The sequence below is a fragment of the Drosophila eugracilis genome, unplaced genomic scaffold (assembly GCF_018153835.1).
Source record: "Drosophila eugracilis isolate 14026-0451.02 unplaced genomic scaffold, ASM1815383v1 contig_2159, whole genome shotgun sequence".
In the NCBI taxonomy this organism is placed as follows: Eukaryota; Metazoa; Arthropoda; class Insecta; order Diptera; family Drosophilidae; genus Drosophila; species Drosophila eugracilis.
The window spans coordinates 106,461-250,639 of NW_024573043.1; the positions used below are offsets into that span (position 1 = coordinate 106,461).

General features: G+C 41.5%; 4 protein-coding genes across 12 annotated transcripts; 1 reads left to right on the forward strand and 3 right to left on the reverse strand.

Annotated features, from left to right (window-relative positions):
- Positions 1–31,035: 31,035 nt before the first annotated feature.
- On the forward strand, positions 31,036–118,513 carry LOC108116057 (nucleolysin TIA-1). Of its 9 annotated transcripts, XM_017227766.2 has the most exons (9): positions 31,036–31,181; positions 31,696–32,484; positions 81,932–82,019; positions 106,729–106,804; positions 115,660–115,762; positions 115,835–116,027; positions 117,651–117,992; positions 118,144–118,312; positions 118,370–118,513. In XM_017227766.2, exons 2-9 carry the CDS (start codon positions 32,199–32,201, stop codon positions 118,409–118,411), a joined length of 1,299 nt encoding a protein of 432 aa, XP_017083255.1. In that variant the 5' UTR covers positions 31,036–31,181; positions 31,696–32,198; the 3' UTR covers positions 118,412–118,513. The 9 variants fall into 9 exon arrangements, with proteins under 9 accessions (XP_017083255.1, XP_017083249.1, XP_017083250.1 ...); XM_017227760.2 differs by having other exon boundaries at positions 31,036–31,271; positions 115,660–116,027; XM_017227761.2 differs by having other exon boundaries at positions 31,036–31,185; positions 31,642–32,484; positions 115,660–116,027.
- A 17,959-nt stretch (positions 118,514–136,472) lies between these two features.
- On the reverse strand, positions 136,473–140,922 carry LOC108115958 (serine protease 53-like). Its single transcript, XM_017227594.2, has 6 exons — positions 140,737–140,922; positions 140,640–140,685; positions 140,119–140,584; positions 137,270–137,453; positions 137,166–137,211; positions 136,473–137,107 (listed from the first exon to the last, which is right to left on the reverse strand). Exons 1-6 carry the CDS (start codon positions 140,915–140,917, stop codon positions 136,567–136,569), a joined length of 1,464 nt encoding a protein of 487 aa, XP_017083083.2. The 5' UTR covers positions 140,918–140,922; the 3' UTR covers positions 136,473–136,566.
- LOC108115939 lies at positions 138,283–139,384 on the reverse strand. Its single transcript, XM_017227576.2, has one exon. It carries the CDS (start codon positions 139,273–139,275, stop codon positions 138,889–138,891), a length of 387 nt encoding a protein of 128 aa, XP_017083065.1. The 5' UTR covers positions 139,276–139,384; the 3' UTR covers positions 138,283–138,888.
- Positions 140,923–140,941: 19 nt separating the features above from the next.
- On the reverse strand, positions 140,942–141,944 carry LOC108115937 (phenoloxidase-activating enzyme 1-like). Its single transcript, XM_017227573.1, has 3 exons — positions 141,752–141,944; positions 141,646–141,691; positions 140,942–141,585 (listed from the first exon to the last, which is right to left on the reverse strand). The coding sequence occupies exons 1-3, from the start codon at positions 141,930–141,932 to the stop codon at positions 141,081–141,083; spliced, it is 732 nt and encodes a 243-aa protein (XP_017083062.1). The 5' UTR covers positions 141,933–141,944; the 3' UTR covers positions 140,942–141,080.
- Positions 141,945–144,179: the final 2,235 nt, after the last annotated feature.

Consider the following 144,179-nt stretch of genomic DNA (forward strand, 5'->3'; position numbering starts at 1 on the left):
CTATGCTGGCTATTGGGGAAAAAATTCGAAATAATTGACACCAACAGCGCTGTCTGATCTGAGGACATCAGAGGGTTGAGAGAGGGCTTTAAGGGGTTAGATCAGAGCGGGTTAATTCTGTTTTTTTTTTCGGTGCACCGGCGCTGCGTCAGCGGACGATACGATGCGATGTATTTTCTAATTGCCTTATCGCTTTCAGCGTTGACGGGCGCTCGAGCGCGAGGACTCAAAGTCCTTTGACGATGAGTGGACACTTTTGGAGTTGGGCCATTCCAAAAAAAAAAAAAAAAACACACGGAAAAAAGTGCGGGAAAGAAGCAGTGTTAATTGCAATTTGCCTTGGTATTCGTGTTTGGTGGACACTTTGAACAGTGTTTGCATTCCGAAATGGATTTCGGTCCTGCGTCTGCACAAGAAATATTTCATAAGCGCTGGCCAAAAGGATCAATTAATGTCAACCGCCACGCAAAGGCGACAAACTGTTTGACATCGAATTTGGTGGATATGCCGGGATTGCAGCTTCCCATTTGCCTAATTGCGGGCCTTTTAAAACCAGAGGTTAATTGAAAGCCATGCCAGGAGGAACCATAATAAGTGTGGACCACTTTTTCAAATAAGAAAGGACGAAAAGACAAGGACTCACCTCGCATGCAAACTTTCGAGCACTTTGCCGGCTTGAAAGATGAGGCCAAACTTGCGGATATATTCACCAGGATGTGCCGGAGGGCAGGGGTCCACTTGACAGAGGCAGGACAGCAAATTTATGGCATTGACCACAGAATGTGTTAGTGAGTCGAGTCGAGTCCCCACATGTGAGTGCTGCTGCTGCTGCAGCTGAAACTTCACTTTGTAAGTAACTTTTGGGCAAAGTCTAGCAAGTGCGCTACTAAATAAAAATTTATGGGCAAAGAGAGAGAGAGAAAGGAATGGGTCGTGAGGTGGGCAGAACTATTGCCCAGACACTTGACCACTTCCACACTTATGCAATTATGAAATTGCCATAGAAAGTGACACTTTTATTCGTCATCCTGCCGCCATTGTCCTTTGGGTGGGGTTTGGCAGGCTGAATAAGGAAAATTGCGCAACGAAAACTCTTAACAAAGTCATTTGGTCCAGATGCTGCCAGTTAAGTTACTGAGACTCCACTCCAGACTCTGTCCCTCTTGCCCTTTTGATTTTCCCCCTAGTTTTCCCTCTTCTTTACCCAACCGACAAACAACAGCCGCTTTTCCGGGGACAAGGAGCTGCCCAAGCTGACTGGGCGAAGCACATGTGGTTTAGGATGGCCAAGTGGACTCCGAAGGGTTAAGCAAGGGGCTGGAATTTCGGCAAAGTGGGCTACTTAAGGACGAGTGGGTGGTGTTACTAGACCCACCCACTCGGCCACCCACCCACACGCACTTTGGCCACTTACTGTAATTGTCTCTGCCCCAGCGGGAAACTAAGGCGGCGCAAATTAAGTGCAGAAAGCGATTACACTACTAAAAATGCACTGAGAATAAAAGTATAAATTGGAAAACATAAAACGTAGTCCATAGTTTACTAATTATTCTTTTCGTATTTATTTTAATTCCTGTTGATGATCTCTTCTATAAATAAATCTTATCTTAACTTAGAAATAAAAAAGCCAGTTCTGTTTCTCTCGGTGTAAACTGGAGTGAGCAATGCTCGGGCAGTTCCCAAGTGTCGCAGTTGTAACGTCAGGGTCAAGGCGTAGCGTTTGATGAACTTGTGGGAAGAGTCCTTGGCAGGATGGGTGGTTTAGTGCGAGGATGGTCGCTAGCTCTATCACCATAACTTTGGCACAATATGCTTCGTAAGTTTTGCAGCTGAACTTTGCCGAAAAATGTCTGTTAGACATTTACTTATCCAGTTGGACACGTGGCCAGCAATTGTCTTTGGCCAATGGGAACAAACGGGACAACTCTAAGAAGCAAGTTGAATTTTTTCCAAAAACGCGCTATAAATTTTCCGCAGTTCGCTTTCAATTTGTTGATTCTGTTGCTGCCTTGTCAACGCTGGAATTTTCATTGCATTTTGCTTGGTTTTTGGCTGTACAAAGTCGTCTCCATCTCTCTCTAGTACATAACTATTCATTTGTTTGATTTTAGAAACATTTCCAGAGTTGTGCTTATCAAGTGCAGTTGCCTCTTTGGATTGTCCCCTCATGAGCAACTTTAACCAATGCCACTTGGCTTCTTCAGGCATGTTAGCGATGCTTTCCTCATTGTTAGACTCGCAGGCAGAAGGAGTCCAGCTAGGAGGCGGAAACTCACAAAATAAATGCAACATTTGGCAACGCATTTCATGGCAAACGGAAAAGTGGCTCCGTTGCACGTGTATTGCTGTCATATTCATAGGCACGGAAAAAAAATTATTATAAAAATATTAAGAAAATCTTACTAAAATCTTACGTTATTAAGTCAAAAGTTTTTCTTCTATCATTTAACATAAAAATTTTCCATTCTATTGTAGAAGAAAGTAATAGCTATATATTTTCCTAAGATACTATTATTTTCTTTTAGTGAGTATGAAATTTCTGTGGCAAGGAGACAAGCAGGATCTGCTGCTTTGAGGCACCCTGCTGCTGCTTTTTTAGTTGCTGTCGCAACCCAGCAGCTTGGCTCATCTTCAGCTCCACAGCCATTTGCGTCCTCACTCGGCAATTTCCACTTGCTGCTTGCTGCTCTGGCAACTTTCGGGCATCGTCTCCTTGGCTGCGTCCTTTATTGTTTCAAATTTTATTGCTGCATCAGTTTGTGGCAGACGCACCAGCTCAAAGGGATCTGCGCACATCCTCTGGCATTTTTCTTGATGCCTGTCCAAGTGCTCCACTTTCCTTGCTGCTGGTTTGGTTGCCGGTTCGCATTTTATGGCCAGCAAGTTGGTCACTTCACAGTCAGCAGCCAAAGCAGTTTCTAATCTTTTGATTATGTACGACAGACGCAACTACGAGTTGAGTTTTGTGCATATGGCATTTCGAACTTGCATCTCTGGTCCTTTATTTATGGCTCTATCAATAAAAAATATAAATTATGGTTATTGTTGTTCCTCAACTGCAAGTGCAACTGATGTTCTTGTTGCTTTTGCTGCTGCTGTTATTGCTGTTGCTGTTGCTGATGTGTATTGAAAATCGCACATCGTGCAAAGGTCACTCAGCAATTGTTGTTGCAGCTTTATTTGCCCATCTTGTTCTTCCCCGTGATGTCCTGCCATTGGCAATGGTATTCGTGTTGGTATTGGGATCCTTCCATGACCACACGTGCAACCGCCACTGTTTGTTCATCCTGCTGCTGCTTCTGCTGTTGCTGTTGCTGCTGTTGGACTTCCTGCTGCAGCTGCAACGGCAGCATCGGCCGCTTGTTGACTCGGTTTTCTGTATGTTTGCAGCGCTTATGCAGCCAGCCTTTCCAATAACAAGACCAACAACAGCAACATCAGCAGGACCAGGAGCAGGAAGAGCAACATCCATACAAAGCAATTTATGTTTGCCTTTAATTTGCGTTCGGCGCCTTGGCGTATGCAGCGATTTTTCTGTTTGCCGCGAACAATGCCGTGGGGCACAAAGAAAGCGTTTCCATAACATCAGCTTGCAATGGTTTGAGAAATTGATTGATTAAAGCCTTCTACTGGTTATGTAAAAAAGCTTAAAAATAAATCTGTTCTTTAATGGGGTATTAGGTGGGCCAAATATTTGGGGATGTATAAAATAATAAATAAATGAAATTTTCTTAGGCTCTGAAATATTTAATAAAACCAAATACAAAAGAGCAGTCCCGCCCTGAAAGTAATTAGAATAAAATTCATTACATCTTAAATGGAATTCTTCTTTGCTGTGAATGCTTCGCCTTCGCATTTCTTCTGCTTACTGATTTTTTTCATATTGAGAAAGCTAAACTTATGTCAGGAGGGATTGATTGAAAATCAAACCAAAACCCTCAACCTTTTTAGAATGTTTGAGTTATGCTGAATGCATTGTACCATAAATATAAACACAAACAGAAATACACTCCACACCCACACACACACACTGCTGCCAGCACAAACACACAGAACAACACATACAAACGCATCAAAGAAAAGCCAGTGGGGCGGGCGATCCTTTGGAATTTCCAACTATAAAACAGAACAGGAGCAAAATGTTTGCAAAAGAAATGTAAAAGCAGGAAAAAAACACAAAAAATTGCATATTAATTATGTTTTTCTGGCACAGTTCCACAAGTTGATGGGATGTCGAGCGGGGGGAAAGTGTTTGGTGGGGTAGGGGGAGGGCAGTGCAGGACGAAGGCAAAGGGTAGGATATTTTTTACTTTGAACGTTCGGGGCGTGGCAGATGTTGAACAACAAAAAACTAGTTCGGGTTGTATATTGGGAGCGCGCAAAGTGTTTTGCTATGGAGCCATGGTGTGAGGAAGAGTACACTGTTAAAAATATTTCATAAATTGTTCTTGTTTTGGGATTTTTAATATAATTATTCTCTACTTCAAAAAGAGTTCTATATCTTTTCAAGGTTTCACCATTAAGACATCATTAATTGTAGGCACTTTTCTTTACTCAAGTTACTTTATTTTCTTAGTGCACCCATACCTGTGCCTGACTTTTATAAATACACTCACTCACACACTCGCCAGTGCACCCCTTGCTCTAAGTCTGTGTCTGCGTGAGTGAGTGAGTGTGTGTGTGCGTCTCTCAAAGGTGTTTGTGTTTAGCCGCATTCTGTTTGTTTACAGTTTTTGCATGGCTTTCAACACACTCACACACATACGCAGCTCATTCTCCTGATGTTTGCCATTATCTTACATGGCGCTGGGTCCTCAGCACTTCTTTTTTGCCCACCGTTCCGTTGCCACCCCTCCTTCGGCAACGGCTGGCAACTAAAAATGGAAAATTGAACAACAACTTCTGCTCGTTTTGCTGCCCGAGCGAGCGGAAGTCCACAGTGGCTGTGCCTCTGCCTGCGCCTCAGCCCAGTTTTCCACGCAGTGTTTTCCTTTTGCAGCACACACACTCAAGCTCCACACATAGGTGGCGCATAAAGAGGGACTGTTGGGGCTGCAGGCGGCTATCAAACTGCAAGGTTAAGCCATAATGAAAGTAAAATGATGTACAAAATTGTTGCCCCTGCTGGTCCAATGAGAAAAAAAATCACTTTGGCTGAAAAAAAGGGGGAAATGCGAGCAACATCGTCACACATTGCCAAAGCCATCAAAAGGGTGGTGGTTGCGAAGCCAGGGGAGAGTGGGTGGCGAGGTCGCTGTTTCACATGGTGTCTCTTGCCTTATTTAACTTTGTTTTTGAACAACTCACAGTCATCATGCATTATTAAAAGCGAAACATATATCTAATTTTAAGTTTATAAATGTTTAAGCAGAATTTAAAACTGAGTTGGGTGTTAAGCTCCATCGAATTAAGTGGTAGGACTTAGGAGATCTAGTAATGATGTTTAAAGGATTATAATCGATAAATTTTTCAAGCTTTATATATTTAGTTATGGACTGTGTAAAGTTAAAACTAAAGTAAAGTCTTTTAAAAATTAAAAGCGAAGACGGACTCCTAAATTACAAAAAAAAGGAGCTTTAAATTCTTCCTTTGGCTTTTAGGTTGCTACAGGTAACTGGCCAACCAGCAGGACTAATGGGGAAATCATTGCGAAACGAACTACGGTCACTCCCAATTAAATCTGGTAACTGCTCCACGCCCCTCTCCACGTCCTCGAGCAAATTAATTACATAAAAATATGCCGCAACACTTTGGGCCAGCATTTTTCGTTTTTGGCTTTTATTTCACCATATTTTTTGGAGGTGTGTGTGGCGAATGGCAAACGGAGGTGCAGTGGTAAGAGTGGGGTATGGGTGTGCCGCATGTGGCAGGCTTCCAAGGATGTTGGCGTTGCAGTGTCAAGAGTGCGGTGCATGTGAGTGTGTGGAGCATAAAAGCCCCATGTACGTATCCTGGGCTAAATGTGTGTGCGAGAGTTATGTGTTCCGATCCGTCCATTGCCTTTATTTGCCTTCATGCGTTTATCGTGGCTCCGTCAGCAGCGGCAACAACAACATGACCAGGGAAGGGGGTAGATGATGGGGAAGGCGCAGCGGGTTGCTGATGCTGCGTGCAGTTGTTAGTCTTTAATTATGTTTGGACGCGATGCCATTTTTGCGCTGTCCAGGACCTACTTATGTGCGTCCCGAGCCTGCCAAGCAGCCAAGCAGAGTCGAGCGTTGTCCTGTCCTCGTTCGGATACATTCTCTTCGCTCCTGTTCCCACACTCAAAAAAATATATGTCAATGTTCTTTAAGTTTAAGTTTAGTCTTTAAAAAGCAGCTTAATATATATAATACATATGCCAAAGAATATGTTATAAAAGAAATCTAATAACAGGGGCTAAATCCAATGAATACATATTATATACTTCCGGGAGAAACTCAAGAAACCTGTTTGAAGAAATATCCTTCACATAGCGATGAAAATCGAATACATTTTGTGAGTGCAACAGTTCCTCAGTTTTCCTCTGCACTCGCTCGCAGTTATTATGCAGTGGCGCCAATGGCGAAAATAAAATTAAACGATAACATTTCCTTTTCATTTGCGCACGCATAAAATACCAGTGAACCCATCATCATCGCAACGCACACTCGAAGACTGATGCCTTTTGGGCCAGACGGGCTAATACGAGATTGCCGGAGTGCTGAAGCCAAGGAGTGCTACATTTTCCATGTCAAACGCATGGAATTAATTAAAAGAAGCGACCGGAAATATTGATTGGTCGGACATGGTCCAATATATGGTAACCCGGTGCGCCATGGTTGGTAATTTTAATTGGCAGCCCAAGCAGCAAGTTCCGCACTTCATTGCAAGCAAATTTACTCCAGGCGGACGAGTCCGAGTGCCACGGCGAGAACCAGGATGAGGCCAGAACGGGCCAGAATGAGCCGGGACAAGCCGCACCGGACAGCTTCATTTCGCGACACTGCATGTCAAAGTGAAATATTGGCTGGAGACATGTAATAAATTTTAAAATTTTTTATTATGCGCTGCAGCAAAAATGCGGGCAAGTTGGCAGGGGACAAGCCAACGCATTGCCGCCAAAGTGGTTTGCACGGCTGCCTGCGCGTCTGTCATGCGTGTCCTCACCACACACACAGACACACACACATACGCACCCTTGTAGTATATGTTTGGTGTACTCATCCAACGGCTCCTCAGTGTGGCGTGAATCGTAAATCAACGATTTAGGCGCACATGCAGCGACTGAGGCAAATTTTTTAACCATTTTTTTGTGTCCGCCATTTCTCTTCTCGCCATTTGACATTTTTGGCCTCTCTACAATTGAGGCTATTGCAGTTGGCAATGCCCTGCAATAAGTTCCGATGGGCAAATAATAAATCTATTTAGTTGTGTTTTAAATTGAGTTCTCTGTTGGACCTTGAAAGATCGCCGAAAAATCAAACTCACATAAAAATTACTATAATTTTGGTAATTTTGGCAATTTAGTTAGAAAAATCTTTATTTTTTATATTATTAAATAAATTGAATAAAGAACACGAATATATTCCTTGTTATATTAGCTGCGATTTTGGCTTTTATAAAAATGAATTTAATACATTTTTATTATTATACTTATAAGAAGTTTAATATTTTTTTAAGCCATATTAAATATTAAAAATTTTAAGTTAATAAGCAATTAATTTACTTTAAAGAAGCTCATTACAGCGTCATTGCAGACCTAAGCGATTGCTCATTTGTAGGAAACACAACGTTGCGTATACGCAATAACGCGTTATTCACTCACACGGGCAGGCACACACACACACACAGACACATTCATATAGGAGGCAACACCGTCAACACATCAGCATGATACTGTTTCCGTTGCCGCAGCATCAGCGGCATGAGGGCAGCCCTTCTCATGACATATTGATTTGATGCCCCGGCTATGTCGAGAATTTCCATTAAATTCGCCTCCCAAAAGGTCGCGAACCAAGACCAATATACCGTCATAGGCTATATGGCCTATGGGTCCGCCGGCACAACAAAAAAAAAAACAACAGGGGGCTGTGGAAATGGGGAAGTTTTACAGGCATTTGCCATTAGCCCCTCTCGCTCTGTAAAACCCCCTCAATTGTGTTTTTGCAATTGCAAATCGCGCGAAAAATTGCGACGCACATCAATCAGGGGACAGCGGAACGACGACGACGACGACGAACAGTGGCCGGGTAAAATATTAAATTGGCCATTGTTGCCTAATTGAAAACATAATTAGCCTTAATTTATTAGCTGGCCACGCAGCGCGTTGTCCAAAGGGAAGCGTCGATTGCCGTCTATCGGTGGAAAAGAGCGTCAAGAAAATCTGAACGACATATCGATGGCAGGGTAAAGAGTTCAGCGAGGGGAAAAGCCGTGCGACAGGGCCCTAATTTAATTAATCCCAGCTAGCAAAGCAAGGCTAAAACTTGAGCGGTTCGTTTACTACACTGGACTGCTAGTAGTATTCGGTAATAAAAGATTAATCAAACGAAATTTGTGGAAAAATATAAGAAGTATGTGTGGCATTTCGATCTTAATCATATTTAAGCAAGTTAATCTATTAAGAAGAAGTCCAATTTGCTGCGACATATTTAAGAGAAAATCCTTACTCCGAGCTAAAGAATTTTGCACCTTAGACTGGTTAACTAGTGTGGCTGCCATTGATGTAGCTCCTGCTAATACCTTAACTAAATATATAATGTTGCTGGCGCCTCTGGCCGCGATCCTGGGTAAACTTAAGAGCTGAGCTTGCCAGCCTGCCAGTTGTCCTGGCATCCTAGCGTCCCGACGTCCTGCCTTCGTGTCCTTGGCATCCTCGCTGTCGTTGTCGTGGTGTCGCTTGCAGGCGCAGTTAGTTAATGCTGCACATTATTTCGACAAGAACAACAATCTCGGATACTTTTTCTGTTGCCAGTTTTCGCTTGGCAGTTTTCTTCGGTTGCCGCTGGTTCAGCTTCTTCTTCTCCTTCTTGGGGGCTCCTGTCGCTGCCAGAAGGACTAACTAGGTTTTTTGACAAGCTCATGCATGTGACTTTGTCGTTTATAACTGCCATCCGCCGTGCACATGTATTGGCATCCTCTGTTCGCGTTTAAATGTGTGTGTAAGATGGCGCTTGTAAATGTCTGCTGGTGCAAAAGTCTTGTATCCCTTCTTTCAGCTCCGTGCATTCATTTTAATTTTGAAACTTGTACTTCCCGGCTTTCCAACAGACTCACAGGCTGAGTCTTTCTGTGTGTGTGTGTGTGTGCCATCCATATTACTTCCGGTGCACGTTACGTATACGCCAAATGTTCCGCTGCCTGTTTCCTTCTCTTTGCCACACAACTAATTATTTTTCGCTTGACAATGAAAATGTTTAAGTTTAATTAAATGCATCTTGCGCTGCTTTCTTTCTGTCTGCTAAATGTCCTTGTTGTTGCTTCTGCTTCTGCTTTTTGCTGCTGCTGCTACTGCTCTACTGCTGCACCTGATGCCACTGCCTGCGTGTGTCCCCAGAGCAACAATAGCGAAAGCAACTTTTGCTGCAGTGGCTGGCAGTAAATTTATGCTGCCTGTTTCCATTTGGAGCGTGTTAAACGAACTCGGGATTCCCGGGTGCCATGTTCGGAGATGGCCGTTCCTCTCCGTCCTGCGATAAAGTTGCCACTGGGAGGCGCAACGTGAAATGGGCGCCTAATTGCAGTGCCTTCGATCGAATACTAAATAAAAAGTGCTGATACACATTATTCGAGGTACAAGTGGCCAAGTACAAACGTCTATTTGTCTTTCTGAATAAATATTTTAACTGACTTTGTAAATACATAGCAAGTTTAATATTTAAATCTTTTAAGATCCTTGTACAAAAATGCAAATATTTTTCGAATAAGCTACCTTTTTGTCCTGTCATTTTGACTCATATATTGAAAACTTTTTATAAAAATATCTTCTTTGAAGAATTAATAGAATTTTTCAAGATAAAAAAGCATTTCACTTTTGATCTTTTTCTCTCATCCTTACCCATCTATCGAAACCTTTTTAACCCACTTATCGGCACATTAGTGTTTTCTGATCTTTCCATGTCATTGACTGAAATAGCTTGACATGGCTGAAATTTATGCTTTTTAAGCCCCTTGACAAGCCCACCTGCTGCCGCAAATATGCTTTGACAAACAAAACTATTTGTCTTGGCATGACTTTCGGCAAAAGTTGCCACCGAACCATCAGGAATCGATAGACGTAAAAATCCCTGAAAAACGATGAGCCAGAGGCAGAGGCATTTTTTGGGGGGGAAATTTAAGGGATGCCTTGTGGCCAAACTCGTCATGCCGTTGATAAATTTTTAAGCACGCTCTAAACACTTTCTAAGCACAACTCATGCAGTTTATGCCGGCACAGAGTTCGTGGCCAAGATACTTGCTGCTCTCACACACACACACACACACACAATTGCAAACTCACTTTGAAGGCGGCAAAAAATTATTCTAAAATTCTTGCAAACAATTTCGTAGAACTGGGCCAGATCCTTGCCGGCACTCGGCACATCCTTTTCGTTGAGTGTGTGTACGTTTGGCAACTTGCTGACTTGGTGGGTGACGCTTTTTAGGCATTGCATACATTTGGGAATACACAGAGAGATATTAAGTCTACCCTAACTTTGTTTGTGCTTGAAATATTATAGCTCTGTTTCTGTAATGTTTCCTCTCATTTTTAGTTTAAAATCTTCTCTAACTGAATCTAGTTCAGATTAGATTAAAAATATCTTTATAGTTTTTAACGGTGCAGCCTCCATCTATGTTTGCCAACGTGTTTTTCGGTTTCGCGTCCATGTCGGCGTGCTAATGTTTATAAATGCTGCGTGGCGGAGAGTCCTTTGAATATTTTAATATGATTTAATATTAAACATCATGTGGTAGGGGAGGCAGCGAGATCAAGATAACAGAGGATTACAAAACGCTTTCATTGCCTCGCAAGGCGCCGCTCGCCCAAGTTGCGAATATTAAGTAAATGTTTTGAATAGTTCTCCGCCAAGTTATTTGGGTTAAGATTTTTTCACCACGCCCCGCAAAAAGCTGGCCAAAATACTCAAACATACATACGTATAGAGGAAGGCCTGGGCCCAATTGCCGTTTGTTGGTGGTGTGTGAAGAGCTCAAATAAACGCATTTTAATTCAAAGTTTTTGGCTTGTCTTTTGTGCGGGAGGGACATACGAGTATACCCGTCGGAACCCCCGGAACCCGATGGAACCCTTAACCCCCTGGTAGCCCGCCTTAACCCATGCTCGTGTGTTTGCGTTCGCCATTTTGTGTGCGGTTGAGCGTGTTTGTTAAAAGCTTTGAAAAGATTTGCCATGTAATCGCATGCGGCAGAGGGACACGGGCAGGACATGGCGCGCCAACATGCTAAATCGCTTTGATGACATTGTTAATTTGACATACTTGGGTTTCTTTCTCGCTCTCTGCTCGCCGCTGTATCACTTGACTCCGGCCTGTTTGTATAGGCTTTGATTGCCACATAAAAGGCCCATATAAAATATGAATAAAAACTTTTGTAGTGCGCAGCACAATGAGAGCGATAAGTTAGACGCATGACAGCACCAAAAGCATTTCGCACACGACCAAATGGGATATCAGAATGCATAATCACTGTGGTCGCTGGTCTCTGGTCTCTGGTCCTGCTGCCCCCAGCCTCAGCGAGTACCCAATAAAATGGAAATAGTTTCTTGTCGCCGATTGCCATTCCCAGCAAGAAGTGCCCGAGATCGTTGAGATAAATCACTGACAGTAAATATTTTACATGTTAAATCACAAACTGCTATTTTAAGTATGTTTAGTCATTAAATAAAAAGCTGAAAACTTAAACTTTCCCTCCGTCTAGTTAAAAATCTCTCCAATAATGATATGTTCATCTTTCATTAGACCTAAAAAGGTAAATTTAATCTAATTTTATTGATAAATGGCTATTATTTTTTATGAAGTAAGTAATCATTTCATTCACACTTCCTTCAGACTATTTTCTACCTTCCGGTAATATGCTAAGTAAGTGGAAAAAGTGTGTGAAATGTATAAATGAGACGCACCGTTATCCCTGCATATGTGTAAGTATAGGAGGACATGTCAGCTACACATGTCTGTGAGTACATCCCCGGCAACTGCAAATGCAACTGCAGACAAGAAGACGAAATGTAGACAAGTTGTCGTCATGTTGGCATCCTTTGCAGAATGGCGACGCCGGCGGCAGGTGACAACCGACGCCTTGCCATAGGCAGTAGCTCAGAATCTCATCTGAAGGATGAGAATCTGCGCCGCCAAGAATCCCAGAATCGCAGAGCCCAACATTCAGCAGCCCAGTACCCAGCAGCCAGAATCCTGGCTGCAAGTGCAACTGCTGTCTGTCTGAGGAGTGGAGAAAAGGGGGTGCAATCACACATGCTTTCACTTGTCGCCCTACAGGCATTGCGTTCGTTGTCTTGTCTTGTCTTTGGCAGTGTCTGCTCATTATGTCTGGTGTAGTGTGTGTGTGTATGTAGGTGCAGAGAGAAAAATTAACCAGGATAATACTTAATACAGGGTACGACATAAATCCTTAGTGGTAGTATTAGTAGTTGTGTGAAACCTAGACTCTGGAAGTATGATGAACAAAGTTAAAAATAAGTCGTTAAATACTTTTACACACTCATGTAGAACCTCTTTCAGTTTATAGCTTTTTATTCTTTTTAGATATATGTAAATCTTAATTTTTGTTTTTTCACATATAAGACTGTCATTTTTTTTCTGTATTGCTGCAGACGTATGTATATGTAATGGCAGCTGCTTATTCGGCAACAAGTTCCACTCTCCTTTTTTTTTGGTCGCCTCAGCTAGCCAGAAGCAGCGGCGCTCGTGCGCTGAATTCTTCTTAATGAGCGACATCAAGTGTTGTATTAAATGTCAGTTCTGTGCTTATGTGCAGTATCTCTATCTTCCAGTGGGCGTAAGTGTGAGTATGTAAGTGTGTGTGTGTGTGTTTTAGCCCCCCGGAATACCAGAATAGCAGAATCGCAGGCCCGCAGCCTTGCCGTTGGGTGAGTGCCGGGCAAGTATCTGTAATAAAATTTGTAATGAGTTGCAGGCACGGAAAAAGGATTTTTGAGTGCAATTTATTTTATTTCAGCGCTTTTATTTTTATTTCCTCTTTCACTTTGGCTCGCTTTCCTTTGGCATATTTTTATGGCACTCGCACAGCACAGTGCAGTACAGTACAGCATCTACATCCTCATCCACATCTACAGATACAGATACAGATACAGATTCGGATTCAGATGCACAGATACAGAGAGATGGAGAGCTGCAGCTGCTTTTATGCTCTCGGCTATGGCATGTTTATTTCTGTTTGTATTCCATTTCTTATGATTTTTAATTACGCCCCCCGATTCAAGCCCCCGATTCGCAGGCCCTTCCTTTTTCTCCCATAAAACGTTGCATACTTTACGACGCTGCAGGGTCTGGGGATTTTGGTGCCGAATCTGGGAACTGGAACTGCAACTGAAACCGAAACTGAAACTGAAACCGAGCTGAGCTGAGCTCCACTGCAGCTGGGCAACTTCATAGAGTTGCAAATTTATCGAATGGCCAAAAAGACAATTCATTACATGCTTAGCCATGGCCATCTCCCCTCGGATTCGAGCCAAGCAAAGCATTTGCATTTCAGATAATTGCCGCAGCGTTTTGTATGCATAGCCGTTGGCAGTTACCATCTACCAGCTACCAGCTCCTGCTTCAGTTTCAGTTTCAGCCAATCCCCCTTACGCCTTTACCCTTTCCCAGTCTTTTGGCCGGACAAGTGCGTCACGAGTTGGGCCATAAATTCAGGCCCGCATGTGCAGGGGTCACTCTCTGCCCCTACATCCTTCCAGCCTTCTATCCTCCTCTCTTTGGGCCAGTCTGTTTACAGTCATTGCTACAAATTGACAAATTCGCTGTCGCCTGTCACCCGCTTTTGATACCCTATAATCGGAGAGGCCACGGGTATATAGCATTCGAAGCCAACGACCACAGCTATCGAAAAAATAACATTTTTGTCTAAATTTTGAAATTTTGATTTAATGTTTTTATTATTTTGTAAAAAATAACCAAAAAATAATAGAACAGAACCATTACTGGTTTGTTATGGGAAAAGTACTGTCATAAAATGAGAAAATAGGGACTGGCCAAACACTTACATTCTCCTTTTGCAATGATCTAATAAGAAATAAAAAAGAAACTAAACGGGGTACGGCATTCCATATTTGGACAATTATTGGCTGAGTTATGGGAAAAAAACTGATTTTTTTGGGGCCCAAAGTCAAGTATACGTCTTTTGACACCAGAGAGCCCGGTTTTGTCGCCGTTTCTCAGCTCTAACTTTGTCAAAACAAGCCGCTTCGCTAAAACAATGACTGTTTTACGCAGCTAACTACCGAAACTTAACACCCCTACACTTGCTTTTATCATTATTGTTCTGATTTTTTGGTGCGAGCTCTGTTTTAAGGGCTAAAAAATCAGAAAACCGATTTTTAACAGAAATGTGCCATATTATTTTAGGGTTTTTAGCTCTAGATCGGTCAAAACAAGTCGTACAGCCAAAAGAACGACTGTTTTGTGCTGCTAACGACCAATACTAACCACCCCTATCACTCGTTTTTCGATTTTGGGAAAATCAATTTTGGCCCAAATTTCGCATTTTTGATAAGGGGTACCATCATCAAAATTTTCAAAAATGGGCCGAAAATGAAGTTTCCCAGATTTGAGTGCAGATCAATTGGGGATCATAGCAATCAAATTACGAACACTACGAGGTATTACATTCCTCATTTGGACCGTTTTTGGCTGTGCTATGGCTCAAAAACTGATTTTTTTGTGTCCAAAATCACGTATACGTCGGTTGACAGCAGAGGGCCCGGCTTTTTTGCAGTTTCCTAGCTCTAACTTTGTCAAAACAAGCCGCTTCGCTAAAACAATGACTGTTTTACGCAGCTAACTACCGAAACTTAACACCCCTATACTTGCTTTTATCATTATTGTTCTGATTTTTTGGTGCGAGTTCTGTTTTAAGGGCTAAACAATCAGAAAACCGATTTTTAACAGAAATGTGCAACATTATTTTAGGGTTTTTAGCTCTAGATCGGTCAAAACAAGTCGTACAGCCAAAAGAACGACTGTTTTGTGCTGCTAACGACCAATACTAACCACCCCTATCACTCGTTTTTCGATTTTGGGAAAATCAATTTTGGCCCAAATTTCGCATTTTTGATAAGGGGTACCATCATCAAAATTTTTAAAAATGGGCCAAAAATTAAGTTTCCCAGATTTGAATGCAGATCAATTGGGGATCATAGCAATCAAGTTACGAGCACTACGAGGTATTACATTCCTCATTTGGACCGTTTTTGGCTGTGCTATGGCTAAACAACTGATTTTTTTGTGTCCAAAATCACGTATACGTCGGTTGACAGCAGAGGGCCCGGCTTTTTTGCAGTTTCTAGCTCTAACTTTGTCAAAACAAGCCGCATCGCTAAAACAATGACTGTTTTACGCAGCTAACTAACGAAACTTAACGCCCCTATACTTGCTTTTATCATTATTGTTCTGATTTTTTGGTGCGAGTTCTGTTTTAAGGGCTAAACAATCAGAAAACCGATTTTTAACAGAAATGTGCAACATTATTTTAGGGTTTTTAGCTCTAGATCGGTCAAAACAAGTCGTACAGCCAAAAGAACGACTGTTTTGTGCTGCTAACGACCAATACTAACCACCCCTATCACTCGTTTTTCGATTTTGGGAAAATCAATTTTGGCCCAAATTTCGCATTTTTGATAAGGGGTACCATCATCAAAATTTTCAAAAATGGGCCAAAAATGAAGTTTCCCAGATTTGAATGCAGATCAATTGGGGATCATAGCAATCAAGTTACGAGCACTACGAGGTATTACATTCCTCATTTGGACCGTTTTTGGCTGTGCTGTGGCTAAAAAACTGATTTTTTTGTGTCCAAAATCACGTACGAGTATACGTCGGTTGACAGCAGAGGGCCCGGCTTTTTTGCAGTTTCCTGGCTCTACCTTTGTCAAAACAAGCCGCATCGCTAAAACAATGACTGTTTTACGCAGCTAACTACCGAAACTTAACACCCCTATACTTGCTTTTATCATTATTGTTCTGATTTTTTGGTGCGAGCTCTGTTTTAAGGGCTACAAAATCAGGAAACCGATTTTTAACAGAAATTTGCAATACTGTGTTCGGCTTTTTAGCTCTAGATCGGTCAAAACAAGTCGTACAGCCAAAAGAACGACTGTTTTGTGCTGCTAACGACCAATACTAACCACCCCTATCACTCGTTTTTCGATTTTGGGAAAATCAATTTTGGCCCAAATTTCGCATTTTTGATAAGGGGTACCATCATCAAAATTTTCAAAAATGGGCCAAAAATGAAGTTTCCCAGATTTGAGTGCAGATCAATTGGAGATCATAGCAATCAAATTACGAACACTACGAGGTATTACATTCCTCATTTGGACCGTTTTTGGCTGTGCTATGGCTAAACAACTGATTTTTTTGTGTCCAAAATCACGTATACGTCGGTTGACAGCAGAGGGCCCGGCTTTTTTGCAGTTTCTTAGCTCTAACTTTGTCAAAACAAGCCGCATCGCTAAAACAATGACTGTTTTACGCAGCTAACTAACGAAACTTAACGCCCCTATACTTGCTTTTATCATTATTGTTCTGATTTTTTGGTGCGAGTTCTGTTTTAAGGGCTAAACAATCAGAAAACCGATTTTTAACAGAAATGTGCAACATTATTTTAGGGTTTTTAGCTCTAGATCGGTCAAAACAAGTCGTACAGCCAAAAGAACGACTGTTTTGTGCTGCTAACGACCAATACTAACCACCCCTATCACTCGTTTTTCGATTTTGGGAAAATCAATTTTGCCCCAAATTTCGCATTTTTGATAAGGGGTACCATCATCAAAATTTTCAAAAATGGGCCAAAAATGAAGTTTCCCAGATTTGAATGCAGATCAATTGGGGATCATAGCAATCAAGTTACGAGCACTACGAGGTATTACATTCCTCATTTGGACCGTTTTTGGCTGTGCTATGGCTAAAAAACTGATTTTTTTGTGTCCAAAATCACGTATACGTCGGTTGACAGCAGAGGGCCCGGCTTTTTTGCAGTTTCCTGGCTCTACCTTTGTCAAAACAAGCCGCATCGCTAAAACAATGACTGTTTTACGCAGCTAACTACCGAAACTTAACACCCCTATACTTGCTTTTATCATTATTGTTCTGATTTTTTGGTGAGAGTTCTGTTTTAAGGGCTAAAAAATCAGAAAACCGATTTTTAACAGAAATGTGCAACATTATTTTAGGGTTTTTAGTTCTAGATCGGTCAAAACAAGTCGTACAGCCAAAAGAACGACTGTTTTGTGCTGCTAACGACCAATACTAACCACCCCTATCACTCGTTTTTCGATTTTGGGAAAATCAATTTTGGCCCAAATTTCGCATTTTTGATAAGGGGTACCATCATCAAAATTTTCAAAAATGGGCCAAAAATGAAGTTTCCCAGATTTGAGTGCAGATCAATTGGAGATCATAGCAATCAAATTACGAACACTACGAGGTATTACATTCCTCATTTGGACCGTTTTTGGCTGTGCTATGGCTAAAAAACTGATTTTTTCGTGTCCAAAATCACGTATACGTCGGTTGACAGCAGAGGGCCCGGCTTTTTTGCAGTTTCCTGGCTCTACCTTTGTCAAAACAAGCCGCATCGCTAAAACAATGACTGTTTTACGCAGCTAACTACCGAAACTTAACACCCCTATACTTGCTTTTATCATTATTGTTCTGATTTTTTGGTGCGAGTTCTGTTTTAAGGGCTAAAAAATCAGAAAACCGATTTTTAACAGAAATGTGCAACATTATTTTAGGGTTTTTAGTTCTAGATCGGTCAAAACAAGTCGTACAGCCAAAAGAACGACTGTTTTGTGCTGCTAACGACCAATACTAACCACCCTATCACTCGTTTTTCGATTTTGGGAAAATCAATTTTGGCCCAAATTTCGCATTTTTGATAAGGGGTACCATCATCAAAATTTTCAAAAATGGGCCAAAAATGAAGTTTCCCAGATTTGAGTGCAGATCAATTGGGGATCATAGCAATCAAATTACGAACACTACGAGGTATTACATTCCTCATTTGGACCGTTTTTGGCTGTGCTATGGCTAAAAAACTGATTTTTTCGTGTCCAAAATCACGTATACGTCGGTTGACAGCAGAGGGCCCGGCTTTTTTGCAGTTTCCTGGCTCTACCTTTGTCAAAACAAGCCGCATCGCTAAAACAATGACTGTTTTACGCAGCTAACTACCGAAACTTAACACCCCTATACTTGCTTTTATCATTATTGTTCTGATTTTTTGGTGAGAGTTCTGTTTTAAGGGCTAAAAAATCAGAAAACCGATTTTTAACAGAAATGTGCAACATTATTTTAGGGTTTTTAGTTCTAGATCGGTCAAAACAAGTCGTACAGCCAAAAGAACGACTGTTTTGTGCTGCTAACGACCAATACTAACCACCCCTATCACTCGTTTTTCGATTTTGGGAAAATCAATTTTGGCCCAAATTTCGCATTTTCATCAAAACTTGTAAAATATGGTAAAATTTTGAACTTTTAAACTGTGAACACAGTTCGACTAGGAATTAGAAAACAAACTCAATGAGATATGGCATTCCATATTTGGACTATTATTGGATGAGTTATCGGAACAGTACTGTCAGTTTGAGGGAAAACAAAATTTCGCATTTTTGATAAGAGGTACTCGAAGTGAAGTGGTGTTGGAAGTAATATGTCTTATTATTATTTCAATACGAAATGCCTTCACAAAATAAGTAATTTATTAATGGGTAAATCGTAGTCGCTTCGCTCAGCTACACAAATCATCCTTGTTTCCTCTGGTAGGAGAAATCCTGGCCAAGCTGGAAATTCTGGGGGACATAAATGATAACAGTCGCAAAGCGCTGATTCATTTACTAAATATTTGCATAGGCGGCCTTGTCAATGCTGCTGGTGCGTTCTTTGGCTCTCGAGCGTTTGAGCGGACAAAGGGACGCCGTAGTCCATTTTTTCGTTTTTTTTTTCCTTTTCGGCCATGCGTGCTGGGGGTCCTGGCTTCAGCCTTAACCCCCTCTGGACATTGGGCAAACATTGCTCAGATATGTTGGCCAAGATTTACGATTGGCGCATGTCAAAGGCTTAATGCCTGGCCTCCCAGCACTTCAATCCTGTTTTCCGACCATCTATTTGCTCAGCTTTATTAAAAGGCCGGCCCACTTGGCCCCCTTGTGCCACCCATGATCGCGGTTGTCCGGCGGTTTCTTCATTAATTAAATGCGATGTCCATCGAGGCTGTTTCGTATGCCGGACGCTGACAAAAAGCATAAATATTGTAAAGCATAAAAATAAATAATAATGCTGTACGCGTAAGAGTGCGCTTATTTGCACACTCAGGAAAAGTGTGTAGACTTTTAAGGTAAAAAAACTTTTGTAAATATAATACTAGCTTTGTGAGAAGTTAACAGCAAGCTAACCATTCTAAGTTCTGTTTTCATGCCTTTAACTTGATTACTTATCAATATATTAGAATTTTATTTGCCCTTCAAAGAAAATGCAAAATTTGTTGCTAATTAATTTTCCATTTTTCTCAGTGCATCTGTGTTTGTTTGCCGCATACAAATTGCGCGCACATGTCACCCATTGAGAAATGTTCGGGGAAATGGGAAAAATGGATTTTCTTGTTCGCTTCTTAAATTTGATTGTATGCAAATTTGTGCCGCGGCTGCCATTTAATTAACATGTTTGCCTTTGGACAATGGACCATGTTTCGTGATTGAGCCATTTAATTGCCATCATTGCGATGCTAGATGCCTTGAAAAATCCGTCATTGAATTGCAACGTAATCGCATCCTTTGAGCACTCCTCATTAGAGAGAGAGAGCGCTTGGCGAAAGTCACAGTTTTGTGTAACAGATTTCTGGCGTTTTACCAGCCATCCATCCATGCCAAGGACACACGTTCCGAATTTCAGCTCATTAAATACTTCAACCTTAGCTGCACACAAAACCACCCACACACGTACCCGTCAAAGGCCACAAAAAGTGGAGGAGCAGAGAATAAAAGTGGCAAACATTTTGAGGCAATTTCATTTCCCCCGAAGCGGCAGAAGCAAAAGCAAAAGCAGCACAGCAGCCGTACCACCGCTGCCACCACCACCAACGCCAGAATCCCCACAGTCACTGATCACAGCAACAAAGTAACGAAATGTGGAAAAAAAGCAAAAGTTAACCACGTTGTCATGTTGCCATGCTTAAATTATAATGAAAAGGACTCGGGCCAGGAGCTGGCTGCTCACGCACACACCCACACACACACACACACACATTGCCTGTGTAACCTTATTTCGTTCGCCTTTCTCCTTCTGCCTTTTCTCCTTTCGCCAGTCGACATTCTCCATTCGCCTTTCTCCTTCGTGCAACGGCGAATGCACAAGTCGATTTTGTCTCATTGAAGGTTGTTTTCTGTCGCTGTGTGAGTCCTCCGTTTCGTTCCGCACATTTTCCCTCAGCTCGGACTCCTCAGATTCCTCTTCATCCCAATCCCCCGCATTTTCCGAGGCGGAGCTGACTGGCATCACTTACCTCTCGGAAATGGGATCATCAGCCTGCCATTTCCTCGGTGCTCTGCTCCACTAGACAACAGCCCCAGACATTTGGGGCCAAATGATTGTTTATGTGTACACGGTACACTTTCAAAAATATCATTTTAAACTTAATTCCAATTTATTTTGAGAATAACTTCGTTTTAAGAAGTATTTATACATTTTTTTAGCCAAAAAGTGAAACCACTTGAAAGAAAGGTTAAAAAAACAAAAAACGTTTTCAAAAGTTACTACGAATTGGATTCTTAATTATCGTAAGATTTAATGTTGGGAAAATATTATAGAATATTTCAAAAATAAATTTTAATTTTAAGTCTTTACTTTTCTTAAATATTTTTCTTGCAAATTCCTTATCCTTTTTAATGTAAGTTATTTTTAGCCAAGTGGAAGCCCTTCATTCTCCATGTTTATGTGTAAGTTTGCGGCCATACATATTTAATATTTCATATGTCTGCAATGATTTTGTACGCCTTTCTAGCTTCACCATCCACAGAAGCATCAACATCCATCCACATCCACATCTTCATCCACATCCACATCCACATCCATAGTCCCTTGACGCGTCGCTGCGTATTATATTAAGTCCAAAATGAGGCTCCTGATGACGACGAATTGTCCTCGTCTGCCGCTGCTTTATTTCACTCCCCGAGCCAATGTCGTTTGTTCGTTTGTTTGTTTGCCTCCTGTCACTGTTTATTTGTCACTGCCTGGCCTAATGCCTCCACCACCCCCCTGTAGTTGTATATAGCAGATACCATATAGCATCTACCAGCTCATGAGAATTTCGAAGTGGCCCATGTGTATTTCATTGCTGGCGTTTGCCAGTTCCGGTTGACTTACGCGCCATGTTGACTGCAATTTGTATGGAGCACGGGCCGCGTTTCGCTTGGTTAGATGCCTCTCGAACATTCGGGAGCAGATCACAGGCGAAGGCCACGCGCTCGTCCCTCTTTTAAAGGGCCAAAAACACACACATATCCACTGCTTTAATGCAATTTTAATTAGGCCAAGACCCCGAGGCAGCACAAATTCTCAAATCTCAAACAAATTGACCATTGACTCTGCCCATAAACTCTCTGCAAGTCTCAAAACTTTTGCCCTCTCTTTTCGCCAGGGCGTTTAGTTACCAGCACTTGTGCAAACACACCGCTTCTGAAGCTTAACGCTTCTAATGTATGCGCATACACGGTGCTCACCACCTGGGCCACCTGATCCAGCTACACCACCCTAGCCCGAGAACCACCTGCACCACCGCCACCCACGCCAAATCATAAGAACGGCCCGAGTGGCTAAGAAAAATATGCTGCCTGACTGCTCGCCACTTCCCAGGCAGCTGGCTAAAATCACCGGCAAGGTAAAAGCCAACTAAGTAAAGTCAAAGTGTATAACCTGGCCACGCCCAACGCCCACTAACAGTGCATACACAGGGAAAAAGGATTATTTTGTGCACTTTAATTTTGAATGGTAGGATAAAAAGTTCTTTAGTTTTATTTCTAAATATTTATACTGTGACTGATATAAACATCTTAGACTTAGATTTAAAGCAATAAATCAAACGGAGTTCCCATATTACTAAAATAATTTACATTTCCTCTCAGTGTATAGGCTGCACTTTGCGCGTTGTCCCAAGTATTTCCAGGAAATTTCATTGGTTTCGGCTCTACGCTTTGCAGTTCTAACATAAATAGTTGAGCACTCTGACTCGGACTCGAAGCCAAGTGAATGAGGGGGCGTGCCAACGAGGGCAGTTCTTGTGGAGAAGGGGTTACTGGGGAGGTGGCAAACATAAAGTTTTCACTGCATAAATAGTTGTCGAAAAATTGCGCATAAGTAGGCGACGATGCTTGGCATGCAAGTGTAAAAGATTCGGACCGAAACTTTTCCACCCAAATGTGGCTAATGAAAACTTTGCCCAGCGGACCAGTCAAGTCCAGAAGTGCAGATTGCCATCCACTTTAGAAATGCATAAAGGACAAAAATCCAAAAGATTTTTAATTAGTTTTTCGGTTTGGCGACTTGACACATACACGACTTTATGAGAGCAAAAAGATTTCCGGCAACGTTTTTATCAATCGAAGATTTAGTTTTCTGAACAGCCTAAAGAACATGTTTTGCTTAAAGGTTTTGTAATTAAAAAAGTGTTCTTATAATAAGCTTTAATTTTACTTTTTCAGCAGGATTTATGATTCTATGTTGCCTGGAATTCTCAACAGTATTACTTGTAAACCTTATCAATTACAAATAAATTTCTTTTGCGATATTTTCATAAGATTTTCCTTTTGAAAAGTTAGCCAAAAAATGTAAATGTAAAAGCAAGCATAAGCTTCTTCTGTGGCAGCTCATTAATGCCCAGATTTTTGATTTTCAGCTCTCATTTTACATTGATTTTCAGGCATTTGCATTGTTGATGGGTAGTCACACACAGCCACACACACAGCACACCATGGCACATCAAATAACTTAAAAACAAATAAAAAAAGGAAGGGGGTAATAAGCCCTCTGGAAAACACCCCCTTACGAGCACACACACACACTCACAATTATAAGCAGCTTTATCAACTGCAATAGCACTTGTTCTTGCCTGGCAAATAAAATGATTCGGAGATTCATTCGGTTTGATGGAGATGGATTAAATGCTCGTCCGAGTGCGCATAGAAAAATGACCGGGCAGTATTAGGGTATTAGTATCTCCATGTTTCCTCGTTTTCCACACCACTCTATGGAATTGCAGCTGCACCTTGACCGACCGGCAGATGGTATAATCTAAAAGTAAGTATGCAAAGTTTTTGCGTTTGGGTTTGATGATAATGACGATGCCGGTGCTGTTGCCGGGGATGACTGGATAAATTTTCATTGGCTTTGGAGCTGTGCAGAGCATTAAATTTCGAGAAATGCACAAATTCAGTGCTCACGCACTCCCGCAAAAGTGACTTCCGTTGCCAAATCCTGCATCCTTTAGCCTACCATTACTCCGCCTGGCATTTTGAATACTCGTCGACGTCGTCGTCGTAGTCGTCGTCGGCTGTTGCTTGTTGGCTGCCCGACTGTGCTGGGCCACTAAAAAATTCCATTTGTAAACGGCAACCGCATTAAACCAAACTCATCTCCGGTTGTTAATGACTGCTGGCTGCCACTGGAAGACAGGCAGCGTAATATGCTCAAGCATCCAAGGCGGCACAAAGATTTTCCACAGCCCAGCACTGCAAGAAAATTTCATAGCTAAAAGTGCCTATCTTAAGACTTTACATTTTGATACAATATTTTCTGCAAGGCTTATCAAAATGATTGTAAGATAGATAATGGTATTCACATTTCATTTTCAGTTTTAAATTCTGATCGAAACCCAATTTTTTCTCTCTGCAAGACGAACTGCATCCCGCTTTGTATCCCGTTGACATCCTGAAGCTTTAACCAGTTGCAAACAATTGACGCAAATGAAAACTGACGCCCGCTAACTGCGACTCTGGAGCTGCCATTGAGTGATGGGCCAGCACGCATACGCCATGTGAGCCGCGACTCAATTCACGGCGCGTAAATGATACAAACAAGCTGCGCAGGTGGGTGGGTAAATGGGTGGTTTAATGGTCGATATGGGTGAAGAGGGAGAAGGAGTGTGGAAAGCATGCTGCTGAGTGGACAGCTTGTCGCTGCTTGTTGCGACTGTCAGGAGAGGCGGCCGCAAATTAGTGCAAAGTGCCACCCGGGTTGCGAGGATACGGCGAGGATTTCGCCTGGATCCCAGCCTTTCGTTTGTTGTGGTAAGATTTGAAAGTTGATTAATGAATACAAAATGTGGAAATACGGAAACCGGAATTCACAATCCAGAATCCATAGTCCACAGTCCGCAGTCCGCAGAATGGACGGAGTGGAAAGAGATCGTTGGCCTCGGCCAGAAGGAAAGCATTTGATGTCGGACGGAAATGAATAAAGTGCGAATTTTTGTGTTCTTCCTCGCCTTGCGCCGTCTCCTTCTCCTTTGTTTGAAGAATGCAATTTTGTGATGAAGAAAAATTGATTGTCGTCGTCCTTTGGTCCTCGCAAAGCGAAAAGCGAGCAACGACCAGCGGGAAAACTCTGCCGCCACAGTCACAGACGGAGTTTCGAAGGAAAAGGAAATTCTCAGACTTGGCGGACGACAGGTTCATGAATAACAGCCAGAGCGGGCAAAAATTAATATTTGCTCAAATTGCGGCAAAGAAAAATCATTCGTTCTCGGGTTCAATAGTGCGTGAAATAAATTGTTTCCGGTCTTAATTCGAAAACGCTAGCAGAAAGATTTTAATCTGCATTCTAAAAATATGATATAAACTATGGATGGCAATGGTTGCTCCAATGTCTGGATCACTTACATCTCCTTATCTATAATCTTCTGATAAAATATTATATTAATTATAGAATAAAAATCATTTTTTATAGATTTTTTCTAAGTGCACTGGCTTTAAGTGTAACTGAAAATTTAAAGGGCTCTGGGCGTGTGCATAAAGCATGCGAATTGATAATCAATTTGTCACTTTGGCCCAGTGTTTTGCATACCAAAACTCAATTAAAACGCACACGCATAGATACAGATATAATTAAAGTTTACAGCTGCAGCTGCGACTGCGACTGCGAATGGCTGAAATCGCCCCGACGCTCCATATATTGTATGAACAATATTTGCGCATGAATTATGAATTGTGTAAATTGTGGACACTGTGTGTGTGTGCACACATTGGGCCAAAAAACTTGTCGCCAGTGCTGCCAAGTGCCCCAACCAAAAGGACGAACCGAAGCTTTGCCAGCTGGGTCTGCAGGACGAAATGCAGGAGGTGCGGCGGAGGATGTGCTTTTCGGCGTGTACCCGCAGATACACATAACTTTACAGCCGGAGCCTACAGACGACAAAATTTAAATCACTGCGTGGCCTCGAGTGCTTTTTGTTACAATTTACGCTTTATGGGTGACATTTTACAATTTACTTTGTCGCAGAAGCACTTTGCGACCGTGAGTGTGTGCGACTCAAAGCGAAATGGCCAATATAAATTACACAGTTATGTGCAGCTCCAGCCAGCGCAACTCTCTCCTGCATCGCGCCGAAGTAACAAAATATTACTTAAACACTAAATTGTGCCAGCTCGGAGCAGGCTACGGCGAGTGAAAGACACCGACAGAGACAAATCGATGGGACGCGCTTCCGGTTGGAAATGCCGTTTGGTGCCATCAAATGGCCAAGGATGGTAGTAATAGTCCAGCGACAATTACTGCAAAAGCCGTTTAAAACTGAACATTTTCACAAGAAGTTGCAGTTGAGGCTGCCAGAATGAAGAAAAAATCTAGGTATCTAATGCGGAAAATCAGGTTTAACTATTTATTTACTTCTTTATCGTGTGCTGTAAGGTAAAAGGTATAAGAAAACAAATTTAAAATTACATTCAGCAATTTAATTATTTAAATGTCACAATAAATGGCTTACAAATCATTTATGGAATACAACTTCTTACTTTAGAAGTCCAAGTACATTGCTTAAGACATTTTGACTTTCATATGTGACAGAGTAATACCTATTTTTGCTTCATAAAATACAAAATCACAAAATTCCCGGTATGCTTACTTAGTACTTATCATGTTCTTGTGACAGTTTAATACCTAATATATCTCTTTCGACTACCCTCTGTGTCCGTAACTTATAGATACCATTTCGCTTTAATGGCTCCACTAACTCAGCCCCCAAAATATGTATATATGGTATATTATCGAGTGAAGGGTGCGTAACTCTTTCGCCGGCAGAACTGACTGTAAATGTTCGCGCCTTCTCTCTTGATTATTGGCAGTCATAATTTGGTCATGCATAATGGGACAGGCTGAATATATGAACACCACGATTTGCTACAGTTTCACATTTGAATTATTCGAGTTATTTCGCGGTACATTAAGTCGGGCGCACTCGCACAAAGCCAGAGAATACGGCTCGTTCTTGGCCAGAGGACTCGCAGGCTTTATATTTGAATGCGATAATTCATGCGGGCATTTTCCAGCCCCGATTCAGATTCAGATTCAGATTCAGACCCAGCCCAGACCCAGACCCCGAACCAGAACCACTGGAGATTTATCTGGCAGACCGCAGACTGACGAGCTGGCAGTCGCTCCATTTTAAATTCCAAATTTTTTGTGCCTCAACAAAAAGTTGTGTGTTGATTTAGTGCTTGCTTATTCTTTATTTCTCTTTATGGCTAGCTGTGTGTGAGATTTTATTTGTGTTTGACTTGCTTTTTGTGAACACTTTTAGCACCCGTTCGTGTTTGCCTAACAGGCGTGTTTGTGTTTTCGTGGCTAGTGCACATTTTAATTAAAAAATATTAATAATTAACATGGCAGACGGTCGGTCGAAACGAAAAGCTCAAAATGAAGGGTGGGCTCGGGATTCGGTGTTCGGTCGCTTTGGTCACATAATTTCATATCTGCGTAAAGTACATTAAAGGCGCATAAAAATTCATTACGCAGCGGCGGTGCCGCCAGTTGCCAAACAAATTATCGTTAGCCAAGTTAAAAGGCAAATGGCGGCGGCCTACAGGCCGTGTGTCCACATCACAAGGCCAGGAAAAATGAAGCTGAAGAGCGGTTGTGGAGGAAACAAAACAGAAAACTGTGACACACCACAGAAGCCCGGAAAAGTGTTCGTACTTTTCCCCGGTCGAAAGTCGTCCCCTGTCGGGTACTTATTTTCATTATCTGACACACCTATTTAAAAATTTAAATCTCCAAGTGTGACCCCCATTAGGTGGCACCTAAGACCAAAGAGGGCCTGCATAAATAATTTACTTATTTTTGGGGTCGTAGTCGTCTTGAGCATGCGAACGTGAATTTATTTAGTGGCACTTTTCGGGCGCCCGAAATTTGCAAATTCCTTGCTGAGCCATCAATGTGGCAAGTCTTTCAGAAAAGGTGCTTAGTTGTTTTGGCCCCAAAGCATCACCAGCGGATTCCAAATCAACTTTTGCCCTCTCTCTCTCTAAATTTGCAGCTCATGTTAGCTTCTGGCCCTTTCCTTTTTGTCTACCCCATTGTCCTTTAAAGGATCTTCGAGCCTTCGACCTATTTGGCTCTAGCCCAGGCAATTGGTTATGTCAAGAAGTGGCATGTTTGTTGTGGCTTAGTTTTCCAGGATTTGATTTGGCTCGAACCCGATTAATTTGCACTTAAAACTTTGGTTTTAAAGACTTAAGAGCTTTTGCTAGTAAATGCTCAGGAAATGCTCTTTAATATGTTATAAACTTGGTTAAATTGGTTAAAAGGCTGTAGTTGTTTTTCTTTCTACTCTTTGTGATGATAAGTACTATTTAATTTAATGCTCAATAGGTTTTATTGTCAATATAGGGCATCTATCAGCTAGATGACTAGATTTTACTGAGGTAGCATGTAGGGATCTAAATAGTTTGTCCATCTCACTAAGAACCTCAAAATGCATCTGTCCCTTTCATAATTTTGCAAGAAATGCCACTAAAGCTTTCCCCCTAGGTTTCGCGCCATTATCCTTGGCAGCTGTCATCCGCCATGAAATATCACGCATACGCCGTGTTGTGTCCACACTGCTTCTGCAACGGGACTCTCGACTAAATACCCTAATTGGCTTTAACAATGCCTTAATTTTCTGCTTATAAGAGGGGCGTAAAGGCCCCTTCTCGAGTAAAACAACAACAATGGTACCGAATGCGCTATTGTTATGTCGCCACACTCACACTCACACCACATACACAATACAGTGACAAACAGACAAACAATTGTATGGGTGTACTTGTGCATGGTCACAGGTCATACTCACACAGCCGTGCACTTCATTATAAGCAAATATTTTTAGCCTCATTTCAGCTAAAGACGCTTAAGCACGTTATAACTTTCCGCACGATGATATTGTTGTTGTTTTCTTGTTGTTCTTGTTCTTGCTGCAAACCTTTGCAAAGGCTCACTCACTCACACACTCACATATACACTCACCAGCACATACAAAGCTGGCGCTGATTTACCTAACAAGCGCAACTCGAAGAACAAAAGGCCAAAAGGCAGGGGCAGGGATTCCTGTTGTTGTTTTCATTTAAAGGGATTTAAAAAATTCAAAGGGCAATTGTCATCACACATACATGGACACCAACACACACACATACACTGAAGTGCATAGAGAAAGAGGCAAAAGGCCGTAGAAAAAAAGAAAAAGAGAAAGGGAGCCAGAAAGAAAGAAACTCGTCTTTTGCATCGCTCTAACGGCCTCTTCTTATTGTTTACTTCACTTTTGTTATTACGTGAAGTTGCTGCTGTTTTTGTTGCATTTAAGCACATGCAATAATACACTCAAAGAAAAAAAAGAAACCCTGTAATAACAAAATATAACTCACAGAAGAAGTCTTGGAAGATTGCAGCTCAAAAATATTAACAAAACTAAAATAATTTCTAAATTAATATTTGTGAAACTGTGAGCTTAACGCAATTTCTAATATAGAAGAAGTTCTTATAATACTTTTCTCTCCATTTTCATGCGAGGGAACAAGGACAAAGGACATTCAGGACCCGTTGTCGGCCACACGAGATATTCCATGGACCCTCGACGTCTGTGCCGTGCGACGTTGATTCTATGCTAAATACGAGCAGAACAATGATAATGTCGCATGCTAAATTACATGCAATTATGTATTTTTCCCTTTACCCATTTTCCATTTCGCTGCTGGCTTTCCCTCTGTCCTCGCTCCTTACACTTTTTCGAGCAGTGCTCTTTGCAACATTACCTCAAAACACCGTCAACGTCTCGGTCGCTGTCCCTGTCACCGCTGTCGACACGAGAAAGTATGTTAATAACGAAAAAAAGGAAAAGAGAAGAAATAATGACGAGAAGGAAAGAGTGCGGTAATAGGGAGCTGCACCTGAAATTGCATCCTTTTCGTTGTCCTGTTTGGATTACATTCCAGGGCTACAATTAAGGCAAGGAAATCGGCAACAGAAGAAGATAACTCCTCATGCAACTCATTATCTAGACAATATTTTTAAGATTTTAAAAGAGTCTTTGAAAAAGTAAGCCTAAGGTTAAGAATTTTTTATGCTTTACAACAGTTGATTTTTCTTACCCTTTTCACAATGTTTGACATTTGACTGGGCTCTGTCTGACACTCACCACAATCATTAAGTTTTCTTGTCTATCCCATATCTGATCTTAATTAAACGCTATTTAAAACTTAAAGCTAAATTATTGATAGGTATCCTATCCCTTAATTAAACTGCCATATTCTTGTGTCTGACAAACAATAAATATTATTCAAATTATTAATTTTTGAAAACAGAAGTAGTACTAGATCTAGCTATATGCAATAGTACTAAGATATCATATCATAAAAATAGTTAAAAACTTTCGAAATTCTAAATTTTTTATTCAAAAAAGTATATTTTTGAGAACAGAAGTAGTTCTTGGTCTAACGATATGCAACAGTACCAAGTTATCGAATCATAAAAATAGTTAAAAACTTTAATAAATTATGAAAACATTAAATAATATCCTAAAATCAAAAAGTGCTACCCAAAGTATTAAATGAAAATACAAAATAATTGCTGTTATTTACATTTGCCTTGGCAGTCATGCGTATAACAGTTTCCAAAGCCATGCCATAAAAATACTGGGAATTTCCCGAAGGCAAGGAGGAAAAGGAAATGTTTCGAAATACTTTGAAAGACCAGAAGCAGCAGGAAAGGGCGCTTAATATAAATGTAAAAAATTAATAACTACAGCAAATAAAGACATTTTTTAAATGAGAACCTTTAGTTTAACTTAAAAATAACTTTGTATTAATTTTGATTATGTGAAAACTAAAAAGTCCAAACTAAGCCCTGGGCCTTTTCCACAAATTTCAAATGTGGCTGGCGCTTTCGAAAATGCCAGGCCTCTCGGCCGTTTAGATTCTGCGCTCTGTGGCGAAAGGAGCCGAAAGGACCAAAAAGGACGAGGCACACGAACTTGTGAATGGCGCCCGGAGCAAGGAAACGAGCCAGTTGGGATGGCAAGAGGGACAGAGAGTGGACCGGAGAGCAGGGAATCAGCAAGGAGCAGGCGGCGCGAGTGAGAGCGAGCCATTCGTGAATATTTTATGAACGATGGCAGCGATGGCAGCCAGCTTCGTAGCGCCGATTGCCGAGCTCCAAGAACGCCGAAGAGAAATGTAGGGAAACGCATCCCGTCGTCGTGAGCAGCAGAGCCAGCAGCAGCGACTCTGGCGGCAGCAGAAGCAGCGGGAAAATCGGCAGCAGGAAAATCGGCAGCCTTTCTGCCGTCGTTGCAGTGGCAGCAGCGCCTCCGAATTTTGGCCAATGCGTGTGCTCCTGGCGTTCAGTAAGAAAAGCGTCGCCCAGCGGTCTAGTACGAACGTATACCGAACGCTTTGTATATCCTGTAAATTATATCCTGTGTGTGCGATTGATCTCGTCTGCCTGGTTCGTGCGTAGTTCGAAACATAGACTTCATACATTGCCTTGCCTTGCAATGGCAAATTATTCTGGTCTTGGGCTAACACCTTTTTTTTTGTCTTGAAACGATCCTCTGTAGCAACCTTAATTTATTTGTATTTCTGCGACTTTTATTAAGTTGGTCTTATCACGCCTTTGGAGTCACTGACTTCTAAAGTTTCCAGCAAATTCGCGCGCGACAAAAACCCAGAAGCTGCCGGCAAAATAATTGCCTTTGCAGCCAGCTGCTTGAAACTTTACCAGCGACTTTGAGCCGGCTGAGCAGGGCTTCAGTTTTCTGTTTGGCATTTTCCCCCCTGATATTTTCTCACATATTTTCATTATTTTTCCATTCTGTTTTCTTTCGTTTTTTTGTTTTTTGTTTTTGGCCTGACATTTTACATACCCAGACGTTGATATTAAAAGAAAAGACGTCTGGGAGGCACAGAACTCGTAGTACTACTCGCATGACAGGAATATTTATAATTTCCGCTGCCAGCAGACACAACAGAAAAGAAAGAATAATTTGCGATTACTGGCAGGCAGAAGGCGAAGGAAATCCCTGAAACGATATTACAAGCCAAGTGCGCTTGAGTTCGTGTATTTCCGGTTGAACAAACACATAAGCGAAACATAAAAGAAAGGCGAAAAAATAAAGAAATTCCACATGCCCCATACTTATGCCAATATATATATACCCATATATATATATATATATGTATGTAGTATATAAGGAAGAGTAACCAGCCAGCACGAAAAGTGAAAATACATAGAGCCAAGGCGAGCGAGAGCATATTTCATAAGTTTGCACTCCGCACATATAGAAAACAGAAGCGAGAGCCAGAGAAAGCTGGCGACAAAGGCTAACGCACGACCTTTGGCACAGAGTTCAGATCCTGCGGAGGGGTCAGCGAATCAATAGAGACAAAGGCACAGCCACCGCATCCCATCTCCTAGCAACCGAGTTTCGAGTCCAGTCCAGCAACCAAAATTCACTCGCGAATAATGCTGACCATGTCGACCCTGATGATGCCAGCACCGACCATAGCCATGGGTGCCCCGCAGATCACAATGGGTCCGCACAAGCCGCCGGAAACGAAGCTGCTGGCTATCCATCCCGCAGCAGCGGCCGCAGCAGCCGCCCAGCAACAGCAGCAACAGCAGTCGGTGACAGCTGCCCATTTGCAGCACAATGGCCAGCAGCAGCACTCGCAGCAGCAGCAGCAACAGCAGCAGCAGATGTCGCAACAGCAACAGCAGCAGCAGCTCGTGGGCAGCAACTCCAAGCCAGGTAAGTGGAAAAGCAAGTTTTCCGAGGTGAATGTCCTTACCAGTTTCACCTGTTTCGGTTTCGGTTTCCGTTTCGGATTCGCCGATATTTCCACCGGCAAAAGGTGTTGCATAAATTGAGAAATGTCGCTGCCATTTTGCCCCTGAGACGTGTTTCGAATGCTGCAGACAACAACCTGCATTTTACCATGGGGACATTTTTCACATCAACAATTTTATTATTGTCTCAGACTTTGTGAAACTCAATATAAATATCAATCAATATATGCATTTGCTGATCAGCTATAAGTAGAACTATATATCTTCCTTCAAAACGAACCTTTAACAAGGATTAAATGTGAATTATTACTATAATAGTAAAAACTTTAAAGCGCAACTCTGGTAAAAAGAGAACATTTAATACTATGTAAAACCGTATAAATCAAGCATTAGATTAATTTAAAAAAACGTCAACAGAGTCATTTGCAATTCTAAACGTATTCAGATTGGCTTTCAGCTAGGATTTAATTGAATGAATTTTATTTTGCGATATAATTGCATTTCATTTTCAGCCAAGGATTTGTGAAGGCTTAAAAAGTTAGCAAATCATTCAAACACACCAATGCCAGACACATAATTTATCGTATTAGTTGTATCTTAATAAAATGCTGTTTGTGCTGAAAAGTGTTTTTATATAGTTTTTTCTATCTACAACTATTTAAATTTAAAAAACAAAATTAAAAACTTAGGTTTGCAAAATAAACGCCAATTAAATCACAGAAAAACATTGACTAAAAGAGTCTCAAAAATAGTCAAGCTTAAGATGAACACTTCTCTTGTAAAAACATCAGCTTTTGCATTCAAAGCAATGTCTGAACAATTACAATTCATACCGAAAAAACACCCCAGGCGATCGATATCAGGCAACGATAAAGTATTTCATATTTATAGAAATTTCGTATGCGTCACATGGCCGAAATTATCCTGGCAACACATTCAATTAAAAGTCTACCAGACAGTCGGAAGTCAAGGAGGTAGATTTCAAAAATACCAATAAAGCACAAGTATCACTTTCGGCCAGTTTTGAATGAGTAAAATTGCAAAGGGGCCAAAATCGCACACGTAATCCGGCAAATAACAAAGCTCGAACACGCATTTCGGAGATGAATTATTGTGGACACCACCCCGCCGGGCTGAAATGTCAAGCGTAGGCATTACAAGCATAAATATCAGTTACAATTTTCATATTTTTAACCACAAATGAGAAATTTGATACAGCCCCGGGTAAAGGGAAGAGCGAGTGTTGAGGAAATTGCATGCCCGTAGAGATTTACAACTTAAAAACAACTTAAGCCGAAACTTGGAAACAAAGGCAGGGCTAGAGACGGGACTAGAAACAGGGACTATTCTCCAATTTGTTGGCCTCCCCTGCAACCCCTGAAACCTCTGCAATCCCTCAGACCAACAACGGTTGCTAATGGCAAAAACTATACACAAATAGACACTGGCAGGCATAAAACCGGAAACAACGGCACAGGAAGCTGCATGAAAATGAAACGAGGAAAAGCGGCCAGGCGGCCTGACTTTGGACTGTAATGAAAAATGGAAAATGTCTACTACTACAACGACTAAAAATAGTGAAAAGTTGAGTGTGCGTCGGTGTGGCATCTCGTTGAGTCGAAAGCCAGCCTGGCTGGCTGGCAGCAAGAGCAACTTGAAAATGAATTTAATTATGGCAAAAAAGTGAAAATTTCCACACTTGAGTCTGCGAAGTTTGCCTTTCCCTTTGGCCGCCGGAGCGTTGATGAGCGGCTGCAAAGTGTGAGAAAATTACTAGACAAGACAACACCAACTGCCAGGGCATACATATAAATAGGAGCCGGGGCGAAAGTGAAGAGTCTGCCGGTTCCGGGCATTGTGTAAGTTGGCTTAATGCGGGGCGGCTTACTAGAAGTCCGGGAAATCGTTGGGGGAAAACCCTGGGAAATGAATGCGAAAGTGGAGCAAATTCGCTAGTGGTTAACCAGCACCAAAAAAGTGACAAAAAAAAATAGGTGGAGAGTCATTTCCAGGACAATTGACTTTGCGATGATCCACACTTGGTAACTAATTAGCACGGATATAAAAAGTCGATAACCGCACAGCCACTAAGCTAACTAATAGTTAATTGGAAATTGGCATTCTAGCCAATTATCCTAGCAAATTTAATTTTCTGCTTAAATGTTAAAGTTTGCAGTTTCCTTAAGACAGGTTTCAGGTTTTATTATGCTCCTTAAATAGTGACTGAGTCATAATCATTTCGATAGATATTTCTCTATTAAGCAATTTTTTCTCTGGAAATTTCAAGATTACAGAAAATTGAAAATGTTATACAAAAATTTCCATTTCCTCTTGTAACTGTGCAAAAGTTCTCTTCTGGGAAACCAGAAAAACGACTCAAATGGGAAACGAGAAGAAGGACAATTGACTTTGTGATGAGCCACACTTAGTTACTAATTAGCAGAGAACTAGAAAAAGTCGACAACCGCACACCGACAAAGCAAACATTGATTACCAGGCCAAATGATTGCAAATTGAAAATTAAGCACGCCGCTGAATTTCCAATTCAAATGCGAGAGAGTCGGCCAAACTGCCGGCAAACGAAAGGAGCAGAGCGTAACAGGCACATGCATATAAATTTATATATGCAGTAAGGACATACTCACACATACAGCACACCCACACAGCTGCAGTGGCACACGGTGCATGAACTTTCGAGCAGCACTTACACCCATACATACACCCTTCCACACACACACACAGAGAGCTAAAAGAGTGGGTGGGTTACACCTACATGCCGCTGTTGCAAAAACAAACAGCGACTGCGAGTTTCTCAAGTGTCGCAACTGCAACAGCAGCAGCCAAGCCAACAAGTGCCACAGTAGTTGGCTGTGTGGAGAGAGATGCCCATCCCAGGCATCACAACAGCATCAACCTCTACAATGGCACACTACAGTGGCAGTTAGCCCTAAAACTTAGTTTAGGTTTTATAAAAAATCTACCTTAAGTCTTGACTTGTAGGTTTATTTCAACGGTTTGTAGAGTTTTCAATCATAGCAACAGAAAGCAGGGAAAGCGATCTTAATTTAAATCATACGTTATTTTGGATCTAAATCTGTAAAGGAAGACTAAGCAAGAATAAATGTACAAACTCATTAGAAGTAATTTGAAGTATATTATTTTAAGAAATATGTTGGCTTTTATTTATAATTTCTTTAATCATCAACTTAGAGAGCCTTCAATGATGTTATGTATAGACACATTTCTCTGATCAAATAGTAATTTAAATTTCGCCCACACTAATTTCCACTGTATTTTGGTGTATTATCTCCATCTGCCTGTGATCCGCCTGCACTTGGCTGTTTTTCCTTGCCCCCAAATGATGCAACAACAACAAGAACGGCGAGCGCGCTTTACTTTCGCTCAGGCAGCGGCGACAGCAAAACTTTTAAATTGGTTGGCAACACTTGCAGCTAACATATATACACACACCCCCGCTTACGGACAAACACACATACTAAATGTTTGTTTTGGAAATGAATTTGGCAATTTTTGTACAGCAGAAAGGTTTTGGGGGCAAGTCGGAAGGAAAAGTGGCAAAGTGAGGCGAGAGACAGCAGGCAACACCTCAAAGTAATTTGCCACCAAATCATTGGAAAGAGTCAGCTGCGAAGGCAGAATAACTGAAAAGGATAGCAGAAGCCGAAAAGTATGCAATGCCAAATGAAACACACATTCACACGAGAGTATGTAAGGAAAAGCATGTAATCTGTGTGAGTGAGTGTGTATGTGTGAGGGTTTGTGTGGGTAAAAAACCACCAAAGTGAAATGCATTTATCGACCGCAAAGCGTTCGAAATGAAATCTGTTTAAAGGATTTTAATACCCCAGCAGAAACGTGGAGTCTGCATCAGTATCTTTGATTGTATGTGTGTGTGTGTGTGGATGGAAGTGCAAGGAGCTGCGGGCGTAAGGGTGCTTCGGTGTATTGGTGTACGGGTGGTGAACACAAAAAGTCAATGAATTCGTTTGGCGAATTGAAAAATTAATTCAGTTGCCGTCGCTGGCATTGATAAGGAAAAGTACAGGGAACTGGAAAAACTTTTACACGCCGCTTTCCTTTTATGTGTGTCTTTATCTTCAGTTCGTCTGTGTTTGTACTTACACATACATACACATTGACAAGCTTTTTACTTACTAATGATTTCTCATTTCGCTTACGGTATTTCTCTGTTACTGTTACTTGTGCTTTTTGTCTTACTTTGCGTTTTACAGCTCACAGACACACTAACACAAACACAGAGCCGCACACCCACCCAAATTACTCACTGACGTTGTTGTGGATTTTCCCCATTTTCCCTCTCGCAAAAGCGAAGGAAATTAAGCAAAAAGCGCAAAGATTTATTTCGCTTTGATCAAAATTAAATGAATTGATTTTAATACGCCCCGTGGGCAAGATATTTCCTACGCTTTCGCAAATGAAAACGCATAAAAAAGGTGTTGGTTGGCCTTGTGGGCGTGGCCGTTTCTGGGCGTTCATTGTGAGCTTTATTTTATGCCAACGGCCATTACAATTGAGTAGCTTTGGCCATGGCTATGTACCAGTGTCTGTGTGAGCCATTTGAATTCCCATCTTGAGTGGTAGTGGCAAGGAGTGCTCCTGCTTAAAGACTCTCAATAAATTCTACTTGAATTGGGTACAAAGTGGAGGATGCGATAAAATGTTTAAGGAAAGCGTGTCAAGATATTAATGCTGTATTGCTTTTGTAAATAAAGGAGGTTAAGTATGAAGGGAAACTCGAATTTTGTTCCTAAAAAAATATATCTATAGGTTTGTAGTCCTTAAAGACACTTTTTTAAGGCAATTAAGTTGGTTTTATCATCAAATTTTACAAATAAAATGATAAGTAATGACCTTATATTAACCTTTCGTTACTTAATACCTTATAATGCATAATTTGCATCTAAAAATAGGACACATTTTAGGTACAGTACCTCTTCACCGAGTGAAACATAAAAATCGTTTCTCGATTTGATGTCTCCCCGCTGTCCTGTTCATTCCGTTTGATTACATTTCATTTGATTGGTAACATTTTTGACTGTCCATTTTTTACACTGCATTTTCTTTTGTGTTCCGTTTTGTTTCCTGTTGGCGGCGGCAAATGAAAAGTTTACATTTCATTGCTCAATTCGACATTTGACATTTGGCAGCGGCACTGGCATAGAAAATGAGGTTCAGTTTTTTGCACAGTCTCCGATTTTCAGAGCTCTTTTTGAGCTTCCTTTTTGGTTTTCAAAATTCAGACAATTGACAGCGGCGTCATTGTTGTTGTTCGTATTGTTTGTCATCGCATTTGTCGCTTTCGGTCTGTCGATTTTTCCGCTTTTCCTCTTGCCGCTTGTTTCGCTGGCGCCGTGTAATAAAAGTGTCTGCGGATCGTTCGCTTGTTGCACGGTGTAACAAATTGCTCATGCCCGCATCGCATCCGAGCAAAGCGGATTTTCGGGTCTGTGAATGGGTAGGTGTGGGTCCAGCCACTGGTCAACACTTTGGCGCAATTTAAATTTCATGCATTTTTCATTAACGCCAAAAAGGAGGCGACCACTCGACTGGGGTCCTCCATTACCCAGCGCCAAGGACGTGAACTGTTTTACAGAAGCTGTCCAAGAAAGAAAGTGCCACAGCAGCGGGAAAAATAGTAATAGTGGTTAGGTATAGCTTTAAGTATAGTTTATACTTTATACTATCTCTCTACTAAAATTATATACAGTTAAGCTTTTCAGTTCTTCCTTCACTTAATGTTAAACATTTTCCAAATGACTTTCCTATGAATTGACCAACTGATCTGATGACCGCAACTGTAGATTAAGAGACTGAGTAAGGAAATACGCCAAATGGAAGGTTGGCTCATCTTAAATGCCCATCCATTTTACTGCTGCAGCCCCATATACCAAAAACACACAGAAACACTTGGGCTCGAGGGCCGAGGCCCATTTACATTTTCGTACTTTTGCAATGGCCAGCGTCCAATGCCACTACCCCATCTTTGCCCACTCTCGAAGTTAAGACCATCCTGTAGTTCGTTTCGTATCGATTTTGAGTGTCGCCTGCCATTCAAATGCTTTTTATTTCGCATTTATGTGCCTGCCCCAGACTTTGTCCTCACACTTCTTAGTTTTTCCTCAGCCACCGACTGACTTTGGCACGTTTTAATGCATTGGCCACAGTTCCTCCTTCAGCCGGCAAGATGGGACTGAAGTTACACAGGGAAAAAATATCAAATATTTTTATTATTTAATATAGTAAAGTTATGAAATCTTAGATTAAGGATAAAATAATACCAATTTTAATCACTATAAGCTATGGAAAAAATATAATATAAAATTTGATAAGATTTAATTTTCCCCGTGTATCGCAAACGTGTGAGTCCTTTTCCTTAACCCTTTACCGCCGTGTCCGCATTGTTTTGCTCGTTTGGCATTCCGGCTCTTCGGTTCTCTGTGCCTTCGTTTTTATGCCTGGGCCAAACTTTTGCATAAAGTCATTTGGGGCGTTGATGGAATTTTTGAACGGACCGCCCAGTACCGATCGCCGGGTAAAAGCGTTTAGTCTTGAGCTAAGTTTTATGAGCTGTGCGTGCGAACTTCTGTTTGACTTTGGTCTCATTTGCGCTGGCAAATACGGCAATTTATGCAAATAATAATTTATAAAATTTCGCATAGTTTTCCGGGGCAAAAGCAAGTACAGATCCAGAGCTTAGCCGAAAATAAAAACAGTTCGGGCTAAATAAAACAAAGTGTAGGTAAATAAAACATGGACTGCGGGCTGGCCAGGGTTTCCGGCTTGGCCTGGCCATAAAAAGTGCTAAGTAAACACATGTGCCCGAGACCGTTCCCCCTACCCGCTCTTTGCACATCCGCACCCGCAAAGCAAATGCCTGCACATAGTATAAACACATAAATTTATGCATTTTCAATGGAGAGCTGTTAGCATAAATTTACGGCCCGAAAAAAAATGGGGAAAAATCAACGAATGGTGGGCGGGGGTTTGGGCAAATGGTGTTGGAGGGTCAGCCAGCAACAACCAACGGTACAAAAGTGCTTAACAAAACAAAACAAAACAGAGCGAAAATAGCGTTAAAGCAACGCAAAGCAAACAGTCGACAGTTGAGTTGCTGCAGAGCTCGAAACAAACAAAAAAATGCAAACAGAAAACAAACACAGCAAAAAGGCAACTCGCCGGAAAGCGGAAAAGGGTGGCACAGGGGTCTATCTAGGGGACGAGAACGGGTTGGTCGGTTAAGGGTTAACGGTTGCCATTGCCAAGGGGGAGTGCCCAGCTGGGGTGTCCTGCAAAAAACTTGAAGCAAATAGAGAGACTGCTTTAAAAACCTTAACACATTTCCAATGATTGAATCAATAAACGGCGACAAGTGCGTTTGTATTGTTCGGGGTGAGTGTGTTTGTATAGACTTCTGCACTGAAGGAAAATTTGTATATTTAAAATGAAATATTTAAGATTTTGAATTACAAAATTAAAATATTCTGCAAGGTCATATAAAGATGAAACCAACGCATTTTCAGGATTTCATACCCATATACATGTTGTTTAATCTTCTTCAATTACACCTTCAAGACAACGACACAATCTTGGAACACCTAAAGCATATTATAATTAAAACATATAATTTTCTTTCTTTTAAGTCTCCTTTTTTGCTGAGTGCATTTGTGTGACTGCCGCTAACTACTGCCAATTGGCGATTCGGAAAAGAGCAACTGCTGCCCTTTTTCGGCAGGATGCGTGTCCCCCTGTTATTTTTGCATACTTGCGTTTGTTACCAGCTGGCACTGCTGAGTCCCTAACAGAACCCTTTTTTCTTGGTCAAAAAGTGCAATTTTAAACTGCAACTCTGGGCGAGGCTTTTTTTACGTGAGCACACCTTTGCCTGTAGGCTGTGGCCAACTACTACCCGAATTGCATATGGCAAACGTTAAAAGGTTTGCCTTCGGGCTAGTGCGAAAAACGAGAAAAGGATTACAGAGTCAATTTAAAGTTGAAGCTGACCAAACCGACAAATCCTTAAAATTCTGTATTATTCAGATACGTTTCCGGCATAAACCACGCTGAGAGCACGCTTTGTGCTGGCTGGAAAAACTTTCTCTAATTATAAATATCAGTTGCCATGACCGTTTCACATTCGTTGCTTGGCCAAGAGTTGAATGGAAGCCGCAGAAAACAATTTGCAAACTTTGCAGGATCTGCGGTGGCTTTTTCTCATGTCGCCTCCTTCCGCAAAAGGCAAACTTTAAACATTTTCATCGCACTTTTCAGCGCAGAAGTCATGGCGAACTGGAGTTAGATATGTCAATAAGCACGCACACCGTACATCCTTCGGCAACTTATCAATTTTTCCATGCTCAAACCCACTTAAAAGCGATCCCCAAAGGGGGCAGAACATTGGGGAAGGGGCTTGTGTTCGCTAGAGAACAGTACAAACATTTGACTCCGACGGAGAGAGGCAATGGCAAAGTCAAAACGAAGCGGAGATGCAGTCGGAAATGCCATTGAAAATAGTTTAAAGTTGCACCAAAAAGGATATTGAGCTAAGCCAGTTGCAGCTTACAAGGAGGAGTGTTTGTGTGGCTGTTCCATATACACTGTAAAAATTTCAAAGTAACTACTATCTTAATCTTCTTCATCTTTCCTTTTCAACAAGATTTAAAAACTATGGGAAATGTATCTTCCAAATGCTAGTTAAATCTCTGTAAAATCATTTTTGTCTTCAGATGGATAAAAAGTTTCATGGAGTTATCCAAAAACTTTGAAATATAAATTACCCAAATTTTTGTGTAGTGTAAAGTGTGTGTTTGCTCATGTGCTGGTGCTGTCCTCTGTTGGTTTTCTATTTGCCTTCGACTCGCTGCTCGCTGGCTGCTTATGGAAATCCGCATGATGATTGCATATCCTTCGCCAGAGACGCTGCCATATCCCTAATGCCGCCGAAAGTTTGCGTTCATTTGGCTGCTGCATGCCAGCCGGATTCCCGCTTCACTCCGCCCGCTTCCTGCCATATATTTCCTATCCTTCTTTTTTTTTATTTCTGTGATGCTTTCAGCTGAGAAAACTTTTACTTGGGTTTTTCCTATTTTCCTTGTCGGCTGCGGTGGCGGTGGCCAAAGTGTTTCTCTTGCATTTGAAGAGCTTTTTCTTAATGTCACTTATGCATAAGTTCCTATGAGTTTGGCCACACACACACACACACACCCACCCGGCGGAGTACATACATATATGCATATCCATGGCCGGGGTGGAAGCTCACTCATGTTTGCATGTGGATAAAAGTGCAGCGGGTGTGCGTGTGTGTGTGTGTTTGTGTTTGAGACTAACTTGATGGCACATCCTCCATGGGGATTTACAAGTGCTTAGTTCTATGTCGCAAAAAAACGCTTTAATATTATTATACTTTCTTCTATGTGCTCTGGCAATTTTTGCTATTTTTTCATTTGCTTTTAAATTAAATGAAATGGCCAAGGCAAGAGGAAGAGAAATACATCTTGCTGTACACATTAAATGGCCGGGTTCTTAAAGCTTTTTTGCCAGCCACCAACCGCAAAACATCATAAATAAACACCGACGCACACACGCGCCTTGTGATGTATTACATGTGTCGGCATTATTTACTTAACTCGGCTCTGCTCTATTTTAGCCGCTCCAAAAAGTCAAGTCTACTTTTGTGGGCGCAGCTATTAGTGCAGCAGCGACGCCGGCTGAAACGGCGACAGCGGCCAAATGGCAACAACAATGCCTTATAGCCGTGCCACAAGGATGAAGACATTAAGGCCCAGCATGCGTTACCAACACAGAAACACCAACACACACGCACACATTGCCAGACATGGGCGTAAAGAGAAAGAAATATAATGCCAACATAACATTTAATCCAAGGAATTCCATATCGCTGCCAGTGGGAAAGCCACTGGGGCAGCCGAGGAAGCCACCACAGCAAACATTCGGCACCGTGAAGCAAAGTTGGTTGATGTCGGGTGGCAAATGTGGTCGAACAAACATCGGCGTAACCCTAGAAGGGCTTTGGGAATTATCAGTTTAGGTGTTCGTCGAAATAGCAGGGAATTAGTATTTAATTAGCTGAAATGTAGCTTGATTTGCTGTTGGTTTTCAGTTAAGTATTTTTGGTTAAAGTTCTTTTGATTTGATAACAACTTTACGTTAAGTTTAAGTTAAGGTGTGTCTATGGTAAAATGGCTCATAGATTCTTAAGAGAGAAGAAAACCTAAGGAAAGATACAACTAGTACAGTCCCAATATATGTCATATTATATACTATACTTCAAATTAACCTTCAACTTCATAGTTAAATTACTCTAACTACAACCTGAGTACTTCTTAAAAGTCCTTTAGCAAGACAATCCTATTGATGGCTAATGCCTGGACGATCATTGCGTAATCTGAGTGGCTAAACGCCACCACAAAGATTCTAGCCGAAGGCAACTCGTAATGTTTATTTCCACTGTGCTTATCTGGGCAGAGCCAGAGCCAGAGCCAGAGTCGGAGTTCTGGCTTTGGCGCACTTAAATGGCACATGAGAAAAATAGAGGAGCGCAGCAGAAATACTTTTAGCAGCTGAACCGAGCTGAGCTTCTGGTCTGGTCTGGTCTGGGTTTCTGGGCTGCGGATGAGCCAGCAACGGAAGGAAGAAATAATCATAAAAATTATTTCAGCATACACACACATACCAGCTCACGTAATGCACATGTGTGTGAGTGGTGATCATAATGTTGCAAGGCGTCGCCAGGGGAATCTCTTCATTTTCGATGCCTCGGCAGGATTTACACTTTAATGGCAGAGCGCAAAAGTGAAAAAAGCAAAGGCAAAGGCGTGGCTGCCTTTTTTAATTTTCGTGCTTCATATTTTCTATTTAGCAGAGCAGATCTCAACGTTTATGTATGTGTGTATGTTTGTGTCTGTGTTAATGAGTCTCGTGTCTGGCCAAATTGATATCCCGCCGTCATTTTTAATGCCTTATGAATGTGGCTAATGAAACTGTGCGTGCCCCAGACTCAGTCCCAGCCAAAGAGCACTTTTTATTATTATTTTCCTAAACCACACTTAATGCTCATCGTTCTCCCCCATTATTTTCTTTGCAGGTAAGCCAACAAACCGTCTCTCGACCGAGACTTCATTTGCCAAAAAAGGGAGCCCCCAAAAAACATGATTGGAAGTCGGTAATTTTGAAGGCCGCCACGGTGAGTTGCAAAAGCCGCATACCGACTGGCAGTCGTGGAAAATTTGATTTATTCGGGCACGTGGATGCACCCGGGGGCGCCAAGAAAGTAAAGTAAAATAAAATAAAAGGGCAACAGGGGAACGACCACCGACAGCAGCAGCATCGTTAACATTTAATTATGCCATTTTCATTTCCGTAATGAAATGAACTTGTTAGGGTAGCCTTTGTTCTCTTATTCATTGCCCTGGCAAATTATCATTGATTTTGTTGCTTAATCCGCCTGACCGTCGCACTAAGGTGAGCATTAAATCGAATTAATTTCGGGCGGCCACCCGACCACCCGACCACCCCATTTGTCGGTTTCCAGTTGTTGTCCTGGAGTGGCCATTTGACATTTGTCGACAAAACGTTTACATTAAATGTCTTGTGCCGTGTGACCATTGCCCATTGCCCATTGCCCATTCCGCGTCCTCATCCTTGTTCTTCGTTTTTGTTTCGTCCTTCTCCCCATTTGTATTATACCAAATGTCTTGGCCCTGTCTACGGGTCGACATTCCTGAAATTTTGCGCATTGTCCGGACGGAGCGAAAGTGACAAGGATGGCAGGGAACGAGAGCTGGACGCTTAGCGCCCAAGTTGAGACATTTGCGTTGACAATTGCTCGGAATTGGAAATAAGATATTTGCGAGTCTTGACTTTTATGTGAGCCGGGAATTCGGAACTCGGAATTCGGATTTCGGATTTGGGCTTTCGAATTATATTTATTGGCAATTCGGGGAATGTCATGACCATACATTAGTCAAGACCAATGGCAAATGCAATTAAACACATCACTTTACCAATCTTCCCTTCAGGAATCACTCAATTTGAAATCTCGTGTCGGGTTTTTCGGGTCTCGCACACGCTCCATTAAACGGCAAACAAATGCCGTGGAAGCCAAAGTTGGAAGAGGAAGCCGCTCGGGGTTTTCTACGCAAATTTTTTAATTTATTGCATAAAATGTTTTTGGGGTTTTCCTATGTTGGCAAGCCACAAAAGCCAAAGAAATTGTTTCAATTTGTCATGACAATTTCTTTGAAATGCCTCAGCTAAAAAATGTCCGCCCCCGCAAAATGTCCTCAAAGGCGATGGCCTGGGCGGGGGCAATGTCGTCTGCCATCAAAGCACTGAATTCAATTTGGTTTAGGGCGAAGCCCGGCTCATTCCTTTGGTAATTTCCCAAAAGTTCCTCGTAGGTCTATGCCGGTTGCTTTATTTGCTCGGCTGTAATTTGCAATTTTCACCTTGCCACGCCGCCGAGGGAATGGAAAAAGTCGCGGGAAGGAAATCGTTGAGAGCCAGACCATTATCAGAATTGCCACTGTGGCAAGTGGGCCTGGGTGGCACCGAGAGTTGACAAATCAGCGGCGCCTTCCCAATGACATTAAAGGCAGCTCAGTTGAGCTGAGACGAGGCCGTCGTAATGCTTGGCTGCCGCTGATGATAATGGATGCTGGTTTTGGCTCAGCCATTTGGCAAGCGGCTGCAGTAAATCTGATATTTCCCCTTGGCATAAATAAATAAGCAAATGGATGCTAGGGGGAGGGTATGTGGAGGTTCTAAAACCGATCGCAATCTGAAATTGCATGTTGCAAAATCAAATTCCGCAAACTGTGACCCAAATTAATGCTGTTGATTGCGGGCAGTATTGGAAGTAAATTAAACATCAAGTCATGAAAAAGTGATTAAAATTAAAGCAATTCATGTTTTTGTAAACTAATCAAAGATATTCCCTAGTGAGTAATTAATATTTATAAGAAGTAATTAAGATAAAGGCCAGAGAATGATACTGTCATTCAATATGCTGCTGGTCTCATGAAATTAAACCAAATCGTTAAACCAACTTAATCTGAATACGTGCAAAAGGGAAAACAATTTGGCTAATAGATGCATTCTACCATTCGCTATCCTTTCGCCTGCATCTTGTGGCTGCCACTCAAATGAAAAGCAACGTGTCCCTGGGCAACGGATCCCGATCCCTAGCCCAACCTCCTCCCCACGCCACACCAAACACATCTCACGTGGCAAAACCCAAACTGAACCCGAACAGGACGATAAATCTTCAGCTGGAAGCGTTGGCATCGATGATGCGCCTTTAAGCTGCTTAGTCTCTGTCCGCATCCTGATTCCTCTCGCCTCTCGCCGCCACCCCTCACCCTCCAAAACTCTGGGTTTGGCTTGCAATTTCCGCTGCGCCGGCGGGACGCATATTAGCTGGCTGCCAGTGGATTCTGGATTCCGGGTGGACAGGCGACGGAAGCATCACGGCGGAAGCGCAAGAACAAAGTAGCCAGATCCGGACAGCTCTGAACGGCCACTGCAGCTGGAATTTCTCGGGTGAAGCTCCTTTGGATCTGATGACTGGCAGTCGCGGATGTAACAATATGATTGGATTATTATTATATTATTTATTGAAGGGGTCCGGCTCAAGTGTTGGCTGCTCCGGAGGCCGGGGCGTAAGATAATGAATGGTGGCATCGGCATCGGCATCTTTTCTTCTATTTTTTCTTCATTGCTCTACTCTAGTTTTTTCTTCCTCGGACTCTATTCCATTTTTTTTTCGTTGGCCTCAAATGGCAGGCAGACATGCAATCAGCCAAAGGATCTCTGCCGTTCGGGCGTTTGTAATTGGGCCCTTTTATCTCGTCCACCGTTCGGGCCAATTAAAGTTAGTTTGCAAAGTAATTAAGACGATTATGTGGCGCTCAAGTATCAATAAGCGCCAATTATCCAAGTATTTCGCATCGATTGTTACTCGTTGCGGCGCTCTTTTCGGTTTTCGCTTGAAATCATTTTGTTAGATAATTTTTTAGCGCCACTTAAGTGATTGCTTTTGGTGGCCGAGGCAAAGGTTATGTAAATGGAAAATGGAAAATGGAAAACGTAATTACGGACACGAAAAATAATTATGGCAAAGGGGGTCAAACGGCAAAAGGAAAGAGTTGGCTGACAAGGATTTAATTGGCTGCACTGCGGCTGATGGAATGCGGACTTTGATTTCGAAACTTAGATGGAAAATAAAGGCTTTAAGTGAATCTAAAACTTAAAAGCCTGATTAAAAGTTGCAAAGGCAACTCAACTTATACATAACTTATAACTATTTAAAATAATATTTTCTCCATGTGTAGGGAGAAAGGTTCTACAAGGGAAAAGTAACTGTCAAGAGCCGGAGCAGAAATCATGCAACTTCAGCAAGCTAAACTGCAGTCAATGCCGGGCGTCAATCAAGCAACTTTTGGCTTTTGCTAATGAACTTCAGGGCGCATCCACTCATTTGAAAGTCACTCAGCTTAATTCACAACACTGCCACGCCCATCGTCCTCTAACCCTCGTCTATCCTTCGCCTCCTCACGAACCAGAACTAATTCCAGAGTCTGTCGCTTCGGCAGTGTCAGAAAGCCAAATTTTAATCTGTGATGTTGCCAAAACTTGATAAAGAAAGTTCAGTCTTGTATGCCACATGCTTAGATGGATGCCACACCCAGTGGATCATTGGGTGCAGGGCTTCCAGAGGGGACTGACTCCTGCTGCACTTTGCAGGCCATACTTCACTCTGACATCGCAATCCCCCATCTATGGCGATTCATACATCTGCTCTCTGCTCTGGCTGAAAATTCCTTTGCGTCATTGGCAAAAGTTACGCGCATTTCCAACCCCCCAAAACCCTTCTGGGAAAAAATAAATCTTCGACTTTAGTGTGTTTGCACTGCAATGGTAGAGTGACGAGGGACGAGAGGGATGCCAAAGGGGAGTGCTAAAAAGCATTTGTTATCGCCGCAGCAACATAAATTCACTTTTGTAATTATTTCTGGTATTAGTAGCTGAGGTAACAAGCGGAGAAAAGTCAGCCAACGACTGCTGGCTCTGACCGAACTCCATCATGGCAGCAGCTCCTCATGCCCCTTAAAGCCCCCTTGAATCCTCAGCACCCACTCAAGTCCATACACTGAAACAGGAAAGGGTATATAAATCAAGCAAAGAGAATAAAGATCTGAAGTCTTAAGGGTAAAAGGTTGATTTTTGGTATCTTAGATTACTTTTAAAAGGAAAGTATAGCAAGTGTTTGTCGTAAGTTTTCATTAGATTATATCTTTTTATGATTTAAGGCTTTGAATTCTTTTAATTTAATTATTATTTTTAAGAAATATTTATAGAAATTATATTTTCTTAGGTGTATCAAAAGCAGGAACGACTCAAAACGAATGGACTGGCAGCGAGATTATTTGTTAAAGCTGGCAACTGAGCAGCAGACTGTGCTTAAAACACACACCCAGAAACACACCGACACCCACTCACACACACGTAGGAGCTTAACCCACCAATACACACATAGCAACAACTTTAAAATTGAATCAATCATTCTCACTTTGATGCACATCAGCAACAGAAGCTGCTGCCATCGTCGTTGCCTCGACTGCAGTTTTAGCCAAAGAAAATGGTTCATAGGCGAAATGGCTTGGTCACTGGAAAAGCGGGAAAAGTGGGAACAGCGGGAGAGTTTAAGAGGGTGTGGGTTAGATGGCAGCATAAGCTGTAACTATAAACAAGCAGCTTATGTGTGTTTCAGTCGTTCGTTTTCTGCTTTTTGCACTGGGTGTTAATTTTTGTTGGTTCATGAAGTCGTCTTCTCCAGCCCGAGCTTTCTAGCTGTTCGAGCTCCTTTTTCCCTATTGCTACAGATAAAGAAACATATTGTAATCTGATCAAAATTATAAAACCATCTCGGGAATTTTATCATTTTCATAAAGGGTAAACTAGATCTGCTTAAGTCAGCAGAAACAAAAGATTGCTTACAGTTTAAAACTAAGTTAAGGGGTCTGCATTTCAAATCTAAAACGACCTTTAAAGTGTCCCACTAATATTTTCTCCCTGTGTAACTCTGCTTAAACACTTCTCAACATGGCCCGGCAGCTGTGCGCAGTTCTAACGAGCAAAAACTAATAAATCCCCACGAAAATGGCTGCGGAAACGGAAGCCGTGTGTTGTGTTCAGCTCCCTGTTCACAGACCCAATCCCGATCCCAATCCCAATCCGAGTCCCGACTCCCGAGTCCCAAAAAAACAGAGGAGAGTCGAATCCCTGGCCATGGCTATGGCTATGGCTCGGATGTCTGTCTGTCTGATGTGTTTTCTTGCTTAATTCTTATTATTATCCCAGCCATTATTATGGCCGTTGTTGTTGGTGGTGTTGCCGCTATTGCTGCTGCTTTTGGCCGGCGTCTTTCACAGATTTCTTTTGCCGAGCTTCTTTTATTCATTCATTCTTTAGCACTTGCGAGCCAAGTTGCTTCTGCCTGTTTCGTTTTCGTGTTGCTTATCGTTTGTGCTTGTATTATTATTGCCACTGCCATTGTTGTGGTGTTGTTGTCATGCAATAGTTCATTTTAATCTAGCAGCCGGATAATGCAAGAAGGATTCCGTAATTTAGCCTCAGTGTTTTCAGCTCCTTGGGCTGGGCTGGGCCATGCTCCTTGGGCTAGCGGCGACGGCCTTTCTTTGTCTTTCATTATCGGGCGGCTATATCTAGTCGTTGTTTCAGCCATTCCGTTGATTGTCCAAAGTTTGCAATGGCCAACTCGAGTTATAATAAATTTCATCACATTTCCACGACTGACCCTCAAATAAAATGAAATACGCTCGATGCCATAACATGATTATTTCATTGCCGCTTTGCAGTCAACTTCAACTTTCCACTTCAGCATCATCACAGCAACGTGGCAGTCAAGTGGTCCCAGCGGTTCCACTTGAAATCAGATGCAGCAGATTTAGTTGAATCCATTTCCGGGTGCTTGGGCGGCGGCTTTAACTTTTTAAACAGTTTGTCACATAAATTAATTGCCGGCAGTGGAAACTATTGCGAGTAAAAATGATAGCAGCAACTTTTCAGTCACGTCTGGCACATGGAACATGGAACATGGCAGCTGCACTCCGCTCACTTTCCCTCCTCAGTTTGCGTGCTCTGGATGTCGCTTAACTCTCGAAGTGCTTTAACAGCTTAGTTCGCATTTTATATACATTTTATTTTACTTAATCTGAAGGTAGTTTCTGAAAAACCTAAATTCCTAACCATACCACTTTAATTCTTCAAACTGCAATCCATTTTTGCGGCTTCCTTTGATTAGTTGGTATAGTTATATCGAAGCTTTGGTGGGTAGGGGCTGACTCTCTCATAAATCTGCCGTTGAATTCCTGGTCCTCAATTACACATCAACGCGTTTGGCCAATGACCAACCAGCAGGACCAATGAATCCCCAGCACACTGACTCCACTCTGACCCCTTTTGCAATCCATTCCCGACAAACTGCAAGACAAACTTTACAACTGCCCCAATGGATCCAGCAGCTGAAATATATGACTGGCAAAGGGGCTGAATGAAAAGGGGTGGAGAAGAGGGAAATAGGGATTGCAGGAGGTCCTGGGCGGTAAGGACAACAACCGCAAACTTTCGTTTTGCAGTCCAACTAATGAAACATCAGAGTGCACGCAGCAAATGCCCAATGCAAATTCCAAAACAACAATAAAGTTAAAAAATAAATGGAAAAAATATCGACCAAGGTTGTGTCTCGATTACAAATCACCCTGTAATTAGTAAGGCTTAAAGCTTACGCAACAAGAGCACATAACCATCAAATTATGATATTAAAACTAGTCTACTTTTTCACCTAACCTGCTTAATAAGCCAGAATAGGTTTAGTACTTTACTAAACGTTTTTGTTGGTAATAAAATACAGAAGCAAACACCTTTATAGACACAATATCCCCCTCAACTCTCTGTAAAGTACTTTCAAAAAAAAAAAGTGCGCAGTTAAACTAATTAGAATTTCCGTTTTTGTTTCTTCACTCCCGTGGGGTTTTCACTTTTTTGTTTGGCTATTCAAATTTTTTAGTTGGCGCTTTGATTTGTCCATCTATCTATATGTAGGTATCTATCTATCTCTTGTGTATGAATCTGAAAAGTTTCGAGTGCGAAATACATTGAAAACCATTCCGGGGCCCAGTCAATCGTTGCCATGGCCAGTGGAAAAGCGTTCTGCGTTCGCTGAATGGCCAAAAGTTGGACGGCGCTCCGAAAAGGACATAAAAATAAAAATAAAACGGATCATATTGGAAAGTTTAGTCTCGCGTGTGTGTGTGCCCCTCGACAACAACAATCTAATTGCGCACAAAATGAATTGATGTCGGTTGCCAAGCGCAAATGAAATGGATGTGACATCAGGAGTGGGTTTAGGGCCCTGAGGGGCCTGAGGAGCCTGTGAGGAGTGGAACGGTCAGACGACGCCGCTCAGCCTCTCGAGTGCTTTATTAAGCGCTTGTATCCAATTTCGCAGCGGGACTCAAGTGGCCGAGAAGAAGGACAGCGCCACTAATTTATGGCGTTCCATTAAAACTTGAGTTCAATTGCCAAAAATTTCATAAAAATTTTATTTAAAAAGCAGCTACAACTACAACAACCAACTATGGGTGGTTGGTAAGGGGGAATACAACATAGGAGATGCGCAATCAAGTTTATTACAGAACCTCTGTGTTTCCTCTGTTGGAATTTACACCGAAAAAAGAGGGTTTATGATGACGTTGGTAGAGCAATATAATGAATAAATATCTATAAAAATAACTCCTTATATTAAAAACTTTTCTGATAAGCATAAAAATAAGTTAATAACCGAAAAAAAAACCTTTAAATATTTTGATTTTACAACGAATGACCTTGACTATGAATGGGAGCTTTTTAGTGGCCCAATTTATCCTTTTGTTCATATAATAATTTTTGCTCTGTGTAGCTTTTAGTAAGCAAGGAGGGGGTCGCGAAGTAATCGTCCTTGTCGCCTGGCTGGCGTCATGGCAGCCCCACAGCCCCATTGCCCCTCTTCCGACGACGACCCCCTACCATTTGCCAACCAAAAACGGCAAGGCTGCACTTTGGCCATGTCCTGCGCAGTTCATTTGAGGGAAAATGAAATAAATTTAAATATATTTTTAGTGCATTTCGCATAAAACAAAAAGATGCCTTGCTGTGCCGTGCTGGGGTTGGCTTCCTTGCCTTCTACACCGCCACAAAGGGAGGTCCTTTGGCGGGGCTTTGGCCGTCCGCTTTTATTTTCCGGCCGTTTGCCGTCTCAGCTTTTTGCGCCTGCCGCCTTTTATTGTTGTAGTTTTGCGTCTCCGCTCTGTTTACTTATTTACTTTTGCGCTTTATTATTCTCCATTAACTTGACAAAATGAAGAAGCTCCAAGGCGTGTCCTTCAGCATGAAATTAAAAAACACAGGCCGTGGCTAAGAAGAAAAAAGAAAAGGCGGAAAATAAAATAAGGGACGGCGCAATGTTTCATTTAATGCGGCGGCAACTCAAAGATTTTCTCGGCCGAAAAAAAAGGATTTCTGGGCGGGCGACTCGTAAAAACCAGCTGGAATAAATTTTCATATTTTGATAGCAATCTAAGCTAATCCTTTCATTAGAGGCGTTCCAGTAATTTCAATTTTTTTCCTTTCGCTTCGTCCTCTGACTCTTGAGGAAAGTGTAATTTATGTTGTTGGCGAAATTGTTGCGAATGCTTAGCGCCTTAAATGAGTTTCTGCTCTGATTGTGTTTAATTTTGACGCTCTTGTGGTGGATGCTGCCGGCTTTATTGCCAACATGTGTACAAAGGCAGAGACACAAAATGCTTATGCAAATAAAGCTGTGTGTGTGTGTTTGCGGAAAATGAGAGCACAGGCGACATTTCCATTTCCATCTTCATTCCCATTGAGCAGCTGTTAATGCGAGCAGAGAAGGGAAAACTGTGGAGCAAACGACGAAGAAGAAGTCTCTGAGCCAATTCGACTTTAGCAACTTTCACAAAAGCCGGCTCTTGTCTTAGTCCAATTCCCAATGCAAATTCCATTCATACACAGATACGCACACACCGACAGCCATAGAAGTACGCCCAAGTTGGATATTCAAGTGTGGCCAACTTTTCAGGTTTTAATTAGCCGTCGGCTAGTTAACTTAGCCTCCACTTTGATTCAACCCCGAACAATTTGCGCACGCCTCGCATGTTATTTTGCCTGCATGCATCCAATTAAGAGGTTCGTCTCCACGCCCCCTCTTTCCGACCCAAAGCCCGACCCCTTTTTTATGCCAGCCGGACCGGAGGGTCTCTGGCCCCTTTGGTTTTTGCCTTGCTGCATTTTAAGTGAAAAATACTCAGCGCTATTTTACTTATTTAGTACGTAACTACAATTTACGCCATGCATCTGCATATAAAATGCATTTTTTTTCCAGCATTTCTCTTTTTCTTTTTTCATTTTTTGGTTGGTTTTGTTTCGACGGGGGCGGCACGCCCATTTTTTGCACACACACACAGTCTCTCGCCCACAGACTTATTATTTATATCTATCTCTCTTTCGCCCCCCATAAATGGGTGTGTGTGTGTGTGTGATGGTGTGTGTTGGCCCCTCTCAACTTGTTTTTTATGTACTCGCTGCTATTTGCCTTGCCAAAAAAAGTGGAAAAATAAGTAAAAAAGCGGAGGGAAAATGCAAATAGCATGAAACACAATGCCGAGGCGCCTCCTCAAGCTCTTCGCTCTATCTCCCTCGCTCTGCTCGCTTTTTCACTTAGCTTCTCGTTGCGGATTTTTGTGTATTTTAAATGCATTTTCAGCTTGCACAAACACTCGCAGTTTCCCCCTCTCAAAATCCTGGCGAGGAAAAAATCTTGCCAAAGTCTCCTCTTATTCTTTTTTTTTTTTTTGTATTTCGTTGGGGTGCAGGCGAAGGACCTCTCTTCCTTAACATTTGATTAATGAGTGCAACTCGAGCTGGCAGTTCATTTTTGGCGGCTTCAGGCAGTTGCCCCGAATATTGCGCATACGCAGCATTGGCCGCCATCCATTCAAGTCGACTGGCAGTGAGAGCATTATGCCAACATCGATTGGCTTAAAGAAAGCCAAGCAGGGGGATATTCTTCTTGAGGGATCATTTTTCTATCTTGATTTGGGTAAAAGGAATATAAGTTTTCTAGGCGATGGAGAAGATGCTCAAACTAAACTAAATCTACATTAGATGTGCCTGGAACTAGCTTGGAATACAATTTTTATTAAAGAAACTAAAATATTAAGCCAAGAGAATCCCTTTGAAAGCCAACGAAGTCCCTTAAAGCGAAATCAGAAAATATTAAGTATACGCACCGGTGAAGACTCAAACAGGAAAACCACAAGAAGCTCAATGCGACTGCAATAATATAGCGGCTTTAAGACCGGTCAAAGTGCTTCCATTGCACCGCAGCGGGCACAAAAGGCAGCCAACGATGTGGCCTCAGTCAAAGTCGGTTCAGAAATTGAATTGTAAGTAAGGACAGCCGGCAAAAAAAATGCCTTCGCATAAATACGAGGCAAAATCGAGGGGGACCTGAGGTGAGGGGGGCAAGCCATAGGATCCATGGAGTCTGTGTCTGTGCCTGTGTCTGTGTCGCAATCGAGGAAGCCCCACATCAATTCAGGGATTAAGGACACTGATTTGATTTACTTTTTATTACCATTAAGCGTAAGTTGCCCGAGTGGCGAGTGGAACTGCGAATGCGGCAATTTAATATCCAGCCGAGTATTGGGTATTGGAATTTAAAGCTCTCGCTCTCTCTCTCTCTCTCTCTTTCTCTTTCTCTCTGTACTGTACATCATCCGGGGCAATGGACAGAATTTCCAGGACACCCCTCCTCATCCAGTCATTAGCTGCGCACCATTAGCGCTGGCGACACCCCCGTCAGCCCCTCAGAAATTGTTCGCCAGGCTGGATTCCCCGAAATCGTGGCTCGTTATTATGGCTGATAACATTTTTACGATGCCGACAATGACATGACATGATTTTTTGCGCCCCTGCCCCATGCCCCTTCAAACTGATGCGGCACTGTCAGGACACACAAAAACGATTTTTTATGCCGCCCAAAATGACGCAGTTTTATTGCGCTACGGCCGATGGAGCCGGACCCGTGCCCAGACCCAGTCCCGGGGATTTCTTTCCATCTTTCCATCGCAACGCCGTCCAATTCATTGCCGCTCTTCTTTCGCCGCCCATTTCGCTTTTCTCGCTCCGCCGAGATTTTCATTTTCATTTTTAAAGCATTAAAAATCGCTCATAAATTTATGGTTAAAGTTGCTGAGGACGCCAGAAATATGCTGTCATGGTAATGGCGGCTTTAGTTCCGCAAACGGAAAAACATATTTTTCACAATGTTGATTTTTTGTGTAATTTCCATGCTTCGGGCTTTTAATTTCCGCGATAACTTCCATTCGGCCACAAAAGAGATGCTGCCTTAGGAAAGCTGCCCGTAAGGAACTTAACTAATAAACATCTCATGCATAAATTAGCTAGACAATGCCTGGCGAAACATGTGTATTAAATATTATGTAATTAATTGGCATTAAAAGCCAAACACAAATATCACAGCAGCGGCGGTTGGGAGCAACAGAGAAAAAAATAGTAGTATTCCTGGCCAACTTCAATATTGAATATGCCATATGCGCCGTGGTTACCTCACTTTTCCACTCCACCATCCGCCCATGTTTTATTAATGAAGGGGCGTGACGCTGTGTGTGTTTGTGTGTGTTCTTGCATAATTAATAATAAAACTAGGCTTTGCTGCTATTATTTTAATTATACACACATGAGGTGAGCGTGAGTGTGCCTGTGTCTGTGGTTAGAGGAACCACTTACAGCTGAATCAAACCGAAGTTTGTGGCATCTTCATCTTATGCGGGGGGTTATGTTAAGCTGTTGTTATCGACAAATAAAAATGGTGTAAGTGTTCTATTGAACCTTCATCAATGTGACTGGAAAGAGTTCAATTTTAATTAATATAAAAGCAGTTTTTAATGCCAACCAATATCAAAATTGAAAATAATATTGTATTCCACACATTTAAAACTGATAATACCACTCAGAGATATACCCATTTTCTGTATACAAACGTTTCCATTTAATCTCTTACCCCATTTGCCTACCACACGCAGACTCACACACACTAATACGTTAATGAAATTTCAATTCAATATTGTGGTTGTGCACTGCTAATGCTCGAACACCCCTTTTACTACCCCTAAATCGAACCAACTCCTTGTCGCCCGCCCGAATTTTGACCAGCTGCCCATTCAGCAATTAGTGCATCGAACACAATGCTCGGCCTGTGCTCGGACCACCTAGCAATAATTCGAAATTACCCAAATGATTATTTAATATAAGCTGGAAACATTATCGGGCAATAAGTGAAATTTGTTTTGGTCCAAATGTCACGTACCCATCGACAGTGTCTTCTGTCGGATGTGTCGGGATGTGTAGAATCGGCCAGAAATCGGTTTGGATCTCAACATGGTAATTGCCCAAGTGAACCGCAAAAACTGGGTCCCTGGGATCGATGTGCCTGACTTTCGGCCACTTAATGCTGCTGCTTCGGTCACAGAACGTTGCACAAGTCGGGCAACTCGGACAAGTCGCCTTGGACACAGGACCTCCTTTCAAGTCCTGCCTGCAGTCTGTCATTATTATAATTTCTGTATTTGCACAAATGTCGCCCGGACGTCGCCAGACCGCAAATTGCAATTGCCAATGATTATTGAATTAAGTTAAACAGCGTTTGTCGTGGTCGGTCATCCTGCCCTCCTGCTCCTGCTACTCCAGTTTCTCATTCCATCGTCTAATCGCCAGCTGTTGTTGGCCTGTCGCCAGGACATTGCCACCTCCCAGAGTCCTTGGCAGTCTCTCCCTCATCTCCCATTCTTCGTCCTTGCTCGCCGGCTCATTGCAATTGAACTTCCGCTGCGCTTGCGTATCAAAGTCTGTCGTCTCCGTCTGATTGACTTCCGTTGTCCACGTTTGTCAGTTTGGCCATTTTGGTTTTGGCCCTCCCACTGATATATATCCACTCGCACACATACATCTACATAAAGGATATGGCCAGAGTGGTTTCTCTCCTCACTTATTTGCACTTTAAGTGAATTGTTTGCTTGCGTTTTAACGCAAATGCAATTATGCTCTGGCCGGATCCGTCGACGTCTCTGTTGTGGCCAAATGCGAAATGCAAAATGCAAAATGCAGAGCGTGTTCTTGCTAATGTTTGACCATTACTTTTTGCTGTAATCGTTTCTCGGGTCATTTCTCAAATGCTGCCAGTAGGAGTTTTCGCTGCCGCCTCAACTTTTGTGGCAATTAAGAAGTGAGTTTGTTTCACCTCTAAATTGACTTAACAACACATTAGGATTAGATGGATGTGACGATGAGGCTAAATCGAAATTACCAGCAGTTCAGGTTTAATTTGTTAATCAGTCGTTAAATTATACAGATTTTGCTTAATTAATGAGTATAAGTATGAGGAAATGTTGGAAAAAAGGTAAAGCTTATTGATTTCCTATTATCCGATTTCCAGTTCTATAAAAAAGTTTCAAACAGCAATAACATCCCACATATTACAGAACATTCATGGGATTTTATCAATGATATAGCATAATACTTTTTTCAAGTAGATAATCCAATTGGCTTTTAAGCCTTCAATCTGACAAGCAATCGATTGCATTTTTTAACTAAAAAATTTCCGAATGATTTGTATTCCGCAATTTGAAAATTACTAACTATTTTTTTGTATGCCATATGTCAACTCTAATTAGAAGCGGATATGCGTCTGGCAATTTAAGGGGGCGTAACTCGCGCAGCTGGCAAAAACGAAGCCAACAATTAAACAACAACATTGTCGTCTGGTTTCGCAATCTCCCTGAAAGTTTCTTTCCCTCACCCACACACGCATACCCAAACACACACGCACACACACACTCACTCACTGCAATAATGCCAAGCAGACGTATGAATTGTAAATTTAATTTAATCAGACATGAGTGCAACGGCAACTGCGGCATATTTGTGTGTATGTAAGCATAACGTATACGCCACGTTGCCCCGGCAAATATTGAAATTGTATTAGGCAGACACAGTGCTGCAGCAGTAGGGAAATGGGAAATGGGAAATGGGAAAAGGGAAAACTGAGCCAAAAGAGGATGAGTCTCGGGTCTCGGCTAGACACAGGCGGACTTTCGCTTTGTTGGCGCACGGCAATAATTGTTAACAATTTATGAAAATGTCTATTGGCAGTGCTCCTTGCCATGTGTGTGGGTGGATAATTGTTGTTCCAACAACGCACAAATATATATATATATAAACATATATATATGAATATACGGTAGCTCTAATTATATAGAGCTACTGGAGCACAACAAGAAGGCAGCCTCGACGGGAAAACAAAGGGAACGAGCATCCGACGAGGCGTGTAAATTGAAGTTGTCGTTGCAACAATGCCAATGAACGCCACAAGGTGCAGGGGCAGGGCCAGATCTCAGATATATGTATATTTATATATATATACAAGGGGCATATACATATGCAAGTACACACAATTAACACCGATTAAGATGGGGGCCAGTGAGATACGATTATACATGCACACTACAGTGAACCTCTAAAGGCTAAAATTAGAAACTCCACTCCCTTCGGCTCATATAATTAATTACGTTTAGTACAACAAAAGAAACATTGAGTTGAAATATAATTTAAGCACTCTATTTAAGAAAATCAAATGGATTATTCCCTTATTCTAAGTTCTAAACGTACTCATAAAACAAACTTCTTATCCAACTTATTCTGCACCCATTTAATTAAAGAAATTCAAGAACTCCGCTAGGAATACACAATAAAAGTAGAGCCCCCATTTGGAGGGCCTACACACTTTTGGCCACACTTCAAAGCTTCCGCTTATTGCTTATCAATCAACACAAATTGTGGATATGAAATCAGCAAAAAATGGAATAGGAAAAGGCAAAGATACTGACAGGACAAAGGCAAAAGGAAGCAGCTGCTGCTCCTGCATGAATGAAGAAATATGAATGTTTATGAATAAAAAATGAGGACCCTTTCGGCCCCCACTCCGAGACACTCCACTCAAGGGTCTCCCTTTGCCAATTTGAGCTAATGCCCGAAAGTTGAGCCCGCCAGACTTTGGCTTTGTTAAGCAATCGCATCGATGACCCCAAGGTTGACTTCTTTGCATCAATTTTGTGAGTGTGCCAGTCAGACTTTGACCTTTTTTCTCTGGCCTGGTCGGGGCGGGTTGGTTATATATGTCCTTGCATCCCGTTAAGTTGTGTTCTTATCCCGTAATTACCTTTGTACACATGTAAAATATATAGATTCCCCCGCCACCCACGCATTTTTATCCTTGGCACGTGTCAAAGTCCTTGCCGACCGCTTATGAAATTTTTATTGTGTTCGCTTCTCGTCCTTTAATATGCAAATCGAAAAGTTTTGCAATAAAATTACATTAAAGTACAATTTGTCTAAGCGCCAGTCGACGGATGTGGACTTGTGAGCAGGCAGAAGCAGCTTAAGTGCTCCAGCCGGATGGATGCCCGACCCGCATCCTGCGGTTCTTAGTCCTGGCTCCGCAGTCCTGCCGATCCGAGTGAATCAATCAACTGCGGAAATTATGTTAACAGCGGAAAAAGTTTCTTTCCGAAAGAATAAGACAAGTGTGTGGCAGTCGAGAGGGGACTTCAATTGTAATCGGGCAACGGCGACGAGTGTGGGTATCTCAGTGTGTAATATATCATCGACTGACCGCAAATGGGACTCGGATGGGTGGTGGCTGAAAAAGTGTCAGAGTAATATCAGCCAGTGTGGAGGACCTCAAGTATTCATCACTGTCAGCACGAGGACTGAGAATGCCAGAGCTCCGGCTCATGCTAATTATTTTACATTAAATTAAATAATGATTCACTTGGCAGGGGCAGCAGCAACTGCGATGGCGATGGCAACGGCGAAACGAAAGGAGTGCCGAAAGGTGGCTCAGATCCTGGAAGTGGGACAGAAACTGGGACTCCATCTCGCCTCGAAAGAAATCATCGGGGCACGTGACGCAATTTGCATAAATTTTTCAAGCGGCCTTCGTCGTCACGGAAGCGAGCGCGTAATTTCAATTGCGGTTAAACAGCAGCCAAGTAGAAAAGTGGCAAAGTGGCAAAGTGGCTGCGGGACAGGAGCTATCAGGCGTCGGCGAACCCGGCTAGTTAGGGTTGCCAAAACGTAATGCCGTCTTTATTGAAAACGAAGCCCCCACATTTAGATCGATATAATGGTCTACAAATTTATTGAAAAATTATGAAAGCCAATGGCCTGCCAGGCCAGGTGGCTTTTTCGGGTTCGCTCTTGACCAAGTCGAAAAGTTATTTCGGTTGGGTTTTTCGGGGTCCTAAACAAACATTTGACCCAAACGCAACATATCTATATTTTTTGCCTTCCTTTTTCCTATTTGCTGTGGGATTTCTAATGAATTTGACTCTCCCTCAACTGTTGGCCAAAGATAACGAAAAGCGCTTGAAGTGTTTACTTGCGACAAATTGATGTGTTTGCATAAGCACAAAATAATAAATTAAGTTTTCGTTTCAACGAAAACTCTCTGTTGTGCGAGATAAGTTTGGCTCACAAATAATAAGCAGGCAAATACAAAATACTACACACTACACACACACTTGGCCAGGACTAGCACTCTAATTAATATCCATTTCTCTTCTTCTCTCCATTGCAGGTAAGCAGAGCTACTTTTTCGCCATGCATAAGCAAACATTTCCACTTTGCCCCCATTTGGCCCGGAGAACAAAGCCCGAATCCTTAGACTCCTCGAGTGCTGTACGAGGTAAATGTAAACTGAATCTGCCGACTGGGAATGGAAAGGTGAACGGGAAAGGGATTGGGGGGTAAATAGTGCCAATATTTTCTAAAAATAAAAGCAGACGCTTTTCGGCCACCGGAGCCCGGCAATATGCGGCGGCTAAACGTTTCCGTGCACGCGAAGACTCCGGGCTTAACCGGGTCTAACCCACTCTGGTCCACCCTAAAAAGGACCCCCCTTGAACCAACCGAACTTTGCATTCACGACGGCCCAGGCCATTTCTTTACACTTTTCGTGTGCATTCATATTTTTTCTTCTTTTCTAACGTTAATGTGGCCACAAATTGAAAAAGAACCAAAGAGGCGAAATCAAAAGTTGCCCTAAAGAAAGCCACCGAAGTGGTGCACTGAAAGAAAGAGTGATTAATCTGTGGATCATACAGATCTTATTATTAACAAATTAAGAAATCACTGACAGGAATATATATGTTTTGTTTAACTGAAGTCCTAGGAAGGCAATCTTTCTTATCAAGAAAAACGGATATAAAATATTTTCTTCTTTAAAAATTTAAAGTGTCATAAAATAAACCTTATATTTATATTTTGAATTAATAATTTAATATCTGTTTTACGATTACATTTTATTTGGAATTTTTTCCATGTACGATATAGACATGGCCATAAACAGAGCCAAAAGAGTCGAGAAGCAGAGCGCACCTGAACTCAATAAAAGCTTCATTTTAGTTTGCTCAAGCAGCAGAAAAGTAGCAGGAACGACGGAGGAAAACAAAAACCAAAAATAAATTATTTAAGAAAAATATGTTTTACATAAAAATGGAGCTACCAGGCGAAACAAAAGCAAAAAGCCCGGCTAAATAAACATGGCTGAGATGGTGGAAAAACTTGTGGGAGGCGGATGGAAAGGGAAGGGAAGGGAAAGGAGAAGCTGAAATAAATGGCATGCAGTTGGAGCGTTGAAAATTGCAAAAGTAAACAACCCAACTGGGTGGCTGAGCGGTGGTGTTGTGGGTGGACTTGGGTTGCGGGTGGTTTTTTTGGGCAACCGCAAAAAATAAAGCATGAAATCCGCGTTAAGGCAGCGCCGGCAGCGAAACAGTTGCATAAAGTTGTAAAAGTATTATGAAATTTCAAATAATAACTACATCTACATAGCAAGAGAGTTCGGGGGAAGTGAATAAGTTGCAAATAAAGTAGCACGTTAGGTTTTCAACTTGCTGCTGTTGCTGCTCCTGCTGGTGGTTGTTCAGCTCGTTCTGCTGGTAATGTAAAAAAATGCTATATAAAATGCTATGGCCACCATAAAAATGTGGCGGCTGTAAAAAAAGAACAACAGGGCATCAACAGCAATAACAAATAACCAGAAGGTGAGGGTCAATTGCAACAATGTTTCTCAAACAGATCAGTTTTTAAGACTTTGCTCCCTAATAAGTTGATCGAATGAAACACTTTGGCTAACAAATTACCGTAAAGAGCTGCAAAATTGCAATCCATTTATGCGTGCGGTCTCTGATGGGCGTTAGTGAAAAGGAGGCGGGCAACCCCATGGGTATCAGCAGAGGGCCATAAATGTTGCAAATGTCAGAAATGTCAAGCCACCAACGGCAGCGGTTGGCTTCGCTTTTGGGCCTGGTCGGAACAATGGCGCCGGCAACTGGAAACTGAACTGACCCATTGTCAGTGGCCAGCAGCATGCAAAAATAAATGTCACACATGCAAAATATATATAGAACTGAAATGGGGCACAGGAAAGGACAGAGGTCTGATTCCTGCAGCGGATTTGGAGGAGGAGGAGGGGTTCCGAAAAGGACCCCAGCCAAGTGGTCGGTTGAATGACAAATCAAATGCATGTATCGTCGGCTGCATCATGTATACTCTTTCTGGGAAATGAACTGAGATGGTTTGGAATTAATCAAATAAGTTTCAGTAATAAAAACATTTCCTAATTATAATAAAAATATTTTAAAATTTATTAAGTATAAACATTTACTTTTTTGTCCTACTTCTCATATTTCTCCGCCATTATTAAGCGTCAAAACTGATATAGGAACACACCAAATAATGTCTGACATTCTGGGCTCATTGGTCTTGTGTGAAAATCCCGCCCACCGCCATTCAAGCCATGTCGTTCTTCTGGGCTCATTTTGTTTCTGCCGCTGCATAAATTGAATATTTTGACATATGTAAGCGTGGCGGGGAAGGCGGTACTGTGTAGCCCGACAAAAATGAGCACAAATAAATTTACATGCATGCAGTTTTGGTTAAACTGTCAGACCACAAATCAGAAATACACTAACACCATGACTGAGTCAGTGGCATTGTGGCCCCACTGTACCCACTATACCCACTATATCCACTGTATATTTATATGAATAACTACTGACAAAAGTGGTGGCATGGCCATGAGGACAACGACTACGAGGCTGGTAGAGATTTATGGATGCGAGGCGGTTTTAGTTGACGCTCCCTATCTGTAGATGGGCGGATGGGTGGGCGGGTTGGTTTTGGTTTGTATGGATGTCGTGCACTCTATATTTAATGAATGCCATAATGACTGCAGTGCAACGCATGAAATATTTATAGATGCGCCTGTGGATCCGTATCCCGGCATCCATCCACTCGAGGCTTTAAGTGTTTGCTTGAACTGGCTTTAAGCTCGCTGGCAAACAGCTGGCGGGAATCCGGAATTTACATTATCCCACAGCCATTCACCATCCTTTGATCGGGGCTTTCCTGTCGTTGTTATTGCGAGTGGTGGTTCTGCGGTGGTTGCCGCATTAAAATACGTAATTTCCTTTAATAAAGCCGCACAAATTTAATTAACCAGCATGCAAATGCATTTACACCTTAATTATTAATTGAATTTAAATACATAAATACGCATCCACCCAGCCACATGCCCTTATGCCTGTTTCTGTGTTTGTGTGAGTGTGAGCATCGCAGCCATACCATATATAAACAATAATTCCATCTTTTTCATCAGCAACGAAGGGGGGCAAATATGGTAAATAGTTGCTGGTGTTATTGTCTTTGCTTTTGTTTGTCCGCATTTTGTAATTTAATATTTTTTCCGACAACATTACAAGATAAAAAGAATACAATTGACCAACACAAAGTTTTGTTAGCTGCTGGCGAGTTTTTTATATATTTTTTTATACATTTTTCCGCAGTTGCAGCGATTCCCTGGTGCATTTAATTTGTATTTAAGTTGAATTTTTGTTAGTTATATGGTTTCTGCGGTCATGTTCGCTTAACAGCGAATATCGAATGGCAATCGAGAAGAGCCTGTAATATTTTTTGTTAAGCTGCGAATGTAATTTAAAATATTTCACAAAGAATAATTCAATTACCAACAAGGAAACACAAAACCCATATAAACTGTTGTTGCCGTTTCGTAGCTCTAACTTTGTCAAAACAAGACGCATGGGTAAAGCAATGACTGTTTTATGCAGCTAACTAACGAAACTTAACACCCATATACCCACTTTTTGCGTTATTGTTCTGATTTTTCAGTGCGAGCTCTGTTTTTTTTTAACAGAAATTTGCAATAATATGTTCGGGTTTTTAGCTCTAGATCGGCCAAAACAAGACGCAAAGCCATAAGAACGACTGTTTTGTGCTGCTAACGACCAATACTAACCACCCCTATCATTAATTTTTCGATTTTGGGAAAATCAATTTTGGGCCAAATTTCGCATTTTTGATAAGGGGTAACATCATCAAAATTTTCAAAAATGGGCCAAAAATGAAGTTTCCCAGATTTGAATTCAGATCAATTGGGGATCATAGCAATCAAGTTACGAGCACTACGAGGTATTACATTCCTCATTTGGACCGTTTTTGGCTGTGCTATGGCTAAAAAACTGATTTTTTTGTGTCCAAAATCACGTATACGTCGGTTGACAGCAGAGGGGCCCGGTTTTTTGCAGTTTCTTAGCTCGAACTTTGTCAAAACAAGCCGCTTCGCTAAAACAATGACTGTTTTACGCAACTAACTACCGAAACTTAACACCCCTATACTTGCTTTTATCATTATTGTTCTGATTTTTTGGTGCGAGCTCTGTTTTAAGGGCTAAAAAATCAGGAAACCGATTTTCAACAGAAATTTGCAATATTATTTTAGGGTTTTTAGCTCTAGATCGGTCAAAACAAGTCGTACAGCCAAAAGAACGACTGTTTTGTACTGCTAACGACCAATACTAACCACCCCTATCACTCGTTTTTCGATTTTGGGAAAATCAATTTTGGGCCAAATTTCGCATTTTTGATACCATCACCAAAATTTTCAAAAATGGGCCAAAAATGAAGTTTCCCAGATTTGAATGCAAACCAATTGGGAGTCATGACAATCAAGTTACGAGCCCTACGAGGTATTACATTCCTCATTTGGACCATTTTTGGCTGTGCTATGTCCGAAAAGCTGATTTTTTTGCGCCCAAAAGTCTTTTGGCAGCAGAGATCACGGTTTCCTTGCCGTTTCTTAGCTCTAACTTTGTCAAAACACGCTGCTTGGCTGAAACAGGGAGAGTTTTATGCAGGTAACTATAGAAACCTGACACCCACGCACTTTTTGCGTTATTGTTCTGATTAGTTGCTGCGAAGGCTGATGAAATAGCTGAAAAAGCAGGAAAACTATTTTTAATAGACATTTTCAATTCTACATTCGGCTTTTTAGCCTAGCTAAAATCATTTTGTAAATGAGTAGAATATTTCTTAAGTTGATTGGACTACCTATTTATAGATTTTCTAAACCATAAAATAAATAATCCATAAAAGCAAAATCCAGACAATCTAAGTACATATATTGTTTGGAATTCCACCGCAATAATGCACTGCTCGGCACTCGGTTCTGGTATTTTCTGCAATCTGACACATGCATTTCATCTCCAGCGATTGTCTTTTGAGGCTTTTGCCCCACTGACGACATACCAATGAACAGAAGGATACGTTGCTATTTATGAACTGGCAGCTATGTGGGATTGGGTGTGGGATATGGATGGTTGCAGTGTGGGAGTTGGATATAGTGGGTGGAACAGTGGGTGGCGGCTAACTGTCAACGGCAACTGTGGCTGGGTAATGAAACCGCGAGGAATGCAACCCAAAGGATCGCAGTCGCAGAGCCTGAACAAACAGCGCAAGACACTTGAAATGAAATGGAAGCCGGTCGGTTGGCCGTCAGGAAGCTCGGTTAACAGCCCAATGGCAAGTGGGCGGTCGTTGTGGGCGTGGCTCTGCGCAAATGTCATTATGTAACGGCGTATAATTAACCGAAAATCGTTTAAATGCGCGCGCAATCCGCCCCGCCGACCGCAATGTGCAAATTAAAAACGCAGCAGCGGCTGTTTGGCAAATGGGGTTGGGAAATGGGAAAAATGAAGCGGAATTTTCAGGTGACAGAGTAGGCCAAAGGTGCACTGTGAACATTTTTTGTTCCCTAATATAAAAGAAGTAGAACAAAGTTAAGGACAATTCTTAGTTGTGTGTTTCTTTAACCAAAGTTTAACTAATTTTATTCTTTCTCTTTAGTAATGGGTTAGATAAGAATTTTTCATGGTAGCAGGCATACTCATAGTTTTTTCAAGTGCATTTTCTCCAGAGTGGTGAGGCTGTGACAGCGTGTTTACTTTGACATTAAATAAAGTTGTTTGACTGGACTGATTGTGCCGTCGAAGGAAGGAGCCATCACTTGTCCAACATGGCACGCATAAATAACAAATAAATCATTTATGGTCAGGGCAAAAACATTTATTGAGGCGCTGCCAGGCAAACAGACAACGTCAGTGAGACAAAGCGAATGTTGGGCAAAATAAATTAATTAAAAGTTTCAGTTGAACGAGAAGGAGGATGTCAAACTTTGCCTTCGCTCCAGGCCGATATATATTCTAGCTAGAACACACATACTCGTAAATATGGTATATAAACTTACACATGTACATGCAGTGATTCATACAATTGCCAAGAAAGGAATCGCAGTTGCTTCGATTAAGAAACGCTTGCCTGAGCTCGCATAAATGTCAAATTGAGGACACGAGTTGGGGAACTGCAATCAGCAGCCAAGTGCAAATCTTTTCACTCTTATCGCTCCTTGGCTTATTCCTTCAGCATTTGCAAGTGTTATGAATGTGCACTGGGGAAAAATAGTAGTAAAATAAGGAAGTATCTTTATAATGGATAGCGTTACATGATGAATGAGGCCCTTGTAGCTTTCCCATTTGGACTTAAAAAAACAGTTTATTGAAGATTTCTCAAACATAAATTTGATGCTATACCAAATTTCTGCCAGTGCACTCTTGCAGTTTCCCTTTTTTAATTTGTCTTAAAATTTTAATTGCAACGCCGTCGATGTTCAGAACGCTGGCAGGCAAGCGGGCAGCGCACACACATCTTCATATTCATTTTCATTTCTTATTGACATGTCAATGCACCTCACACACATACACACACATATAGCCGTTGTGAGCCGTTTAAATATGGCTAAAAGCCCGCGCGAAAAATTCTATGGCATACCTTTGGGCGCAGCAAGGAAAGAGGCAAGAAAATTAATTAAAAATGCGCAACAAACTTGCAAAAAGTTTGCCCTCGTTTCGCCTTGTGTTCGTGGTCGACGATGGTGTGCAATTTAAATTTTCATCCTACTTACTCTAGATTTTCCCGCAGTAATTTCAATGTATTTAAAAATTCAAAAGCCAGCACAACAAGTTTCCCCCGTCACTGGTCCTGTGCTTATTTTAGCATACAACTTTTGACGTTTCCTCTATGCCAGATGCTTATCAATAATTTATTTATAAGCTTCACCTCAGAACACATGTTGTCAGTATGCCATGTTGGCCTCAACAGGCTCCGTGTCTTGCCGTCGTTTTCTCTGTTCTCTGTTTGCTGTTTTGTATTTTGTGTTTTATGGCCAGCCGAGTCTCATAGTTGGCTAACAAGTTGCTGCCAACTGCTACTGCCACTGCTAACTGGCAACTGACACACATGTGTTTGTGTGTGCAAAATGCTAGATGGTAGCTGGTAGATGGTAGGTGGTAGCTTCGTTCTATTGCATAATTTATGATTGCGAAATGTGTTCATTTAGTTTTGCAAATTGTTGACATGAACAATCATTAGAGCGTTGCACAGATTTCAGCATCATTTCATCCACAGTTTGGAGTTTAGTCATGGCTCGGAAAACTCAACGAAAATTCCTTGGCAATGGAATTCATGTTATTAGACGGGGCTAATTTCTGGTGCAAAATGCGAGTGACAGTCGTCAGTCGTCAGGTTCAGGCGTGTGCTCAAGCCCCTCGACTGGCAAGTCAAATTCGTTGTATTTGGTTGCTAAACAACTTAAGAAGTTGACACTTGCCAGGCAAAATATTTTCATCAACAACTCAACAAAAATTAGCAAGTGTCAAAGATAAATAAAAGACGGCAAAGCCCGCCTCAGCCCCCAACCCCAAATGTTTATTTGCCTGTTGAAATAGTGTCAAAGTGAGTGGACTCTTCACATGCGGGAAACAGTTGCCACTGTCTTAGCTACCCGACCCCATTTTTGGCCATCCCCGTTGGGCCAAAGAAAACTTGACTAACTATGCAAATAAGAGTGGCATGTGTGTGTGTGTGCGTGTGCCTACAGAAGTATGGGTTCACTGAGAAAAAATATTACAAACATTACTTTGATAATCATTTCATTTCTTTAACTAGCCAAATCACATATTTTCACAGATAAACTGACAGAACCAAACAATAGATTTTCTTAGCCAAAATTATATAAACATTGCAGTGCATATTTTCTCCCTGTGTAAGTGGTGGAAAAGAAGTAGTATAACCACCCCCTACGGCGACAGTTGGTGCAGAGTAAGTGCAGTTGGTAGAAATTAAGTAAGTTTTTAGCTGCAATTTTTGCCGAAACTATGTCAAGTTTGGTTTTAGTTGCCAGCAAAGTTTTTGCTTAAGAAAATGCCAAGTATAAGTATATCAAAGGAAGCTGGAAAAGCGCGGCTCTCGAGTAAGACACTAAGCAGACGTCGGCAGAACCTAATGAATTTCATGCATGACATGCAACTCACGAGTCGGAGTTGCAGTCGCTTAATTAAAACCATTAGGCGTGAGTCAAACTTGCCATGGGAATAAAATTTGATGGCATTGGGGTGTTGGCAGCGAAAGGGTAAATGGGGAAAGCAGCTCCATCAGAGGCCACGCCCCCAGGCAGAATCAGAAGCAGCAGCAGCAGCAGCAGCAGCAGCAGTAGCAGCAGCCAATTTACATAGTTTCTTTAATGTTTGCTGCATAATTTTCACATTTTTCAGTGTCAAGCCATGGCTGCATTGTCTCTCTTTCTCGCCCAGCCCTTGGCAAACTGCTAGCGAGAAATCTTTTGCATGTTTCGGTCATATTCTAAAAATAATAGCATGCCACCGCACTGGGAATCCCCTGAACCCCGGTCAAGTGCCCCACTTAGCCTGACCCTTCGTGAGATTTTTATGACTCGCCCAGCCAGCGACAGATGCAGCATGTGGATATGGCTAAGGTTGAGGATGTGGATACGGGGGGAACATGGAGGATGTGCCTGTGGTGACCAGAAAAATAGGGGGCGGTGTGTAAAATTATAACATTTGCCTGCAACTGAAAGCGAAAGCTTAACAAATTTTAGACCAGAGATTAGACACGGCAAGGAAACCCATTCGGAGTTATGAGGCCCGTGGGACTGAATTTAAGTGTCGGTAGGATTTGAAATTAAACTTATATAAAATAGGCAAAAGGCTAGGGTAAAATAAATAACAAGAGTCATTGATATATTAACAATAAATTTTGTAGATAACTTTAGCTAGTATGCGAAGAAATACAGAAAATTTTTCTTATTTAAATATTTTGTGAGAAGTTCGACATACGTATGAGTCGATATTACTTAACAATAGTTATCTTATAATTGTCTCTCAAAACAGTTTATGGAGATAACAAAGTAAATCATTCACATTAGATTAACGAAAAGAAAAGCTTCCCCCAAAGTAACCTTGTATGTTTTCTTTCGAAAACATCTCCAATTAATGCCACTGCCATTAAACAGACATTTCGGTGCTTACTACTTGGGGTGTAGTTACTCGTAACGTATCTGCTGCATTTGGCAAAGTAATGAGACCCTCGGAAATGAACTTGTTTCAGTTCGGTGCAAACTTTTTTGCCCGAGCGGTTGGCCAAGATTGCCAGGCAATGGCGAACAACGCACAGCGGGCTAAAAGCTTGGCAGTTGCTTTGCCAGCCAGCTCAGCTGAGCTATGGCCAGGGCGAAAAAAGTTTAATTCAAAAACTTGTACAAAAATGCACATTTAATGGAAATTTACAACCTGGAGCCGCGTCAGCGACAGCAACAGGAGTTTTCCCAGTCCGGAAACCCCGAAACAAGCGCCACAAAGTTGCAAAAAGCGTGCGGTGGGTAAGAGAGGGAGGGTAGAAGGGGCACTGATGTAAAAGAGGAAAGAGCAGCGCAGAAAAGTGTTAACGGATTGTTTGTGCGCCAAATGGCTGCCAAGGATGAGGCCGGGATGTTATCCTGCAGTTGTCTGCCTTTGGCCCTGGTCCTGCGCAACCGGAAACGGAAATTGCGTAGCGCAGCCAAGTGCGTTGCGTTGCAGTGGTGCAAAAAGGCAGCGAGCCATAACGTGGACACCATCACTCTTCACTCTCCCGCGCTCCTTGCACCATAGAACCACTGAACCACCCCGGCAATGTAGCACAGGTGGTGCCCAGGCTACCATTAACGCGTTTTGCATTTTTAAAGTGCTGCGGAGGGATGGGGAAATGTCAAGGCTGTGGTTGCTGGGAAATGGAGAGGAAATTATATCTGCGGATGAAATGGATCAGCCTGTGCAGCTTAGAACGTTGAAAGGCAGTGATTTGATCTTTCTCAGCTGCTTAAAATGATGATGTTAGGAATGTTCTTTTGTTTTAACAGCCACAGTTCCATTCTCACTGCTAAAGTAGCTACCATAATCAGAAGCAGCTGCTAAGAATAACATTTTGCATTTTAAGAGATTAAAAGAAATCCGCATAATTAGGCAAAACTTAAATTGAATCCGTTGCGCAGCTGCCTTCATTAGCATTATTCCCCATTACGACGTGGCATGGCCATCGAAAGATCATCCAATCAGCTCTTAACTCTCGACTCCTCAACAATGCTAAGCCATTTGCAAAACCGAATCAAAGCCAATGAAAATACGAAAAGTTTTTCATGTGCAATATCCCGCTGGCCAGCCAAAGAGTGCAAGAAAGAGAGCGTGAGGGGGCAAATGAAAATGGAGCACTCCATTTGCCGGCCAGTCGCTGCCACATGGCAATCCCAGTTTTCCCTGCAGTTTTCCCCGCAGTTTTCCACGCTGCACCGCAAGAGCCAAACAAATAAGAAATTAGTTCGGGCGAAAGTTGTTGCAGCTGCAGCCGAATGAGAGAAAAATCGCAAACAGCGCTGGTAAAGGCAAAAAAAAAACTTTTCCGCTAATGTCTTAATGTAAAAGTTTGTTAGCTGTAAGTGGTGGGAGTGGAAGTGGGCGATGGGCGTTGGGCAATAGGGTGAAAGGGGCGTGGCACAGCCACCTGAGTGGGTGGCGCAACTTATGGCAACTTTTTAGCGAGCACGTTTGATTGAAATTTGTGGCAAATTGCTTCAAGCTGCAGCGAGCTGTAATGGAATGATCAAACTGCTATCAGTGAACGGGGGTTTTTCCAAACTACTGGAAATGAGGCATAAAAGGCGGCACTCTTATCAATTTCACCTCAAATGAGTGTAGCAACAACCCACTATCCAACCGTTCCACCCACACGTATCTGCAGTTTGTGCAATGGCCAAAATGGCAACGGCAAGAGCCAAACAAATTGCCAACCATTACCAGCCAGAAGGGTAATTTTTACTTTTCCAGCTTTTCCAGGCGCTTTATTTGCCAGCCAAATTTGTACGAATTGCTGCTGCAGCAGTAACACCACCACCACCACTACTCTTACCACCATCACAGCCAGTTGTAAGAACCAACAAAGCTGCCTGTCGATTTGTAATAGGTGATTTGGCAAAGGAAATTGAGACATCAATAAATGTGGCTTGCCTTGGCTTGGCTGGCTTTAAGTTAGCTAAAAGGGTGGGCAAACGTGGCTGTTGCCAATATGCACAAAAATATTTGCACTTGCATGCGTTTGCGTTGCGCATACGACACGTTGTTCGCAGTGATGGGAAGTCTTATAGACAGATGCACCTTGGCTTCGATTATTATTTGTATTTAAAAACAGAAACTTAAATATTTAATTTCACATCTTCGCCAGTTTCTTAGTAAATTACATAAATTATAAGTGAAAGTTCTTATTTTTTAGCTTAAAATATTGTTTTGTTCTTGAAGAAGTTCTCCCATCACTTCTTCTCTGCATATATGAGTGAAATCAAATTGCGAATGTCTTTGTTCTCGTTCTAATTGCCCGAATTGGACGACTTTTGTGGTGAACTTTGTATTGGCTTTTGACTCCTTTACATTGCGAACTTGTTGGGGCTTGGGAAAATTGAACGTTATTGCCACGATTGCACAACAAACGTGACCAGGACATTGCCCGGGCAGCCGAATTCAATGCTGATTGCTGCCCAGCTAAATTCGATATGACAATTTGACGAGGCAGTCTCTTGGCAAAGTAATCCGTGGGCGAAGGAAAAGGAAAAGACAATTTTAAAGCTGAAATAGAAGTCAGTAGTAACTATAAAAAAAGGGTATTTTTCTTTGGAAAATCAAACTCACAACTGCTGGCCAATGCACAGATGATTGCGTTACATAACGCTTGAAGTGATTTCCATGACATGTGGCGCAGGTGTGAAAAGAATTGGTTGCTCAAATAAAATATATTTAAGCTGGGCAGTAAAGTGTTTAATATGTGGAAAAGTGTTTAATATGTTTTGTAGGCGGACTTAGCAGGTCCGCTAGCTTTATCCTCTTGTCTATCTAAAATACTAAATTACTTGAATTCCACAAAATTTTTTTAGTATAAACTCTTGAAAACCCTTAAATTTAATCAATCCAATAATAAGCAGAGTTATTATCCCAAAAAAGAAGTGCAATAAAAGGTTTGTTCCCCCAAAAATAAGCGGGAATAAACAATACTAAAAACAAGGCGGCTAACGAACAGCAACACGAAATACAAAAAGGGGGCACCGGGATGTTTGACAGCATTCGCAGATGAGTCAGAGAATTGGGATGAGCTAAATGTTTGTGCAAAACATTAAAATAATAATCAAAACAATGATAATTGAAAGCATACAGAGCGAAAAGAAACGGGCACAAAAATTAAAAACAAATATCAGGATCTGCAATGGAAAAGCGTCTGGCATGTGGATAATTTCCAGCCGACTTGCCTCAGCATTAGTGCGCACACAGACACATACAAAAACATATACATATATATATATATATATATATACTATATGTATGTCGAGCTGTCAGGCAGGACAATATAATCTGCCGACAATTTGCGCCTAAAAGTTGGCTGCATTTTGTTGAAATGCAAACATGGCTGGTTATTCCGCTAGAGCGCCGACACATTGGCAAATCCAAATATTGTTGCAGCCGCCGCTTTATCCGCAACCAAAAACTCTCACATATCATTTAAAATGCATAAATTCAGCCGCCTGCCGGGCATTACACACAAAATTTCCGTTAACAGTTTTCGTTCGTTTCGTTCGTTTTTGTTGCCAATGTGTCGAGTGTTTGAGTTTGAGCCGAGTTTTCCCACCAACCAAGTCAAATACCCGCCTTGTTCATATATTATTTGCAGTCAAATTAAATCTAACAGCTGTGAATTTTACATGTGTGCGGACGACGAACAAATTTCGAGGCAAATATGAATTTTTAATACAATTTTCGGTAAAACTTTTGTGCAACGTTTCTGCTTAATTAAGTATGCTCACGAGAGTTTAGAGGGAGAGGCACTCTCATGGAATGTGTCGTCAAACGGTTGAAATAATCAAATGAATTCTTACAACATCATATTAATTTGGACGAAAGTTTGTCAGAGAAAAAGTTGAGGCAATAATTTACACAAATTGCCAATTCCACTGGCCGAATAATGTCCGTCAACTCGAACCGGGCAAAAGTCAGAATTCGGTCAAAACTTTTCTCCGGCTGCCCGGCAACTTGTTCTCACTTTATCGCATCTTTATCGGCTCCAGCTCGACAAACACGTCGCCGGAAAATTCAAATGATAAGGCTGTGGCACACCGAGCTCAATCTGTGGGCGGTGGCTTGACGTTGGCTGGTGTTTGAGGCCCTTAAAAGTGGGTGGCTTGGCGGCTGCAGGGCATTGCGCGTTATGACAACATAAACGATATTTACTTTTTGTGCCTGGCTATTGCCATTTCGCCTGCCATTTCTTTATTTCTCTCGATGCCTTTTATACGGAGTTTTGCTTTCTCTGGCTTTCCCATTTTCTGTGCCCCTTCCCCTCCGATTCTCTATCCCTTTTCCTAGCAAAAGTTTTCGACTGTTTCTGTGTGGCGTTTTCTTTTTGTTCGTTTCGTTTGGGTTCTTTTTCTACTTTTTGCTATTTGAAGTACTTCAAAGATTTTAGCATATTTTATTTGAATACTTTATTTCGTGAAATGCGTTTGTATGTGTGCGTTTGTAAGCGAGTGGGTGGGTTTGGGTTGAATGAGGGAATGAAACGACATGACTTTTTCAGCTTTGTTGGCCCCACTTTCCACTAAACCCGCACTCCTCTCATATCCGCACTCCTAACTAGTTTCTATGTCTTTGGTGCAAAGTTTTTCCTTCAGTCGTTGGGAAATGAAATTTTTTCGAAAATTTTTCCGCGGGGAAATGAAAAAGTTTGTCCTGGTGGACACAATGCGGCTGCCCTCGATCTTTTCACCCCGCTAGACACACACACACATACACTCAAGCACACCACTTGTCCTGCAAGTTCTAGTTAATATTACGCATACGCCGCGTATGCCCTTTTGACTTTTTGCCCCCTAAAAAGCAAGAGAACAGTTCCTTCGACCATTTTGCGTGGCAATGTGTATGGGGCGCACAGCTGCTAACGTGGGCCACAGGACACAGAGCAAGGCGTGGGATAAGCAATAAAGGATAATGTCATTCAATGTTTTGTGTGTCCCGCGCACAGCAACCAGAACAACAACAACAACAACGAAACTGAGGCAGCAACAACGGTGACAACAACAAAAGCGGAAACGCTTGCCATCATCAGCGTCGTGCTCATCGTCTTTCGTTGTCGTTGCCGTTTTCGTTGTCATTGGCAATAGTTTTGAGCACTGAAAAAAATTTACAGTGCACTTTAAACCACATTTATAAAAATAAAGACAACCTTAGATACTTCAAAATAAGTCAAAATCTTTAAGACTACTCTCCAAAAAGAACCTTCAAATCATAAGCTGATTATTTCATTCCGAAAACTTGTTTTCAACTGAAAATTATATGTATCGTTTCTCCATGTGCACCGACTTTGTTGCTGTTTTCGGCTGTCTCAGCTTCTACTTTTAGCTCGCTGCTCCGCCAGACAATAGTCAAAAATGTCTTCATGTCGAGGGCGAGGAGCATAACGGAAATTCGCATTTGAAAAATACTTTCTTCATTTAACAACAATGTCGGGTGGTGACAAGGACGATAGGAAGGTGGTAGAGAAAAGACACTGGCAGGGTGGCAAAGTGTTGGCATTACTGTAAATCGTTTTCGTTTTACGTTTCATAATGACAAAGACAGTGGCAGCGAATCCAAAGGAAGGCGATCCAAGTCGATTGACAGACAATGGGCGGAAATGAAAGAAGCTCTAGCCAAAAATAAGAAAACAAAAAATGAAACAAAGAAATCAGACCAAGTGTTTTTTAATGAGCGGTTTTGCCCTAAGGTCTACAGAAATCGGATCAATATTTCCTAATAGCTTACAAAGCTTTTAGAGTAATTATCAAATGTAAATAATAATATTGAAAATATGTAATCCTCGATTGGATTGCTGCCATTGTTACATTTTGGAGGGGCAAAAACGACTCAAGTTTCATGGGAAAACTTTTTACATAAGCGTGTGTATGGATGGGGAATTGATTTTTATATAAGCCAAAGTGAAAACTTTCAGCCGCTTTCGTTGTATAAAATAAAAATAAAAAACAATCAGCAAAATGCTGGCGTCCCATATGCGCGACAAAAACACTTCACCCTGCCGACAGCTCATTTTCATCGGGATGAGATTTTTCCAGCTTCCAGCAGCAAGCGCAGGACATGCGGTGACATTTCGCCAAGAGGCGTTTGCGGGCGGAGCATATTTAAATCTAATTTTGTCACTCAACAAACACCAACGCGCTTACACATTTGCCATGCAACTGATGCTGCTAATGCAGAGAGAGAAAAATATGTCATATAGATGGTAGTACAAAAAGGTATTCCCATGTTTCGAAATCAAACCAAAGATTTCAGATCCAAAATGAGATTTTTCTTAACATCCTATGCAAAACAGACGTCACGTTTTTCTCTGTGTAATGCTGCTTTGACTCACTGTAATCGTGATTTCCTGTGCAACAGACAGTGAAAGAGAAGGCGACATGGTGGGCGAAAGGAGTGGGTATAGAAGCATTGTTGTTGCCGCCTGCTGCTGTCTTTGTTGGACGCGTTAAAAATGTCACAGCGCATTGCATACTTATTGGCGCATGTGTTAATGCACCACCACAGCCATCGCACCGCGGAACCACCGAACCGCCGCACCACCGCTGGCAGGCTAAATGTTACGCGCTGCATGCATTTGCGGCTGGCAAAATCCTTTCGATTTTTTTGCTCGTTTTTTTTTTTTGCATTCGACGTTTGCATATTCTCAGCTCTCACTCACACACACCCGCCCGGCTTTTACCTACCTTTTGTGGCAGGTGTTTGAATTAGCTTTCTGTGGGTTGGCCGGGCAAAGCTGCAGCACAATGGCTTGCAATTGCACAAAAGCTTATTAGGTTTTCCCTGCCGCTCGTTTCACTCGTTCGTTTCCCTGTCTCTGTCTGTGTGTGTGTGATTGCCATTTGGTTTCAGCCCGAGTATGTGTATGTGTGTGTGTAATACTTTTTACAACAAATAATGCGCTTTGAGGTCGCGTGCTTCACGTGTTTTAATCCATTCGCTTTTAGCCCGCTCCCCCGCTATCTTAACTTTTGTGGCACTTTTACGCTTCGCTTTTAACGGCGGCGGTGCAAACGCCGGCTCCGAATCCATTTGACAATGTAAACAACAAAGGGAAACTTGGCTCCCAAAATGCCGAGTTTACTTTGATAAACAGAAGTAGCGGTTCCGCCGGAAAACTATAGCAAGCTAAAGGCATTTAAAGCGCTTTAATAACTGGCATTCGGGTTGAAAAGTAAACTGCATTTTCTGAAATTCATCAAGATCGAAGAGAAGGTCTTCTTAAATTACACAATCATAATTCATTCGTTTTGGGAAAATGTAATTTCTATTCGGAAAATTCACTATTTTTCCATTTCAGCAATGAAGCCAAACAGAAAAGTATATATTAATTTATTCTAACCTCATCGTTAGGGGTTTTATGGTAGGTTTATTTTCACTTGTTTAATTACGAAATAAATATTTCCAGTTATAATTGCACCTGCCTTCGAAAGAATTCTGAACAAGGATATTAAATTTCCCTTTGGTCCATTAAAATTCAAGCTTTATCTTTACGGCTTAAACTCTGTTTGGCTTTTGCTTTATTTAGTTGTTATTTCGAGTTTAAAATATCCGAAAAGCTTGACGAAGGGAGTTGTTTGGCTGAGCCATGAATTATATTCGGACAACAATGGGCAACAAGGGCTCTTTTGGCCAGCAGATGCGTTGCCCATGGCTATAATATGCCCCGCAGGCACTCGAAGTGGGATCGGGGGATAGTCCGTTTCGTTTACACGGCATTTGCAGCTTGAGTTGCTGTTGATTTAATTCAAGAGGCCATGCATTTCCAATGTCGAGGACTCGTATGAAAAATGTACAGCGATTCGCCGGGATCTGTTATCCTCCCTTTTTCAACATAATTGCTGCGCTGGGCTTTTCGGAGAGAGGCAAATACAAGTGGCATTGTAACATAATTTCCGTGCAAAATACATCAAAACGGACCATAGTGAAAATCTCAATTTTCATATGTTTGCACAGCAGTCTAAACTTCACACACAGCCAGATATGTTGATGTGGTTAGTTAGCATCTGTGTTTATATTTGTGTTTGCATTTTGCATTTTCTGCCGTCGAGTGAGGGAGTTGGGTATTGGGAGTTTGGGGTGTTTGGTGTGGCATACACATGTCCATGTCCGTCACATTTGTCGGCGTATGTATGTATGTGTTTACCTCCGTTCCACAAACCATTTTATCGCTTTTTTCTCTGTCGATTTGCCCTGGCACATTTGTGTTTGTTTAGCTACTTTTGCGGTTTGCCGCTTTTCGCGTACATTTCAACCACATTTGTAGTCACTCCGGCTTGGACAAACGCCAAAAAAAAAACGTGCTTCGAAAAAAGAGTTCAAGTGGGAGAAAGGAGAAAGCCAACGAAAACCTTGACTACACCTTGTTTATCACCATAAGCTGTTATGATCGGTTTTCTTTTGGAAATATTTAACCATTTTTAAGCAAAATATTGCCAAGGAGGTTGCTTTTCACTCCCTTTTGTTAGCAATATGGAAAGATTTAAGCTATTTTAGCTTCCCAATAAGAGAAGCTCACAACAATGTTAACAAGAGCTAAAAACCACATAGTTTTGTAGTGGCGTATTGACTGCCCATTGATCGTCCGGGAATCGCTAATTTAGCGTCCGTAATGAGAGCAAAGCAGTTTAGATAGCCACTCCTCGCTTAATGCCTCATCATTTGAATTTGGTTCGATAATCGAGAGAGCGCAGGAAATGAATTAGAAATGCCGGCAAATTGAAACGCATTACCATACAAATCTATAATTTCAATGAAATTAGTGTACATTTTTATCGCGATGCGATGTTTTTGAACTTTTTGCACCCGCTTGTGTGTTTGTGTGTGTGTTTCGGTGTTTTTGTGTGTGTGTGTTTACGTAGCACGGGGCGTATGCGCAATTTGATGTGCTCGCAATTCAATTAAATTCGGCAAATTAAAGCGAACTGGTATAGCTGAAGTGAAATTTAATTGCATGGGGGACCGATTCCCCCTTTGGCTCTCTCTGGCTTTCTCTCTGGGGAGGTCAGGGCAAAATGCAGCACGTATTTATTAGCTGACGTGCATTGATGAAGGTCGAACCAGCGAATGCGTGATCCACTGAAACAGGGGATGGATGTGGGTGGGTGGTGGTTGGCAGAATTGGGTGGCGCAGAATGAAGAGCAGCTGAAGCAACTGGGAAAGATTCCCTCTGGCCGCTGATTGACTCACGATTATGCAATAAAACAGCAGACGACAGGCAGGACAACACTCAAATCCCCGCAGAGACAATGGCCCACAGACCAGGCCGCTATTCTCCTCGCGTCCCTTACTTGCCATCGTACTCTGGGTGTTTGTGAGGGTTTCATTGGCTTCATTTCAACAGCAGCTTTTCAAAAGCTAAAACTTTTTTATGTCCAACTCATTAAAAATGTGCGCCAATGGACTTTATGCAGGCCAGTCCGGGGATCCTTGATTCCTATCCGACTTTGGCTCAAGCTTGGCTCTGTTACCACACATACATACATACATTGGAATATATAAACAGAATCGGGCAGAAGTACTAATACACTGGAAAGAATATCTTACAACACATTAAATGACTTTTAACATAAGAAAGATGGAACCTTCTAAGAAGCTCCTTCGCCTTAAGGAGAGGTGTAGTTCTATTTTTTCCCAAAGATTATCATCATTTTGTTAACTATTTATATTTTTTGGTAATTTTAAAAATCTTATTTCTCTGGATGTAGATTTTTGGATGTTTTTCGCTTGAATTTCTCGCCTTTTGCCTGAATGCGAGCGGACGACCAAGTTGAAGCCAGAAAGCCAAATGCAATTTCCAAGTTTTTAATGTGCGAAATTTCTAATTTAAGATTTACGATATTTTTATGTCGAATTACGTACCACCAGGCATTCCCATCTTCCTCCTCATACCTATTCCCATTCCACCACCGTTGATGTTCGCTCATTTTCGTGCTCTGGTGTTTGGCTGTGAATGCTTTTGGCCAGCTGCTTTATGCCCGCTCGCTGCTGGGAAGTTGGCCCGGCTTTTAATGGAGAGACCCGGACTCTTTAATTGTGGAACTGTGCGTAATGCAGGCCCCGTCGGATGGGTATATTTTTGGGCTCTTAATTATGGACACGCCCAAAGGTCAATGGTCGCCTTTTGATGCAAATTTTATGGACTGGAACTTAATTGGCCCCGGACCCCGTTGAATCGTCCGAAACAGAAAACAGAAAACCAAAAACAGAAAAAGCTGAAAAATCTGCCGTTGGCGAATAAAATGCCCTGTCCAAATTGTTTTGCGACTGACCAATTGACTAAAACCAACAAAAATTTGTAACTGGTGCAGATTTAATGTGCATTTGTTTTTGGCGCGGTTTGTTTTTGTTGTTCGCATTGGGGAGGGGTGAAAGGTCAGGGGAAGCTTTGTAAACGCAGCAGCGATTGCAGCTGCAGTTTTGTTAGTTAGGACAATAAATTGTTGGCTCCGTTTGGTTTCAGGGGGCAAGGGGAGAGGATGTGTCAGATGCAGAGATTGCATAAAATAAATTGGTCAGCGATTGATTTGGGGGATTTGCCGAACAATTTATTACCACCGAGATAAAGGCATTTGAGTGTCAACATCAAAATGGCAACATTCCATTCCACTCGAATGCCCGACCCAGTCAAATATTTCCCCTTTAATCCTTTTTGCGTGACCTACACGGAAACCAATATTGCTGAGAGTCATGAAGAGGTTTCGTATTTTAACTTTATCTGACTTTTTAACAAATGTTTGGATTCCATTTTCTATAAAATTAGTTCGTTAACTTAAATTTTAAATTATTCAAAAACCCAACTTAACCATAACTTTGCCTTAACTTTCCCTTCCTCTGGCTTAACCATAGGATATAATTTCTTAAAATTAATTTTTCATTCCAAAATACATTTTCCTTCACCCACACTTTTCGCTGAGTGAATCTTTAAGGTCACATTTTGCAGAACATTAGGCAGCCACCCGATTCAAGTGGAATTTAAACCGCTTAAGTGAAAAGAGAAGCGTCGACACGTGCTCCATTGGCCAAACAGGGAGACAGAGAGACAGCGATCCCCGGCGGTGGCCGAAAAAAGAAACCGCAAAAACCGTATCTCAATTGCAATCACTCAAAACAACGGAAATGACGCTTAGCACAACTTCCTGTCGCTCCGGCGGACAAACGGACGGACAAATGAAAGTATCCACAGCTACGGGACGACGCGCAGCACCACCACCCAACCACCGCCCACCAGAATTGTAATTCATGTCGCTGGGGGAGTTTTCTTTTTTGGCATATTTGTCAACTCTGTTTCCACTGCACACATGATGAGGTGGGGCTAGGGATTGGGCTAGGGGTGGTGGTGATGGTGAGGGTGTGTGGGTCTAGGAGTTTAGGGACGGCCACGCCCATCAGCCGTACACCACTGACTGGCACATTCAAGAGCAATTTCCTTGTAATGTGAAACTATGTCATTTTGGCACGGACGCGAGCCGAAAAGCAGTTTCAGGATCCCTGACTGGGCCGTAGGTACAGGAAGGCCTCAATAAACGTTACCAAAAATTACCTGAAATAATCAATTTCTTTAACGAATGTGGTCTTTGGTTGAAAAAACGTTGAAATACGTTTTTTAGTAAGCAATAACCTGTAGTAAAAGCTACTAACCCAGAATTTAGTCAAAATTTAAGAGGATAAATCCCTATTGGAAAACCAATTTGTAGATGTTCGCCTGTATCTGGTAACAGCGCGTGCATGCAAACATGACACGTTGGCGCACTTGTGATGGCACTCGTGTCCACCTGGCAGCCGGCTCCTGGCACTTTTCATCCAGCGATTGCAGCTGCAACCGGATGCGGAACCAGAAACTCTGGCTCTGACTCTGGCCATGGCTCTGGCTGTGTGCCGGAGTGCCGAAAATAGCCGGCAACAACCGGCAAGCAAAGTGGCAACTAGAGTGACGGGCTCTGGGTCTCAGAGAAATGATTCCGGGCAAGGACTCCGGGGTAGAGATACAAGGCAGCCAGGCTGACAGGCGGCATTTGATAATGTCAAGCCCCAAATCAGCAACAGACACCAGCCAACTGGGGGGACTCCAAAGTCGGGGGTGGACAATTGCACGTTGCGATTTCAGCCAGTTGCCACTTGGCCGGGCACACACATGGCCATCTCAAGTATCTGTCTGGGCCATCGTCGAGTGCGGTTTGTCTGGCCATCGGCCGATGGCAAAACTAAGCAACTATAGTTTAACTCTTGCCCCAAAACCTTAATTGCCGCTAAATTTGTCTCTATTCTTGTCTTTACAGAACAGTTTCACATTTTTGTGGGCGATCTGAGTGCCGAGATCGAAACGCAACAGCTGAAAGATGCATTCACCCCATTCGGAGAAATATCGTAAGTACCACAAACTTTATCATCATATATAATACAATCTCGGAAATGAAATCTGTCTGGCTTACTAACTTCTTAATTGGCCAAACTATGTTTGAGGCTTCTGGCCTCAACTCCTCACCCACTCCAGAAAAGCTTTTCCAACATCGATCCATGTTTCGGGCCGGGCAGCACATTAACTCCAATCAAAGAACATTTTGCCGCACTTGTGCCGGCCGAGCAAATTGTTAAATAAACAAACAAACGGCAAAATGAAGTCCCCGTCTTTCTGCGCCTAATTTATGAATAATTAGCGAGCCGAGGGTGCATGTCGAAGGAAACCGCGAAATGTTGTGCCACAGCAACGTGAATTTCTCTTTGGTTTTCCATCTTTTTTTTTCCTGCTGGCTTTTGCTGAAAATCACGAGTGAATGGTCCATAGAAACATGGGACTGGGGCTGGGGCTTCCAAGCAACGGGCAATAAATTAATAATTTAATTTTCGACTTTTTTGTTTGAGCAGCCAAAAAGGGGGAAAAACAAACTGCAATGGGGACCAGTTGAAAGCCACAAGCAGCTGTCGACGCCGGGGCAAACAAATGATGCCGGGCGAGTGGCCCAAAAAAATATTAGAGCAGAACAAGTGAAAGCAAATAAAACTGATTTATATACAAACCATATACCCTACTGTACAGGTGTACTTTTCTATATATATTTTCATGCCCAGCTCAGAAATGTTGCGCCTGCTCATCAGGTCAGCAGCCAAAAAAGACGTCCTGGGAGCGTTTTTCGCAGGCTTTTCATTTGCCACTTCCTTAATTAATGAGCATCAGCCTTCGTCGCCGTCTTCCATTCGCCCCCCGCTATTTGCTCTGGGTTCTTTTGAGAAACGTTGAACTCATTTTGCCAGAAACTATTTATTCGAGTGCACACTCGTCAAAAAATCTTCAAAGGAAGGCGAAATTTTGTAAACTTAATATTTTAATACATTTTTAGGCTGGCTTACTGATTATTTATAAAAATTTAAATGAATTACTTTGAAATCTATTAAATAGATCTTTTCTTGTTAAGAAAAATTAATTTTTTTAGTGCAATTCCAAACGTTCATTTAACATTTTAAGGGCTTGGCCTTTTGAAGTGCTTGGCTTGGATTTTTGGTAGCAGCCTATCCCGCGGCATCTGCAAATACTGTTCTTCCGCATGTTTATTTTATGACGGGAGCAAATCTACGAAATAATTACATTTTTCATCTACACCTGAAGTGGTTAGCTGGCTGCTTGTTTGCTGCCTTCGGGGCCCAAGGAACCCGCTTCAAAGACATCCTTTTGCCAGGACATCCTTCGCCGCTGCCTTCGCCTCTTAATTTATAGCTCTTTATGCCTTGAGTGCCCGCGTGGGAAATAATCGCAAATATGTTGTCGTCTCCGGCTTTACCTACTTTTCATCATCAGGTTAACAGCACTCATGGGTGGATTTTTCATTTAGGAAGCTAAATTTATACAACAATTTCGCCCCCAGACTTCGGCTTGTTTTTAATTAACTGGCTTAACTTTCCAACTGTGGCGAGCAGTGGAAACTTCACAAAGTAATATGTGTGGAAAATTCGCCATAACTGAAAGTTTTTGTGGTTTTAGAGTTTTTGATGGGACGGGTAGCTGGGAAACTGACGCACAGACACAGCCCATTACGAAAGTCAATGGAAAATTATTGAAAAGGAAAGGCTGTATCGAACAAAAGAAACTTAATCCTCCAATTAATTGCTTCCCTTTGGCATCACAATCACAATCACAATCGCAATCGCAACGGTAATCGCCCTCATAATCCCTTCAAAATAATTAAGCCTCTTTGAGTTTCCAAATCAATCAACACCTTGAGCTTAATCAAAACCACCGAGCACACTTGTCCACTTTCCCAGCAGTTTCCCATCAGTATCTCATCAGTTTCCCAGCAGACAATTTGCCTTCGGGGGCTCTATAATATATAATATAGTTTCCTTATCGCAGCTGTTTAATGGACTGGCACACACCAAAAATCCGATTAGAGAATATAATGCGTGCGAAGAGTCTCATTCTTATAATGGCCATAAAACACAACGCCCCGGAGTGTGCTTGTTTTAATGCAGCTAATTAATTATTCGGCTGGTCGAAAGGATCAACATAAAACCCAAGGCATACAAAACCACTTCTTGTTGGCCAATTAGGGAAATTCGCAGAAACCAATCGACTGCAGCAGCAACAGCAGTATCAGCAGCAGCAAAGTGCCAAGATGATGACGGGCAGTTCAAGAGGTTCGATATATCTATATATACATATATGCGGGATATATAATACTATAGTCGTGACCGAGCACAAAACTGAAATTCAATTATCCGCCTGCGGTGGGCGGCACAAATTGCGTCTGCTTGTCGATGCAGTCGCCGCAGCCCAAAACCATAACCAGATACCAGTGCTCCTGATTAATCACATGCAATATGTTCTGGCCCCGACTTCGGACTCGTTTCACGAGGCGTATTCATAAATAAAACCAGAATCAGAATCAGAATCGGATTCAGAATCAGAATCAGAATGAGAACCAATACCAGAGCGGGAGAGACAAACAAAGAGGCCCGGCACAATGGGCAAATTGATTAGCGAGCGGGACATGGACACGTCCTGCCCATTTGGCAGGACCTCTGTGGGTCCTTGCCTGATTAGTTTCCTCGATATTGTTGCCGCCTCTCATAATTCAATTACATTTTTGTGTTGCATGGCTAACGAGCCCTTCTCGGCCTGTAATTGGCAGCCCTCCTTCTGGCTTGTTGGTGTTTGCCGCCTTTCATTGTCGGCCACAAAAGGCTTAACTTGGCTTGGCCTTTGTGCCCAAGTTTGGAACAAACAAATTTTGAAAATTCCCATTGAAAAGAAGAGCAAAACAAAAATTCATAGCCCAACACTTAAGATTTACGAAATTGCTATCAAATTAGTACTTGTTAAAATTTAAGAAATGAGTTAAAGATTTTTATTGATAAAGAAAAATTTTAACTCGATACACTGATATCTTATATCTTTCTCAGTGTACTCAAACTTATACTGAACTTACGTGTAAAAGTCCTGAAGAGGTTGCCGGAAAAAAAGAGCGGAAAAATCAACAAGATAATAGTTGATAGTTGCGAATGGGAATGCGAATGGAAATAAACTCGCTCGCTATCTCGTTTGCTTTTTTCGGTTACTTTTAATGACACTTGGAAAAGTTTTGATTTTGGTTTGCTGTCTACCATCTCCAGACTGCAGACTCTCTTCTTTGCCACCTTGCCACGACGTCATTACCTTCTTTATCTATTTTTCTCTTCTTTTTGAGGGGCATATAATTTTGTCGCCCCGTTTTAGCGACAGCCCTCGATTGGGGCGATGCTGAAAATGAGCAAAACTTTCAACTTAATCTATTCAGAAAGTTGCCTCAGCCTCGGCGATGGATTCAGCTTCGGCCTCAGCCCTTTCATAAACTTCAAAATGCGCTTGTGCACGTCGTCAAGTTAACTTGGCTCCTTTCTGCAGTTCTGCAGTTCGACTTTCAGCATGAAAGCTGGTGAAAAGGGGAAACGGAAACCAATGATCGGCGACAAGTGGGCGGCGGAAATGGCGGAAAAAGTTGAGCGGCCCGCGCCATCTAACTCTGCTCTTAAGTAGGCGGCGGCTTTTGTTGCGAGGCGGCGAGTGACAAATCAAAATCGCATTCAAATGCGACGCGGCGTGCAGCGGAAGTTAATGCGAAAAACTTTTGCCCCAAAACGCGCACAATCAGTCAAGCATCTCCTTGGCACTCTTCTCGAATCTCCCTGCACTTGCAAAAATAATCGAAGGTCAAAATGTGGAAACAAGTCATTAAAGCTTCTTACTCCAAAAAAGGTTTATCCTTTCCAAAAAATGCTAGAATATTGGTTAAAAATGTTTAATTTAGTTCCTTCAAATACAAACTCATAGAAATTTATAAGTTTTATTAACTGATTATTATTTTTCTCAATGTGATTTTCTCGGGATTTTCTCCCAATCCTTCACTGGGCTTGTGCGTAGTGTGAAAAATGAGTCTTGGCAGTTTGTGTTGAAGCCGCAAAAGCCTGACACTTTTTCATGCCGCCTGCGACGATTTATATTTGTGGCAAGTGTCAAAAGTTGGACCAAGTTGAGCGACTTTAAAGCGACACTCAATGCAAATTAAAGCAAATTGAAATCGGTCCGAGGCCGAGGACTACATTCAGCTGTGTAAACTTTTTAATATAATTTTAATGGCCAGCAAAGTTTGCACAATCATTAAATGGCAAACAATTTTCATTTTCAATTTGTACAGATTGTGTATCAATACACAGGTTTAATGCTTAGATAATAGACCGAAAGCCAGGCAGCAACGGCAGCAGCGGCGGCAGCGACGGCAACTTGGCTCCTGGGGCATAAATTTATTTAATTTACTTTCATGCCGCGCGGCAAAGGCAACTTTTCCCATAAAATACGCATTAATTCATTAAAATTGACAAAGGCGAAACACGAGTGCCAAGCACGGTTGGCTGCCTTTTGGACAGTGTCTGTTGCCAAATGCTGGGCGACTGAGTGAATGAATGAATGACAGAGTGACTGACTGACTGACTGGCTGGCTGGCTGACTGACAATGTCCTGCGTTTTTTGGGGCCAACTAAACGGAGCCAAAACAGTTTGCAAAACGGCGCCCCACAGCGGCTAAATGTATATAAATAAAAGTGCTTCAGTCGCGAGAGGAGCGGCGGCGCCTTTTAAAATTAAATCAACGGAAATAAAAGGGACAACAAGGGATATAAGGGCAGCAGCCGAAACTTTTTTATCGCGCCAACAAAGCCGCGCCAGAAATTATGCTGCAATGAAGACGACAACGAGTATAGTCCTTTTCGTCGTCGTCGTCGTCGTCGTCCTTGGACGAGGGGCGACAATTTTTGGCTGCCGCTTAAAATGGCACTTTGGCTGCCTGTCATTTGCAGGCAGCGCGGCACAAATTGAATTTAACTGCAGTTTCTGGGTCTGGTACTGCTATTGGGCCTGGCTTTTGCCGGAATTGAGACGCTGCCAAAAAAACAAGCCGTCGTCGTTGTCGTCGGCGGCGGCGTCGACCCTCCGGGGCCCGCACATATGTTGAAAGTTTATCACTTGGCCAAATAAAAATTTGCTACTTCGGGCCCGCTCGGCGGCCTTGCTCTAAACTTTTGGCTACAAATTTATTGGCAATAAATTGACTGCCATTAAAGTAAGCGAATAAAAAATGGCTGCCAACGCATAAATCCCCCAAATAATTTGACAAAATGAGTCACACAGATTGAGTGGCCCATTTTATGGGCCTCCGGCTCTACGTCGGAGTCACAGGTGCAATTTCGACACGGAAATGTAATTTTAAAGCACTCAACGACCTCTAGGACCAGCCTCCTGAAGTTTTCAGCTTGGAAAAAAATTAGCGGAAGAGGCACAAAATAATATAATCATGGATATATAAAGTCGGTCAATACACATAGAATAAAAGTTGATTGAAAACCTAAAACAACATTTATGAATATTATTTCCAACACGTTGTAAAGTTTCCTGCCTTTATTTTAAGATATCAATAAGGTAGCTATCCAGCTTTTCCTACTATCATAGTTAGTAGATAATTTTTTCGCTCAGTATGCCTGTTAGCCTGTACCGGAGACCCGCCCACTTGACTGACACTCTGCGGCAGGATGGCGAAGGAGCTGCAAACAAGAGAAATCTAATCAAAGCTAATCCAACAAAAGCGAATGCCGGAGCAATGTCAAGCGCCTTTTGTTTGCCCCAAGTGGCGTAAGCGCGGAAATTTGCTTGGCCAGACTCAAGGGCCTCGACGTTGGTAGACATTTATTTAAAATACAAGCTATAAAATGAGCTGCCGGATGCCGATGTGGCGGATGAGGATGCTGATGCGGATGTGGATGGCCATGCAGATCTGCGGCAGAGCCAGCCAAGTGTCGAGTGCCCTGTAATTGCCGGACAAAGGTAAACGCCCGAAGGGGAGGGCTCAAAGTAGAAAAGATAAGGGCAAGGAAGATTGTACGCAAAGAGAGTGGGAAGGGGGATGGTGAATTAAATGAATTTGATTTACGTTTTTAAAGCCAAATAAACGCCTTTCAATTAAGTCGAAAGCCGGAGCAGCAGCTGCCCACGAACGAGTCGCGTCCGTTGTCTCTCTTATTGACTTTGGCAGTGGCTGTGCCGCTGACAGCGTTCGTTGGCATTGGTCTCTGGCAAAATACTCGAAAAACCACCGCAAACACCTGACGAGCATTCATTCGATGCCACCTGCCCTGAGCTGGCCATCTCTGTCCTGCTTTGATCCTTCCCTGTTTCGCTCATCCACAACCGCCGTTTGCATAGAGCGCTCATACGCCCTGTTGCCTCGTTTTGCTTTTGTCGTTACATTTTGAACCTGTCATTATACACTTGAAGGAATAGGAAGAGATGAGAGACATTTAAATTTCTTAAAATAAGTTAACATTCAACTGAATATTCTAGAATAAGGAAGCTTCTCCGATTATCTGTCCCTTAAGTTCGACTTAATATAAAACCAAATCTATCTCAGGGTAGATTTTTTCTCTAAGTGCATGCTCTCAGCTTGTTGTCATTTCGGTAGCGCCGCACCGTGTTCACTGATTTCGCTTGCAAATTAATGAGAAATTAGAGACAATGCCAGAGTCAGAGCCACAGTGCCGCAGATAGACCCGGGAACAGAAGGAGGAAGAGGAGCAGAAGCCGTGGCCATTGCCACTTCCATGTCCTTTCGTCGTCGTAAAAAGAACATTTGTGCTAATTTAGAAAAAGGCAAATTTGGACAGGACTTCATTACGGGCACGTAACGGCATTGGCATTGCTTCTGGCCTGGCCCTTGTTTGATTGATTGAATTTGTCTGGGATTGGTCAGGTTGGGGGTCAGGTCAGGGGATTGGGGGTCGTTGATTCAGGGTTTCGTCATCTGGTATAATGGCCAGAATTGGAAGCCCCGAGTCCAGCAGCCATACATATTTAATATTTAGATTATTTCCTTGTAGATTGATATCAATTTAATGTGTTTTTGGGGCCAGAAGCAATTTGCATAATGTCTTTTTGATTTGCATTTAGTTTCGAGGGTCTATCAATTGGTTGGGAAAACCCAGCAGGACAATGGAGAATTGAATGCATTGCGAATTAATCTCTTTCACTCGAAAGCCGCAGAGCCACTCCGGTCTTTCACTGCAATTAAAATTAATTAAAACACATGAACAGTGGACGCTGCCACGCCTCCAAAAAAGAATAGGTAGGGCCTCTTCGGAAAAGTCTACGCCCTGCCACTCACAATGCGCTGTAATTTCAGATTAATTTGCATATTAGACCGCTGACATTTCCAACTACAGCGGAGGACAGTGACATGTGTGCGTAGTGACGAGTCGATTAATTGCTTTAGATTATCCGCTAGGCACGAACACACTCATCTATATATAGAGTATATATATAAATATATAGGGATAGGGACGCTTAACTTGCGCCTTGAGCTAATTTCATTTCTTTGTTGTTATTGCAAAACGCACGAAGGGCATTACGATTCTGGGCTGCCATCAAACGAAATTATAATTGAGACCCGACCGCAATGAAATCCTCGAGCGCACGCGCTCTAATAAAATCAGCAAATGCACTGAGAGAAAATATTAAAAAGGTTAACTTTGAATATAAACTTAGATCACTCAATAAAGGCGCACTCAGATTAACCATTAAAGTTCAATTAAAATTAAGTATTTGATTTCTTTAAGCCATCGATCATCCTGACAAATATATTCTATATAATTATATATTTCCCCGACGTGTACAAATGACTCTCCTCTCGCTGATGAGGAAGGAGGAGTGCGCTGTGTGTTTGTATAGCTAAATAGCTATGCATGCCTAATGTCTGTATTTAACTGGGCATGAACCATGAGCAAAGTCTGGTTCTGGGCACGCTCGTAATTATAGAAGCAACATACCCACCCAGGACTGCTTACCCCGTCCACCACTTCATCACCCACTCACACCAGTTAATAATCAACTTACGCATCTGCAGCGAAACACATATAAATACACGGACATGGGCAGGATAATGCGTGCGTGGCAGGATGGGTGTTTACCATCCCACACTCCTGGCCATGATAATGTCAATTTGTCTGTGCCACATGGCCACGCGCTTTTTATGATTAAAATAGGTAATAAAGTTGTGCATGTGTGTGGGACTCGGGCCTCTCGACACTGTCATCAAGCGAGGGGGCACGCTTAAATTAATTAAACCAAATAGAAAAACTGAAGCGCAAAGCCACAACAAATTAAATAAAAACGTTGACAATTTATATGAAGTACCCAGTGACAATTCCCAAAATGCTAGCAATGACGCAAAGGTGCCAGACCAGGCCACATTAAAAATGTTAATTTGATTTTCATTTAAATGGCTTCTACCTTTCAAGCAGATTCTGAGAAAAAATAATTAAGGGGTTTAAAAATGTAACTCATTAAGCTTATTAGGTTGCTACAAATTTCTAGAAAGGATTTCCTAGAACATTGTTATATTTTCCGCTTCTCAAATCAATCACCTTCTGCAACAACCACCCCTTTTAACTGATTTCAAAACTTTTTGGCCAGTTTATCTCTGTTTAGAAACTGCTAAAACTCTGTCTTGCTCTGCTACCAAAGTGTCGCCAGCTGCTGCCAGTCTCGGCCTGATGAATTTGTTGATTTATCACAGACATCTCGCCCACACCTACGCACCCCAAGGAATCCCAGACAAGGCATATGAATATATGTACTATATACTCCTATATAATATATATGTAAGCCTTGCTATGTCCACAAGCTGGCTGTGCAAGTTGCGAGGATTTTGCCAAATGGCGTGAATTTATTTTCCAGATGTAAGCAGATGTGAAGTGCGAAGTTCATTGGCATCGGGTAACAGCTGGTGCAGTGTAAAATCCTCGGACTTTGTCCAAAAGCGGATGAGCCAGCCAAGATGCTAAGCTTTCAGACCGACTGATTGCTTCCTCCTTTGAGAAAGCAGAAGACGAGAAGATGAACTCATCAGATTAGTTAGTTTCAACTTCCCACCGGACGGACGGGCTCAGCGCTCTTTCTAAATCAAGTCGGAGATATTAATTCGCCGCCACACCTCGACTCGAACTCCTGGTTGAGTAATTATGTGCGCCAATGCTCGAGCTCAGGTAGAAATCATGTTGTGTATTTCCGTTGCAATTGCGAAATTTTAAACTTGTTAACAGCAAATTGAAGTCATTTCCTGTTGCAACAACAGTATGTTGCGGCGTGGTGCAGCACAAAATAAATGAGAAAACCACAATGCAACAGCAACCGACAAAACACAAAAATATACAAAAAAGCAAAAAGAAAAAAGGAGAGAAGTCGAGGCACAAGGACTCAGGACCAAAGAAAACAAAAATGCCAAAAAGGTACAAAAGCGGAAATAAACGTTGCAGGCAGGCAGCCAAGGACCCGGGACCACGGAACAAGGACCAAGGACCAGTCCCCCGGACAGGATAACCTGTTGACCACGTGCATACTGCAATTCAAACAACCCAACTCAAGTTTTGCCGAAAAATGCCAAGAAAATTGCATTTTCGCCGGAGCAGGAGAAACATGAAAAAGGTAGCAACCTCGACTGGCGACAGTGCAAAATAAGTAAAAGGCAGCTGGGAAATAAACTCCGGCGTTTTGTGTTTGTCGGGAATAGGCAGAGGGAACTGTACACTGAAAGAAAAAAGTTATCTTAGTTATGCATTTTTGTATACCTTTTCAGAAACTGGACTTCGGCATTTTTGATATCTATTAAACCCATTAAAATCTTCAAACTTTTCAATCCAAGATTGAAATTCTAGATTAGGTTTAAAATAAAGAAATAGTTTTTGAAGTGTACTTGAAAGAGGTGAAGGCGTAAAGGGAACCGAAGAAGGGGTGGCCAAGTGAAATGCGCGCATCGCGTGCTGCGAATGCAATTTCGGAGCTGCTGCACGACCACGCCCCTTATACCGCCGCATAGACTGCGTTAACAATTTCCAGGGAAGGCGTAGAGAGCGGAGGACAGGCAGACTGAGGGGCGACAAATGCAAGCTACAAACAATGAAATGAATTGTCAAGTGCAAACATGCCACTGACGTGCAATTGCAACGCGTATGCAACAAGCCTTCATTGGCTGCAATTGCCGAAAGCCAACCAAACCAATCCAACCACCCACACATCAGCAGCTCGCATTGCGAATTTATTTTGCATGTGGCTGGCAGTTAAAAAACATGCCAGAAATGCGAGCTGCTTAGGCGCTTCCGCCGGTCGACTTAACAAGAGCCCATCAGCCGTCAAAGCGAGCGATAAAATGTTTTGGCCAGAAAAAGGAAAGCGCCCCGAAACGAGTGCCGAGAGAGAGAAAACGCTGCCACTTTTATGACACTGCAATTCGGTGAAAGCTGTTCGTTCTGTTTGTTTGTGTTAGTATTTGTGTGTGTTGTGGCACGATTAAAGGACTCGTGGACTCGAGTCGAGTCGAGGACGCTGTTCTTTTACCGCTCGCTGCTCCTTAAAGATTTATGGTCCGCGCCATGCACTTGCAACTCCGCCGGATATCCGGAATGACACGACAAGCAGCCGAAATGCATTGGCCGTAAACGGATACTTGGCAGCGGACGATTACTCCGGCACACAGTAGAGGCTTTATGTCCACTTCGAGGACATCTTGTTGGGCCCATTCTGACCACAATTTATGCACTGAGAAAAGATATATACAAAGTGTAGAAGAAACATAAGAAGTCCCCAAAGCTGACTTTCTGATTTTATAAATCGAATAATAGATGGTTCTCTTTAGATGATAGCTTAAGAAAGGCAATCCCAATCATAACGCAAACTGGATTGATATTAATCGCTGTGTAAGCTTTGAGCCTTGGCTTATCTGGTTTTTCTAAGACTCTTAACTTTCAGAACCTGAGAGGATCCTAATTATTCTCTCAGTGCTCCTATATTCCTTGTTGCATTCAACTATCCCGCTGGCTGCTTAATCTTGGCTTCATTCAGGTCACCCACTCAGGATGTTTTCAGCAGCCTTTCGGCTGACTTTGAGTTGGATTTTCGGTAAGCAATACAACAGTGAAGATGCCAAAAAAAAAGAAGGGAAAAAAATAGAAACTGAAAGCTGAATACCTCTGCCCACAATTGTTGCTCCGAGTTGAGACTTGGCTTTTGTTGATTTGAACTTTTGTTCATCTTTTTTCCTTTTTCTTTGACAAGGGGCAGCCGATGTGGGCATGGTCATGTTATCTTGTTGACATGCCGGACGTTGACATATCCATTTTTTACAAGCCTAGACAAGCTCACTGGCCCCTCCGGCTGCCTGGTCATTCTTTTTCTATTTGCCAGGACTTATGCTGGTCCTTCTCTTTCTGTGTGTGTGTGTGTGTGTGTTTGTGTATTATACGAATAACAATGCCATTGGCCAAAGGCAACGCATATAACAACAAGGACAATCGGGCTGCCATGAAGGTAATTTATTATTTTTTTGTGACTTGATTTTTCTGTTTTGTGGGTCAATTCCTGTCTTTCACCTTACGAAATAGAAATAAATCAATTTTAAATCACGTCATTATTAAATGGCCATAAATGGCCGAATGCTTTGTTTGGCCCAGCCAAAGCTGAATGGGTATAAATGTGTGCCGCACTCACACAACAATTAACACTTGGCCATTACTTCCATTTGCGGCATGTTAATTTGTTGCCACATCAATTGCTGTTGCCAATATGCGAGGCGAATGCACAAACATACGACGCGCTCACAATCAAAGGCGCACCCATACACTGAGGGAAAATTAAAGTTCATTTTGAGAGAAAAATTATAAAAAATTAGACTCAGAGATCTATTTCTGATTGTTTATAAGCCCAAGTAGATGATGATTTTTAAAGAATTTTACTTAAAAACCAAACAGTTTTTCTCACTGTACATACACATAGACACCCGTTCAGGACTCTGGACTCAGGATGCTTGTGTAACAATCTCACCGACAGCTGGCGCTGTTGCGGTTTGCAGCTACAACTATTACAACAGCAACATGAAGGGCAAAAGCAACAACAAGCAACAAAAGCGCCTGCAAGGCAACTGTATGGGTGGTGAAAGCGGGGGGGGTGATGGCTATTGGCAGAGGTGGGGGGTAGTTCCAGAGGGCCGGCGGCTTGCTGACAATTGCCTGACACTGGGCAGCTGCTATATTTGCCCGGCACACGTGGACAAACTCATACCCCCTGCTGGCCCATTGATTTGGCCCGGCCAAGTCAGACAAACAGAAGTCAGAGGAGATGGCGTTGGGTGGTAATTGGTGGGCGGTGAATGTCGACGGAATAGTGGGCGGGTCAGGGAAACCAACCAAAACTGAAAGCGAGCGAGAGGCTGCCTGCAACCACCCAGCGGTCGAACAATAACGCTTGAGTGATTATGCAATTGACAGCTAAATCAATCAATGATGTCAACTACATGCCGGCGACACACACACACACACTCTGGAACAGCCAAGCACACACTCACACATGTATGGGGGCAAACTGGCAAAATGTCCACGTTGTTTTTGACATTTTCAATTTTTTATGACAAAACTCCAAATTGGTACAAGTTGTTTTTTCTGCCTTGTTTTTTGGCCGCCTCTTCGTATTGATTGCCATAAAAAAGTTGATGCCATTTCAACAAATTTTCTTGTTGTGCATTAAATTTTTCAATTCTTTAAAAATGTTTTTCTCGTTTTCTGCTGTTGGCTTTCTGTGTTTTACACTGGGGATTTGTGCAGCTAAAACAATAAAAGTTGTTTTTAATAAAGTTCGGAATTTGAAATGAAGCTATATAAAAAGAGGTATTCAATTATGCGATTTGGAAAACAAATAAGCAAGTGAACCTAAGAAGAAAAATATAGAAAAATGATTTTAATCAAGGGAAATGTGTTTTCTCAGTGTCTTTGGTAAGCAAAAAACGGAAATATATTTAATAATAAAACCACTCTTTTAAATTTCGCGAATAAATTTCTGAATTCATTAAGATTTTTTTCGCTGTATGAATAAATGAAATGACCATCGATGTCCGCTTGTTTAATGGCCTCAACTTTCGTCCAATCACAGCCACTCGAAAGGAAATTAAGCAGACCTCTTTCCAAAAAACCAATGACAAAATGATGACAAATTTGAAAGGCTCGACGAGGTCTGGTATCCGTATCAGCCACACACATTCGTCCTTTTTGGCGCTGATTGCCGGCAATCGGCAGATGCCAACGCACGTTCGCAATCGAGCATTGTTATTGGGACGTCGAGTGATACCGCCTTAGATGATAAATATTTCATTTTTATGTTTTCGGCCTGGCAGTCCCTCCGCACGCCAACCTCAATCGATGTATCGTATCGATGACGTTTAATTTATAAATATGATGAAGCTGATGTTTGTCTAGCTAACACCACCAGAAGCACGCTAAGCAACAAAAATATATTATATATATATATCTTATATCCACCCACACAGACAATCGGTCTTCAATCAGCTAAGAAATCGGGGGAAAAGTTTACCCTCAAGTTTACATCTCGTAAGCGGAAGTGTACGCTTTTGTGTGTGTTATTAGCAGAGGAATATTTATGTCTATGGAGTGGCTGCTTCCTGTTTTGTTGCCGAAACAGTGGGATCAATATTAAATTTCCCACAACTGTACTCCGCTTTTCTTGTGGCATCTGACCCACTGTATTTATCTGTGGCAGCACATCATCAATTATGGCCACCGGAAGTAACATTTTTGTCTACGTCGTATCTTTATTTTGTTGCGAAATGAGAGCAACATGAGAGGGCCCACCTCATGATTTGGTAAGCCCTCAAAATCCTCCTCCCACCTATCCTTCACCAGTGAATAATTAATGACAAGGACAATGGCAACTTCCGCTGCGATGGGATATGCAAAACACACTCGGGGGAGAACTCATAAACAGAGCTCTTGAAAACGGCAAACAGCAAACAGCAAACGGCGAAGACTCAACATCGACCCGAATCGATTCCGTTCTCAATAACGCGTGAAAAGCTCTTCTTTCGCCACGAGTATTATGCAAATCACGGCAGGAGACGATTTCTAAAAATCTGTTTACGAACGAGAACATCTGTTGGAAATCTAAAATATTTCCCAACAAAGGCTGGCGAAAGCTTACTCCTTTGCAATGGAATTTGATTTCATGTTTTGTTTTCTTTGCCCATTGCTGTGTTTGTGCAGCACAGTCTGCGTCTGCGATTCATATATCGTGCTTCAATAAAAAAATTTTTCAATATTTCTAACTTACCCAGCCACCCCATCCACACATACACACACACACTCACAGGGGAAAGCAGACTAAGCCTGGTCAGGAGGAAAGTGGAGCTTGAAGCTCCATCATATGGGCATTGCTGCCGCTGCCGCTGCCGCTGCCACTGCTGCAGCTGCTGCTGGATTAACCCGGCTCTTTGCTCTTTGTTGTGTTGTATTCGCATTTCAGGACGATGAGGATGCCAGCCAGGATGCGTGTATTTCACAGCATATGTTGCCGGCTGCACTGAAATTCCATTCAATGCGAAATACCGAAAATTGATGCCCGAGCAGCGCTCTCATGAAATAAATATTTTGCCAATACAGTAATGTGTGCAATAACATTATGACCCCCCAGCCCATCCCCTCACCGTGCTTCGAAATTCCAATTGCAATTCACAATAGAAATCTCTGCCGCAGTGGAATGCTCTTAAGACTACCTACTATCGACTTAATGATCGGGACACTGACCAGTGAAAGCTTTGTGGAATGCAGCAGCTACACTTGGGGAAAATAGAGATATTTGTCCTGTCGATATGTTGGTTATATGATATTTCAGGATAGTAACTTTAAATAGAATTACCAATCAGAATATCCATTATTCTTACTAACTTAAAGCCAGACTTCCTACTTCATGATTTTCCTTCAAGTGCACGAAAATAAAACCAAATATTAGCCACGTACAGATAATCAGCACCCAAAGGTGCACTCGCCACCAAAACCCATAAAACGAAACGAAAAACAAAGAGCTACAAAAACCAACAAGCGGCAAGAGAAAGCTGCTGCAAGGCACACAGCTTAAGCGCCGATGGACTGGCCAAGACAGACAGGAAAAGCGGCGAGAGGGCAAGTGAAAATGGTGGGTAATGCAACTCCCAGGTCAGCGGAGAGGGCTAGGAACGCTGGTGCACTCGTTGCAAAAGTCAAAAGCATAAAATCCGATAGCTTCCGCTAAGCTGGCTTATTCAAGCGTACGTAGGGCTAATAAAACATTTCCAAGGATTTCGCTAGGATTTCACGGCCCAGGTCAGCTTGGAAATCTCGAGTTTTATTTACGGACTTTTGGCCATCCACATGGCCAACAAAAGGTGGCCGAGTGGCAGGTGGCACTGAAAGGTCACACTTGTTAACTTGTTGGCGCTCTAAATTATTTCTTAATTGGCTTGGCCCGGCATTCCTAAATGAACCCCCACGCGATTGGTGTTGAATTCAAGATTAAAGTTTACCTTATCTGACTTTTGTAGACTCCCCCCCAAAAAAATAAAATGTGAAAAAATCCTATCTTAAGGAAGTGAATCGCACAATGCGCAGAATGGCAAGAGACAAATTCAAAGCCAGCCAGCGATGCTTATCCTTAATGATGCTGTAAAATGTGCTTCTTGTACCAAGTACTTTCTTGTCACCAAGGGTATACTATAGTCATTGAAATTCAGAGAACAGGAAAGCTTTATTTAGAACAGTTTAAAATTAATCAGCATTTAAACTAGAAACAACTATAGAAGAATATCAAGGCTATCTCGCCATCAAAGCCCGTTAAATACAATAAACTGACAAAAACTGGACCTATAGATTTAAAATTGCAACAAATTTATGTAAGAAATACAAAACTTAAGAAAACACCAACAATTTTCTGCCGAAAATTAAGGGGTATCACAAGACCATGTCCCCAGCTTCATCTTTGTCTCAGTCTTTGGAGTCGCAGTTTTGTCCAGAAAACTTTCTTTCAGCCCCCTTCTATCCACTTTTTAGCCTTTTCTGGCCCAAAGCAATCAAAGTTTCGCAGCTCAAGTAAATGTCTGAGGCATTTGTCTTGGCTTCTTCGAACTGCCTCTTAATTGCTGCCAGCGCTCGGCTATCAATACAACTATGACCGACCGGCTATGTGACATGCAAACGAATGCCGGATGAAATTATGCTTACCAAAAAATGGATAACGAGCCAAGTTGTTACAAGTTTTTAATAGAGCGAAACAAAGAACTTGGATTCCAAACTGGCGAAATCCAAAAAGTAGGCAGCAAACTGGCGCATAAACTGCTGAAAAGATGATGAATTTACAAACGACTCCATAAAGTTGGCCGCAGTGAAAGCCACTCCAGTTTCCTCCTCTTTCTTTCTTTCTTTTTTTTTTTTTTTTTTTTTGGTTGTATGTCCGTTGTCGGCGTAATAAACAAACTTTTGAGCCAACTTTAGTTCACTACTTTCGCATCGTATTTTTTGTGGATCCACTCGGCTGCGATGCTGATGCTGAGTGGTGCATGTACGACAAGTTTAACACCAAAGGAGCAGCCAAACACGGCACGCTTAGTTAGCCATGTAGATGATGCAGATGATGTGCCCGATGTCCGGGGGTCGCTGTTCGCTGGTCGCATCCAGTCCATTGACACGCCGGGGTCGCTCATCTTTGGCATCATTAAGCGCCGTTTTGTGGGCTGCAGGTGCGGAATGGCCGACGAACGGAGTTAGCCAAGTGTAGTCGGGCAGAAAGTGAGTCTCAACTTGTTCGGAGGGCGAACGCAAGGATACAAAGAAGAGTATTTCAGCTTTTATGACTTTCAGAAGCCCTTTTGAAGGCACAAAAAAAAATCTTTAGTTGAAGAACTTCTTTTGTTAATCAAATGGTTTTACGAGGATTTTAGCCTATTAATGATTGCTGTGTAAATTAAGTTTAAGATAAGTAATACATGGGAAATGAACTTAAATGTTTACCCCAAATAATTACCCCTAACCACCTAACATGCCTACCTTGCGGCATTAAAAGCCTATTAATAGCGCGTTAGTTTGATTTATTGAAGAATTTCTATATAATTAAAGACATCTCTTTATAAAATCAAAGTTAATTTCTTTTTGAATTTACCGCTTTTCCTGTTGAAATTTAAGCTTTGCCTCAGGAGCTCGGCGTCGCCTTGGTTCGCTTAAAAACTAATTAATCTAAATGGATTTTTGTTGTTGCATTTTGCACTCGTGCATATAAAGCAAACACACACACACACTCACACATGATAAACTCGAGTTAACTGTAAGCGGAGCACTCAATGAAAGCGAAAAATGCCAAAGGGGGAATGGGGTTTGAGTGGGGCTGGGGATTGGGGAAAAGCGATGGCGGGGAAAACCGAAGCGAACCGCAAGCAATTTGCATGTTTGAAACCGCCATTCCATCCACCACCCAACTACCCATATACCCAAACCAGCTGAACCACCTCAACCACCCAATGCACTGGCCATCAACCACTATTGGGGGCAAACACGAAAGGGGCCGACCGTGTGTGGCATCATGCAGAAATCGGGGACAGCGTTAAAGTAGCCTTATCGCCCCGGCATCAGCTTCAGTTGCAGCGGGCAACAACTTCAATGTGGACAGTTTGAAGCAGTTTTATTGACGTGTGTCCGGGCGTGGTCACAAGGGGGGCGGGATCCATGGATCCATAGATTCAAGGAGATATATAAAAGAGGGGCTCTGCCAAAGTATAGGGAGGGGTTCTGTTGCGTTATAAATAACGCCCGCTTCATTCGCTCGGTCGGTTGGGAAATGCACTTCAATGTTTAGCCTGCGGCTGGCATCGGTTAATGGAATTTATCCATTCTCACGGAAGCCTTAAAGTTTACGAGAAAGATTTTCAGGAATTGCTCTTGTCCACAAGGGGGCGGGGCGAAGGACAATGGACGAAGGACGAGGGACCCGCAATAATTCATGTCAAATCAATGCCGAAAGGAAGAGCACGGCTATAGAGCTATATCTTATATAATTTATTGATCACACATACGGAAGGAAAAGTTGCTGGATTTGCCTGTGTATGTATGGACAACGGCGCCATTTTAATTTGATTTTACCAGCTTTTTTTTTTTACCCTGCCCGTTGTCTGCCTTTGGCGACGTTTTGGCCATATGTGACAGGACTGACCATTTAAGGATTTTAGCTGATGAGAATTCAACTAAGCGGACGCAAATTGAATAAAAAGAATTGCCAAATGTCAGGGAAAAGCAAAAGGCGCCCAAATGTAGGCAAAGGAAATTTTCCAAAATGGGAAATCCATTTTTATTCAAGGAAATTTTCATAAGTGTCGTCGTCATAGCAAGAAAAAAGACTTGAACGCGGTAATATTTGTAAAGATAATACTAAATTTACGTAAAAAGTTTTTATATTGTTATAAGATTTAAAATTTATTACTTTTTAATGACTTAAATATGTTTTCTGAACTGTTTACAAGGATAAGACTCTGTAATCATTTTTTACAGTAGATTTCCATAACTTCTATCGAAAAGTAAATTTAATCGCCTTGGTAGTTAAACCATACAACAGTTCCTCCTGTCCTTTTTTATGGCTGACCCATCCAACCATATTGTTTACCCACCGCCCTTTACAAAGATCCTCGCATTGTCCAATGTGTACATGTGGTATTCTTTGTGCGGTGCAGCTGTTGGTATTTCTGCGTGGTTTTTGGCGGTACTCTGTCGGTTTCTGTGTGTGTGTTTTATACTCTTTTTTTTGCCGGCACATCGTTTATTATGCCAAGCGAGAAATGCAATATTTTCTCCTGCGCCGCTACGTGGCCGACAAAAATATTTACAATTTGGCAGCGGCAGTGTCCCTTCAGCGCACCACAGTGGGACCCCACCACACCCGCCGCCAGAACAGTGGAGAACAGTGGAGCCACCACACAGCGGCAGCTGCTATAGAAACGGAAGCCATAAAAGGAAGCGCACTCCATAAAAAAGGAGGCCACACACCATTCGGCTAAGCTCAAAAGCGGCAACTTCAATCTTTGAATGTTTTATTTACTGCAAAATCGATATGGCTTTTTGCTCCTCCACCTCTTACTCATCCTTTGCCTACACTTTTCTCTACGTGCTCGCAAAAAAAGTGGTGCTGTAGGGTGTCAGGGGTTAAGGGGTGAGCGGGCTTAACACACAAGTGCCAAGCGTAACGAGTTGCATGCAAATTTCTTCTTTTTGTTTCTCGTTTTCTGCTCTGAAATATCAGCTCCGCCTCTTGCTCTCGCTCTCACTCTCTCAAAGGGAAATTTCAATAGCAAAGCGGGGAAAACCTCGGGAAAAGCGATTGGGGGGCAAACGGGAAACGTTCAGTGTCCATGGCAAATCACACACCACATAATTTTCCCGCTGCACTGGAGACACACACACACACACACACACTCGAACTCAAACACACTTACCCAGACAGACGCGTAATGGCTGGCCTGGAATTAGTGAGACAGTCGCTGCTGCCAGGATCCCCAGGCGCATTACGTATGCATGACGTTGGCAGGACGAAAAGGACGAAGAGGCCACCAAAGCAGCCGCGTCGCATCGTGAATGGCGTAAATGCCTGGACAGGAGCAGCCAGAGCCTGCTGCTCCTCCCAAAAATGGATGTAGATGTGGAAAACTAGCAACACAAGTCAAGCAGCCGCAGCCACCAGCCAAGCGATAGATGGTCTTCCATACACTCAGAAATTGCATCATCAAAGGCCCAATAAAAATGCTCTAAATTGGTAAATAAAAAAGGGTGAAAAAGCCTTTTGGAAATTTGTGTAATTTAGGGACCATAAAATTGAGGTTTTGATGAAACAAAAAAGAGAAAGTGTAAATCGCCTCATTTCAAACGTATACAAAACCAAAAAATCTTTAACATTTTCTTGCAGTGCTGGATAGAAAAGCAGCGGAGAAATGGGAAAAGTTGGGGGTCAGGTCTCAATGCTGATTGCGATCGCTGCCGGTTTGGCCATTTTGCCACGACTCCCTGACGTCGGGTCCCATGTTGATAATTCGAAATTTGTATTCCAATCTTCAAATTGTCTCCAAAATGGAATTGATTTTATGCAGATGAGCATGAAATTGTCTCAATGCGAGTTTTGCATGTTGGTGTAAATAAATGTAACGATGTCTGGGCACGGGGACAAGGACAAGGACGTGATGAGCCCGACTTTGCTCTGCTTTCCTTTTTTCCAATTGTATTTGGTATTTTTTTTTTTTTTGTGTTTTCTTGGCCATTTTGGAGAGTGCATGCCGCATCAAAGATGCGACGTTTACGGATTTGTAATTCACAGCAATACAGCACGGTCTGCCATTTGGATTCGGCAAACCGCATACATATTTCCTCGAACCCAAATTTATTACTTAATTCTCTGGGACGGCAGATGCCACTGGCCGGAAAATCAAATCAAATAAAAGAAGGCAGCCGCAGTGGAAAGCTCATAAAATGCTCCAAGAAATCCACTTTAAATATTTGGCTAACCAAAAAGCCAGAATTGAAGGGTCCCCCAACCAATTCCCGGTTTTTTCCACCCATTCCGAAGCTCAAACAATGCGCTCGCTTGCATTTCATTTGAATTTACAACTGTATTTGGTATTTGAACGGGCGGCGGTGAAGTAACTCTGCCACGCCCCTGCCGCCCGCATTGGCAATCGAACAAGGAAATGGAAATCATCATCATCAGCCATCAGGGTTATCGGCGCAGAGGAAGCCAATAAAATGCAAGCACGAGACAAACACAAATCGAATAAAAATGCTTGGCGAAAAATTCGCTGTGGAAATTCAAAACTGTAAAGCGAAAAAATGAAATTCAGAATAACTGTGCGCAGTCAATAGCCCGATGTGTAAACATGGCCAACAAAAATATTTCAATATTTCAAACACGCAACTCAATGTCGATGATGATGATGATGATGATGATGATGCCAATGCTGAATGAGATGCGATGCGATGAGCTCCGCTTTCTCGCTTTACTAACTTGGCCAAAAAGGAAATTGAAGGACAACCGCAATTCATTGATTTAGTGCCAGGGATTTTGACTTGGCTCCAGCTTATACCCGATGTATATATATATATATATTATTCATTCCATATAGTTCCTCCCTTGTGGTGTACGCGATATTATCGCTTTTCATTTGTTTGCACTGCTGAGTAATTTGTGTTTGCCGTTGCTGTTGATGTGTTTAGCATGTCCTGCCAGCCTGATTCCGATCCCTTTACCGATCCCCCAGATTTGTAAATTATATGTCTGCCAAGTATGCCGATGGGTAGCAGATAATGTTCTTAAAGTGGCCAGGAAATTGCAAATTGCTGGTTAAGTTGCGTAGGCAAGTTACGCCCTAATAAATATGTTACTACTCGATTTCTTGGCCACTCTGCTGGCACTTCTTATGTCTATATTTGAATCGCTGATAAAGAGAAACCAATAGCCATAAAGTTGGCATGGGAATCATGAAATTAAACATTCAAGAGGGAAATAAATATACAGAACGGTTATTCCCTGACTAAAAATGCTTCGTTTTAAAATCCATGCTCATATTTTGAGTATGCTTTTGGGAAAAGCTTACTCAAACTCAAGAGTTATATCTCGAAGAGCTATCAATGGGCTTGCCTTACATATCCCATTTCACTATCGCGCTGCACAAAAATCCCATGCATAAGTTTATTTCGCCCGGCCAACTTCGAAGCGTCTATAAATCATATATGCAATTTTAATTCAAATACAAAAGAATTTCCCAACACATGGCTCGGTGCTGGGGCAGGGACTGAAATGGGAGCTGCATTGTTGGCATAAACCAATTGCAAAGGCCAAAATAGCGAGGACTCCACAACTAATGCGCTCAGCGCGCACCGCAAACATTCCTTCGTCCCGGAAAAGCCCCCCGAAAAATAGATCGGGCCAAAAGCTACTCGAGTCCCGGGCCAAAGGCTTTGGGAATAAAGCCAAAAAAAAAGTATATGCAGTATAAATAACCGCATTTGTATGAGTGCGTGCGTGTATGCGAAATATTTTGTTTAACGTTTATAGTTTTATGCACTTAAGATAGCAAAATATTTTCCTTCTCTCTTCTGGTTAAATTTATTTTCGAGTATCAGGCACAGAGCTTAAGCCAAAAGCAAAACTTTTGCCAATATTTGTAAAAAATATATTGATTGGCCTGAGTCAAGTCGTGTCATGGCAAAGGGGGGAGAATGAAAAGACGGAAGAGGCTTATATATGCACATGGATTTATCCTTTCCCTAAGAGTTTTCCATGGTTTTCTCTTCGATTTTATTGACTTCCTCACTTTACTTAAATTTGTTTAACGACATTGAAGTATTGTGCTTAAAATATAAACCTTTTAATATGTAATTTGCTTTTTAATAATAAATATTGTTTTATTTTTAAAGGGTATCTAAGATTCCGATTCACACATCAAACTTTTGTGGTTGTCTTTGGCATCTCCCGTGCACTCCCTCACACTTTTCCCGTCGGGTTCGTCGCTCAATTCTTTGGACAAACATTGGGCACAGCTGCTGCCACGCCCCCTTGGCTGCAGCCGTTGCCTACAAATTTTCCAAGCATTTCGTGCATGATAACAAACTGTGTGGCAAACGCAGTTCGAGGGCCATCGATGCTCCTCCACGGAAATCTCTTGGCTTGAGGCACAAAGGTTGTGTTTGTTTTCTGTTAAATGTTCAAATATATTATTGCAGCCCCTGAGATGTGGCATGTGGGATGTTGATGTGAAAGTGGATGTGAATGTGGCTGTGTGAAGCGACGAAGAGCACTTACAGACATTTTCGAACTTGTATTTACATGCAAGCAGGAAATTGTACTCCATCCCCACACACTGCCCGGCTGTTGTGTCTGCATGTTAAAATATTCAAACAAAAACGTTATGAAAATATGAACTGTGATGTTTATCGATTGTGAAATATGATATACTCCAGGGAGATGGGTAGAGCGGGGGTGACCGGGTGGTCTCAAAGGGAGTGCACATACTGTCCTGGCCTTTAATTTGTTGGCTCAATCCCTGCCAATGGAAGTCAGTACCGCTGACAGGCAGCCAGGTTGTACATAAATGTACGTAATCTTTGCACAGAGAATAAATTTGGGGAAGGTTATATAGTTAAAGAACCAATTTCAAGTCTAATTAGACTAAATATCCTATTGAATAGTATTTTCTGATACTTTTTGTGAAAAAGATCGTAAGTCCTTGGGAATTTCATTCTTATGACTTACTTTTCACGTATTATTTCACCAAATATTTACATGCAGTGTATATTAGCTCCTTTAACATCGTGTTTGTATGTTTGTTTGCTTGCCCGGCAGAAAACCTTTCGCCTGACCAAACCAGACAAGCCTCGGCCCCGAGCAATTGCAGCCGAATTCCTCTGCTAGCTAATAAATATTAAACTTTAATTAAATATGTTTTTTGTTCGATATTTATGTGTGCATCGACTGAATCTCGCTGGCAATCGCATTGCAATTTCGCTTCTGGCCAGCCCACCCATAAATTTACAACCTTGAAGCGCCAGCAAAGCCAAAAGCGCCAAAGGCCATTAAAATACGTTCCCTTTTTTTTTTCGTCGGCCACTTAACATGGTGGGTGAGTTTGGGTTTGGGTAAGGGAATGGGTATGGGATGGAGAAGGGGGTAACACTGGCTAAACTAAAACTCATATTAAAAATTGACTTTTATCGTGATTTACAATCAAGTTGGCCTTTTTTAAATGCCGTGGTCGACATGCGGGTTTTGCCTTTCTGGCTCCAAATGCACTTTGAAAAAAAGATACCGAGGGAAAGTGATAAAAAGTTATACAAGAACTAAAAGCTTAATTGACTTCTTTCTTCTTTGATTATCGACATATAAAAACTATATTCTTCGTTCAAAAAAATGGAATATCCTCATTATAAATATTTGAATTGAGAAAGCACTATATTTTTTATAGTATCCTAAATTGGTTGCCTAGTTGCTCCGGCAGCTTGTTGTTGCTGTTGCGGTTGGCCCCCACACTCGCTCACACATGGGTGGCGAACCCGAAAGGGGGGGAGCTAAATATTTCTTCGTGGCTTAGGTTGGACGGGCCAACATATTTAAGCCGAATGCTGACGCCCGATTCTCGAGCAGCGTCCACGACATGGCACGACACGTGGTTTGGTGGTTTGGCGGGGTTACGGGTTTTCGAATGGGATTGAGAATGGAGATTGGAGAATAGAGAATGGAGGCCGTGCCAAATCCCCTTTTGGCCACGCCCCCAGATACACCCTTTGAAGGCGGTGGCCTGCACTCTCTATATCTCTGCACTTCCATTACCAAATCCCCTTTTTCCCGGCAATGGTTTTGGTTTTCTCCGCCCAACGCTTCATATTTCCTTACACGTAATTCCATTGGATTTCCAATGTCGACATCGACTTTGCTTCTTGACTTTTACTTGGCCGAACGTTGGCCTTTTAATTTGCTCAAGGGTCTTGCCGTCCTTTCTGGTTTCTATCCCTTTCGACGGGGCTCTGGGTCAGAAGTGTATAAACATTAAACAGATAACACTAAATTACCAAAATAAATTAGATTAAGCTGCATTTTAATTGTTTCTCCTCCTCACTCTGCTGTGAAAAGTTTTATTCATGAGATTAAATAATTTTATTTTCTCCTTTTTTTTTGCAGAGACTGCAGAGTTGTACGCGATCCGCAGACATTGAAATCAAAGGGCTATGGCTTTGTCAGCTTTGTCAAGAAATCGGTAAGCTATGCCAGCAGATTTGCAACATCAAAGGCTTCCTTCGGCGGCAATTAGAAATGTTTCAATCAAACTCGCATTAGTCGCTACACAAGTTTAATTTTCTAAGTAAGCACACACACACACACACATATGCACAACCAAAGCCGCTTTCGGTGAAGTTGGCAAATGAATTCTTAATTAAAACAAGTGGAAACTTTAGCTGGCATCCCGGTTGACGTCCCAGCAACTTAACATATCAAAAGACACCTGTGGCTTTGCCCACCCTTACCCCGAAAACCTCACATATATTTTCCCTTCGTTCGCTTCAGATATACATAAGCCAAAGAAAAGCCGAACGAAGCGAACACATTTTTAAGATTTAATGCATGCTGCTTTTCCTTTTTCTCGGTTAACTGCCAAGGGGCGAGTATTTGATTTTATTCTCTTCCTCATGGACACACTCGTATATCAAAAGCGTGCGGCTCACGAATCTGTAATGTTTTTTTATGGCCACAGATGCAGCGAATCTCACGGGTTCTGCCCGAGGCTCAACCGAAGAAAAAAGAAAGAATAACCCAAGAAAACCACCCTTGGGGCACTGTAAACATTTACACATCATATTCAATATGTTTAAACCGCAACTGATAAGGGTCCAAGTAACTGCTGGCAGGACTCCATATCCTAGAGTGTGTGTGTATGTGTTGTGATTGAATTTCATGTGCCTAATAGGTAGAAAATTCGACAAAGTCCCAGAGAAATCAGAGACAGGGTCTTTTACTAAGTTTATGGCAGGTCTTTAAGGTTAAATCATTTCAGGAAAAGTTTTTTCCTTTTCAGGAATTCGATACATCACATAGTTCAAGTTCAGAATCAAGCATTTTAGTCAGAACTTTATATTATTTTAATAGATTGAGAATAGTAGTAATATCACTTTTTTACTACCAATTCTTCTTCAATACATAAACTTGATTTAAAGTTAAGCAGAATTCATAAAGTTCAAGCCATAAACTTTGTTTAAACCATCAAAGACGCCAGACTAAGCCCAAACGAATTGCGTGTCAGTCAGTAGAGCAGAAAAAATGCGCAAGCTTAAGGCTTAGAACTCTCGAAATCAAGCCACTGCACACACTCGCATGTACTTTTGGGAAAAGCCAAATCAGTTGCCGGAGAAGGCGTAAAAGCCAAAGGTGCTGCTAGTCAATTAGGCGGCAAAATGTTCAAAATTATTAATTAAATTTTAATGCTAATGCTATAAAGTGTGTGTGTGCCAGACATGGCCCAATAATTTGGCAGGCAAGCCAATGATTTGTTTGACATCGAAGAGATGAGCGCGGATTTGCGTTGGAATGTGTCGTGTGCAAATACAACATAATCTCTGACACTTGGCTGCTGCCACTCCCCCTTCTATGGCACGCCCAGCTGTCATTCAAGCATATATATACGTATAGAGTTAGAGAAATATATTTAAGCCAAAGTTGAACTTTCCGCTCGAAGCCTTTTTGGCAACTGACTTGTTTTAGTTGGAATTATGGCCAATGCGGCGTATACTTAATGTTTCTCTACAGCTAACTAGTTAACTTTTTGTGCAGCAAGTGGGGAATGGGATGCCAATTTTCGAACTTTCTCGATTAGTTTCGATGCAAACGAAAAGAGGAAGAAGTGCAAACACACAAATGCACACACACACACACAAACACTCGCAGGCCAAATAGCAAACTCAAATATTTCAAATTAAGTTTCTCGACATGCGTTTTGTACACAGAGGCGGGGGAACGCCCTAAGCCGCCACGCCCCCTTATCCCTGGGCCGGCGTCGCTTGCAGCTGATTTAATGCAAATTTTATTTATGCGAAAAGTTTTATTAAATTTTTGTGCAAAGTTGATATTTTCTGTGGTTTTGCGGAAATTGAAAAGTTATTTTTCGAATGGCTTACTGCTTACTCTCACACTAGCAATCGAAATGACATGTGTGTGTGTGTGTGTGTGCGTATGCAATGGCAACTGCAAGCGGAAAAGGAAGAAACAGTTTTCTTTCATTCAACACTTCCGTTTGCCGGCGCATGAAATTTTGCCAATCGCCAGGGCTTTGCATAAGCCCCATGCCAGAATGCCAAAATGCCCGATCTGCTCAAGCATCTCGAGAAATATTTAACGCAAATTGTTTGGCAACATGTTTTAAATAAACACCAGAGCATCACATCTCCTTCGCAGCTATAGCTCCCTTTATTTTATTCTTTTTTCCCCAACTCCTTCTGTGCGACGCATACAAATTGCCATAATTTAATAACCATCAAGGCAAGCTGAGCATTTGCATGGGAAGTCGGGAAGACGATGCCTGTCTGCGTGTCATTAGCATCATAAATCACAACAACAACGCAGCCAGCAAGTACGAAAAAATTTACGCAAACATTAAACGCAATAAACATGTCGATGCCAGGAGGAGAGTACACTTGAAAAAAACGTATTTTTACACCAATTATTCTGACATTATAGATTTTATACTGATCTATCAAATTTAAAGGTCCTAAAGCTTCCAAAACGATCTCTGGGAGTTAGTAAAATTTGAGAAATTTCTGAAATAAAGTTAAGAACCTTTTGTAAATCAGCTTTTTCTTCCTGTACATCAGTACTTCCTGCTCCTTGAGCTCCAACCGTAATACTAATGCCTGCCGTCTTTGTTGACGGCTTCTGTTATTGTCACATAGCCGAGGCATATTAACATATTATTGCATACTCACATGGCAAGAAAAAAAAATAAAGTACGAGGAAAACAAAAAAGATCAGGAAATTCAGGAAAGGAAATCACCGCCTGCACTGCATCTTGAGTGGCTTTTCTTTTTGACACAAAACTGATTTGCCAACGTTATGGAGACAAAGGCAGGCTCAGGGCTCCGAGATGCATTTAATCGCATTACTCCCAACCGCCATTGCCATTCCTTTACTTTGCTTTTCCACGACAGATTTTTCGTTGTATAATGCACTTAAATTTATTTAAAAGTTGCCACAAAAGTGGTGGGTGCTGAGGTGCGGGGGTGTGGTAAGGCAGAGGGCAACACAAAAAAGTGCAGGACGCGAAGGCAAACGAATTGACAATGTGTGCAGCGAACAAGATATAATGTCGACTTCCCGGCCACGCCCCCTCATTCTTTTCATCATCTTCTTGTGCAGTTCATTGTTGCATTATTATCATTTGTTCTTATTGTTGTCGCTGCTGCCGTTGTCGCGGCACACAGAATGCCTGTGGTTAACCTAGCACCACCCATCAGCCACCCAACCAACCACCCACACCCACTCCAATGCCAGTTGTGATGTTTCTTTTATGATTCCGTTGCGTGTTGCTCCTGCTGGCTGCCTTGTCATGTGCATGTGCACTTAAATTAAAAAGCATTCCGCATACATTGGCCTTAATTTGCGATACGTGCCATCTTGCCAGGGCCAAAATTATGAGAAATATGATCAACCACTAGGAGATTGATTAACCCCTTCGATGCTAATTAATTTTGGGGAAGTAACCTCTTTTTAACTTAAATATTAATGGATACTGTGACTTAATTTGAACCTTTTAAAGAAGTATTAACTTATTTCTTCATATTTAAATCTCTTTTCAAAAGACATGACTGCAAATGTGTCCTTCTCCCAAACCCTGAACAACTTCCAAACGAAAATAAATGAATCAGACCTTAATTGACCCAGGACTGTCTCGAAATATATGCCAAAATCACAGCTAATTGATCAAACAGAATTCTTGACAATTCCTTAATATTCGTAATATATTTCTTTTTAGCATCAGTTTGCCTTTAAAGTTTTCCCCCGCAGCCTTAGTGCTTTTCAATTTATTTAATTTCAAGCCAGGCAATAAATTTGCTGAAGCGTACAAAACTCGGTTATAAATATAAATGGCCTGGACATTCATTTTATGCTTTCCATAATAATTCAGGAACTAGTGATTTGGGGGCGATGTAGGGACACCACGGACTACAAACTGCCTACACACGCATAAGCTCAAACCTCGAGGGCAGTAACTATAAAAAAAATGGCCCAAAATTGTGAGGGCAGGGGGCTGATGGCCGAAATGCCGAATGGGAAACAACGGACAGAACTGACATACATAAATAAATCCCATGGAATTATGCCTTGACAAAAATGCGTTCTAGCGTGAAATACTGATTTTTTGGTCAACAACTCCCACAGCCCAAAAACTGAAACTCAATCCGAAATGTCGATGTGTGTGTGTTTGTGTGTGTGTGGTCAAAAATCGAAAAGCGTTTTGGGCCTAAGCGGAATGAAAACAGTTTTTACCGTTGACTGGCCCAGACAGATTCAAAGATGACTGGGCCTTATCTGGTCCTTTCGATGGCCACAACATCATCATGCTGGCCATCATTATCGTTCGAGGAGTCCGCAAATGGAAGAGCATTTCCACTGAGCAAACGATTTGCCACTTGAGTTATTTTATAAATATCAAAAAATCATCATCGGAACTGCGACTTCGTGTAGGCTGGGGTGCTTTATCTGGACAGCTTTAATATTCAACTTGGGGCTGGTTGACTAGTTGGTGGGTTGGTTGGTTACTTTCACGCTTATCTAAATAGCCACGTTAATGAATCTGACCGAAGAACAAAGCTAAACCGGCTTAGGAGTTGGGATGGCAAGAAAACCTTTTAGCCAACGAAAAAAAAAAAAGATATATATAGTATAGAGAAGGGGCCAACACTAAATACTGGGCGTCTGCTACCTTTTTAAGACAAAACGGTCGCCGAAAGAAAAGCCAGAACCTTCTTATTTTCCCTGAATGTGTCCATGTGCCAGGGTGTCTATGTGCAGGCGGGGATTATCCCCTTTTTGTATATGTGTGGGTGTGTTGAGCCTTTGCCTTTTTTTCACCTTCTTTCGCTACTGTTTTTCCTTTTCCGCCTGGCCTTTTTCCGTTTTTCGGCACAAACCATTTCCTTATTGTTTTAATAAACATTTAAAATGTCTTGCTCTCGGCTTACGGTGTTTTGTATACACACGAAACGTCAGCCGCAACCAGCGGCAGCCCCCATTTTGTGGCCATAAGATAAAGGGGTCGATCCCGGCGAGATCCACATGAAAAGTATGACAAAACCCTTTTAAACCACTTAAAAATTCTTCAACTTACTTTTGCTGTTCTTCATTCGCTTAATGAAGGTATTTCGCCTTTTTGGTCTTGTTTTCCAAAGCCACCCTGCCCCCTGCCCCCTGTCCCCTATCCACAACCATCAGAAAAACTTTGGTCCACCCCGACTCATTTCCGTTGTTAGCCATGGTCCGCAGCATTAAAGGATTCTGCGCCTTATCAAGTAATCAATATTTACAAAGGGACCAGCCTCACTCTCGGTCTCAGTTGACTTTACACAAGTTTCGCTGAAAATTCAATCTGTACGCAACGAAAAATGTTCTTAAATTTGAGTGTCGCGCGTAGGAAAAGTTTTCAGCCAGCCATGTCCATGAAAATTAATTAACTTATCTCGAAAGCGGAAGTTGTCATTTAGGAAATTTTCCAGCTACAAGGAAAAACTTCGACGCAGGCCTTAACTTTTAATCAAAGGCGAATTAATTTATGAGTCAATACAGAAACTGAAACTAGAATGTTGAATGAAAAAACACATAAGTTCGATCTGAAATACATTATTAATATGCTAACTTTAAATATTTATTAAAACTTTAAGTTTCCTTTTGAAGTCTCAAACTTCTTAATCGTTTCATTCAAATTTTTCTTACTGTGCAAGCCATGTTGGTTGTCACAGCGACAGACCGGAAAACGATTCAAGTTTTCCTCCTATTAGCTGCAAATTTGCCATTCACCATTAATTAATTTCGCCCAAGCCAAAACAACAGGAAAAGCCGCACACAAAGAAAATGTGTCGCTCAAACTGCCAATAATGTGAATGGGCCAAAACCCAAAGCCGTTTCCATTGTCGTCCGTCTGCAGTCTTGACCCAATGCCGTAGATTTGCCATTAGCTTAGACGTTCTTGCCAACAACAGTTTTGGTCTCGAATCGGTTTTCGGGGCCAGGCCTTTCATAAATAGTTTGACAACTCGTAGTGGGTGCCATATTGCGGTCGTCGAGCTTTCATTTGAGCAAGATGAATTGGTAAATTACTCGAGAGACTCTTGAGGCCCGAAATTGTGTTATAATCAACTCATTAAGGGTTCTTGGAGAAGGCCGAATTGAAATGGATTAACTGGGAGAAGGCATTTTCACTATATCTTAGGGAAAGTTTGATTTTAACTTTTACTTTATATTATTTTAAATTCACATTTGGTACCAAAAAAATATTATGTTTCACTATTTTTTATTAGCTTCCATTATTCCGTTAACTTTCTTTCTCCTTTCACCAGCATTCACATCCGGTTTTCTAAGCAATTTACCACCAAAATGATTGATAAAGTTTGTTGGCTTCAAAGACTTGTCAAAGCTGGGGGAAAACTGGAAAAACTCGACCGAAAATGTCCGTTGCAGTCAGGACAAGTTTTTGTGTATGTATGTGGGTGTGTGTGTGTGTGTGTGCGTGTGTCTGGACTTGGCCATTGCATTAGCCATGGCCAAAGTTGGTTTAACAATCTCTGTCTCATTCCCCTAATCCTCACACAATCATGGCAAGACAATTTTCATTGACACATGCGATTGCAATTGGAATTGGCAAAGAAGGCGGCACACAACTGCACTTGTAACTGCACTTGAAGTGTCTGTCCTTTGATAAGTCCTGAATGATGCTTCCCGCTGTGAAAGGACTAACAACGGGCAAAAAAGGCCTGGCTTAAAGCTGCCGTAAAGTCAATGGTGAAATATTTAAATAACATTTTCATGCCCGGCAGAAAATCGGAGAAGAGTCAAGGGATGGATGGTTGGCGTTGTGGTATTGTTTGCTGGACTTGTTCTTGTTGTGGTTGTTGGCCATTGCTGTTGTTGTTGTTGCTGTTGTTCCTGTAAGGGAACGTGAGTGTATATGTAATCAACGATGCGTATCGCTTAAAAAATGTAAAATTTATAGTTTATGCAAATATGAAAAATGCAACTGGCAATGCATAAAAATGCGCACGCACGCAAACTGAGCGACGTTGCCCGGGAACAAACTCACACACACCAGCAAACATACATCCTGACACACACACACACAAACTCTTACTTACACATGCAGACATTAAATTACGGCCAAAGTTGGGCGACAGTTGCGTGGTTTATCGCTGACGGGGCAAGCACTCAATTGTTGACTTTTGCTCAAGTGGTTAAATTAAAGGCCCAAGAAAACCAATACACAGCAATTTATACAAAAAGAATTTAAGCCCCTTGTAAAGGCCATTTTACATAAGACTTTCATACTTTAATGTGATAGTCCGTTTAACGATAATTGCCTTTAGGCGAAGCTCTCAGGAAATACATGAATTATTGGCTTGGATTTCTTTGTTTTCCGTTTTGAATTTCACAGAATTTTCATGCTGGACACTTTGTTGAGTCACCTGGATCATTATAAGCTTTTCTTTTCGTATGTGATTCATAGAAAAGCATAATTTTCCTCATCTCAAGTTAAAAGAGAAAAACGAATCTTATTCTCATTCAATTTCTCCATTTTCTTAGTAAATTTAATGATACAGATTGAAAATGTTGAAAGGAACAGCTTTAATACCGCTTAACAATTACACCCTCTCTCAAAACAAGATCTACTCTTGAAAACCCCTAGAAAGTTTTCCCCTCACTAAGTCTAGTTTCGGTTAGAAAATGTCGTTTTTCAGCCGGTGCACGTCAACGCTGATTTCGAGCGTTGCACGTAGCCGCCACAAAGAGTAGGAAAATTAATGGAAAAAAAGAAAAGCAGAAGACGGAACATTGGGGGGCCAAGGTGGGCGAATGGTTCTCTGGTTAGTAGATGGGTGGCAGGGCCCTTGTAGGTGCCTAGTTACAGTTGCTGCCAGCCGCAGTCGTATCCGGATGCGGATTCGACTTTGCCGCCATTTAAAGGACGTGCAATGAGCAGCTGCAGCAGCGTCTGCAGCGCCGCAAATGCCATTATTGCATTGCATTGCTTTAGCTGGATGGCTCCGCTCGGTTTCGGTCTTCGGTCTTTTGGTGTGCCGCAAGTAAATTGCTATGAAACGCCCACCACACAGAAACACACACACACACACACACATACATATATATAGAGACTGCCTGCCTTACTGGCTCACACATTGAAAGCAGACTGCATGCAAGACCTTCTGGCAGTTGCAATCATTTCGGCATGAATCACGTTTGATACGCACGAATTACCTTTTATGCGAAATTGAAATTATAATTTGTGCACGGCCTTGTAAATGCTACGTATATAACCCCTCCTTCATCCCGCCCACTTTCCACCTCCTTTACTCAACTTTATTTTACTTTGCACAAACACAGCCAAGGAAAATCAAAGAGCAGCAGCAACAATGTCGCCTGCTAACCACAAGGAGCAACTTTCCAGCCAACGCGATTGTTCCCATGTCTTTTTTATTTTTTTGTGGCTGCCTGAGCACTTAAAGAAATCATTAAAATGTATGAAACATGAGTAAAAGATATAACTATTACAAAAAAAATATAAAACTTTAACATTTATATATTGAAACTGAATAAAAATTTAGTAACTTTAAGTTTTTTAACCCATAATTAATAGTTTATTATATTTTTCTGAGTGTTCCGCCACTTTTGATGCTTTTTCCTTAACACTTTCTGAGCTGTTTGTTTATAAATTTTGGGTTGGCCTCGCTGAAAAAGCAACAGAAGTCTTCGAAGGAGACTTAGCAGCCGCTGTAAGCGGCTTAAGCGGCTAGACAAACCCGCGTAAATGGGTTCGGCTTTTAGCTAATTGCGCTCTCCATTTAATTTGACTCGTTGCAGGAGGCTGAAACCGCCATCACTGCAATGAATGGCCAATGGCTGGGCTCGCGCTCGATACGCACAAATTGGGCTACTCGAAAGCCGCCGGCAACCAAGGCAGACAGTGAGTATCCCATAGACCCGTCAATCCCACCAATCCATCCCGCATCTCATTGTCATATCTCCCGTTTTGCAGTGAACGCAAAGCCGCTGACCTTTGACGAGGTCTACAATCAGAGCAGCCCCACCAATTGCACTGTCTACTGTGGCGGCATCAACGGAGCCCTCTCCGGCTTCCTCAACGAGGAGATACTGCAGAAGACCTTCTCGCCCTACGGCACAATACAGGAGATACGGGTCTTCAAGGACAAAGGATATGCATTTGTGCGGTAAGTTGATAGGTGGACAGAGAAAATATGGAAAATTAATTGAGAGTTAAATGGAAAATTATTAAGATTACATAAGGATATATTAGCTTACATAAAGACCAGAAAAAGTATTTCGAACAACACACAGTTGTAGGTTAAGGCTTAACTTAATATGACATAAGAATAGCGAATAAGTGGAGTCAAAAACTGTTTTTCTAAGTACTATTCCTCTCATAAAGAAGTAAAGATCCGGCAATCGATCAAATAATTGAGCAATCTTCTTCCATTTTTGTGCGCCCCGATAAGTATGCTACATTAGCCCTTTGTTGCCCGCCATTTTGATTTGGTGACAGCGTGAGTGTGCGTGTGCTGCGGTCTATGGTGTCATCGTCATTGCTGTGTATTCCCATTGTCATTGTCGCCGAGTGCACACACGCCATATCACTGTGTGTGTGTGTGTGGTGGGGAGGTTGAGGGCACCACCCAAACCGCCCGCCGTTAATAAATCAACAACACTTTTACACTCGACAACAATAACAAAAACTGCAACAACAACAACAACAACGTTGAGAGGCAAATTTGAAGCTACAAACAGAACAATGAACCGCAATAACAGCGACGACAACGATGGTACGGCAAAAGAGTAAAAACCAAAAAAAAAAAAAGGAACAACAAAAAATGGTACGAGCGGGCAAAAAACCGTAGCAAGGAGTCGGCGGTGCTGGAGGTGCAGTGGTGATGCCGGTGGTGTTGGCGGTGGAGATCGCAGCTGCCGTCACGAATGCTGATAGGGTTTTAATGGCAGCCGTTGGCCCACGACGGACTGAGTTCACCCCACCGCAACCAAAAGGGCAGATACGGATAGGATTCATGCACTGAGCAAAAGTTCAATATAGTTCTTAGATCCAACAAAAAAATATTTATTTATTTATATTTTCTATATCACCAACTAACCATCAAATATTCTTTACTGTTAGAAAAGTTAATTTAGTCTTGATCTTTTAGAAAGTTTGAGCCACATTAGAAATCCTACTTTATTCTAAGTGCATCAGTGAAGTGTGATGAGAGCGAAGGGCGGGCAACAAACGCATTGCAGTTGCTGGCCATGTCCATGGGCGCCTTTTGTGCACTGCTCCAAAACTCATTTGTGTGTTGCAAACGTGATGCAAAAAAAAAACAGCGAAGGGGAAAAGAAAGTCGGGGAGAAAGTGAGTGGAAGGGGGAGCCAAAGCGGAGCGGAGGCATTGTTTGGCATTTTGTAACATAATGAGCTCGGGGACTACAAGTGCAGCAGCAGCTGTGGCAGAGTTGCTGCATCATTATAACCAATCCAGCAACAACGAAACAATTCCACAGACGCTTGTACCACTTTTGCGCTTTGTTGCCGCAGCGGGTTAAGCGGAAATTAAACCAGGCCAATCTGCCTTTTGCTATGAAAAAACTTCCACAGATAAAACAATATATAATTTTAAGCAATTTAGTGAAATTTTAAAAGTTAAACATAAATAGCTAAATAAACAATTTTAAGTTAGAATCCCGAAAATAACTATTAATAGGCCATGATTATGGTTACTTTTCCTATCAAAAAAGAGTATACAGTTGATGTTTGATTTCCAATATTATTATTCTCTGTAACCACTTTAGCTTCTCCACCAAGGAGGCGGCCACCCACGCCATCGTGGCCGTGAACAACACGGAGATCAACCAGCAGCCTGTGAAGTGTGCGTGGGGCAAGGAGAGCGGTGACCCCAACCACATGTCGGCCATTGCCGGTGGGGCTTTGGCCCAGGGATTCCCCTTTGGCTCGGCGGCAGCGGCAGCCGCTGCGGCTGCCTACGGACAGCAGGTGGCCGGATACTGGTACCCGCCAGCACCCACATATCCGGCTGCAGCTCCTGCCAGCGCCCTTCAACCAGGACAGTTCCTGCAGAGCATGCAGGGATTCACCTACGGTCAATTCGGCTACCAACAGGCGGGTTACATGGGGTGAGTTTTAATTTATCAATAATATTAATTCTTTAATCTTTAATAATAATTTAATATATTTTACTAATTTTCTTAAACTTCTTCAAATATTTTATTGACTAATCAAAAGGGTAATACTACATATTTTTCCCGTATTTTTTCTTTCTTACAGAATGGGCGTACAGCTGCCTGGCACCTGGCAGAGCGTTCCGCCACAGCCTCAATTGGCCGGTGCAGCGGCCGCCACAGCGCCACAAATCACACAAAGCGTGGGCAGCGCATTGCCGCAGGCAACCGGTGTGGTGGCCTATCCGATGCAGCAGTTCCAGGTTAGTCCACAGGTGAGTTCTCGAGGATTTCGATGATTTGGCGGTGCCTAACGATTGTGCATCGTTTAGCTGGCGGAGGACGAGTGGCTGGCGCCCAGTTTGCTCGTGTAGCTGCCATGAGGGATGGCCATGTATCCCACACAACAGCAGCAACAGCAACAGCAGCAGCAGCAACAGCAGCTGCAGCAACAACATGAGCAACAGACGTCCGGGGAATATGTGAAGGAGTTGCCCTACCAGACGCAGCAGCTGCAGCACCACCAATTGCAGCAGCAGCAGCCCCACAACCAGCATCACCAGCAACAGCAGCAACACTATATCCCCCAACTGTACTATCCCTCGCACTGGGTACAACAGCAACAGCAGCAGCAGCAGCAACAGCAGCAGCAGCAGGTCGCAAACAACGAGCAACAACCACAGCAGCAGCAGCAGCAGCAACAACCACCAGTGGCCCAGGTTTATGGCATGCCCGAAGTGTAAAAAGGTGCAGCATTATTGGCTACCAAAAGACACGTAAACCAGATCTAACCCTAGATTAAGTATTCGAAACGGCGGCAGCAACAACCACACAGGCCAGAAGGTGCAATAGTCGTAATCCAATGTTGATCTAATCAATCGAAAACCGAAATGGTTAACCCAAAAACCAAAGTTATGAATGTGTGTTATTTGTGTCTATTTTTGAGGGGCTTTCCTGTGGTTCAAGGAAGTCGCTTCAGTAAAAACAAAAAACGAAAAACAGAAAAACAGAAAATTAAAAATATTAAGAAAGATGAAAAACCAGAAGCTCTAAATGTATTTTAGTAGGTATAAACATATACACGAGTATGTAGGTATGTATATACCAGAGTAAGAATAGAGTGGGTGCTATTAAGGGAGTGGTTATGATTTACCAGGGCTTACGTTTCAGATAGCAAAAGAGGGCATAACAAACCGGAAACTAATACTTAAGCATAGACTAAGACAAAGATTAAGAGATAAATGTTTCGTTGACTGAGAATTCATTTTTGGAAATTTTGTTCCATCTTCGATGCAGTTCATAGGTCCGATAATTTCCCCCGATAGATTCCATTACGATGATCATTTCACCGATATATCGATGTGCATAGGCATAAGAATTAGCAAGTAGTCAAGGGCAAGTCAAATGGCCAGCCATTAGCTTCGATCAGTTGATTCACGATTATGAGTGTTTATCCAGCATTATCTAGAGAAATATCAAAGTAAATGTACTAACTGAGTTTTAAGCACCGACAACTAAACCAAAACCAATGGAAAACCCAAGGGAAACCCACACCAGAAATCGAGTAGATAATTGCACTGAAAAACCGAATAGATCGATCGAGCCAGAGATTATATATATATATATATGTAGACGGACCCATGACTAGATAAAACTATATATCCTAAAAGATATCCATAGAAGAGGCTACTACACACAGACACACTCACACAGAGGCACACGCATACGCATGCACGCACATAGAGACACACACACATACGCACACACACATAAGGAACCTTATTCATGTATCTGTGTTTGTGTAACGTGTAAATGTATTAAGGGCAACCTATAAGAAACTAAGGAAATAGCGAAATATTTAGAAAAGGATATGAAAGGAAAACGTGTAGCAAAAGCAAAATACAAAATGTAGTCAATGTTTAGCTAAGAACCGTAAGAGTAACTGTAACACTATACACTAAAATGTAAACCTAAACACAATTATTTATGGTATTTACAAAAAAACAAAAAGGCGGAACTGGCTAGGAAACGGAAAACGAAAGTGAATACAAATTGTAAACTATTTTTTACATACCAAAGAGAACTAAAATCATGAGAAAGTAATTCAAAAAGCAAAAAAACGTATAAATCAAAATTAGAAAACTTTCAATTGGGTAAACGAAGTGGAGCCAAGAAGAAGCGAGTATAATTTCTATAAGTTGTGATGAGAGCAAATCGATGTTACGGACAAAGGAAACTGATTTATTTTTTCAACTTGGCAGTACATGTTTTTTGAGAGCCAACGACAAACTGTGCATCAACGAATGCATCACTTTACATATATACAAATCTATATATATACACCTATATATATACATACATATATATATATATATATATATATATATATATACTAAATGTTATTTGAGCAGACAAGAAACTGTGTGTCAGAGCAAGCTATGCGTAAATATAAATATATATAAATAATTAAAAACAAAACAAAAACTATATGAAGAAACCAATGAAAATTAAATAAAATTGTAGCTGAACATATGTTGGAAATGTTGGAAAATTATGGTAAAATTACGAAATAAATATAATGAAATTGGAGAACGTAGAATGGAAGGAAAAAATCAGAAATACTCTACGACATATACATGATAGCATAATTATATTTAATTATGTAAACATAGTTATGGTGTAAGCAAAAGAAATATAAATAAATGATTCAATGTTGTGTATGTACATATAAAAATATGAAAAATGAAAAAAGATATATATTAAAAAACCAAACCATATAATTAAAAACAAGAAATATGTGCGCATAACAAAGGCAAACTAACTAAAAAGAAAATTGTATTAATATTTGCATATAAATGTAAAAAACAAACGCCGAGTGCAAACAAAGCTGCCGGAGAGCATCTGATTTTGCAAAGGCCCAGCGCAGACATATGATAGATCATAAAATAGCGCCATCAGACCCAACCAACCAACCAACCAAACAACCCAACAACACGGCTATATAATTGCATTTGTGACAGCAGCAGGAAAAATCGAAATCGAAGGATAAAAAAAAAAACAAATAGCAAAAAACAAGCAGCATAAAAAACGAGAGAGAATTATGAAAAGTGTGCAAGCAAAATGCCATAATTATGTTAAGCGCCTATCAAAAGCCTATCCAATTCAATCAAAACCGAACGAAGCCCCCGGAACAAACTCACTAATACCCACACCAACACCCACACAATCACACAACCACACACACACACCAGCACACTTGAGTGTGTGGCTGCAAACACGTTAATATATGCATAGAAAAAGGCGCTGCCAGCGATTGCAGCCAAGCAGAGAGAAATAATCAAATAAAATGGAAAAATGTTAATCAAAAAACAGAAAAACAAATTAAAAACAAATGATTTCAAGTCTTCTTATTTTCTTGGAGGGGGTTTAAAGATTTTAAAACAGGTTTTGGAAACGATTAAGACGGCTATAAAGAATACGATATGGTAAGCAAAGGGTTTAATTCCCTTCAGCTAAGAAGCAAGTAAAGGTCAGAAATTAGTGCTTCGGATAGGTAAGCTTATTGATTGCTGGGTCATCTAATATCCAGCATAAGTTAAGTACCATTTCGATCACTCATAATATTTTAGTACCTTATTTTACAGCAGGGATTTTCATCACTTTTTTATGTCAGAGTAGATTTATTGCCAGTTATCAAATATCAAAACTGAAATCGATGTATTTTCAGGACTTAAAATTATTGGTAATTTCCAGCCAGGGTTCCGTCGAATTATTTCAGCCCGATAAACTGCAAATGAATTTGCAATGCTAATTGGAAATAAGAGAAAAGCTGCTGCGAAGTCACCCACCCACAATCGATCCCCCGGAATGTTTCGGAGCTACCATTTTATTTTGCCAGTGCCGCCCCCCTTGACACTGCAATCGTCGCATGCCAGTCACGTAAAATCAAAATTTTACCCCACATGTGAGTGAACAAAAAAAAGGATGAAGGGGCAAAAAAAGTAAAGAGAGAGAGACTGAAACGTCGCTGGCATTGCGGCTCATTGCACAACGGGAACTGTACAATTTCAATATTTTACTGCATTTTGCACTTTGGCCGTGTCTCTGGGCCTCGGCTATCCTGCCCGCTGTCCTGCTGCCATGGCCACTCAAACACACAGATACAAACTCACACACACACACACACACACATAGCCATGTCCTGTTTAATATGCGCGCTCAAAATGGCACAGCGGCGAAGTATAAATAAAACAAATAGGCCCCCTCCCCACCATAAAGTGCACATGTTACTCATACGCCCCGTTGGCCGCACAAACGCAACGCATCGAGCTCGAAATTGGGTGCACCGTAAAAGGTTCGTGGGCGCGGGAAGGTAGAAGTTTTTGGGCGGCCCTTGAGTTAGGAGGAGCTGTAAGTTCTTAACAAACACTTGACTCACTTTACAGCAGTTTTAGTGGATAATTCTTTATACTGCCCTGCCATGCAAAATATTCCGTAATAAAAACTAAGCGCATAAAATTTCACTGCATCATGTAGTTGCTCCGGCTTTTGTTTCTATTTTTTCTTCTTTTTTATATATATATTCTTGTTTTTTTTTGGTGTGCAGTGCATTAAGAACGGCAAAAGGACAACTGCAGAAGTGCACCTAAGCTGCCAAATATAAAAACTCTGAGTTTGCATGAAGATTTGCCGGGGCTTATTACGAAGCGGGGCGGCATCCTTCTGCCAGCAAGGACCTTAACGATGCCTGAAGGCTGGCTGGCTGGGGGTTGAGGTTGCCTTTGTCTTTGGTCCCATTCCCCAAATCGCAATTCACCTTCTACCTTTTTATGCTCTTTTAATAGCACTTGTTTAGCAAGCAAACAACGCTGGCAACTTAAAAAACTCGTCTCTGCTGCTGCTCCTGCCCCCTCAACACACACACACACACACACATATACACTAGCTGGAAATTTTTATAGCAAAAGTTTGAGTGTTTGTCTGTTTTATTAACCGTGCCTGGATGCCTGACTCGACTCCATGGCGCTGCCAAAGTCAAAAGCCCAAGTTTTCGTCCTGTCTTATTCATAACACACACACACACATTCACATACTTGCGGAGGCTGCACTCGTGCTGCACCACCGCCAAAACTCTGGACCAACATTTTTATGTGTGTGAGCCATCTTCGGCGGCGGCTGCTGCATTAATTGATTGCACCCTGTTCCCCTTGAAGTGTCGTAAATAAACACACGAAGAATATACGATCTTTATGGTTCGTATTTTATGAGTCCTATTTTCTAATTTTGCATTTTTTCTTAACGATTTTCTTTTAAAAATGATAGTGGTCGTAATACTTATAAAATCTTCAACTTTAGGGAATCGTATCCAAAATATATTTCAGTGTAAAGTTCACCCGCCATTAAGCTGCAAGCTCGCACCACAAGCGATGCACCATCGCCGCAACGACAAACAACAATCTCGTTTTCGGAAAGCAAACGCTAATGACAAAATGCTAAAATTTGCCCAGCACTTGCCGGCTGGGAGGGGCGTCTGCGAAAAGGGGGCGTGTCTGGAAGCGCGGCCAAAAACCGCACAAGAGCGAGGCATCCATTAATTTTCGCACAACCGCAAAATTCAAAATTGTTTATAAAGCTACGCAGGATGCGGCAACGGCGGCGGTATTGGTGACACGTGCGGAGATAGAGACAAAGTCCTGCCATCCCCACTACCTTAACCCATTGGTGGCCATGGACAGAAGGCGGGACGGAGCCGAGTATGGCCAAATTGAAATGAATTTTAACGAGTCAAAGCGAAAAGTGTCGGCAAGTAAAGGACGTTCTGAACAACGATATCCAGCTCAAGCTTCTTATTTCTCTTACACTGGGGAAAAATATTATTTATTAAAAAGAAGTAACCTCAGGAACAACTTAAAAGTTAGTTTAATAGTATTATATTAGTCTATTATACTAGTACAGTCCTCTCTTTCTTTCTTGCGAAATTTTAGAATCACATTTTATGTCCAGTGCACTTTCTATTTATCTTTGCAGTCACCCACCCAGAGGGTCCTCTGCTGGGCTACTAAATTATACGCAGCGTCGAGGAACACCCAGTACCCATTCACTACCAAAAATCCGAGGCTTGGATCCGATGCGTGGGCCAAGTTTTTAGCGCGATATCCGACGGAGCTTCCTCTAAAATTGCGAACAAATTACGCAGAAAACTATTATCGTTAGGAGCATATGTGACGCCGTTGGATAGAAAGCCAAAGGGCCGATCCCCAACCCGGTTAACACACCTAAAACCATCACCAACACTACTAGCTACCCCGAACCAAACCCATTCGCATGGCAAATGACTATGACAACGGCGCTTGAGTACCTAAATGCAGCATCCAACTCCGGGATGCCCGTGCCCCTTCTTTTTTGGCACACTCTCTGCACGCTGGGCTCTCGCCTATTTAACCCATGTCGCCTGTGCAAAACGAAGGTGTGGTGCATGGAGTGTGGTGTGTGCATATGCAATAACCACCAGCACAACCACGGGCTCCGCTCAGCTCGGCTGGCTCATCCACATCCACCGTTAGAGCCATCACAAATGGAAGAGAGCTCGCTTATTGTCTGCTTTTGTGTGTGGCCCAAAAACCATGTCCTCCTCTTCGTCCTCGCTGGATGCGTGGAAATTGCTTTGCCATGTTAATGTTGTTAGTTGATTTCAGTTTTGGCTTTCAAAGCCGCCGTTGACCCGGGGAGTGGACAATAGGGTCACAGCTCCGCGAGGGTGAGGATCGAGGACACCGAGGCCGAGGGCTGGATTTCAGGTGATGCCAGCAAAGAGCATTGCCAAAATTGTTAAATACACGTTGCCCCGAAAGTCCCAGCAGGGGACACATGGGTACAGAGAGAAAAAATCTGTTTCTTTAAAAACTAAAAATGAAAACTAAACAAATCACTTTGATTTTTAAATCACAGATCAAGATATGTCAACCAAGGAAATATTTTAAATAAAAATCCATATTTAATAACCATTTTTTAGAGTGCATTCAACCCCACACTCACCCCTCCCATACTCATATGCAGTCTCTCTGTGTTTATGCCTTTGAGTTATGAGCGACATTCTGTTTTTTGGGTGGAGGCGGGACGGCAGAAGCACCGCCCACTTTTAATGGTAATAAAAACTAAAGCTGCTTTTGAGCGGTCATGAATTCGCCGGCGCTGCAGCTGCTGGCGGAAGGCTGATGTCCATCCGGCGGTGCGACAAAATGGCCGCTGTGCGCAACGGAAGTGCACTAAACTAAACTAAGCCAAATTAATTGCCAGCTGTGGTTTAATGTGCCAAACAAAACTTTGATTGCGCCCCCAGATACGGGCCATCCGAGCCGGATCATTTGCATATTGAACGCAGTCCCGTATGGGGGACGAGACGAGACACGTGAGAGAGAGTCGTTGCTTCCTCCCTAAAAAACATGAAGGATTCGACACGAAAAGCTATTAATTCCTTTCAGAGACTTTATTAAAGAACAAGCACACAGCCTGTTCGAAACTGCAATAAAACCGACCAAAACTTAACCCAACCAGCGGCAAAACATCTAAAACCAAAAAAAAAAGAGCAAAGCCAAGAGGTGCATAAAAACCAGAACGGAGAAAGGCCAATGGAGTGAGGGCACAGTGCGGGTAAATTAATGGTTCTGACATGGAATTTTAATAAAAATGCTTGCGTCTGGATAGCGAGAGGTGAAAAACTGGCCAGATGCAGGCTGCTAATGCTCCTCCGTCCGCCAACAAGGAGAAGAACTCAACTGCACAGCATTGCACTGCCACGGAAGCTGGTTGGCTGACTGGCTGGCTGCTGGTTGCTTCTGCTGGCGCTGTCATAATGCTGCAATTGTTCATTATCCACTAATGAACAAAAAGTGTGTGAAAATCGCACAGACAAAAACCTAAATGAAGAAAATGCCGCACAGCACTCGCTGGGAGATGGGAGATGAAAAAGGAGCAGCCGACGAATGACACACGGGCGGCGGACTCAGAGTACAGCGGAGTAGAGTCAACTGATGGCAAAGGCAATGGAAGGCCTGGAACACGTTGCTCTGTCAGCAGGCAAAGAATCACTGCACAGAGAGAAAACCAATGCTAATCTTTAAGTATCTTAGAATGTCATTTTGGTATATTACATATGATATCCTTAGACTAACCATTTTGTTTAACTTCTTTCCTTCTTAGAACCGTAACTATCCCTTTCATTTGGCTCAGTGCAGGGCGGATCCAACCGGCAATGGCTTTAATTTGCGCTGCTTCTCGCACGTTTTCTTATTTGCCATCCGTATTGGGGCTAGGACGCGAGGGACTTGGAATTGAGGACAGATCTAGGGGCCGGTTCTCTCCGAGGGTCGGCAGACGTTGCTTTGAGTGCATTACGTGGAATTTTTGAAGCACTTAAGCTGCGCCATAAAATGCTGCTGCCGTTTGCTTTGCACCAGAGCCCGCTTTCACATGTGACAGTTGCAGTTGCTGCCTACCTCCAAGACCATGCCTTAGTCCTTAGTCGTTGGTCCTTGGTCCTTGGTGGGTCGACCGTCGACCGACGACGACCAACGACCGACGACGGCGCTTTTGTCTGCGGCGTTTTTGTTCGTGCGGCATTTTCTAATGACAATTGTTTTGCAATATAAATTGCACAAGTGCGCAATATTTGCCTTTGTTTATGCGAAAACTTCAGCATTGCCTAGACTCATGCGCCTGACACCTGCCACCTGCCCACCGAAACAAAAAAGGACTGAAAAGGACTGCCAACCAGGCACCCGGAGATCTAGTAGAAAGCCAACCATTTGTCTCGCTTTGCACGTTTCTCCGGTCTCCTCCTTTTTGGCCTGGCCTTTATCTCGGCCAGTTTCTTGCTGCTTCTTGTTTCATTACGCCGACTCGGGAATTCCCGAAAGCCAAAGCAGCAGCAGTTGCATTCAATGGCTTTTGTTGGGGTCGTGATATTTGCTAAATTAAATGACGTGAGTTATGAGATACGATTTCCTGTCTGGGTGCTCAGCAGTTTGTAACTTATATGGAACTAAATTAATTTGGTTAATGGTTCTTATGGCAAATAAAATGATGATCCCTAACAAAGGTAAACATTAGATCAGTTAGAAGCTGAATTAGAAATACATTCTTTCCTAAAAGGGTTATAAATTAGAGTTGCAGGCAAGTGACATTGAGCCAAGTTGATTTGTTGGCTTGAGCAGCGGAGGACATACAATGGGTGACGAATTTATCCTTATTTGCATATCATTTTGCAAGTTAACGGTGAGTGCGCTCACCACATATGCCGCCTATACACACACCTACGAAAAGGACACGGCTCAGTTAGTGGTGCGTGCATGTTTCTGCGGTGTTGGCAGTTGAATGTTGGCAGCCTGTCCGAGGCGGCTTTTAAAATCCGCTCCGAGCACTGCAAATATGTAACATTCTGCTAATGTAAATTTATTGTTAAGCAAAAAGTGGGGCTGGCCACGAACCACGTTCGCTGGGTAGGTCAGCCCGTTAACCGCAGCGGCACCACGGCAATGGTCCCCGCAATACCACCATCTGAACCAGCCCCTGCTACACTGAACCAACTTTTTAGTCACAATCACCCAAAAAATAGTTTTTAGACAAGAAACTTAAGTGGAAAAAATATTCATTATTCTGAAAAAACAGTTTAAAAAAATAGTATTTAAGAAATTCGTCCTAATTTCTCTAAGTGCACCTTGGCAGTCACCTGGCAAGTGCAGTGGCGTACAATAAATCTAATTTGCGTCGCATTTAATGACTTTGTCCAGGCCCTGGCTTCGGCCTCAGTTGCCAACATCAGCGTGAGAATAGTGGGCGCCTCGAATGCTGGCCCCTAACGAGGCACTCGGCGGATACCTGGCTATTTGGTCAGGAGGAGATGGACCCGGAGTTGGAGCTGGCGAGCAGCGATGACATTTAAGCCGTTGTTGCCCGGGCAATTTGAGCCAGCCATATTTTTAGGGTGCGGCGCAAAGTGCCTCATAAAGTAATTAAAAGCGTTAATTAGAATTATGTGACAAAGTTAATGCGCAAATTGTAAATTAAACAATGCGCGAAAAAGTTGCTGGCTTTGAGGGTTGTGCTTTTCGGCCATTAAGCTATCATCTAACTATGAAGAGATTGTTGACTGCTCTACTAACAACCCTATCTGACGATTTCTCTCATCAAAGGAGTTTGCGCTGACTAGGCATAAAAATATATACAAATATTCAATAAATTGAAGCTCATCTGACAAATGAATGCTGAAATCGAGAGCCTGACAAGAGTGTCCCCAATGCAGGCTCTTTACAAAAAAAGAAACACATGACAAGCGAACATTTACATTCGGAAAAAAGGAAAGTGAAGAGTTTTTTTTCAGGCTCCATGAGTCTGTGAATCATTTGTTGCAACGTGATTTGGCTGATTTATACTCTTTGAAGAGGAAAAACAAGCCTACAGCCTGATAATCGGGCGAAGAGCAGCTTCATTGGCCCAATAAAATGTATGAAACGGTCCTTTAGCCCTCAACATAAATTTATGGCAATACACTTGGAACGTTTATGCCTATGCATATGGGAATTATATAAGAACCTTTCCCAAAAAACTATTTCTGTATATAATCCAAACTTTCATTGCCAAGAATTTAAATATTTTATTTGATATTCTTAATTTGGTTATCATTATTTCCACAAAAATCTTCTTTAAGAAGACCTCCGCATAAACGCCGTAGAAATAAGCATGAAAGTCCATAACAATTTACATATTTGATGCCTTCGTCCTGGCTGTACTTTAATATTTTGCCAATGCCCTGGCATTTTGATTTACAACCCAACGAGCAAAGACCCCCGGAAATTTTTAAATATTTTCACTGAAATAAATCCCCTCTCTCGTGGGCCCAGCTAAGCGATCCTAATTTGCTTTGTATTCCGGACTGGAGGCGTTTCCCCCGGCCTCTTCGCAGGCATTCCCACTGTGAGGCACATTCATTCATTTCATTTGATTTCGTTCCGTTTCATTTTTAGATACGTATTTCTCGAGGAATGATTTATTAAAATTCCACAACGCAGCAGCTGAGAGATGAGATCCTTTCGGAGAGCCTCAATGACATTAATAATGGAAATGCCTTTCAGCCGTCGTCTGTGTCCGAGCGGACTCCCATAAGTATGCAACAGTTTGGCATTTGGCTTTAAAATATTTACGGTCTCTTCGGCATGCATGCTAAACTTTGCCAGCAATTGACCTCGGTCAAACATCAACAAAAAGAGAGGCATACCAAAAAACCAGAAAGGAAATTTCATTCGCTTTGCCAAATTATTCAACTCAAACAAGACCGACAACTCACCGGTTGAGTTGCATAAAATATGCAACATCCTTTGCGATACCAGCTTGAAAAGCTGAGCAATTTCTGTGAGTTCGATTCTTAAGTTAGTCGCCACTCGAGCTAAAAGCATTTAAGTTCACATAAAATTATGTTCTTGTGGTTGGGGTAAGGGAAGGGACCTGCTTGATTTACGCCTCCCTTGAAACCGGACTGAATCTTTAATGAGAAGCCAACTAAACTGGTCAATGCTCGGTGGTTACATGGTACAGAGAGGAAAAGTTTGTATATATACTAGAAAAACACAACAGTAGATAAAAATTCATCTAGTTAAAGAAAAGATACATTTTTCCCAGTGTTCGTTTGTTGTCATTGTTGCGGCTGTACTTTTGTTGTTTTCCCATTTAGTAGCTGCCACACGAACCCAAAAAGTACTCAGACAGGTGGAACGGGATATTACTGTGAAGGACTTTATTTGGTTTTGCGGCACTTGCCTTTAATTTCTTTGGGAAAGTTTGTTTGATTGTATTAATTGTTTTGTTATTCTTGGCAGCCAGTTAACCGAAAATTGTAAATTAATTGCTTGGAAACCAAAGCCGCACACACACACACACAGAAACACTTTAACAAAAGACAAAACTGATGTGTGTGAGGATGTAATTATTATCTTTTCATTTGCATAAAACTGATTACGAGTTTGCCCGGCTTAAAAATGTTTCAGGTCCTTTGTCGAGGCAAACTAACGGCCAGATGGATAATTGCCATTATCTGATTTCGCTTTATGGCCCGGCCATCGAACGGATAAAATTTATTGCTGTAATTTACATAGTTTTTATTTAATTTGCAGTTTTATATAAACCAATTGGAAACTACGATAACGAACGAGAGTCGATTAAAGGAAACTTTTATTATAAACAACAAGAAAATAATGCTATTTACCTAAGGGACATCACAAATTCAGGCCACAAATTGCTCGGATAATTATATCAATAAATTTTATCAAATATAATGCCAGCCAAGGCATCTACGCTTTGTTCGTTTCTCATTTCTCGTTTTCCGTTTTCAATTTTCATTTTGCAATATTCATTTGGCATTTACAAATATTTCATTTGCATAAACTAAATGCACTTAAAATAAACTTCATTTAATTTCCATTAAATTCAAATTGTAAAATAGTTTGTTAAACGTTTGAGAAAGTGGATAATTGAACGCAATGATGATAACTAATGTTTATTAGAATTTTAATTGTTTTCTCTGCTTTTTCTTCTCTTCTAATATTAATTGACTTTAAATCAAATTATATTTGTGAAAACTCATTTGCCTCTTTGACTTTAAATGACTTTCCTACAGCCTGGAATCTACTCAAGAAGAAATGGAAAAACCTTTCTTTCCAATCAAAAATTGAATCGCATTTTTGGCTTACAAGCGCAACTCTTACTCGTAAAATATAGAAATATAATGCTGAATGATGCCAGCTGACGCTACAGTTTCTATATCTGTGTGAGTGTGTATGTGAGGCTTGTACTTTATTACACTAGCAGCAAAATGCCACTAATAACACCAATGCAGCAGCACAGACAAAAACAATAAATAAATAAAAAGATGGCATGGCTTTGTCATTGCCGTTGTTGCCACAGTTTCTGTTTCTATTCCTGATGCTGATGCTTGCAAAACCGCAACTGCCCCTCTCAAAAACACACACACACACACACGGCACACGTTGAAGTTATAAAACACACACTCACACACGTTCTGCGCCTTTATTTGTTTTCACAACATTTGTACATCCGTGTGTGAGTGAGAGAACGAGTGTTATATTTTCATTTTTCGTTGCTTTGAATTCGTCGCCCCAGCGAAAATTCCCAGAAATTTGTCTTCACACGGCTGTCAAACCGTTGCACCGCTGTCATCTATTCGCTAGGCTTAACCCTGGTGCAAAACTCACTTAGAAAAAAATATATATTTAAGTTAATAAAAGCGAGAAAAAAGAGCTTAAAGTAAGTTAAGATTAACTCACAATTATATACTTAGAAACAGAAAAATAAAAAGTTCAGCAAAATGCATTCCTTTCATCAACTTCATTCTAAGTTTGCTACAAACTAACAAGAATCATAGATTTCTAAGAAATCTATGCTAAAAACTCATCAATTTCTTTCAGTGCAGCGATCTGAAGTCCACTTAGTTGGCATGCGCGACCACAGACCAAAAAGCTCGTGTACGTGGACACAACAAATTTCTGCTTCTGAATTTTTACAAAGTTTGCACTTTTTTTGAAGGGGTGGGTTGGAAGAAGGGGGCTAACAGAAAGGGTTAAGGGTGCTTAAGTGGCGGGTGTGGGACATGGACCATGGGCCATGGGCCATGTTTGTTCTGCCCGCTGGACATTTGGGCTTGCGGCCAGTGGCGCCTTTGTTTGCCGCTACCGCTGCACGATTAAAATGTGCTCGACAAAGGAATTATTTAATACACGTTTCACCTTTTTGCCCAAGATTTTTATTTGCACTGTGCCGCATCTGGTATATATGTATCTGGCATGAGCATTTGTATCTGTGAGTTTGCCTCAAGCAAATAGCGTGTTGGTTACACATTTGTGTGCCCGTTTTTGGCTCTGCACAAATATTTGAGAGAGCAGCGAGTCGCGTTTTGCAGCAGCTGAAAATATAACGTATACGCAACATTAGCATGCATACCTGTCCTGCGTCCTGCTTCCTATTTGTGTAGCTGATATCGGTGTTAGTGTTTGAGTGTAAGTGTGCGAGAAACGCTTAATGCTTGACAGCGTGCATGACTTTGATATAGGCAAACTTTTGGGCCATTACAATAAATGCAAATTCTAAGCAAACAGGCAACACTTACTGCAAGAGTACGCTTCAACCTCGACTGGCAAGCCATAAAAATACACACAGCCGCAGACATAAAATTTATTTATTCAGCTTGCCAAAAATCCCACAGATAATAATTTCATTTACGCATTCCCACGAACCAAAGCCGAAACCGAGATGCCATAAAAATCAACAGAGTTGGCAAGAGCGATAAGTCTGCCATTATTCCATTGCCAGGTGAACAAATCTCGGCTAGCAAGATGAGAGGAGGCAGCCATTAAATTAGCTCCCTACAACAAAATCACAACAGGCACACACTCCCATCCATTCAACTTTAACTACATAAAAAGTAATGTCATAGCATTGGCTGTGCTTTCACAGAGAGAAAATCATGGAAATTAGATATACAAAATTAGATTTTTATTTTATATTTCCCAAGCAACATTTGCCTTACTAAGGCTATACATATCTTTTTATATATATTTATCACCTGAACATCTATAACGAAGCTCCTAAAAACATTTCTTTCACTGTACCCACACGCTTCTATTTACATTTTTTTTATCATTGCCGCTCCAGCCATTTTCAGATTTTCCACTTACAATTATGCATAATACGACGCTTATCGCCCACCCAATTGCCCGTAGAAGATGCCAATGTGGAGTGGGCTCTGTTCTATATAGGAGTATCCATATACAGTATCATAATCATCTATTAGCAAGGCAAATCAGTGGATGGCCGCCAACTCGATTCGCCCTACTCTGCCACTCCATGTGGCAGGACATAAGTGCAGAATCATTTCCGTTACATATAAATACACTTTTCTGGTTCAATTGCGGCTGTTGGCCATGACTTGGCCGGCATCGAAATCGGAATCAGTATCAGGAATCGCCTTTGGATACTATGCTATGGGGATATGGAGGCTATAAGGGGTTAAAGGGGGCGCTATAGAGGCATCGATGTCGGCATCTTCCGCACGGCAGTCAACAGTCAACGAGCGCAATTTAAACTTGTTACGTGCTTCCAGCATCGTCATGTTCGGCGTAATGAAATGTGGAACACAGATATACACATACCCATTCATACTCACACACACCCATTCACACACACACCGACTATCCAGTATCAGCAGCTAGTCAGACACGGCAGCATTTTTCTGCCTGATTTGAGGATGCCGTCGTCTCTGGCCATCGAAGCGTGCCCTTTTATTACTATCCCATATCCGAGAATACAGTCGAGTCATGCCTCTCGTCTGGAAGTATCCTCATGTGTTTATCTCATCCTGAAAATTATGAATCCCCTCCTATTCCATAGCCTTTCATTGCCAAGAAATTGGTTTGTCTTTCGTCATCGGAGATGATTAGCATTGTTTCAGTTACGACTCGCGTGGGACATTAAAATCGTTTATGTTTTTTAGCTAAATTTTACATTCCTTTTAAGCTCTTAGATAAATGAAATTTTGAGGGTTCTTTCAATCCAAATGTCTTTAAAACTTGTTTGGTTGCTGAATCTTTAAGGTATTTATGTAAAAATCTGTGTTAGCTAGTCCAAAAATGTCTAAAATGAAATACTGCTAAAAATATTCTAAGAATTCACTTGAAACCACCACCCATTAGACAACATATTTGTTTTCCAGAAGGTTCAGATGTGATTTTTTAGAAGTTTTAAAGCAAAAGTATGAAAAAAATAAATAAAAAACATAAATTGAGCGAAAAGAATCTTTCATTTACCTATACAACCTTCACTTTGTGAAACTGCGCACCCCTTTCGCAGCTCCACACACATTGTTTTAACATTCCAATATGAATGCCAATAAATAACCAATTGAAGGCAAATATTGCAGCAAAAACAGCAAGCCATATAATGGAATTTTAAAACTCGATTCCCAGAGTACAATGGCAGAGGCAGCAGTGGCCGCTGCTCATGAGCATTCATTCATCAGTCCAATCAATCTGCTGGCGGATAACTGGCAGAAGCAACCAATTTGAAATAAACTATGCACAGACACCTTGCCAACCATCATCAACTCGGCACTGTCGGCACTGGTTTGCCATCCTCGGTAAGTTGGTCCAATAAATTCCATTCGCCTTTCGCTAGGCCCTGATTGCCAGTCAGCCTTTGCAGCCTTTTGCTGCCTTTTCTGCCTTTGATGATAAATTAAACCGTGTGTCTACCGCTCGAATTTATTATGCGCCAAAACGCCAAATGGCTGTCAGGGATCTCTCTACCGCGGCCGCGAAACCTTTTAAACTTTAAATCCGCATCAATGCATCATCGGTGAAAGCCGTGCCAAAGTAACAAACTTTGCTTTTCTCTGCTCCGCCGCCTTGCTTCTGGTCGCGATTTTTTCTCTGCCATAAATTGCGAAAGTGGCTTTGCCAGGGGAACTCCCTGGAGGGGGGCGGTTCTCTAGGATCTGGCCTTTCTTCGCTGCAATCCTTTGCGGCTTGTTTATGCGCTTCACGCGCCTGTCTTTACCTGGTGAAACCTACCTCTTACCCTCGGCCTCCTGCCCCTGGCATATTGGTTATTAATGTTTATGGCCTCACCCTGTCGTCGTTTGATCTGTGCCAGTTACTTGGGCAATGAGATTTATAATTTCATTTGGTGGCCATTACAATAATTCATACCGGAAGACAAGCTGCCCTTTAGTTCTTTATGAAAATGAAACTGAATAAAAATTATATAATGTAAGCCAAATAGCTCCTCTGACTAACTAAGTTAAAATCTACATTTAAAGTGCAATCTTCTGATAATATAACATATATTGCCCAAGAGCAGTCCAGTTCTATTTGGATTCCAAGGGCTTACTTTCGACTTAGGCAGATTTAATATTGCTCTATTTGCATGTCGTGCTTTATTGCTTTTATATTGGCTCATATTTCGTGTTTTGTGGAGCGAGTTGAACTTGGCCAATGGAATGGGCCAATAGAGAGAAGGTACGGCTGAGTCGATGGGGGAACGATGAAGGTTGTAAATTGCGACAGGTTGCCAACGGGGCTTTAAATTTCAATATGGGCTCTATGTCATCGAATGACCGACACGGCAACGCCTCTTCCTCTTCCTCTAACACACCGCACCCACCCCAAGTGCGGGTGTGCAGAGCCGAAAATTTATGGCGTAATTGAAACCGGAAACTGCAACGTTTTGTGGTGAATTTTAATAAAGTTTCGCCTTTGTCCATAGTTATTTATTGACAAATAGCAGATAATTTGATTTTGTGCCAATATTTAAAAACAATGCGACAGAAACATGAGGGCGCAAAGATCCTCGAACGGGGGATGCGGATTTAGGACCCCAGGCAATTTATGTGACTCATGTCCTGGTTTTCCGCCATAATTTCATAACACTTTTTTGTTGTTTTTTGAAGTCAAAGGGCTAACTGTAATTGGATAAAATGTCAGTGGTCGTGTACGTACGGGTTGTAGAGAAATCATTTTCGGATTTGGAAATAGGGAAAACTGTGTCAGGATGTGTGATAAAATTATAAATTGAGTTTTCAGCGGCACCCTGTTCACACTTTTTGCAATCATCTGCGGTCAAAATAATGGGAAATTTAATAAACGATGATTAAAATCTATCGCTTTGTAATCAGATTTTTTAATAGTTTGCATTTGAAGGGTGTTTTTAGGAAAACGACTATTAATAAATCTAGTTTAGTAAATTGAGCTTTGAGAGACCTAATGAGACATATTGCAAAAAAAAGTAGGAAAATGTTAAATAGAATGTTCAGCTTTTCTAATATGGCAAAATACATTTTATTTATTGAATTTAAATTAAAAGTTTATATCAATCATTCCCCTAAAAGATATATTTAAGCAAAACCTATAGTTAAAGAGTCATTTTTATTTCCTATAACAAAACATTAAATAAAGCACCCCTAATCAAAGCTTAAGGACACAGATAAAGAAAGGGAATCGACTTATAAGACATAAGCTTTAGTAACAGCCTAAGTCCAAGCAACCGTTCCCTGAGGAATGCAAAAAGTGTCAGCATTCATTGATGAGTATAATAGTGTTTTTATAACCCAAAAATTCGGAACTTCCCAAGGAACCCTGCAGATTAGGCACAAGTTTGATTTCCGGCAGACCAATAAAAGAAATGGGAATAAACCAAATGAGTGTGTGTGTGTGTGGGTGTGTGTCGTGACCTATCTGGGAGCCAGATTAGCCATCATCTCCAAGGCCATAAAAGCCTATTAAACAGAAGCAAAATTCAGGAAGAAACTAGCACCAGGAACTAGCACCAGAAATCTAACTTACACAAAAGTAAAATAAGGAAAGGCGCAGTTTTATGTACTTTTACAACTACTACATAGTATTAAATATTATATTATATTTATTTGGTAGGAAAACTAAAGCTCTTGATGTGAAATATTTGCATTTGGAAGTCATAACACATTCGCAGATTCGATGATCTCCACGTCCAGCGCTACTTTTATTATCCAGTCAATGTACGCCATTACATTGGTATAAACGGTCTTTTTGGTTTCAGAATTATGATAACTCAGGATACCATATTGAGAATAAACTCCTGGTTCTGTCATATTGGTCAAAGGGCTGCCACCCTCAGTGGGCTCGCTTGTTACAATTACCTCGACTTTATTACTTGGACAAGGATCAGCTAGCCATATCCAACTAAGAAATTTTCTTCCAAAGCCACATTTTTCTTTTTTAGGCAATTCAGTTTTCTCCTTGCTCCTCTCAATAGTAGGATTGGGTTTTTCCTCTTTGGCATTTACCTCAATGCATATCGGTTGTATGTGCTCCTTATATACGACATTGGTTTTCAATTTCAACAAAGCTATGTCATTCTGATGACTTTCTGCGGAGTATAATCTGTGTATCCAAGCCATCTCTACAACATGTTTTTCGTAGGTGATTTTGTCCCTTGTTCTATTCGATCCATCGATCACTCCCAAGTGAACAATGCTGTTAAGGGAATATAATATATATTAAAATATATATTTTTGGAATTATCATAACTTACAGTGGGGTTCCGAGCGTAAGGCAACTTGCCGCTGTCAAGACATATCCTACAAAATGGCAAGCCTATTATTTTAGAAGGATATGAATATCATTTCTGATACTAACGTTCGTTGACAAGAGTGCCGGCACAGAGGAATTTAGAAGTGTGTAGTGATCGGATTTCAACCATCCACGGTGTAGCACTAGTAAGAATCTTGAACTTTCCACAATTCTGCTCCAAAAAGAGTGAATCACCCTGATGGACCAGCAGCAGAGCGCAGAACACCAACCAGCTCGTGGCACTCATTATTTAAGACTAAACCAAGCGATAAGCCGCTCCACAATTATTCACTTAAAACCAAAGAAAGTTGCTCTCTTTCGTTTGAATTTAAAGAACCTTATCAGGAATTCAGTGAAATCTAAAAACGTTGCTGCTGTTGCTGCGAGCATTTTAACAATTCTCAAAAGAAGAAATTCCCAAAATGTTTCGAAATTGAAAAGTGAGTCACAAGTTTGGTGAAATATCATCAATTAAATTTATAAGTTTGCCTCTAAAGCTCATTAACTATAAAATAAATTCTAACAGATCTGTATATACATCTACGTACATAATAGAAATGCTGTTCTTAAGCCGAAATTTGTATCCCTTGTTTAAATTATAGTTAGCTTGCACTTTGACATAAAAATATTTATTTAATCATAAAAACAATACATATATATTGAAGAAAATTTAAAACACAATGCTTAGATCATATTTTCTAATGTATTATTTTATCTATATTTAAATCTATTTATAGGAAAAATCATTAAATAAGTTTCAAGTCGGACTCCGCTCTTTAAGAACGAAAACAGAAAGACTGACAAAGTCAAAAGAGAGCACGCGAAAGAGAGAATTACGCGTTAAAGAGCAATTCCAAACATCTTATCTTTCCCTCTCTCCCCGCACCAGAGCCCTGTTTCTTTAATATTTCTCTATCAGAGCATTAAAATCACTGTAAAAAAATATCTATAACATCTCAAATCGTCTAAATAAATATAAAGAAAGCAAATATATGTAATGGCCACTTACCTTGATTTACTCAAAGTTGAATTGGAATTTGTTGGATTTTAGAAAAAAAATTGTACCTTGTTAGTCCACACAAAACCTTGCATTTCGAAGTCACTAACATTTTCTCCGAGTGTATTTCTCATATGTTTTTATATACAGTTGAATATATATATATATATATATGTATTTATAGATGCGCATACATATTCTCAATTCACCCGCGGAGTTTGACTTGCATTTTGACAAACTAAATATTTAAATAAACCTTTAAAACAATAAATATTAGGCAAAACACACAAAGCAATGCTAGATCACTTTTCTATTTAGTATTTTCTTCTTTATTTTCATTTGGAGGAGCAAATCTTTATGAATGAAAACTAGAACAGTGATAAACTGAAACTGATAAGCGGCCGGCAGAGAGGGGATATCGATGAATAATCGCTTCTACAGATCTTGGTACTCTCTTCTTTTTAGTCTCTTCTTTATCGAAACATTTAAAATATTTTCTATAAAATGCAGATTGGGGAATCTTAACATATAGTCGAATGTAATAGGAAATCTAGCTAAAACCAGATTCGACTTAAAACTGGTAATTGAGCAACATAACTAAAAATCAAGGTGTTTAGTCCGTCTGAACATCATTAAAGACGGTATTAAAGGTTTTACTTAATATTTCTATTAAATGGCGAATCATTTGTCAATAATTAATATCGGCATCTAGAGCTCGTGATGTAATCCATTCGACATGTGCCATGACATTGGTATAAACCAAGCCACAGGTGGTGGCATTACGATAGCTTAGGATTCCATGTTGGATAACATTCTTCGTCTCGGACATTATGGTCAAGGGGTTCCCAACGGACTTACAAGGTACCCCGGAACATTGAAATTTATAAGATTTTTGTTTGAAGCTTTGGCCAAACAGAAAGCTGTTGATATGGGATTTAGACCAAATCTCTTGGGGATTCACCACAATGCATATCGGTTTTATATACGACTTATACTCCACATTCGTTGGCAACCTCAGCAAACCAATATCATTTTGATGGCTGCTTGATAGATATGACTCGTGGATAAAGATCATGATGACATCGTGCACTTCAAAGCGATTATCTCTCACTGAGCTGTCGCAATTCCCCAAGCAAACCACCCTGTTTGAAAAGTTATCTAGTTAATAATTTTGGTTGTGGATATACAACATTGGAAAGCCCTTACAGTTCCTCTCTGTCTACCAAGCAACTTGCTGTTGTTAAGACATTTCCTAAAAGTAAATTATCTTTAGCAAACCCTAGACTTTATTTTTAGTACTTACTTTTGTTAATAAGTGTTCCAGAGCATATAAATGCATTAATACGCTTAGATCCAATTTTTGCCAGCCAAGGAAATAAATCTCTTTTAGAATCAACGATTCCGCAGTTCTCCTCCAAAAACAAAGCTAAACCATGGTGGAAAACCAACAGAGAATAAAGTGCTACCCAGAGTGCTGAAATCATCTTTCCCAAACAAAAGTCTTCTCATTACTAACTCATAATGTCGAGTTTACTGAGAATATATTGTTGAATGATAAGCTTATCAGTTAAATAAACATATACATAGAATTTCCGGATTTTATAATTTAAAATATCAAAGAATTTTTAATCAATAATTGTTAGTACACTAAAATTTTAAATGAGTCCACTCTGAAGCAGGATAAATGACGTGGACATCTAAAACGTTATGTAAAGATTTTGGAACCTTAACTTATAGTCGAATGTAATAGAACAACTAGCTAAAACCATATAAATCCAGATTTAACCAATATAACTTAAGATCCAGTTGTTTGACCAATACATTCCCATATTTATCAAATACACGTAGTCCGTGTGAACATCATTAAATACGATATAACAAGTTTTACGCAACAATTCTGTTCAATATTTTAATTTACTGGCGAATAATTTGATAAAATAACATCGACATCTAGAGCTCGTGATGTAATCCATTCGACATGTGCCATGACATTGGTATAAACTAAACCATAGGTGGTGGCATTACGATAGCTTAGGATTCCATGTTGGATAACATTCTTCGTCTTGGACATTATGCTCAAGGGGTTCCCAACGGACTTACAGGGAAGGCCGGAACATAAGAATTCATAAGATTTTTGTTTGGAGTTTAGGCCAAACAGAAAGCTATTGATGCGGGACTTTGGCCAAGTTTGTTGGGGATTCAACACAATGCACATCGGTTTTATATACGGCTTATACTCAACATTCGTTGGCAACCTTAGCAAACCAATATCATTCTGATGGCTGCTTGATAGATATGACTCGTGAATGAAGACCATGATGACATCGTGCACTTCATAGCGATTATCTGTCACTGAGCTTTCACACTTCCCCAAGCAAACCACCCTGTTTTAAAAGTTATCTAGTTAATATTTTAAGTTGTGGATAGCTAATCTCTTACAGTTCTTCTCTGTTTATCAAGCAACTTGCAGTTGTTAGGACATTTCCTAAAAGTAAATTTTGTTTAGATATCACCAGATTTTATTCTTAGTACTTACTTTTGTGAATAAGCGTTCCAGTGCATATGACTTCATTATTAACTTTAGTTCCAACTTTTGCCAGCCAAGGATAGAAATTGGTTTTCGAATCAACGACTCCACAGTTCTCTTCCAAAAATAAAGCTGATCCCTGGTGAAACACCAAAAGAGAACAAAGTACTACCCACAGCGCTGATGTCATCTTTCCCAAACAAAAGACTTCGCATTACTAACTCATAACGTCGAGTTTACTGAATATATATTGTTGAATGATAAGCTTATCAGTTAAATTAACATATATAAGCGTTTAAGCGTAATTTAAGTGAATTATAAAAGAAAGTAATAAATAATTACTTAATAATACACTAAAATTTTGTATGAGTCCACTCTGGAGCAGGATAAACGACGTTGACATCTAGTGCGTTAGGTACTATCCAGTCAATATAGGCAAATACATTCGTATAGACATCAGCATATGTTTCTCTATTCTGATAGCTGAGGATCCCTTGTTGTATAATTCGGTTCATAGGTCCAAATAAGATTGTTTCACTTCCAATGAAATTGGATGATAGAAATTTCTCTTCTTTGTCGTCATCATCGGAGCCATTAAAAAATGACTTTGCGATATTCCAAAAACTCTTTTTTTTGGGTTTCTTATTGAATATTTCAAAAGTTTTCCCTATAGTTTCATATTCATCATTCTTAGTAATGCATATCGGTTGTATATGGGTCTTATATTGCACTTCCGTTTTCAGTCTAAGCAAACCTATATTATCTTTCTTAGTCTTCTCGGAATATGTCTTGGGAAAATAGGCCATTGTCGCTATAAAGTTTTCATACCTATTTTTAGAACGTCCTAAACGAACGATACTGTGGAGTTAATTTGGGTTAAAGTTTTCTTTTTGATGAACTTTTAAAAATATGACTTACAGGTCCTTTTGATTTTTTATGCAACTTGCAGCTGTCAAAATATAATCTAAGTAATAGAATATATTATTTGAGAATCCAGGAATAAATTTAAAGTTAAAATACAAACGTTTATTAATGAGCGTGCCAGTGCAGATTTTTTTAGAACCTTTCAAAATTTCTGCCTTCCAAGGATTGGAACTATTCCTAATATTAGGATTTAAGGCTACACAATCATTCTCAAGAAATTGTCCTGATCCGTGATGGAACAGCATAACGGTGCACAGAGCTATCCAACGCGCGGCACTCATCTTTCCTAAAGAGAACTCACTGCTTTACTGATGCAGCATCGCAAAGTGAGCTCCGATTTTATACAAATAGAGCTTATCAGGGAACTTTCCAAAGAACCTTATCGAACTGTCCAAACTAGTTTATTTTCTTAAAAAAGGTTTCAAGATCTTAGAAATTCATCAAGAATAAAATCAGTCAGTTTCTATTTTAAGATTATATATATGTATATTAATTATATTTTATGTGGTTAGCAAAACACCGATGCTAACACACATTTTAATTTTATTATTTCGAATGATTCATGAATTCACAGAATTCCCATGATTTTGGGAATTTGTGACCTTTTCTCGCTGTGTGTCATGGGTATACCAGAATCAGAAACTGGACGAAGTCAACGCCCACGACTTGGTCGACAATGAATTATGGCTTTAATTTCAATTTCAGTCTGGATCCAGCATATGTGTCGTCGTTTCGACATCTCGCCCTTGCTCCCTCATCCTGTCTCCATTTCCCTGGCAAACCACCTGCCAGTAAGCATTGGCCATAATTCTAAAGTCAGTGACGGATCATAAATTCGAAACTTTTCTGCCAGGCGGCAGCGTCAGATACAACAACAAAATGCAACAGCACACTGGCTCGAGATGAGCCACATAAGATAATTCCATGGGAACCATTGACGGTCAATGACGAAAGCATCAAACGCAAAAACCGATTGCCATCATATTGAAAATATTGAGTTCAACACACGATAGAGTTATAGGGTTAAAGTCGACTACTAAATGCTCTGTTTTTGGATCTAAAGATATGTTTTAAAGTATTTTTCTTTTGGTTGAATGATTTCTTTTAAAAACTATTTAAAAAGCATTTTATTATCAGTTAACACAGCTCAAAAGTTCAATAGCAGAGACTATGTGGATATCTATAATTCTAATCTATCTTTTATCTAATATTATTCTTTCAGAAAAATAACTAAGAGTCAATCAAATTAGTAAGCCTTTTGGTTTTCTACTCCAAAAGTAAACCCTAAAATGTATGCAGAATGTATTACCAAATTTCACCTGATGATTTCTCGGGAAGTTAGACCTTCAATTTGAAAGGGTAAAAGAGCGTTTGTCAGCAAAAGAATAACAACGACAGGCAAAGCAACTGCAAATTACACTTGAATGGAACACTGAGCAGTGGGAAAATGGGAAAAGTGAGGAAAAGTTGAGGAAAGGCGAGAGCGGCAAGGGGCAAGAGCAAAAGGTAAACGACAAGAATACGATTGGAAAACGATTTCCATTTCTGCAGCTAATATGAGCGACAAATCTAGGAGAAGTGGGTCGAAGTGGGCGTGGCTATTACACACACATACACATACACACACAATGCAAAGGGACAATTTCGAAATCAATATTTATGACTGCCCCAGCAGATTTATTGCAACTGGCAAAGAGGGTACGAATTTCGCCCCCCTTTCTAGTTGAATTCTTTTCTCTATTTTTCCTTAGTTTTTCCTTTATTTTCTTTTATTTTTTCTTTCCTCATCGTTTCTGTTGCTTTTTGCCGAGCTCACAAAATAATAATATCCCGTGTTTGATTTTCGTATGCATGCGCATATCTATTTATTGTCTCGGTGTATTTGTGCATTGCTTCGTTTATGACACTGCAGCATTTGATGATTTATGCATTTTAAACAAAAATGTCAGCAAATGGACATAAAGGAGCCTGGCATTTTTTGCCGCCCCTCCTTCTCTGGCAAAATGATCAAAGAAATTCCAGTTGCCGATGCATTTGGTTTGGCTATACTGCTGCACTTGCAACTGCATTCAATTAACACACACACACGCAGTCCGCCTTTGGCGACCACCACCCCTTCTGTGGAAGCAACAGTGCACAGAAAGAAAAGCAAAATTAGGGGAATTTCGTAAGCTTTCTTTCATTTTATAGTTCGCACAGTTATACTTATGATCTTCTACTTTTTAGTTAGTGAAACCCTTTCCTCACCCCCGAAAATGAAATCCAAAACCTGAACTGTAAAATTTGTAAATTTATTTCTGTGTGCCTGTGTAATTCCATTTGTTGGTCTCGGGTTCTGTTGATGCTGCTAGCCAAGCACAACTTCAATTGAATTATGAATTTCAAATTTCAATTCTACTTCTTTGCCTGCGAAGGCAACAATAACAAATGCATAAACAAACAGTAATTGCTACCTAGCCAAAGTGAGTGAAGGCCTCAAAGCGCATTTGTTTGTACTCTCCATCGTTCGTTTGGGCAAGGTTTTGGTT

Excerpts from the sequence above, each read along its gene's own strand:
- LOC108115958 (XM_017227594.2), bottom strand. The coding sequence starts at position 140,917 with ATGACATCAGCGCTGTGGGTAGTACTTTGTTCTCTTTTGGTGTTTCAC. Across the intron at positions 140,686-140,736 it reads TGGAACGCTTATTCACAAAA|GAAATGTCCTAACAACTGCA; the intron begins GTAAGTACTAAG and ends ATTTACTTTTAG. Across the intron at positions 137,212-137,269 it reads CGGCACTCTTGTCAACGAAC|GATATGTCTTGACAGCGGCA; the intron begins GTTAGTATCAGA and ends GCCATTTTGTAG.
- LOC108116057 (XM_017227760.2), top strand. The coding sequence starts at position 32,199 with ATGCTGACCATGTCGACCCTGATGATGCCAGCACCGACCATAGCCATG. Across the intron at positions 117,993-118,143 it reads CAACAGGCGGGTTACATGGG|AATGGGCGTACAGCTGCCTG; the intron begins GTGAGTTTTAAT and ends TCTTTCTTACAG. Across the intron at positions 118,313-118,369 it reads AGTTCCAGGTTAGTCCACAG|CTGGCGGAGGACGAGTGGCT; the intron begins GTGAGTTCTCGA and ends TGCATCGTTTAG.
- LOC108115937 (XM_017227573.1), bottom strand. The coding sequence starts at position 141,932 with ATGAGTGCCGCGCGTTGGATAGCTCTGTGCACCGTTATGCTGTTCCAT. Across the intron at positions 141,692-141,751 it reads TGGCACGCTCATTAATAAAC|ATTATATTTTGACAGCTGCA; the intron begins GTTTGTATTTTA and ends TCTATTACTTAG. Across the intron at positions 141,586-141,645 it reads ATAAAAAATCAAAAGGACCT|TATCGTTCGTTTAGGACGTT; the intron begins GTAAGTCATATT and ends TTAACTCCACAG.
- LOC108115939 (XM_017227576.2), bottom strand. The coding sequence starts at position 139,275 with ATGATCTTTATCCACGAGTCATATCTATCAAGCAGCCATCAAAATGAT.